Below are 144,179 nucleotides of genomic sequence, written 5' to 3'. Positions count from 1 at the left end.
TCCCATTAACAGCTATAACAGTCTCCTTCCTTCTGGCAAGGGTTTCCACAAGATTTTGGAGTGTTGTCTTCTCAGGCTACTTTCACACCTGCGTTAGGTACGGATCCGTCTGGTATCTGCACAGACGGATCCGCACCTATAATGCAAACAATTGTACGGATCCGTTTCCATTACCATGAACAAAAAAAAAATCCGCCTCCAGAGTGGAATGGAGGATGAACGGAGGCCAAATGATGCATTCTGAACGGACCCTTATCCATTCAGAATGCATTGGGGCTAAACTGATCTGTTTTGGGCCGCTTGTGATAGCCTTGAAATGGATCTCACAAGCGGACCCAGAAACGCCAGCGTGAAAGTAGCCTAAGTGAGTAATTGATGTGGCTGAAATACTTGGACTCAATCGTTAGGAGGGTGCTCGCATACTTCTGCCCATTTAGTATAACAGGAGAAATGGCAGTAAAAACACAAATGCAGTGAACTCATACTTTGCTGGCAAAGTGGAAAGATGGAGCAGTTCTGTGCATTTCTAAACCAGAAGGAAGTACAGCAGATAGTTTCTCTTGGCACTAGAGTGAATAGTCAGTCTGGAGCCTCTGCTAGCAACCCTGGAGCACTTCCCACAGTAGTGGGAACTTCGTATACACTAATATGCACGTCTCTACACAGTCATGGGCATTTCCCCTCAGTGACTTTTACTGCCAGGGTAGTACTTTTAGATATGATAGTCACCATGTATATATAGCATAGTCAGCTGAATCTATAAAGCATGCAATGTTAAATCATGTCTTTGTAAAAAAGAAGTGTAAAAAGTGGGAATTATTCATTTCTAATATGAAGACAACCTGAATATTTGCCAAATTTGTCACAGTGGCTGATGCTGGATGATAAATCTGGTGCATGGTGAGATATTTTTTTGGGGGGATTTATCATCTCCCTAGATCCAGAAAAGTGGCTTTAAAAAGTCACAGGCTTTTAAAAGCCACTAGGTCACACCCACTTAGGAAACTTTTTGTTGCATTTAAAGAGGACCTTTCACTACTCTACAAACTAAAAACTAACTATATCAGTGGGCAGAGCGGCGCCCAGGGGTCCCCCTGCACTTACTAGTATGTCTGGGCGCCGCTCTGTTCGCCCGGTATAGGCTCCGGTGTCTGCGCTCCCTCTGTTGTACTGGAGTGATTTCTTGTATGAGGCGTGTCCTTGCTGCAGCGCTGGCCAACAGAGGGAGCGCAGACACCGGAGCCTATACCGGGCGAACAGAGCGGCGCCCAGACATACTAGTAAGTGCAGGGGGACCCCTGGGCGCCGCTCTGCCCACTGATATAGTTAGTTTTTAGTTTGTAGAGTAGTGAAAGGTCCTCTTTAATTCATAAATAGGACTAAAACTAATGTAACTTTTGTCACATTTAAGACCAATTATAGACATAGTTACATAAGCAAATGTGACCCAATATTCGACTTCTGACTTTTTCTGGTTTAGTAAAGCTAGGGTATGTATCCTTTCTTAGATATATACTTTGTCTTACTGCAAAAAATAAGAAAAAAAGGAATGCAACTGATTATAACCTGTAACGTTTTGTGAGGGATTTGTATTAAAAAGGTATAAAATTGAATTGCCTTATTATGGACAACATGAAAATTGCTAGATAGCGTTAGGAAAAATTCTACCATACTGGAAAGATGTTTTAAAGGAGTGTTAGCCTTCATTGATCTCCCATTAAGTAGCACGAGGGAATCCTATATTTCAACTTGGGATTGATTAAAGGAATTTTGATGGTGAATTAAAAAAATGATAAATACTTTTATAATAAAACGCAAGATGGAGAATATTGGCTTTTATAAAGTCAGAACAAATGTATAGTTCCATAGTGAGCTATTTAAAGGGACATGAAATATCTCACTCTGTAGTATTATATTTAAGTTGGCTATTTGGGAAGGAGACTATTGTCCGTGTATATTCTGAACTTTATCATGCGAAAGAAGAAAATGGAAGCTATATTAAAGTGTATGCATGTGTAGATTATGTAGTTTAAAGCGAACCTGTCAGCTGATTTCTACTGCCCTAAAGCAGTATGTGATAGAGGGAGAGAAGTTGACCTTTGTGATATATAGGTTTGTATGATTTGTAGCAGTCAAAACATAAAAAGATGAGGAAAGCCCGAGAGAACTCATAGGATGACTAATTAGAGTCCTGATTCACCTGCCCATACACAAGATCACAATAGTGATACTGGAAAAGCTGTCAATCTCACTGTGTCAGTGGGGGAGTCATGATTCATAGTGTCTGCAAGGAGTCATGTCAGGATTTACTATGCTTTTCACTCAAAATACAAATCATATAAACCTAGATATCATGTTGCTCACCATCTATTACGATTAGAAGAGTAAGCCAGCACCTCCGCATATGGTGTCCCATGCAAGGACCCGGTCCAGTCCGTACAGGTCCAGAAAAGTAGTAAGAGATGTTCAGCACCGAAATAAATAAAAATCTTCATTCTTTATTTCATAAATTTAAAAGAATGCAGTTTCTTCACTTGGATGATGGTGACACTACCAACCACCATCTATCTTTTGTAACACGGTGGCTGATAAAGTACTGATGTGGGTGTACATCTCACCCAGAATGCTTAGATGGGTGAGATAAAAGGAATCTTGGAAAGATGGATTGTTTCAGCAAAGTATAGTTTGCTGAAGCACTTTTTCAAATAGTTTAAAGGGGTTTTCCAGGATTTTGATATTGATGACCTATCCTCAGGATAGGATAAGTAAAAGGCGACGGCAGCATCTCCGGTATCTTCATCTGTTGACTGCTGAGGATCTGCGGTTGTGGTGTGGCTGGTGCATTCTGGTGTGGTCGCTGAGACCTTTGTGTGCTGCTCTTACATACTTTTCTGACTATCCTCAGGATGGGTCATCAGTATCTGATCGATGGAGGTCCGACACCCGGGACGCCCACCGATCAGCTGTTTGTGAAGGCACCGGCGCTCTTGTGACTGCCGCAGCCTTCTCACAGCTTACCAAGCACAGCATCATACATTGTATAGCAGCTGAGCCTGGTATCAAGCTCAGCCCCATGCACTTCAATGGGGAGGAGCTCCAGTGCCTTCTCAATCATCTGATTTGTGGGGTCCCGGGTGTTGGACCACCGCCGATAAGATACTGATTACCTATCCTGAGGATAGCTCATCAGTACCAAAATCCCAGAAAAAAAACTGTTAATGGGCTGGCTTTTTAATAGAATGGGAGGTAGGTTTGGTATTAGGACTTGCCATTCCCTCCCACTCCAGTACACTACTTTCCCCTAGTCCAAGAGAATCCAGGTGTAGCAGCTGGCTTAATTACTGGTATGAATAAATACAGGGCTGAGAGGCTCATTCGGTTTCAGAACCTGGAAATGGCAAGTTGTTAGACTGGGCTGTGTAAGCCCAATCTACTATGTTACTGAGGACATAGGTGAGGAAACTGCTGTGTATTTTGCTTAAGTATTTCTTTTGTTTTCTGGGGAATTGATCAAAATGCTTATATTTTGACATGTTTTTGAAGAAAATAAATATAAGTTGAACATTTAACCTGTTGGAGGGTGTGAATCTGTCATTGCCAACCCGGCTCACACATACAGATCCCGACACCCTCTATCAGAGCCTGCACTCTGCCGCAATCTGTGCCTGAAATACGCCTAATATAGGCACATTTCAGCTTTATAAATGACCACCATAGTGCATAAAAGTCACCAATATTCGGCCGAGTTCCAAACCTCCTCTGGTAGTAACATCAGTACACAAACTGTGCTCCAGGAGCTTCATGGCATGGGATTTCATGGCTGAGCAGCTGCAAGCAAGCCTTACATCACCAAGCACAATGCTAAGTGTCAGATAGAGTGGTGTAAAGCACGTCACCACTGGAAGCAGTAGAAACATATTCTGTGGGGGTCACGAATAACACTTTTAAATCTGGTGAATGCCAATTGAATGTTACCTGCCTGACTGCATTGTGACAACTGTAAAGTTTGGTGGAGGAGGGATAATGCTTTGATGTTGTTTTTCGGGAGTTGACCTAGGCCACTTAGTTCCAGTAAAAGAAAATCTTAATCCTTAAGCATACCAAGACATTTTGGATAATTATATGCTTCCAAATTTCTGGAAACAGTTTGAGAAAGACCCTTTTCTGTTCCAGCATGTCTGTGCCCCAATGCCCAAAGCAAGGTCGAGTGAGTTTGGTGTGGAAGAGCTTGAGTGGTCCACACAGAGCCCTAAGCTGAACCTCGTCAAACATCTTTGGAATGAACTAGAACAGAGATTGCAAGGCAGGCCCTTACATAAAACATCAGTGTCTAACCTCACAAATGCTCTTCTGGATGAGTGGGCAAAAATTCTCACAGCCACACTCCAAAATCTTGCAGAAAACTTTCCCAAAAGAGTGGAAGCTGGTCTGGCTGCAAAGGAAGGACCAACTCCATATTAATGCCTATGTATTTAGAATGGGACGTCATAAAAGCTCCTGTAGCGTGTAGGTGTCCTGATATTTTTGTCTATACAGTGTAACCATACATTTTGGACATATATACACCTGGATAAGATGAGCATATAGAATGTCTGCTTTTTAATGTATCACCTTGTTTGAATGTACTATGCCAGGAACGACATGCCTATCTTTTTGCTTCAAGAGGAAGAATAAATAAGATGGTAAAGTGCTGGATAAGAATATAGCATTTTTTGTATCTGTCAGATCCAATCCAACAACCCTGACCCCGTCCCAAATTACAGTAAGTAGTGTATAGTGTAAAGGATGTCCAATTATGTAGTTTGCATCTTTATACTTATTCACATTCTGAATCTGTGCTCCGGCAAACTGGCAGTATAAGGAAGGCATTGAGAGAACTCCCGAGTGCATGCCCATAGTGGAGACGACTCTAGGGGAGTGTGCGCTCAATGCATTCTACTGCTGGTTTGCGGGAACTGGAATTACAGTAAGTATAAAAATACTAATTACATAATCTATCTCAGAGCACTTTACATTATACAATGTTACCGTAGTTTGGGGGTAATTCAGAGATGAACAGTGACATTTACTTGCTTTATTCTTCAGGTGGATGGAAATGTATGCGGACCTACTGTATCAGTGCAATGTATGCAATACAGGTAGACAGCAGCACAGTACATGCGGTATATATACAGAAAATAGAATATATAGTATAGTACAGGTAGAGAGAAGTGCAGGGTATGTAGTACAGGTAGACAGCAGCACGGTACATGTGGTACATGTAAAGAGAAGTAGAATATATAGTATAGTACAGGTAGAGAGCATTGCAGGGTATGTAGTACAGGTAGACAGCAGCACAGGACATGTGGTACATGTAAAGAGAAGTAGAATATATAGTATAGTACAGGTAGACAGCAGCACGGTACATGTGGTACATGTAAAGAGAAGTAGAATATATAGTATAGTACAGGTAGAGAGCATTGCAGGGTATGTAGTACAGGTAGACAGCAGCACAGGACATGTGGTACATGTAAAGAGAAGTAGAATATATAGTATAGTACAGGTAGAGAGCAGTGCAGGGTATGTAGTACAGGTAGACAGCAGCACAGGACATGTGGTACATGTAAAGAGAAGTAGAATATATAGTATAGTACAGGTAGAGAGCATTGCAGTGTATGTAGTACAGGTAGACAGCAGCACGGTACATGTGGTACATGTAAAGAGAAGTAGAATATATAGTATAGTACAGGTAGAGAGCAGTGCAGGGTATGTAGTACAGGTAGACAGCAGCACAGGACATGTGGTACATGTAAAGAGAAGTAGAATATATAGTATAGTACAGGTAGACAGCAGCACAGGACATGTGGTACATGTAAAGAGAAGTAGAATATATAGTATATAGTACAGGTAGAGAGCATTGCAGGGTATGTAGTACAGGTAGACAGCAGCACGGTACATGTGGTACATGTAAAGAGAAGTAGAATATATAGTATAGTACAGGTATAGAGAAGTGCAGGGTATGTAGTACAGGTAGACAGCAGCACAGGACATGTGGTACATGTAAAGAGAAGTAGAATATATAGTATAGTACAGGTATAGAGCAGTGCAGTGTATGTAGTACAGGTAGACAGCAGCACGGTACATGTGGTACATGTAAAGAGAAGTAGAATATATAGTATAGTACAGGTAGAGAGCAGTGCAGGGTATGTAGTACAGGTAGACAGCAGCACGGTACATGTGGTACATGTAAAGAGAAGTAGAATATATAGTATAGTACAGGTATAGAGAAGTGCAGGGTATGTAGTACAGGTAGACAGCAGCACAGGACATGTGGTACATGTAAAGAGAAGTAGAATATATAGTATAGTACAGGTAGAGAGCAGTGCAGGGTATGTAGTACAGGTAGACAGCAGCACAGGACATGTGGTACATGTAAAGAGAAGTAGAATATATAGTATAGTACAGGTATAGAGCAGTGCAGGGTATGTAGTACAGGTAGACAGCAGCACGGTACATGTGGTACATGTAAAGAGAAGTAGAATATATAGTATAGTACAGGTAGACAGCAGCACAGGACATGTGGTACATGTAAAGAGAAGTAGAATATATAGTATAGTACAGGTAGAGAGCAGTGCAGTGTATGTAGTACAGGTAGACAGCAGCACGGTACATGTGGTACATGTAAAGAGAAGTAGAATATATAGTATAGTACAGGTAGAGAGCAGTGCAGGGTATGTAGTACAGGTAGACAGCAGCACGGTACATGTGGTACATGTAAAGAGAAGTAGAATATATAGTATAGTACAGGTATAGAGAAGTGCAGTGTATGTAGTACAGGTAGACAGCAGCACAGGACATGTGGTACATGTAAAGAGAAGTAGAATATATAGTATAGTACAGGTAGAGAGCAGTGCAGGGTATGTAGTACAGGTAGACAGCAGCACAGTACATGTGGTACATGTAAAGAGAAGTAGAATATATAGTATAGTACAGGTATAGAGAAGTGCAGTGTATGTAGTACAGGTAGACAGCAGCACGGTACATGTGGTACATGTAAAGAGAAGTAGAATATATAGTATAGTACAGGTAGAGAGCAGTGCAGTGTATGTAGTACAGGTAGACAGCAGCACGGTACATGTGGTACATGTAAAGCGAAGTAGAATATATAGTATAGTACAGGTATAGAGCAGTGCAGTGTATGTAGTACAGGTAGACAGCAGCACGGTACATGTGGTACATGTAAAGAGAAGTAGAATATATAGTATAGTACAGGTATAGAGAAGTGCAGTGTATGTAGTACAGGTAGACAGCAGCACAGGACATGTGGTACATGTAAAGAGAAGTAGAATATATAGTATAGTACAGGTAGAGAGCAGTGCAGGGTATGTAGTACAGGTAGACAGCAGCACAGTACATGTGGTACATGTAAAGAGAAGTAGAATATATAGTATAGTACAGGTAGAGAGCAGTGCAGGGTATGTAGTACAGGTAGACAGCAGCACAGTACATGTGGTACATGTAAAGAGAAGTAGAATATATAGTATAGTACAGGTATAGAGCAGTGCAGTGTATGTAGTACAGGTAGACAGCAGCACAGGACATGTGGTACATGTAAAGAGAAGTAGAATATATAGTATAGTACAGGTAGAGAGCAGTGCAGGGTATGTAGTACAGGTAGACAGCAGCACAGTACATGTGGTACATGTAAAGAGAAGTAGAATATATAGTATAGTACAGGTATAGAGCAGTGCAGTGTATGTAGTACAGGTAGACAGCAGCACAGTACATGTGGTACATGTAAAGAGAAGTAGAATATATAGTATAGTACAGGTAGACAGCAGCACAGGACATGTGGTACATGTAAAGAGAAGTAGAATATATAGTATAGTACAGGTAGAGAGCAGTGCAGGGTATGTAGTACATCTGCAAAAAAAGAGGGTTAGTCAGCACCTCCCAGTGCGCAGGTGCACGCCGCCATGGCAAAGACCTAGAGCACTGCGGAGGTGCTGACTAACCCTCTTTTTTTGCAGATTTACAATGCTGGAGATGTGGCACTCCAGCGAGTCGTGCACTCCTGATTAGCCTGTCTGCCCCATAGGCTGATTTTAATTATTTTCAGTATAAAGCTGTGGCCTGCTCTCACTACATTCATTGGAAGCTGTTGAGCACCAGGAAGGGTATAGAGTGGGCTCAGCATGCATGTTGGTACCTGCATCCCTTGTAATGGAGGCCATTTTGGCACAAAAAACGGAAAAAGGCAGAGTGGATCCAACATGCATGTGGGTCCAACACTCCCTGAATTTTATGGCGGTCATTATGGCGCATAACACGTAGTATTTAGTGTTAGGACCCGTGTAACAGAGATCGCCTTGACGTTTGGCATACGGGCTTAGATGGTTTTGTACAAAATGCATTGACCAAGCATCTCGCTTTTATAAATAAGCGTAGTATTAGCACCATAATTTTTGTAAGCATTGTTGTACTTTGTCTGATTTGCAGAGTGCTGCCGCATTGTCTCCTTTTTTTCCTCTGGGTATGTAGTACAGGTAGACAGCAGCACGGTACATGTGGTACATGTAAAGAGAAGTAGAATATATAGTATAGTACAGGTAGAGAGCAGTGCAGTGTATGTAGTACAGGTAGACAGCAGCACGGTACATGTGGTACATGTAAAGAGAAGTAGAATATATAGTATAGTACAGGTAGAGAGCAGTGCAGTGTATGTAGTACAGGTAGACAGCAGCACAGGACATGTGGTACATGTAAAGAGAAGTAGAATATATAGTATAGTACAGGTAGAGAGCAGTGCAGTGTATGTAGTACAGGTAGACAGCAGCACGGTACATGTGGTACATGTAAAGAGAAGTAGAATATATAGTATAGTACAGGTAGAGAGCAGTGCAGTGTATGTAGTACAGGTAGACAGCAGCACGGTACATGTGGTACATGTAAAGCGAAGTAGAATATATAGTATAGTACAGGTATAGAGCAGTGCAGTGTATGTAGTATAGGTAGACAGCAGCACGGTACATGTGGTACATGTAAAGAGAAGTAGAATATATAGTATAGTACAGGTAGAGAGCAGTGCAGGGTATGTAGTACAGGTAGACAGCAGCACGGTACATGTGGTACATGTAAAGAGAAGTAGAATATATAGTATAGTACAGGTAGAGAGCAGTGCAGTGTATGTAGTACAGGTAGACAGCAGCACGGTACATGTGGTACATGTAAAGAGAAGTAGAATATATAGTATAGTACAGGTAGAGAGCAGTGCAGTGTATGTAGTACAGGTAGACAGCAGCACGGTACATGTGGTACATGTAAAGAGAAGTAGAATATATAGTATAGTACAGGTAGAGAGCAGTGCAGGGTATGTAGTACAGGTAGACAGCAGCACAGGACATGTGGTACATGTAAAGAGAAGTAGAATATATAGTATAGTACAGGTAGAGAGCAGTGCAGGCTATGTAGTACAGGTAGACAGCAGCACGGTACATGTGGTACATGTAAAGAGAAGTAGAATATATAGTATAGGTAGAGCACAGCAGTGCATGTAATACATGGGAAGAGAAGTGAAATACATACAGTATAGTACAGGTATAGAGCAGTGCAGTGCATATAGTACAGGTAGATAGCAGTACAGTACATGTAATATATGTAAAGTGAAGTAGAACACATACAGTACAGTAAAGGTATAAAGCAGTGCATATAGTACAAGTAGATAGCAGTACAGTACATGCAATACATTTAAAGAGACGTACAATATATATAGTATGGTACAGGTATAGAGCAGTGCAGTGCATGTAGTAGGGGTAGACAGCCGTACAGTACATGTTATACATGTAAAGAAGAGTAGCATAGATAAGGCATAATACAGGTAGAGAAAAGTGCAGTGCATATAAGAAAACTGAAGTTCGGTACATACCATACAATGCAGGTAGAAAGCAGCATAGTTACACATAGCACAAAGATCTGGGCAGTACCCATTGTATAGGTAGATGGCAGTATAGCACAAGCAGTACAGGAAAAGTGCAGCACAGTGCTACACTGCATAGAGGCACTACTATACAGTCAGAGCTGAGTAATACAGCATCTACTAATTGGATACAAGAAGTAGTGCTCCGTACAGTATTAGAATGTATTGGCTCCGATAAGCTGAAGTTACTACTTTGTGAAATCTCGCGAGACTTCAGGTCATAATTTCGTGAATTAATTTCTACTGTAACAAACCTTTGTACCGAACTCTGGTTCCGTTCCAGGTGGTACCTTGGAACCAAACCCGAATTCAGTACAAAGGTTTTTTACAGTAAAAATTAATTTACGAAGTTATTACCTGAAGTCTCACAAGACTTCGCAAAGTAATAACTAAGGCTCATCATAGCCAATACAATCTAATACTGTACGGAGCGCTCGTGCCATACTGTATTCTAACAACGTTTCATGCGAATCGACTTTGGACATTGTGACATTGTAAATTAAAATCATTGTATCATGTGATGTGAGGGATCGCTGTACAAGTGACGTAGCTCTTTGCTATAAGCATTGATAGAATAATACTTATGGTTAATTACCATAATGCACCAGTAGCTCCACAGGATGACCTGAACCTATATGAAAATACCAAATAAATATTAGTTTATTCTAATTTTCACGTATTATTTAAAAAATGTTGGTTAAAAAAGGTTGAAAGAAATATATAAAATATATGGTTGTTACTAAATAATACATATACACAAGCTTGAAATGTGTTTTGCCTTACTTTATATGGATTACATGTTTCTAATCCCATAATGTTATTCCTAGTGGTATTACAGTGAACATCCACTGTGAACTATGGGTGTTATCAGTGTGCTGGCTACATTTAATGCATTTTTTAAGTACAAAAGTATTCAGTATATGTCAAATGACATAGCTGTGTTACTAAGGATTTGAATTTCTTGTTGTTTAATGCATGTAAACCATCTGGTGACTTTAGCTTTGAGGTTAACAAACGTTAAGTTTATTCTGGACATATTCCAGGATAAGTTTTACAGACATATTTTCCAACATTTACCTCGAAGATTCACTACATGAAGTCTAAACCACACAGAAAAGATTATGAAGTCCCTGGCAATTTTATCTGATAATGCCCTAGGAAACCAGAAAATGTCCTCGATCACCCAGCAGGCAAACATCCTGGGTCAAGTACTTGCTAAGTATCCTATGCCTGTCCCAATACCAAATGTGGAATCCTCCCGGAGCATGTGTCCAGATGTGATTACATGAGTATGGATAGCATCTGATGACCTACTTCTTGCAAACTTGCTTCAGTTCCTGAAAAATTTCACCTGATCAGTCGGATAAATTAGTGGTGTAACGTGCTGTCTAATTAGCTTCATGATCACAACCCCCCCACCACTGTTGTGTGTGACAGCAGTATTAATCTCCTGATTGGATGCTCAGAGGGGAGGGGCTGTGAAGCAGCTTAAAGCTGAGAGCACTTCACAGTAAGGCTCCACCTACTGAGCACTTGCAAGAGCAGAATCTGGCAGAATAAATCTTCATATTCACACTACTCCAGGCAATAAAAGCTCCACAAAAGGTATTTTTTGTACTGCTCTTTCCAGACCTTACCTAGTGCTGACAGCAGTTTAGCATGGTCAAAACTGTTGACAGACTCAATTTAAATCATATATGAATGTAATTTACAAATTAGTGCTTATTATGGCACGCTGTTATATTTATATATACGGTGTAAATATTGTCCCCTAAAAGACTCTATTTTGTTCTAAAACATTTAGGCCTCTTTCACACGGGCGTTGCGGGAAAATGTGCGGGTGCGTTGCGGGAACACCCGCGATTTTTCCGCGCGAGTGCAAAACATTGTAATGCGTTTTGCACTCGCGTGAGAAAAATCACGCATGTTTGGTACCCAAACGCGAACTTCTTCACAGAAGTTCGGGCTTGGGTTAGGTGGTGTGTAGATGTTATTATTTTCCCTTATAACATGGTTATAAGGGAAAATAATAGCATTCTGAATACAGAATGCATAGTAGGTGATCAATTGAGGGTTAAAAAAAATAAAAAAATTAACTCACCTTCTCATTTTGTTCGCGTAGCTCCCGGTCTCTTCTTTACTTCTTTAATGATGGGCTAAAGGACCTTTGGTGACGTCAGATCACATGCTCCAATCACATAGTACATCACCGTGGTGATGGACCATGTGATTGGAGCATGTGATCTGACGTCACCACAGGTCCTAGCCGATAGTTCATCTTTTGAGAAGTAAAGAAGAGACCGGGAGCTACGCGAACAAGAGGAGAAGGTGAGTTAATTTTATTTATTTTTTTTAACCCTCAATTGATCACCTATTAAGCATTCTGTATTCAGAATGCTATTATTTTCCCTTATAACCATGTTATAAGGGAAAATAATACAGTGAATAAACTGTCATCTAGCAACCATGCTTGAAAATCGCACCGCATCCGCACTTGCTTGCGGATGCTTGCGATTTTCACGCAACGCATAAGTGATGCGTGAAAATCACCGCTCATGTGAACAGCCCCATAGAAATGAATGGGTCGGTATTCAGTGCGGGTCAATGCGTTCACCTCACGCATCGCATCCGCGCGGAATACTCGCCCATGTGAAAGGGGCCTTAGGATGATTTCCTTTTAGAAAGTAGATAAAGAGATATGTGGTCTATCACTCAGTTATGTACATGATCGATCACGGACAAGTGTCCTTGTCTTTTTAATTGGGATAGTTGGCAGCTATGATTAGAAGTCTCCTGCCAGCAGAATCTAAACTTTATGATAATCATGACTGAATGATACAATGGACTTTAATGTGGTCAACATAACATTGCTACTCAGTACCAGTTCATCATGAAAATAACGCTTATTATCTATCCACGGCTCTGTGGCTGGACAAAAAAATTGTCTCAGATTGCCATTTTTATGTGACAACCGGGACTGCTGCTGTGTCATGACCAAGTATATGCAGACTCAAAACTGCCCTGATGCAGTGTGCAACAAATAGTGCAGGAGCAATAGGTATGGCAAAGAAAAGTCAACTTTACTGGGTGGAACATCAGAATAACAAACCAAATCAGGAGTGGTGCAGTTCTTAAAGGGGTTATCCAATTTCAAGAAACCCCCCCACATGTGCTGGGCCCCTAACCTGTAATATACTTACCCCGCTCCCGGCGCCGCTCCTGGTCCCCGCACCGCTGTTGCTGCTTCTCGCTCTGCGGGGAGGGGGTGAGTATATTACAGGTGAGGGGCCCGGCACATGTGGGGGGGGGGGGGGGGTTTCTTGAAATTTGATAACCCCTTTAAATGTTACAAACAGTCCAACTCACAGTGTAGAGTGTAGCAATGGCAAGTAATAGTGGTGGTTCTCTTGTGGTGTAGACTGTCTGAGCCTCCTTTATACTTGGTCCGCAGCCTCCTCTACCGAGTTCAGTCATTGAATCAATAATGTTACCACTAGGACTGCCATGGAGTCAGGCTGTACAAGCTTAGCGCCCATTGCACCAGCTCGCATGGTCACCTTCTGGGTTGTGGCCTTTACCAGAACCTGGCTCGTCATACAGGGGTACGCCGCCCAACATGAGCACACACCCTGGAAGTACTTTTCTATGGATTATTAAAATAAGTTTTGAAGACAGATAGTGAGTGTTGGGATTTTTGATATACAGTCAGGTCCATAAATATTGGGACATCGACACAATTCTAACATTTTTGGCTCTATACATCATCACAATGGATTTGAAATGAAACGAACAAGATGTGCTTTAACTGCAGACTGACAGCTTTAATTTGAGGGTATTTACATCCAAATAAGGTGAACGGTGTAGGATATATAACAGTTTGCATATGTGCCTCCCACTTGTTAAGGGACCAAAAGTAATGGAACAATTGTCTTCTCAGCTGTTCCATGGCCAGGTGTGTGTTCTTCCCTCATTATCCCAATTACAATGAGCAGATAAAAGGTCCAGAGTTAAAGGGCTTCTGTCAGCCCACTAAAGTCTTTTTTTTTTTTTTTTGGGCTACTTATAATCCCTATACTGCGATATATCAATATATAATGCTATTACTCATTTTGGTTCAGTAGTTAATTTAAAAAACAGACTTTTATAATATGCAAATTACCTGTCTACCAGCAAGTAGGGCGGCTTCTTGCTGGTAGCAGCCGCATCCCCCTTTTATAATGACGCCCCCTCCTCTTGTTGATTGACAGGGCCAGCGAACTCGCTCGTCCTCTGGCTGGCCCTGTCTGCATTCAAAATCTGGCGCCTGCGCCGTACCTGTCTTCAGTCGGCGCAGGAGCACTGAGAGGAGGACGCTCACTCGGCCGCTCCTTCATCAGTGCGCCTGCGCCGGGTGTAGATGTGACGTCATTGGCGCAGGCGCATTGAGGATGGTGCGGCCGAGCGAGCGCCCTCCTCTCAGTGCGCCTGCGCTGATTAAAGACAGGTACGGCGCAGGCGCCAGATTTTGAATGCAGACAGGGCCAGCCAGAGGACGAGCGAGTTCGCTGGCCCTGTCAATCAACAAGAGGAGGGGGCGTCATTATGAAAGGAGGATGCGGCTGCTACCAGCAAGTAGCCGCCCTACTTGCTGGTAGACAGGTAATTTGCATATTATAAAAGTCAGTTTTTTGAATTAACTATTGAACCAAAATGAGTAATAGCATTATATATTGATATATCGCAGTATAGGGATTATAAGTAGCCCAAAAAAAATAAAAAAGGCTTTAGTGGGGTGACAGAAGCCCTTTAATTTCAAGTGTGCTATTTGCATTTGGAATCTGTTGCTGTCAACTCTCAAGATGAGATCCAAAGAGCTGTCACTATCAGTGAAGCAAGCCATCATTAGGCTGAAAAAACAAAATAAACCAATCAGAAACATAGCAAAAACATTAGGCGTGGCCAAAACAACTGTTTGGAACATTCTTAAAAAGAAGGAACGCACCGGTTTGCACCAAAAGACCCAGAAGACCACGGAAAACATCTGTGGTGGATGATCGAAGAATACAGAGGGTTCACCACAAGATGTAAACAATTGGTGAGCCTCAAAAACAGGAAGGCCAGATTAGAGTTTGCCAAACGACATCTAAAAAAGCCTTCACAGTTCTGGAACAACATCCTATGGACAGATGATGAAACCAAGATTAACTTATACCAGAGTGATGGGAAGAGAAGAGTATGGAGAAGGAAAGGAACTGCTCATGATCCTAAGCATACCACCTCATCAGTGAAGCATGGTGGTGGTAGTGTCATGGCGTGGGCATGTATGGCTGCCAATGGAACTGGTTCTCTTGTATTTATTGATGATGTGACTGCTGACAAAAGCAGCGGGATGAATTTTGAAGTGTTTCGGGCAATATTATCTGCTCATATTCAGCCAAATGCTTCCGAACTCATTGGACAGCGCTTCATAGTGCAGATGGACAATGACCCAAAGCATACTGCAAAAGCAAGCAAACAGTTTTTTAAGGGAAAGAAGTGGAATGTTATGCAATAGCCAAGTCAATCACCTGACCTGAATCCGATTGAACATGCATTTCACTTGCTGAAGACAAAACTGAAGGGAAAATGCCCCAAGAACAAGCAGGAACTGAAGACAGTTGCAGTAGAGGCCTGGCAGAGCATCGCTAGGGATGAAACCCAGCATCTGTTGATGTCTATGCGTTCCAGACTTCAGGCTGTAATTGACTGCAAAGGATTTGCAACCAAGTATTAAGAAGTGAAAGTTTGATTTATGATTATTATTCTGTCCCATTACTTTTGGTCCCTCAACAAGTGGGAGGCACATATGCAAACTGTTGTAATTCCTACACTGTTCACCTGATTTGGATGTAAATACCCTCAAATTAAAGATGACAGTCTGCAGTTAAAGCACATCTTGTTTGTTAAATTTTAAATCTATTGTGGTGGTGTATAGAGCCAAAAATGTTAGAATGGTGTCAAAGTCCCAATATTTATGGACCTGACGGTATACGCTTCACGGGACTTGCCTTTCCACATGCACCACATGGAGACAAAATGCCAATTATATACTTATCAGAACCTGCAACACATGTAGACTGGCATACAGCATAAGATACACTACTTAGCAACACACCAGTAAAAGTGAATGTGCCTCTATGTCTCATTCCAGACACAGCTTGTTTTTCAGGTATATATATACATTTTGGTTCATTACTATTTCTAGATCATAGTGTTTTCTTCAAGCTTACCTTTAAAATCAGAGTTTCCTGTCAAATTCTAAAGGTTAATAGCCAGTCTGACAAGGAGCTCAGACAGAAGACTTCTAAATTGTTTAACACTAAAGGTTCAGGTTTTGTGGGGGTTATTTTTGTTTTCAATTTACCTAAACATAAGCCGGTTTTTATTCAATTAAGATATACATCGCAATATTTTAGGCTTCTGAAGTTATTGTGCTCCTTGTACAGATCCTCAAATTGAATTTTTCTCTTAAAGGATAACTGTCATATTTTTTTTTATTTGCTAGTTTATTAGAGCTGGGCATGTATACCTGAGTTAGTCTGTCAATGATTGTCAAAAGATCTGTAATTACCTTATAATAACAGCTTTCATTAATGTCTCCTGTCCCTTTCCACTGCTCCCTTAAAAGACCATTGCTATGGCTCATCTGTCTCTGGCTAGGAAGACAGAGGGGTGGTCCTTCACACTGCATGCCTGCATTAGGTTTCATAGTGAGGAGGCGTGTCTCTCAGTAATCCAATCTGATTGGCTGGCAGGAAGCAGCTGGCTACAGCAAGTTTGTATGTGACCTGAGGGAATGCAGTTTTGGCCTCAGAGAACTGGTAGAGGAGCCATCTTGAGAAGATCCTCATAATGTAGGATTCAAAATAGCCGTAACTAAGGTGAAAACTCAAGGAAAACAGTGGTATGTGAAGAAACTAAAGATTGCTTTATGCATAATGCTGCTGCAGCAGTAACATGCAAAAAAAAATTTTTTTTTATGAAAGTATGACAGTTATCCTTTAAGGGATTTTTATGGGGGTCCTACTCCTGGCACACCTCTGATTGATTGATGGAACGAGTGTCGCATCCATGAGTGTTGCATCCCCTACATTGTTTACCATGCAGAGTGGTGTACATTTGTAATGGCTGTGCCTGGTACTGCAGTTCAGGTCCATTAACTTGAATGAGATGAAGCCGCAGTGAGCTGTAATACCAGGCACTACCTTTAAGCTGAGCCTGTTAAAGAATCAGCTGACTAGGGAAAGTCGGATGCCCATTGATCTAATATTGATGGCCTCTCCTGAGGAGGTCATAGAAAACCCCTAAATGTAGTGAGCATGGGGGAGGATGTCTGGAGGAATAGCTATTGGCCAAACAAGACTTTGGACAACAGCTATCTAAGGTATATGGCAATATTAACATCTTCCCTCCTTTCATTTTTATTGGTAACTAGCAGAAGCACCCGGCTTTGCACGGGTATATTTCATCTATTTCATTTAATGTTTGTGTGTATCGTTAAAAGATATTGACATCTACAGTACCCCACCCCCTTAACAGTGACCTCCCTAGCACCCCAACCCTTAACACTGACCCCCCAACAGTGCCCCGTCTCCTTAAAATGGGACCTCCACAGCACCCCACCCCTTAACTTTCACCTTCACAGAGGCCCGTCCCCTTAACAATGACCTCTACAGTACCCACCCCTTAACACTGACCATAGGTTACAGTCTCCTTAACTGACCTCCACCAAATTCCAGCACCCTTAACAGAGACCTCCACAGCGACTGCCCCTTTAACAGTGACTCCCACAGTACCCTGCTCCCTTAACAGTGACCTCCACTGTACCCTGCTCCCTTAACAGTGATCTCAAAGTACCCCGCTGCCTTAACAGTGACCTCACAGTACCACACTGTCCCTTTAATAGTGGCCTCCACAGTCCCCTCCTCCCTTAACACTGACCTCTACAGCGGCCTTCCCCTTTAACAGTGACCTCCACGGTGGCAACCCCTTTATTAGTGACCTCCATAGAAACCTGTCTCTTTAACAGTGATTTCCACAACACCCATAACAGTGACCTCTACAGCACCACACCCCTTAACACTGACCTCTATAGCAGACCATCCGCTTAAATAAGACCTCAACCGTTCCCTGTCCCCTTAACAGAGACCTTCACAGAGCCCGCCCCTTTAACAGTGACCTCCACAGCATACCGCCCCCTTAACACTGACCTCCACATACGGCGGACCCTTTATTAGTGACCTCCAAAGTACCCTATCTCCTTAACAGTGGCCTGTACAGCAATCTGCCCCTTAACACTGACCTCCATAGCTGACAGTCCCCTTAACTGTGACTTCTTTAGCAGCTTGTCCCTAGGCTGGGCAGAGGTCCTGTTTTAGGCCAGACAGTCCGGCTTTCAGACTCCCTGTCCTCCGTCCGGCGCAGAGCCTGGACGGACATAGGGATGTCCTTTTGAACAGCTCACTGTCAGACAGCAGCACTGTGCTGTCTGAGCGGGAGCTGCAGGGAGAAACTCACCCTCCCTCCCACCCCTGCAGCTGACAGAAGTTGATTTTACCTTCATTTTTTGAATCCCCGTCGGCTGCGGAGTGGGGGGGGGGGGGGGGGGGCCTAACCGGGTCAGTGCGTGGCTTAGCGGGTCCTGGGAGGGGTTTTTAAGTCTGTCTTTTGAGGCTGGCCACCCTAACTGCCCCCTAAACTGTGACCTCCACAGCACTCCGCTCCCTTAACAGTGTCATCCACAGTGACCTGCTCCTTTAAAGCTGACCTACAGCAGTGAAGAAAAATGACTAGGTTGTTATGGAAACCTGGTGTAAAACTGTGTGTATGTGGAGACTAAGGGCCTGTGAGCTTCTATTCGCTGATAAGGGTCATGTGACCGTGTGTATGGCAGTTGGGATATGAGTGAAAGACTTGCAGGCTTGTATTGGCTGATGCAGGTCATTTTTTGGGAATATCTCAGGAACGGTGCGTCCTAGAGAGCTGTGACCCCCACAAGATTTCTTTCCAGGTAGCGAGGGATGTGTATACCAAGTTTCGTTGGAATCGATGGTTGCGTTTTTGAGTGATCGCGGAACATACATACACACATATATACGTCCTTATATAGATATTACAGGTATAGAGCAGTGCAGTGTATGTAGTACAGGTAGACAGCAGCACAGGACATGTGGTACATGTAAAGAGAAGTAGAATATATAGTATAGTACAGGTATAGAGCAGTGCAGGGTATGTAGTACAGGTAGACAGCAGCACAGTACATGTGGTACATGTAAAGAGAAGTAGAATATATAGTATAGTACAGGTAGAGAGCAGTGCAGGGTATGTAGTACAGGTAGACAGCAGCACGGTACATGTGGTACATGTAAAGAGAAGTAGAATATATAGTATAGTACAGGTAGAGAGCAGTGCAGGGTATGTAGTACAGGTAGACAGCAGCACGGTACATGTGGTACATGTAAAGAGAAGTAGAATATATAGTATAGTACAGGTAGAGAGCATTGCAGGGTATGTAGTACAGGTAGACAGCAGCACGGTACATGTGGTACATGTAAAGAGAAGTAGAATATATAGTATAGTACAGGTAGAGAGCAGTGCAGGGTATGTAGTACAGGTAGACAGCAGCACAGTACATGTGGTACATGTAAAGAGAAGTAGAATATATAGTATATTACAGGTAGAGTGCAGTGCATATAGTACAGGTAGACAGCAGCACAGTACATGTGGTACATGTAAAGAGAAGTAGAATATATAGTATAGTACAGGTATAGAGCAGTGCAGGGTATGTAGTACAGGTAGACAGCAGCACAGGACATGTGGTACATGTAAAGAGAAGTAGAATATATAGTATAGTACAGGTAGAGAGCAGTGCAGGGTATGTAGTACAGGTAGACAGCAGCACGGTACATGTGGTACATGTAAAGAGAAGTAGAATATATAGTATATTACAGGTAGAGTGCAGTGTATGTAGTACAGGTAGACAGCAGCACAGTACATGTGGTACATGTAAAGAGAAGTAGAATATATAGTATAGTACAGATAGAGAGCAGTGCAGGGTATGTAGTACAGGTAGACAGCAGCACAGGACATGTGGTACATGTAAAGAGAAGTAGAATATATAGTATAGTACAGGTAGAGAGCAGTGCAGGGTATGTAGTACAGGTAGACAGCAGCACGGTACATGTGGTACATGTAAAGAGAAGTAGAATATATAGTATAGTACAGGTATAGAGCAGTGCAGGGTATGTAGTACAGGTAGACAGCAGCACAGGACATGTGGTACATGTAAAGAGAAGTAGAATATATAGTATAGTACAGGTAGAGAGCAGTGCAGGGTATGTAGTACAGGTAGACAGCAGCACAGTACATGTGGTACATGTAAAGAGAAGTAGAATATATAGTATAGTACAGGTAGAGAGCAGTGCAGGGTATGTAGTACAGGTAGACAGCAGCACAGTACATGTGGTACATGTAAAGAGAAGTAGAATATATAGTATAGTACAGGTAGAGAGCAGTGCAGGCTATGTAGTACAGGTAGACAGCAGCACAGGACATGTGGTACATGTAAAGAGAAGTAGAATATATAGTATAGTACAGGTAGAGAGCAGTGCAGTGTATGTAGTACAGGTAGACAGCAGCACGGTACATGTGGTACATGTAAAGAGAAGTAGAATATATAGTATAGTACAGGTAGAGAGCAGTGCAGGGTATGTAGTACAGGTAGACAGCAGCACAGGACATGTGGTACATGTAAAGAGAAGTAGAATATATAGTATAGTACAGGTAGAGAGCAGTGCAGGGTATGTAGTACAGGTAGACAGCAGCACGGTACATGTGGTACATGTAAAGAGAAGTAGAATATATAGTATAGTACAGGTAGAGAGCAGTGCAGGGTATGTAGTACAGGTAGACAGCAGCACAGTACATGTGGTACATGTAAAGAGAAGTAGAATATATAGTATAGTACAGGTAGAGAGCAGTGCAGGGTATGTAGTACAGGTAGACAGCAGCACAGTACATGTGGTACATGTAAAGAGAAGTAGAATATATAGTATAGGTAGAGAGCAGTGCAGGGTATGTAGTACAGGTAGACAGCAGCACGTTACATGTGGTACATGTAAAGAGAAGTAGAATATATAGTATAGGTAGAGAGCAGTGCAGGGTATGTAGTACAGGTAGACAGCAGCACAGTACATGTGGTACATGTAAAGAGAAGTAGAATATATAGTATAGTACAGGTATAGAGCAGTGCAGTGTATGTAGTACAGGTAGACAGCAGCACGGTACATGTGGTACATGTAAAGAGAAGTAGAATATATAGTATAGTACAGGTAGAGAGCAGTGCAGGGTATGTAGTACAGGTAGACAGCAGCACAGGACATGTGGTACATGTAAAGAGAAGTAGAATATATAGTATAGTACAGGTAGAGAGCAGTGCAGGGTATGTAGTACAGGTAGACAGCAGCACAGTACATGTGGTACATGTAAAGAGAAGTAGAATATATAGTATAGTACAGGTAGAGAGCAGTGCAGGGTATGTAGTACAGGTAGACAGCAGCACAGTACATGTGGTACATGTAAAGAGAAGTAGAATATATAGTATAGTACAGGTAGAGAGCAGTGCAGGGTATGTAGTACAGGTAGACAGCAGCACAGTACATGTGGTACATGTAAAGAGAAGTAGAATATATAGTATAGTACAGGTAGAGAGCAGTGCAGGGTATGTAGTACAGGTAGACAGCAGCACAGTACATGTGGTACATGTAAAGAGAAGTAGAATATATAGTATAGTACAGGTAGAGAGCAGTGCAGGGTATGTAGTACAGGTAGACAGCAGCACGGTACATGTGGTACATGTAAAGAGAAGTAGAATATATAGTATAGTACAGGTAGAGAGCAGTGCAGTGTATGTAGTACAGGTAGACAGCAGCACAGGACATGTGGTACATGTAAAGAGAAGTAGAATATATAGTATAGTACAGGTAGAGAGCAGTGCAGTGTATGTAGTACAGGTAGACAGCAGCACGGTACATGTGGTACATGTAAAGAGAAGTAGAATATATAGTATAGTACAGGTAGAGAGCAGTGCAGTGTATGTAGTACAGGTAGACAGCAGCACAGGACATGTGGTACATGTAAAGAGAAGTAGAATATATAGTATAGTACAGGTAGAGAGCAGTGCAGTGTATGTAGTACAGGTAGACAGCAGCACGGTACATGTGGTACATGTAAAGAGAAGTAGAATATATAGTATAGTACAGGTAGAGAGCAGTGCAGTGTATGTAGTACAGGTAGACAGCAGCACGGTACATGTGGTACATGTAAAGCGAAGTAGAATATATAGTATAGTACAGGTATAGAGCAGTGCAGTGTATGTAGTATAGGTAGACAGCAGCACGGTACATGTGGTACATGTAAAGAGAAGTAGAATATATAGTATAGTACAGGTAGAGAGCAGTGCAGTGTATGTAGTACAGGTAGACAGCAGCACAGTACATGTGGTACATGTAAAGAGAAGTAGAATATATAGTATAGTACAGGTAGAGAGCAGTGCAGGGTATGTAGTACAGGTAGACAGCAGCACGGTACATGTGGTACATGTAAAGAGAAGTAGAATATATAGTATAGTACAGGTAGAGAGCAGTGCAGGGTATGTAGTACAGGTAGACAGCAGCACGGTACATGTGGTACATGTAAAGAGAAGTAGAATATATAGTATAGTACAGGTAGAGAGCAGTGCAGGGTATGTAGTACAGGTAGACAGCAGCACGGTACATGTGGTACATGTAAAGAGAAGTAGAATATATAGTATAGTACAGGTAGAGAGCAGTGCAGGGTATGTAGTACAGGTAGACAGCAGCACGGTACATGTGGTACATGTAAAGAGAAGTAGAATATATAGTATAGTACAGGTAGAGAGCAGTGCAGGCTATGTAGTACAGGTAGACAGCAGCACGGTACATGTGGTACATGTAAAGAGAAGTAGAATATATAGTATAGGTAGAGCACAGCAGTGCATGTAATACATGGGAAGAGAAGTGAAATACATACAGTATAGTACAGGTATAGAGCAGTGCAGTGCATATAGTACAGGTAGATAGCAGTACAGTACATGTAATATATGTAAAGTGAAGTAGAACACATACAGTACAGTAAAGGTATAAAGCAGTGCATATAGTACAAGTAGATAGCAGTACAGTACATGCAATACATTTAAAGAGACGTACAATATATATAGTATGGTAGAGGTATAGAGCAGTGCAGTGCATGTAGTAGGGGTAGACAGCCGTACAGTACATGTTATACATGTAAAGAAGAGTAGCATAGATAAGGCATAATACAGGTAGAGAAAAGTGCAGTGCATATAAGAAAACTGAAGTTCGGTACATACCATACAATGCAGGTAGAAAGCAGCATAGTTACACATAGCACAAAGATCTGGGCAGTACCCATTGTATAGGTAGATGGCAGTATAGCACAAACAGTACAGGAAAAGTGCAGCACAGTGCTACACTGCATAGAGGCACTACTATACAGTCAGAGCTGAGTAATACAGCATCTACTAATTGGATACAAGAAGTAGTGCTCCGTACAGTATTAGAATGTATTGGCTCCGATGAGCCTCTTAGGGCCTAGGAGCTTCTATTGGCTCAGTTGGGATATCAGGAGAAAGATTTGCAGGCTTCTATTCGCTAATGTAGGTCGTGATGTGCTATATTTGCATTTTTGGGGAATATCTCAGCTACGGCACGTCCTAGAGAACTGAGACCCAATCTAAAACCTTCCCGGACACCTCATGCACCTGTGTGCCAAATTTCGTGATTGTAAATGTGACGGTGCGGATTCCTTTAGCAGACATACATACACACATACACTCAGCTTTATATATTGGATAGTTTATTTAAATGACATGGAAATCTACTTAATGATCGTTACTGTAAAAAACAGAGGTGAGAAAGAATACAGAGGTCACCCTCCCAGACCACCTCCAGAACATTCTTAATCTGTTACCTATCTTCCTTTACCACTCCGGTTAGTAGATCTAAGGCTACCTCTAGGATATGTGGTAGCTAGGAACCCAAGTTACATCTGCTGAATCAGACAACAGGTGTGAGCTCACAGGTAGCAGACCTATCAGATGCATAGGAGTAGCAGGAGTGAAGTACAAGCCAGAGTTTAAGCCAGGAAAGTCAGTGAGAGCCAGCTCAGTAGACAAAGGGTTAATTCAGAGTCAAGCCAAACTCGGTTCACCAGGAGTTTTAAACAGGAATTGAAAGTAGCACAATGTACAAATGAAGTAATAGGAGTCAGGACACATACGATTATTCACAGGCACTAAAGCACCAAATGCCAGTCTCAAAACCCCCGCCTATTTCTGGGATTAGATGCTGAACCAGGAAGCTGATTGACTTGGTGTCCAGGCTCGTTGATAGATCAACCACCCGTGGTTTGGCTGGTCAGCATGGCAACTCTCCTAGAACAGCCGCTGGATCATGGCTGGGTAAGTTCCTGACAATTAGGGTACATGGCCAGGTTTCCTAGGGCAGCTTTGGAAGCCAAAGTCAGGAGTGGATCATAAAAGGAGAGAAAGTATTAAGGATAGATATGACTTCTCTTTTTGAATTCACTTCTAGTTTTGGCTTCCAAAACTGCATGCAGAAACCTGACCGTGTGGTTATACCCAGTGGGGTGGTGAATTGGTGTTTTTTAAACCAATCTGCTTGTATGACCTTCTGTTCTTTGTATCATTTTGTTCAATCTTTGGTGCACAATGCTTTGTAACACTTGGGCACACAGTTTTGTAATACCTGAACAAGACAAAATGGCATTACCCTTCGGCAGTAACCAATGTCTAGATCAGGCATGCTCAACCTGCGGCCCTCCAGCTGTTGTAAAACTACAACTCCCACAATTCCCTGCTGTAGGCTGATAGCTGTAGGCTGTCCGGGCATGCTGGGAGTTGTAGTTTTGCAACAGCTGGAGGGCTGCAGGTTGAGCATGCCTGGTCTAGATCAATGTAAAAATGAAAAAGCTGCAGTGCTTGCTAGAGTACTGAAGCCCCCTCAAACAGTGGAGGAGCATGGGTGCCGAGAGTCTGGCCTCACCTGATCTAAAATTGAAACCAGTCCTAAGGTGGGACTGTCAATTTTTTTGAATATTTCTTTATAAAAGTAGGCAGTTATTACTTTTGGCAAAAAGTGTTTCCTGTGAATGAAAGTGAATTTCTAAATTTCAGTAAGTGTTTTTGTTGCATAACTTGCATAAATGCAGGAAGAAAAACTGTATGTAACACTAATATGTGGGCAGTTTTCTTTCTAATAGATAATTTTCTCACACACTTAATTTAACTTGTTAAGAAGTCTAGTTTGATACTTTAAAAGTTTTCCAGGAATAACTAGCTTTAGGCTGGGTTCACACGAGCGTGTCCGGATTAGTTCCGGATGCGTCCCGGTGTGTTGCGGCAAACCCGCGCGAGTAGGAATGCAATTGCAGTCAGTTTTGACTGCGATTGCGTTCCGATGTTCAGTTTTTATCGCGCAGGTGCAATGTGTTTTGCACGCGCGTGATAAAAAACCGACTGTGGTACCCAGACCCGAACTTCTTCACAGAAGTTCAGGTTTGGGATCGGGGCTGTGTAGATGTTATTATTTTCCTTTATAACATGGTTATAAGGGAAAATAATAGCATTCTGAAAACAGAATGCTTAGTACAAGGTCAATTGAGGGTTAAAAATAATAAAAAAAATTAACTCACCTTCTCCTCTTGTTCGCGTAGTTCTCCCGGTCTTTAGTTCTTTAAAAGATAAACTATGGGCTAAAGGACCTTTGGTGACGTCAGATCACATGCTCCAATCACATGGTCCATCACCGCGAACAAGAGGAGAAGGTGAGTTAATTATTTTTTTTTTTTTTAACCCTCAATTGACCTTGTACTAAGCATTCTGTTTTCAGAATGCTATTATTTTCCCTTATAACCATGTTATAAGGGAAAATAATATAGTGAATAGACTGTCACCTAGCAACCATGCGTGAAAATCGCACCGCATCCGCACTTGCTTGCGGATGCTTGCGATTTTCACGCAACCCCATTCACTTCTATGGGGCCTGCGTTGCGTGAAAAACGCAGAATATAGAGCATGCTGCGATTTTCACGCAACGCACAAGTGATGCGTGAAAATCACTGCTCATCTGAACAGCCCCATAGAAATGAATGGGTCAGGATTCAGTGCGGGTGCAATGCGTTCACCTCACGCATTGCACCCGCGCGGAATACTCGCCCGTGTGAACGCAGCCTTACAGTGATAGCTGCAGCCTGGTTCCGCTGTTGAAGGATCCATAGTTACCCACTTACTGCCACTTCGGGCCCATGTGTGGCAGGAAGTAAACAAACCATGGACTAGAAGAAGGACATGTCATTGCCATCACGCAGGACCAAAGCGGCAGGAAGCAGGGAGGTATGAATATTTCAATAGCAGGGACAGGCTGCGAGCATCACTAAAAAGTGAGTAATTCCCAGAAAAGCCCTTTAAGGACATGGCAATTTATTATTCTTTTTTTCGTTTTATCACCTGGGCATGACTGCATCTAACTTTTTTCCGTCATCGCATTCAACGCAGCCAATATGAGGGCTTGTTTTTTGGGAAATTAGTTGTATTTTTTCATGGAATCATTCTATGGTACATCTAATAAATAACTTCCTAAATATTTTTTGGGGTGATAGCATACTTCAGGAAGTAGGCACTGGAACTACACCACTCCGTCTACTGTGTAGTGCACTACAGCTCCCATTCACTTGAACTGGAGCAGCGCTGCAATAGCCAGCTCTGTCCAATACACATTGGAACTACTCTTGAACAGCTGATTAGCAGTGATGTGAGGTGTCAGTCCCCCGCCATTGAAATACTGGAAAGTCACTTTAATTCTATCATAGCAAGCCACCTATATAAAACCTCATGGTTTGGAAAAGGCAGACGGCAAAACTCCTGTACCCAACAGTAACAGGGACAGTTGGCTGTTAGGCCGGAGCCTGGAGCTAAAACGAAATAGTAGAGTTATAATCACTAAGTAATAATAATGGTACAAGGAAACACTGAAATCTGAGTATATACACTGTAATACGGAGTAGAACTGGACAATTAGCTAACACCGTTAGTCCACCAAGGCAACCAACCCAACACCACACATGTACTGTATTAATTTAACAGCTACCCAGAGCCAAGCTGATCTGCTAAGAAGGGTACTTCTGGATGGCATTGGTAGAAGGGACATGATAGAACATGACTGGTAAAAAGATTGGGATGATGGACCTATCTTTGCTGCCAGATGTTTTTATCTACAGCTCTACTGAATGTATATTATGTTACAATGTTTGCAAAGCAAAAAAATAAATAAAAAAAATCAGATGCTAAATCTTAAAAATCTAGAAGTAATGTGTAATTATTAAAATAAAAATAAAAAAAGAGTTCTGTCCAGAAGATTATAGGAAGACTACATGATATGTGCTAGTGTAAGTCTTACAGAACACTGTCCACGGGGATGAAGCAGAGGTTTTTTTCTCGAATAAATTGTCTTACTATCTAAGACAAGATACAAAGTACAATGTAAAAACGACTTGTCATTGTGAGGGCTTTCTGTAAATTTTCCAGTGACAAGTGAATTTTATTCTCCAGAGATTATCACTGCAGGTACAAGGTTTCTCCATTATTATCCTCTATCTACACTTTCCTCCTTAGGAAGTATTAAGGATTCTGCAAGCATAATGCTAACAATTGCAGGACGATTTCTCTCCTTTTGAATCAGCACTGGGGACTTATCCTCAGCACTTCAAGGCTTTCTGCCCCAGCACAGATTGACTTTGACTTGGTTACAGCTTAGATAAAACTTGCTTATTGTCCTTCTTGTGCTTAATTAACCTGAAGAACGAAAGTTTTCCGTAAGCAGTTTCGTCTCTGCACTGATGATACCTTGGAGGGGAAGAAGGGAACACTCAGGGAGCATCTGGGTGAATCACAAATGAGGAGGCACAAATCTCAGTGTTTTTTTTTATAGGATGAACAGCTTATCCTCTTGATCCTGCTAGAACGAGAATGGAGAATCAAAAGGAGGAACTAACCACAAATAAATAGAGCAGTAATCAGGGTAAGACACTGGTGGAAGCTGCATGAGCCAGGTACTAATGTATAGCTTTATGCTAGCTATTTACCTCCTAGCAAGAATCACACTGGCATTGATAAAGCGGGCCCTGACATGTTGGTTTTTGATTTATCAGAAGTTCTTTCATCCTGAGAGCAGCTTACATCTCAAAACACAAACATGAACTGGGATGACAGCCTTAGGGTCTCCGCACTAACAAATCTGTATGTGAATTAACAGGGGATAAAATAACACACTGATTACACTAGCTTCAAACAAAAAGCACAGGGAACACCAAAAACGAACAATATCAAAACCTATTCATTTTATGTATCATACCTATCTGGGATATCACCGTGTAATAGTGATAAAATATACATTTATATTAGATGCGGTAGACAGCAATTAATGACACGATGATGGATGGAATGGGAATCTATAATATCACACATCACAATATTCTACAAGAAAACAAATCTAGCCTTGCCACTCCATCATCCCAAGCCAACAGGCACTGCCCCAAGTGATTACTTTTCTCCTTAGATAGAGATATCAAACGGCACCGATGAAGTTTATCACAACACATTTAGCAAACGGCATGACTTGATTATTCACTGGCGGCTGGTTGCTCTCCAAGCATTATACCATGTCATTTCTTATATCCGCTCAAATAATCCAAACTGATATAGGAATTCTTGCCAGTCACAACATGAAACACAAGGTACGTTGGAGTACAATCTATATGAAACATAGAGGTGGATTGCTTTCCAATGTGTTCACATTGCCCGTGATCCTTTAATGTATTGCTGCCCAGTAAACTATGCATACAGGTATGGCATTCCCTAAAATAACCCAATGCTACATCTGTGTCTCTTGTACCTGGGTGTCTTAATATTTCATCATGGACATCGAATTTAATATCTAAAAGTACTTTCTTACAGGAGCTACAAATCAAGCTGGGTTTGTCACAAGTAGTCAGATTTATATTGTACCATTATAGACGCATGATGTACTCTGACACAGCAGGCTATAAACCACTGCTAACATAATGAGTAAAATCTACCCGATGTGATTCCACCGTTCTTTTTCCCTTTGGTTCAAGAGCATGTGGGATGTTTAATGTAACAGCTTCACAGGTTAACCACAAAGGTCGTCTATGCCCCTCATAAAGTGGGGAGGCAACGAAAGAGTCGCTGGGGCCCAATATTGGGCATAACTATCTTAGCAGCTCCTATGCGGCCCAACAAGTAAGGGGGCTTATTTTGACAAATATGAAGTATGTCTTCTGTGGTTGTGGTGCATGTCCTTGTTATCTCTCTGCCCAAGAATCTTGGATGACTTTCAATCTGTGACAAAAATCACTGGATTTTCTTTGGTTATACCGCCATGTAAATATTCAAGTAGATAATGATATGTAGTAAAAAGTGATTGTTCTAGCAACCAAAGCTGTAGGACTCTGTTAGTGCCTTTTCACAAAGACGTGAGGTGCAGGTCTACCACTGTGTGCCCCATCCCTGAGTTGTGACATCAAAGTGCATCTTGTTGCTGTTTTGGAGAAGATTTATTAATCCTTTCTAATAGTTAGACAGCGTCACCCTAGACCTGGCAGTCTAAAGATTTGGCAAATGTACCATAGTGTTTATGTTGTTTGATAAATCTGGTGCAGTGTTAGACATTTTTTGTCTAACTTTACAACATCTATTGGTTAGTGCTCGGTATAGGATCTCCAACCATGCCCCTTTGCCGCTAAGCCAAGCCTCCTTTCCACGCCACTAGTCATAAGCAAAAAATGTCTAAAACACAAAGAATGTGGCACATGGCATATGTACCAGAATTCTGGAGCATTTTATTTAGCAAATCTGTCCAGTTGTGTGAATTATCCCTGGACTGTCACATCACTAAGTAGATTATCTGTACACTACAAAATCATTGGGGGTATTAGTGATATACATTACTTTAAAAGGGTATGTGTCATCTAAACTTGACCTATTGTTTAAATCAAGATTAACATCCTGCACTGGCCACTAAGCCTAATAATAGGCACCCCTTCTTGGTCTGTACAGAACAATTTTCAACTCCTTATCATTACAGGCAGGATTAGAATGACAGAAATTACCTATAGATATTACAATATCCACCCTTCACAATAGATGATATTACAGCTTCTCTACTCCCTCCTGACCTTTGCACAGGTCACAGAGCATATCTAGAAAACTCTCCCATAGAAGTCAATAAGTCAGCTCCTGTCCATTGTGTCTATGGCTCAAGGTGGCTGCTGTAAAGCATATCTCTAAATGCGGTTATCAACAGCTCAGGCAAGATGGCTTCCCCCATAATCACGTTCAGGAAATAATCCTAAAATTAAATAAAATCTTAAAATCCTAGAATAAAAAAAATCTACAATAATAAAACAAATAATAGCAAAAAAAATGAAATAAAGGATACAAGTGACTACAGGGAGTGCAGAATTATTAGGCAAATGAGTATTTTGACCACATCATCCTCTTTATGCATGTTGATTAGGTGATGTGCATCTCTGTAATGAGAAGGGGTGTGGTCTAATGACATCAACACCCTATATCAGGTGTGCATAATTATTAGGCAACTTCCTTTCCTTTGGCAAAATGGGTCAAAAGAAGGACTTGACAGGCTCAGAAAAGTCAAAAATAGTGAGATATCTTGCAGAGGGATGCAGCACTCCTAAAATTGCAAAGCTTCTGAAGCGTGATCATCGAACAATCAAGCGTTTCATTCAAAATAGTCAACAGGGTCGCAAGAAGCGTGTGGAAAAACCAAGGAGCAAAATAACTACCCATGAACTGAGAAAAGTCAAGCGTGCAGCTGCCAAGATGCCACTTGCCACCAGTTTGGCCATATTTCAGAGCTGCAACATCACTGGAGTGCCCAAAAGCACAAGGTGTGCAATACTCAGAGACATGGCCAAGGTAAGAAAGGCTGAAAGACGACCACCACTGAACAAGACACACGAGCTGAAACGTCAAGACTGGGCCAAGAAATATCTCAAGACTGATTTTTCTAAGGTTTTATGGACTGATGAAATGAGAGTGAGTCTTGATGGGCCAGATGGATGGGCCCGTGGCTGGATTGGTAAAGGGCAGAGAGCTCCAGTCCGACTCAGACGCCAGCAAGGTGGAGGTGGAGTACTGGTTTGGGCTGGTATCATCAAAGATGAGCTTGTGGGGCCTTTTCGGGTTGAGGATGGAGTCAAGCTCAACTCCCAGTCCTACTGCCAGTTTCTGGAAGACACCTTCTTCAAGCAGTGGTACAGGAAGAAGTCTGCATCCTTCAAGAAAAACATGATTTTCATGCAGGACAATGCTCCATCACACGCGTCCAAGTACTCCACAGCGTGGCTGGCAAGAAAGGGTATAAAAGAAGAAAATATAATGACATGGCCTCCTTGTTCACCTGATCTGAACCCCATTGAGAACCTGTGGGCCATCATCAAATGTGAGATTTACAAGGAGGGAAAACAGTACACCTCTCTGAACAGTGTCTGGGAGGCTGTGGTTGCTGCTGCACGCAATGTTGATGGTGAACAGATCAAAACACTGACAGAATCCATGGATGGCAGGCTTTTGAGTGTCCTTGCAAAGAAAGGTGGCTATATTGGTCACTGATTTGTTTTTGTTTTGTTTTTGAATGTCAGAAATGTATATTTGTGAATGTTGAGATGTTATATTGGTTTCACTGGTAAAAATAAATAATTGAAATGGGTATATATTTGTTTTTTGTTAAGTTGCCTAATAATTATGCACAGTAATAGTCACCTGCACACACAGATATCCCCCTAAAATAGCTAAAACTAAAAACAAATCAAAAACTACTTCCAAAAATATCCAGCTTTGATATTAATGAGTTTTTTTGGGTTCATTGAGAACATGGTTGTTGTTCAATAATAAAATTAATCCTCAAAAATACAACTTGCCTAATAATTCTGCACTCCCTGTATATGGTTTTAACTAGCAAGAAAAATATACTGCAGGTGACACATTCCCTTTAAAACACTACCTCTATTATTCCTATTAGAAATGTATGACTAAACTGACAATTGGTTATTACCAATTGTTCCTACATAGTCACTGTCCAATAAGTGCCCACACTTCTTTGACAAGGTAAATGCTAACCCCTAGTTGCTAATTTTTACATACATTTCTAAGAGGAAAAATAGGGGAATGGCACAACATACAGTTATAAGAAACGCCAGAATTGTTATTTCATAGAGTATCCAAGCACTCTCTAAACCAGACAAGCCAGGAGAGGTGACAGATCGGTCCTCTTTGAAGCAGATCTACATTATGCCACTCACTGATGCTCATTTTCCTTAGGCTATGTGTATGGAAATTACCAGGTAATCTTTTTAAGCCCAAATACTGCACACTTTTAAATCCTGAATCTGAAATTTAGTCTTGAAAATAGTACACTTAAAAGGTGGAAACATTCTCTATTCCATACTGCTGAAATACAAAGTGAAAGCAGAAGAGGGGAACTAGTAATTCATTTCCATAAGTATAGAGAAAATTTGTACAAGCAGTCAAACATGACAATTGTGCATCTGCAGAAAGACGACTCCAGACAGAACTCCAACTGCAATTACCGTATTTTTTGCCCTATAAGACGCACTTCCCCCCAAAAAAAAGTGGGGGGGAAATGATAATGCGTCTTATAGGACGAATACAGGCAAAAAAAATGGCCGCCGCATTGCATGTGCCCGGTACATTGCAGGCTGTACTGCATAGGGACAGCAGCCTGCAATGTACCAGACATCGATCCCAACATGTAGGGTACCTGGAAGAAAGAGCCGGGCGCTTGTGTGTGCAGGGGAGAGCCCGGCACTTCTGTGTGCAGGGGAGAGCCGGGCGCTTGTGTGTGTAGGGGAGAGCCGGCACTTCTGTGTTCAGGGGAGAGCTGGGCGCTTCTGTGTGCAGGGGAGAGCACGGCCGGCAGAACTCCTGGGCAGTGCGCTGAAGCAGTTAAAGTAAACCCGCATAAGTGTGTCACTGAACACCCCCCAATAAGTGTCAGCCACCCCATAAGTGTGTCACAGCAGAACCCCCCTAACATTGTCAGCAGAAGATTCACTCATAATATTATGTCAGCAGCAGATCCCCCCCCCCATAACATTGTGTCAGCAGCAGATTCCCCCATAAATTTTAACACAACTTTAGTTCAAAATATATTTTTTCCTATTTCCTAGGTGCGTCTTATAGGCAGGTGTGTCTTATAGGGTGAAAATACGGTAATCATTTCTTTATTACTCCAGTCGAACATAGTGCATTACAGTAGCAATATTTTGGGCCATAACATAATCCAGCCCTCTGTCAAGCCAGTTTGTGTTTGCACTATGTTTAGAATCAGCTGCCACATGTTGTGTATCTGCAGTTGTGCACTTTAATGCTATACTAGGGTCTGAAGACAAAAAAAATTCAGTTGGGGGTGTCAGAAAGGTAAAACTAGAATAAGGGAGTGTAGATGTAGAGTGGGGGAGGTAGGAGACAGAGGAGAAAGGGGATCACCCTTGATGAGGGGCACTGCAATAGAACTAGAGAAAATTTGTCTTAGCTGTAATTTTGCTTTCCTCGAGTCCAAAGGCAGCACCGTGCTTTATGTAATGTACTGTCTGAGGACAAGGAGGAAAACAGGGTTTCCTACTACCGTTCAAACTATGGTGGACTTGAGGATGAAATTTTTTTAAATAAAATTGCTGTATATAAGTTTCGAAAAATTAAATCAGTAAACAGCCTATACTATATGTTTCCAGAAATATGCCTCCTACTTCAGAGGAAAATAAATGGGAGAGCATGGCATCTAAGAATAACATCTTCATGAGATTAATATCTTAAAGGGTTTCTATCACTTCGTTTCACCTATTTAGCTTTCAGACACTAGCGATCCGCTAGTGTCTGCTTTATCTAACCATCCTAATATAAGAGCTTATTGTCCTGCCGTTTAGCTAAAAAAATAACTTATATAGATATGCAAATGAGCCTCTAGGTGCTATGGGGGCGTGATTAGCACCTAGAGGCTCCGTCTACCTTAACAAACTGCCGCCGCCCAGCGCGTCCCTCCAGCCCGCCCATCTCCTCCGGAATGCGATGCTCCTCGTATTCGGCGCATGCGCAGTGAATGTCTGATCGCTTCCCTGCTCAGACATCTCCACTGCGCCTGCGCCGATGACGTCATAGTGCTCCGAGGAACAGGCGCAGTGGAGATGTCTGAGCAGGGAAGCATCAGACATTCACTGCGCATGCGCAAAACAGAGACGCGCACGGAGAGGATCGCTTCAGCTGGAGATGGGCGGGCTGGAGGGACGCGCTGGGCGGCGGCAGTTTGTTAAGGTAGACGGAGCCTCTAGGTGCTAATCACGCCCCCATAGCACCTAGAGGCTCATTTGCATATCTATATAAGTTATTTTTTTAGCTAAACGGCAGGACAATAAGCTCTTATATTAGGATGGTTAGATAAAGCAGACACTAGCGGATCGCTAGTGTCTGAAAGCTAAATAGGTGAAACGAAGTGATAGAAACCCTTTAATATGTTAATTTTACAGGCTCTTTAATGGTTGGTAATTGGCACAACACCTCCCTGTTAGACAGCTTTGTATGTTTTTCATGTTCCTATAATGTAGTGGCAATACTGAATAACACTGTATACCATATAGATCTTTGGCACAAAGGGAAATAATAAACTATATCAGTAGCAGCTCCACTAATTGTCTGATCTTTCCTATTCATAGCTAATTACCACAATTATTTTCTCATGGATGCAAAATCCTTTTAATACTGTCTCAAACGACTATGAAAAGCAATTAGCAGCTCTCCACGTATATCACCACCCCTGATTGTAATGAGAATTACATTTTACCAGATAATCCTTTTGTACAATGTATCAATATACATGTAAATATTGTGAATACAACCACACTGAGTCCATTCTGTATTTGTTAATCTGGGGCTATCACACCTTTTGTAGCATTATTAATTGATTTTAACTATTGAGCTACAACTGCAGTCCAAAGCAGTAAGGTTTTTAATGTAGCTTTTGAAGCCAAAACCAGGATGGATTAAAAAAAGGGAAGTAGTGTTTATTTTTTAAATACTTTCTCTCCTTTTATTATCCACATCTGATTTTGGTATCAAAATCTGCACTAAAAAACCTAAATGCGTGGCTGTCCCTTAATTAACTTATATGCAACTTATGTGCTGCAGCTGTCACTACATAAAATTAATCAAAAGGGCTACAAAAGGTGTAGGTGTAGGCCCACCCATAGGAATGCAAGTAATTCTGCCAATCACATACAGCAGGCAGTCCAGGGGTGTAGCTATAGGGAAAGCGGCTAATTTGGGGCCTCGAACTCAGAAGGGGTCCTCCCGGTAGGAGGACTAAAAGATGTTATTGTCAGGGCCCCCTCAACAGTATTATACAGTGACATTATATACAGTGACAGTATATACCAGTGATGGCGAACCTTTCACAGACCGAGTGCCCAAACTGCAATCTAAAACCCACTTATTTATCACAAAGTGCCAACACAGCAATTTAACCTGAATACAATAATCCAGTATAGTATATGCAGAGTATATGCAGAGCTTTTAGCTGTGCAGGCTTAGGCAGGAGTAGTGATGTGCTATGCAGAGCTTTTAGCTGAGCAGGCTTAGGCAGGAGTGGTGATGTGCTATGCAGAGCTTTTAGCTGAGCAGGCTTGGGCAGGAGTAGTGATGTGCTATGCAGAGCTTTTAGCTGAGCAGGTTTAGGCAGGAGTAGTGATGTGCTATGCAGAGCTTTTAAATGAACATAGTAGGCTTAGGAGTAGTGATTTGCTATGCAGAGCTTTTAGCTGAACAGGCTTAGGCAGGAGTAGTGATGTGCTATGCAGAGGTCCTACCTGTGTCCGGTCCATCCAGCTAAAAGTGCTGTATAGCATGTTGCTTTAGCTGGGGAAGGGGAACAAGCAGTACAGTGATCCTGCCAGTACAGAGCTTGCTATGGACCCTATTTCTGCAGAATTGTGAAATCTGTACACCCAAACATCACATGAATGTTAGTGAAATATGAATGTAGAGTTTCCAAAAGCACTACAGACACCCTGAACTTCAGGGACCTAATTTATCCATTATCCAGTAAATTTAATGCACAAATATATTACATAAAAGAGTCTTAGGGCATTTAAAATAAAGTTATATAAAGGTTAGTTACCCTTTAAAATCTGCAGTGAAGTCTTTAAAAACCACAAAGTATTTTGGCGTTTTTGTACTGTTTTGGGGGTGAGTGGCGTTTAATCAAAACACATCATTAAGCTAGGTATTATTGGGACCAATTATTAAGACGGGGGTTTTAGACGCTGGTCTTAATACCCCTTGCGTTGGAGCATGATGCACCTAAATTATATAGAGGCGCCGGTCTCTACAAATCGTAGGCGCATCCACCGCTGGCCTAAATCTAAGCCAGCTTGCTTGCTGGACAAAATTTAAATAATTTTCTACGCTTAAAACAGGTGTAGAAAATGAAAAATTAGATGGGCCCCCTTCCCCGTCTACACTATGCCCCCTTTTTTTTAGATCTGGTGTGAGCAGGGAAGAGTTGAAAATTCATCCGCAAATCCTCTTTGCAACCGAATCTGCAACAGATATACGCCAAAAAATGCATATATCTAATAATAAATGACCCCGTCTGTTTTTCTGGTGTTTTTACCTATAGGATTGCGTATAGGATATGAAAAAAGGCAGAAAGAAAAATTCAAAAGAAAATCATATTACAGCAGCACAGCAGTCCAGACTGTGTATTTCAATGCAGCTTTGAGAGCTGACAACGGGGTAACGGGCAGAAGAAAATTAAAAATGGCGATCTGGAGTCTGTATTTGCAGTACTACTCATGCTGTACTGCCGATAAGAGTCCAGAATCCCTTTGAGCCTTAATTGGAAAGTTTATGATCATTAAAAGGAGAAGTAAACCTTTGGATCACCAGTGAATAGTTTCAGCACAGAATATGTACCACTGGATAACCAACAGATGGAACTTTTTTGTACCACTGGACAATATGTGCTATGATTAACCTGTAGCCAGACTGGTCATTATGCAATTGTAGTAAACTAAAGGAACACTGACAAAACTCAGCATAATGGAACGTGTGAACTAGACCTCATCGGTGATTGTGAGCTCAAACAAGCTGCTTCTGAAAAACACAGAACAGGGGCGAATCTTTACATTATACCATATCTCTGTGTAGACTTCACTCTTGTATTTGGCTCAGAATGACTCAAGTCAATCACCATTTATCAAACTGGTGTAAAGTAGAACTGGCTTAGTTGCCCATAGCAACCATTCAGATTCCACCTTTCATTTTCCAAAGGTTCCCTCAAAAATGAAAGGTGGAATCTGACTGGTTGCCATGTGCAACTGTGCCAGTTCTACTTTACACCAGTTTGATAACTGACCCCAACTGACTTGTACACTAGGCCTTAAAGGGGTTGTGCACCTTCTGTTACTTTTTAAAGTTTCAAACCATGCCTGCTGTACCTGTGGAAAAAACATACTCACCCATCCTGTAAAATTCCTGACAGACAGGATCACTTGACGCACTGCAGCCAATGACTGGCCCCAATGGTGATGTGTCCCTAATCCTAACACTTGGTAACATGTCACCACTGAGGCCTGTCATTGGCTGTGGCAGCGCACACGAACCCGTCTGCCTGGAGGTTTACAGGATAGAGACCGGAAGACCATTGAAGGGAGCCAGAAGGGAGCAGTGGGGAGCAGGTGAATATAGCTTTTTCTACAGGTTCAGCAGGATGGGGTTAAACTTTTAAAACCCCTTTAACCATAAGGAAAAAAACAAACCACTTTTGCTGCGGCAAAGATCTTACAATATAACTTGTAACTTCAACTTTTCTCTCCAATGCTCTACTTAGAATACTGAATAATTATCAAAATGAGTGTAAATTAGGTGGAGTCTTATTGATTGCCATTGGCAAGTTCTTCTCTTTATGACTTTGCAATAGATTTGATAAATATCCTCTACTGCCTCGGAGGCAAAGATGGGTGGGGGTACCCTGACTAACCTTGACTAACAGCTAACACCTTGAAAGTTGCAGGATCAGAATTTGTCAGATTTGCAGTATGCCATTTAAAATTCTGTCAAGTGATTCTCCTGTCTCCATAGCAACTACAATCTGATATTTTTTAGGTAACAATGAATGCAAAAAGTGACAGTGTGTAGCCTGCTGCTAAGGAGAAAATGAGAAGCAACTAAGAATTAAAAAAAACGAATACGGAAAATCTCATGAAAATTAAACTTCCATTTTATGTGTGGTGGTCAGGCTGCACATCCCTAGCAACCATCCATTCTCAAATTAGTCAGAACTCCTCAATCAAATTCTGCTAAAAATCTATTTAGTTGTAGTGCCTCTTTACTTGCAGAATACAAAAACCTTATAAAAGAACCTGGTGCTATATTAGATAATATAAATTATCTAATAAATATGCTGCCCTGAACACTGAGATCATAAGACAAGCACTTCATCCAAAAATAGGTTCAAATGCACAGTCTTCTTCTATGCCTATGTTGTAAACCCTTACGCCCCTTTCACACGGGCGAGTTTTCCGCGCGGGTGCAATGCGTGAAGGTGAACTCATTAATTTCTATGGGGCTGTGCACATGAGCGGTGATTTTCACGCATCACTTGTGCGTTGTGTGAAAATCGCAGAAAGCTCTATTTTGTGCGTTTTTCACGCAACGCAGGCCCCATAGAAGTGAATGGGGCTGCGTGAAAATCACAAGCATCCGCAAGCAAGTGCGGATGCGGTGCGATTTTCACGCACGGTTGCTAGGAGACGATCGGGATGGGGACCCGATCATTATTATTTTCCCTTATAACATGGTTTTTGACTGCGATTGCGTTCCGTTGTTCAGTTTTTATCGCGCGGGTGCAATGCGTTTTGCACGTGCGTGATAAAAAACTGAATGTGGTACTCAGACCCGAACTTCTTCACAGAAGTTCAGGTTTGGGTTCAAGGTTGTGTAGATTGTATTATTTTCCCTTATAACATGGTTATAAGGGAAAATAATAGCATTCTGAATACAGAATGCTAAGTAAAATAGGGCTGGAGGGGTTAAAAAAAAAATAATAATAATTTAACTCGCCTTAATCCACTTGTTCGCGCAGCCGGCATCTCTTCTGTCTTCATCTGTGAGGAAAAGGACCTTTGATGACGTCACTACGCTCATCACATGGTCCATCACATGATCCATCACCATGGTAAAAAGATCATATGATGGACCATGTGATAAGCGCAGTGACGTCATCAAAGGTCCTTTTCCTCACAGATGAAGACTGAAGAGATGCCGGCTGCGCGAACAAGTAGATTAAGGTGAGTTAAATTATTAATATTATTTTTTTAACCGCTCCAGTCCTATTTTACTATGCATTCTGTATTCAGAATGCTATTATTTTCCCTTATAACCATGTTATAAGGGAAAATAATACAATCTACACAACCTTGAACCCAAACCTTAACTTCTGTGAAGAAGTTCGGGTCTGAGTACCACATTCAGTTTTTTATCACGCACGTGCAAAACGCATTGCACCCGCGCAATAAAAACTGAACAACGGAACGCAATCGCAGTCAAAACTGACTGCAATTGGGTACCTACTCGCGCGGGTTTGCTGCAACGCATCCGGACCTTATCTGGACACGCGCGTGTGAAAGAGGCCTTAGGGGAACATTTACTAAGACTGGCGATTTAGACGCCGGTCTTAGTCCATGTCTGCATCTGCTTGATGCGCCTAAGTTATGTAGAGGCGCTGGCAGTGGTGCGACTTGCTTAAATCTACGCTAGCTGTAGTTTAAAGTCATTTTCTATGCCAAAAACAGGATCAGACGAGCCTTCCCCCTTCCCACGCCATGCCCCTTTACTCAGAACCGGTGAAAAAAGGAGAAAGTGGTATACACGGGGAAAAAGGAGCAAGATTTTGTCGCAAAGGTGGCACATATTTTTTAATAAATGACCCCCTTTATGTAGAAACAAAAATATTCCTTGACTTTTACTACTGGCTGGGGTTAAAGCCAGGCCAAGCCAGTTTTTGCTTTCTTTCTCCCCACCTTACTTTTTTACTTTTCCGTTCACATAGCTGTGTGGAGGGCTTGTTTTTTGCTTTTGTAATGGCACCATTTAATTTACCATATCTTGCATTGAAAAACAAGAAGAAAATTCATTGTAGGGTGAAACTGGAAAAAAACTATTCCATCATTGGTTTTTGGGTTTTGTTTTTACACCATTCAGTGTTAAAGCGCTAAAATGAGATGACTTTATTCTGTAGGTTAGGATGATTACAGTAATAACAAATTCATATAAAAAAATATAACCTCAATTGCTATTTGAGATGGGTTTTTGGCTACCCATAGCTTTGCGCTGTCATATCGAGTCTATGTTTTAGGGAACTGTGTGTAGGCTCTTTTTTTGCCGGGTAAGGTGTAGTTTGCATTGGTACCATTTTGCAGTACAAGTGATTTTTTTTATTACTTTTGCACAATTTTTTGGGGTGGGCAAAGTGACCAAAAAGACAAATCGGCCTTTTTTTTTCCTTCTTGTTACATGATACATATTTTTAGCTTTTATCTTTTTTTGTTTTTATATTTTAGACATTTTTGGATGCAACAACACCAATTACAGTATGTTTATTTTTATTGTTTATGTAGTGAGCTCATAGTGATGCAGGTGAAGCAGCCCAGACATCTTTTATTCATTCATCCCTACTTCTAAATTCATAGAAATACAGAACTATATATCTCACTCAGTGAAGAAGGAGATTGTGAGAGCATTACATACTATATGTATCTATGAGGCTATACCGAGGGACCATTTTTTTATGCATGGGAGGAATGGGTTAACAAGGGCTAACAGCTGTGCGTCCTGGGGGGATGCATGTTCAGGATGAGTGTGCACACCCACCTAAAGGACAGAAAGTACTACAGATAAGTGGGCAAAAGAATTTAAAAAGAGTTTTACATTTGTGTGATAATCCATGTAAGCATTAGTGCAGGCAAGACTTAAAAGGCAGTTTCCTATGACAGGCCTGAAAGCCTTAGTAAGACAATATGCTGCTACAGTAACCAATCGGAGAACAGAGGGAACCCTTTTCCTCTGTCTAACCACTCCGATCTCCAATCCCGGTCACTGCGGATGGGGTTCAGCTGTTTTACACAGCCAGGATCTGCCGCGTATGGAGAATGATCAGCTCTTGAGCCCGCTCCTTACACCTCTCCTGCACCGTATGGAGGTTAAAGGTGTATTCCACTCTGAACAATATTATTTTTTTGTTTTTTTGTTTGAACAATCCCCCAAGAGCAGCTGATCAGAGTATTCCACTAGAAAAAACACAGATGGACAGCACTCTTTAGTAATAATGCTGCGGGTGCTCGTCTCCAAGGGAGGTGGTAAAAAGCCCCCCAATATTAACAACTTGTAGATGTCCAAAAAATAAAAAAAATGGAGACAGCACGTCCAAAAGGTGGATTTTTATTCCAGATGCAACGTTTCGGCTTAGTGATAGCCTTTGTCAAGAATGCTTGACAAAGGCTATCACTAAGCCGAAACTGTAATCTGTGAGGGAACCCAGCAGGAAATGTTCAATTCCCCTACAGTGTCCTCCAGAGTGAGAAACAACCATTGTAACCACTGCAGTTGAAATATGAAGAGGACTCCGACATATTAAGTCATAATTCCTTACTAAGGTATTTCTGTAACGGTCGCGTACACACACACACAGGGGGGAGGGAAGTGACCACTGCGCTCCACCCTTACCCCTGGCCCTGCCTACTTGCCTCGCGAGTCCTAATGACAGGGGACAACAATCCCTAACTTGGAGTAAGTGCAGGGATGACAGACAGACAAACAACAGGACGTGAACGGACCGAGTCAATACCAGGAAAGCTGCAAAGTACAAATGGAGCAAGCAGAGAATTGTCAGGAGAAGCCGGGGTCATAAATACCAGGAGAGCAGAGATGTACAAGAGGAGTCCTAAGAGAGTAGTCAGGTGGGAGCCGAGGTCACAATACCAGGACGGAAGCGCAGTACAAGAGGAGCAGGCAAGAGGAAGGTCAGGAACAGGATCAGGTAAGTATTCAGCAGTCCAACAAATAGCCAGGAACCTAGAAATTAACAGGCAACCTGTAGCCAGCAGGCTGCCTGTATTTATAGTGGGGAGTGAGGGTCATGTGACGTGGCCAGCGTCACATGACCGACAGACCAACCAGTCGAGCACCGAGTGATCAGCTCGGCGCTCAAGGCAGACTAGGAGCAGGGAGCCACCCAGCTAGTAAAGCCGCCCTGGGAATGAGGTCAAACACAGAACCTCATTCCAAAAGCTAAGCAACAGTTCTGCGGGCAATGGGGGACCGAGTGCACCTTCGGAACCCTGTGACAATTTCAGTAGGTTTTCTAAAGCAAGCAAACCCTTTAATTCAGGGATTAAATTGCGTGAGCAATTCATCACAAATAGTAATTTGCTAAACTGAAGCACATGCTACCATAGGACAATATAATAATAGCATAATGTAACTTACAACCCCTGAAAGTTGTTAATAAAATAAAATATACTCAGTCCACTTTATAACAGCGTTATCTAAACCTTTTATCGGTTCTAAGCACATGGAGTACAGACCCCATATACTTTCTATGTGTCTGTACTCCACAAGCCGAACAGAGCACTCTGTGCAGCCTTTCCGCACCTTCGTGTTTAGGATGCCTTTAAAATTGTTGGCTTGTTAAAATGATAAATATATTGCAAGTCTCTGTGTGTATATGCGTGTACCATATATGTTTGTGTGCTTTCATGTAAATTATGTTTGGACTACATAAATAGAGATAAAAATTAGGAAGCCAAAATACTTTCAAGTACCATATGGTCACAAAAAGTAGAACAGGCCTAGAGCAATTATTCAAAAAAAAATACTGCTAGTACTGCAATGAAGCAGGTATGAAATGGTTAAATTACAAAATAGTTGAATAGGTTTGGTGTGGTGACTGTTCATTTGTCTGAAGGGCAAATGCCACATTCCATTTCACAGGTTACTGCTGATTAACTGGCACAGATTCTCACAAGCCTTGGGCATCTTTACAAAATGAGCATCCAACAATTAACTCTTTCACCAAGCAGTGAGGTGTAAAATCTCCAAAATATAAAAAGGACGACACTGTTTGTAGATGACGAATTGTTGATTGAAGGCTCCAGATGCTGACATTTCCTCAAACTTATGAAATATATATATATATAAGCATGTGGCAGATGAAAGTAATATTATTATTTATATACATGAATGTGTTCAAAAGAACTTTTTACATGTACTGTAATCCAGTCCTATAAAATTATGTTCCTGATTTGGGCTTTGGGACCCTTGGTACCACTGGGAAGAGGTTGGTTGACTAAGTCAAGGTAGAGATGCTTAATTAATTTCAAGCATAGATGGTTGAACAGGGTAAAGATTTTTTGCACGTCCATTTAGTGAAAAAAAGCAAGTTTTACAACAACATTTTAAGGCCAGTAAATTATGTCAGCTAGTTTTTTGCCAGCACTGCAAGCTCTTAAGCTCCCTAGAGATTCCAGTTTCTGTAAACAACAAACATAACCATCATGCAATTAGATTTCATAAAGCCCAGTCCAGTGGTGTAGCTATCAGGGAAGCAGGGGAAGTGACTGCTTCGGGGCCCAAGCTCAGAAGGGGCTCCAGAGCAGTACTGAATGTTTTCATTAGCTCTAGGGCTGCCCCTACTCACAACCAGTGATGGCCAGTTCGCATTGTTCGCCCGCGAACATATGCGGGCTGACATATTTTTTCACAAGTCCAGCGAGGCACAGGTAAGCCCTTACCTGTGCCTGTGCCGCGAGCCGGTCTGAAAACAAATGCGGTCACCGGGAGCAGGCAGTTCCGAGAACAGCCCGATGAAGGCCCCCGGTGGCTGTTCTCGGAACTGCCTGCTCCCGCTGACCGCACTTGTTTTCAGACCGGCTCGTGCACATGCACAAAAAAGGACGTACCTGCGCCTTGCCGGACTTGTGAAAAAAGATGGCAGCCCGCATATGTTCGCGGGCGAACAATGTGAACTGGCTATCACTGCTCACAACTACTGCACTTTATAGAGGCAGATGCCACTCACAGCAGCAGTGCTGGAGCTCCTCCCACTGAAGGTCCTTTCTCCTCCTCCTATGGCCGTTCTCAGACTGTGATCCGCAGCACTGGCACACCACTTGGCAGTACTGCTTTCTGTTTTCTATTGGCTGGCAGCTTACTATCACATCTGCTGCCAGCCAATAGCAGAACTTTATGGGATCAAGCCCCACCCACCAGTGTGAAGTTACTGTAGAGCAGGCTGACTGCTCCAGCACAAAGAGCTCTACAATGCCTGCCCCCACCACCCATGTGTCCTGTTGTCTGAACCCCCATAGTAGGTTACTGATTAACCCCTCCACTGCTGTCAGAGGGGTGATGGCACCTACTTCTATAGGCTGCCTGTGAGGACCAGATGTCAGCTGTGTACAGGAAAGGTAAGTGTCTGTGTGTAGAAATAGGTGTATAACTACTTGTATGTTCATGTGTGTGTAATGTGTGTGTGTGTATATATATATGAGTGTATGAGTGCGTCCATGTATGTAATGAGTGCATCCATGTATGTGGTGAGTGCCTGTAGTATGTGGTAAGTGCCTGTATGAGTGCGTCCATTTATGTGGTGAGTGCATCCATGTATGTGGTGAGTGCCTGTATGAGTGCGTCCATGTATGTGGTGAGTGCCTGTATGAGTGCATCCATGTATGTGGTGAGTGCGTGTATGAGTGCATCCATGTATTTGATGAGTGCGTCCATGTATGTGATGAGTGCATCCATGTATGTGGTGAGTGCATCCATGTATGTGGTGAGTGCCTGTATAAGTGTGTCCATGTATGTGGTGAGTGCCTGTATGAGTGCGTCCATGTATGTGGTGAGTGCCTGTATGAGTGCGTCCATGTATGTGGTGAGTGCGTGTATGAGTGCGTTTATGTATGTGGTGAGTGCCTGTATGAGTTCGTCCATGTATGTGGTGAGTGCGTGTATAAGTGGGTCCATGTATGTGGTGAGTGCATGTATGAGTGCGTCCATGTATGTAATGAGTGCATCCATGTACAGTCAGGTCCATAAATATTGGGACATCGACACAATTCTAAAATTTTTGGCTCTATACACCACCACAATGGATTTGAAATGAAACGAACAAGATGTGCTTTAACTGCAGACTGTCAGCTTTAATTTGAGGGTATTTACATCCAAATCAGGTGAACGGTGTAGGAATTACAACAGTTTGCATATGTGCCTCCCACTTGTTAAGGGACCAAAAGTAATGGGACAGAATAATAATTATAAATCAAACTTTCACTTTTTAATACTTGGTTGCAAATCCTTTGCAGTCAATTACAGCCTGAAGTCTGGAACGCATAGACATCACCAGACGCTGGGTTTCATCCCTGGTGATGCTCTGCCAGGCCTCTACTGCAACTGTCTTCAGTTCCTGCTGGTTCTTGGGGCATTTTCCCTTCAGTCTTGTCTTCAGCAAGTCAAATGCATGCTCAATCGGATTCAGGTCAGGTGATTGACTTGGCCATTGCATAACATTCCACTTCTTTCCCTTAAAAAACTCTTTGGTTGCTTTTGCAATATGCTTTGGGTCATTGTTCATCTGCACTGTGAAGCGCCGTCCAATGAGTTCTGAAGCATTTGGCTGAATATGAGCAGATAATATTGCCCGAAACACTTCAGAATTCATCCTGCTGCTTTTGTCAGCAGTCACATCATCAATAAATACAAGAGAACCAGTTCCATTGGCAGCCATACATGCCCACGCCATGACACTACCAACACCATGCTTCACTGATGAGGTGGCATGCTTAGGATCATGAGCAGTTCCTTTCCTTCTCCATACTCTTCTCTTCCCATCACTCTGGTACAAGTTGATCTTGGTCTCATCTGTCCATAGGATGTTGTTCCAGAACTGCGAAGGCTTTCTTAGATGTCGTTTGGCAAACTCTAATCTGGCCTTCCTGTTTTTGAGGCTCACCAATGGTTTACATCTTGTGGTGAACCCTCTGTATTCACTCTGGTGAAGTCTTCTCTTGATTGTTGACTTTGACACACATACACCTACCTCCTGGAGAGTGTTCTTGATCTGGCCAACTGTTGTGAAGGGTGTTTTCTTCACCAGGGAAAGAATTCTTCGGTCATCCACCACAGTTGTTTTCCGTGGTCTTCAGGGTCTTTTGGTGTTGCTGAGCTCACCGGTGAGTTCATTCTTTTTAAGAATGTTCCAAACAGTTGTTTTGGCCACGCCTAATGTTTTTGCTATCTCTCTGATGGGTTTGTTTTGTTTTTTTCAGCCTATTGATGGCTTGCTTCACTGATGGTGACAGCTCTTTGGATCTCATCTTGAGAGTTGACAGCAACAGATTCCAAATGCAAATAGCACACTTGAAATGAACTCTGGACCTTTTATCTGCTCATTGTAATTGGGATAATGAGGGAATAACACATACCTGGCCATGGATCAGCTGAGAAGCCAATTGTCCCATTTCTTTTGGTTCCTTAACAAGTGGGAGGCACATATTCAATCTGTTGTAATTCCTACACCGTTCACCTAATTTGGATGTAAATACCCTCAAATTAAAGCTGACAGTCTGCAGTTAAAGCACATCTTGTTTGTTTCATTTCAAATCCATTGTGGTGGTGTATAGAGCCAAAAATGTTACAATTGCGTCAATGTCCCAATATTTATGGACCTGACTGTATGTAGTGATGGCCTGTATGAGTGCATCCATGTATATGGTAAGTGCCTGTATGAGTGTGTTCATATATGTGGTGAGTGCGTCCATGTATGTGGTGAGTGCCTGTATGAGTGCGTCCAGGTATGTGGTGAGTGCCTATATGAGTGCGTCCATGTATGTGGTGAGTGCCTGTATGAGTGCATCCATGTATGTGGTGAGTGCCTGTATGAGTGCGTCCATGTATGTAAGTGCCTGTATGAGTGCGTCCATGTATGTGGTGAGTGCGTGTATGAGTGCGTCCATGTATGTGATGAGTGCGTTCATGTATGTGGTGAGTGCCTGTATGAGTGCGTCCATGTATGTGGTGAGTGCCTGTATGAGTGCGTCCAGGTATGTGGTGAGTGCCTGTATGAGTGCGTCCAGGTATGTGGTGAGTGCCTATATGAGTGCGTCCATGCACAGTACAGACCAAAAGTTTGGACACACCTTCTCATTCAAAGTGTTTTCTTTATTTTCATGACTATGAAGGCATCAAAACTATGAATTAACACATGTAGAATTATATACATAACAAACAAGTGTGAAACAACTGAAAATATGTCATATTCTAGGTTCTTCAAAGTAGCCACCTTTTGCTTTGATTACTGCTTTGCACACTCTTGGTATTCTCTTGATGAGCTTCAAGAGGTAGTCCCCTGAAATGGTCTTCCAACAGTCTTGAAGGAGTTCCCAGAGATGCTTAGCACTTGTTGGCCCTTTTGCCTTCACTCTGCGGTCCATCTCACCCCAAACCATCTCGATTGGGTTCAGGTCCGGTGACTGTGGAGGCCAGGTCATCTGGCGCAGCACCCCATCACTCTCCTTCATGGTCAAATAGCCCTTACTTTCAAAGTTTTCCAATTTTTTCGGCTGACTGACTGACCTTCATTTCTTAAAGTAATGATGGCCACTCGTTTTTCTTTACTTAGCTGCTTTTTTCTTGCCATAATACAAATTCTAACAGTCTATTCAGTAGGACTATCAGCTGTGTATCCACCTGACTTCTCCTCAACGCAACTGATGGTCCCAACCCCATTTATAAGCAAGAAATCCCACTTATTAAACCTGACAGGGCACACCTGTGAAGTGAAAACCATTTCAGGGGACTACCTCTTGAAGCTCATCAAGAGAATGCCAAGAGTGTGCAAAGCAGTAATCAAAGCAAAAGGTGGCTACTTTGAAGAACCTAGAATATGACATATTTTCAGTTGTTTCACACTTGTTTGTTATGTATATAATTCCACATGTGTTAATTCATAGTTTTGATGCCTTTAGTGTGAATCTACAATTTTCATAGTCATGAAAATAAAGAAAACTCTTTGAATGAGAAGGTGTGTCCAAACTTTTGGTCTGTACTGTATGTGGTGAGTGCCTGTATGAGTGCGTCCATGTATGTAAGTGCCTGTATGAGTGCGTCCATGTATGTGTTGTGATGCGTGTATGAGTGCGTCCATGTATGTGATGAGTGCGTCCATGTATGTGGTGAGTGCCTGTATGAGTGCGTCCATGTATGTGGTGAGTGCGTGTATGAGTGCGTCCATGTATGTGGTGAGTGCCTGTATGAGTGCGTCCAGGTATGTGGTGAGTGCCTATATGAGTGCGTCCATGTATGTGGTGAGTGCCTGTATGAGTGCGTCCATGTATGTGGTGGGTGCCTGTATGAGTGCGTCCATGTATGTAAGTGCCTGTATGAGTGCGTCCATGTATGTAAGTGCCTGTATGAGTGCGTCCATGTATGTGGTGAGTGCGTGTATGAGTGCGTCTAAGTATGTGGTGAGTGCCTGTATGAGTGTGTCTATGTATGTGGTGAGTGCCTATATGAGTGCGTCCCTGTGTGTGGTGAGTGCCTGTATGAGTGCGTCCATGTATGTGGTGAGTCCCTGTATGAGTGCGTCCATGAATGTGGTGAGTGCCTGTATGAGTGCGTCCATGTATGTGATGAGTGCCTGTATGAGTGCGTCCATGTATGTGGTGAGTGCCTGTATGAGTGCATCCATGTATGTGGTGAGTGCGTGCATGAGTGTGTCCATGTATGTGATGAGTGCGTGCATGAGTGCGTCCAAGTATGTGGTGAGTGCGTGTATGAGTGCGTCCATGTATGTGGTGAGTGCCTGTATGAGTGCATCCATTACGTTTGGGAGGGGCCCTGTACAAAAATTTGCTTTGGGGCCCAGTCAGTTCTAGCTACGCCCCTGGCCCAGTCTCTTGGTCCAATGACGCATTGCTCAATGCTTTAACCTCTAATTAGTTCTCAAAGAATCATATACACAAATAAAGACATTACAGATATTGTTCACTCTTTTTAAGTGTACACAAATATAGATACATGAAATCGGAGTAATTGTCTGTAGTGGAGATTCTTTCTCAGCATAATACCATGGAGTCCGAAAAAGAGAATGTAGTGGGGAACTGTTCATTCACACACAGTATCACATAGTTTCCCATACACGTCCTGTCCTGGAATGCTTGTATAGTAGTGCTAATCCCACCGAAAATGTTGCAAATCTAGCAGGCGGGTACACGGATGTATCTCTACCAGACAAGAGTCCCACTGAGAGAGCATAGTTTTGGCATAAATATTAATGCTGCATGCTGTCAGGGCCGTCTTTACCAAGGGGCAAAAGGGGCAGCTGCCCCGGGCCCAGTTGCTCCTGGGGGGCCCAAGGCAGCTGCCTCTTGAGCCCTGCTAGCCACTGCCCCGGGTGTCAGGCTGTCAGCTCTACCATGATTCCAGGCATCATGATCGTACTGTGTTAAAGTTGTGATTTAGGACCTTAATGACATCATCACCATGTGACCAGTAACCTAGCAATTACTGGTCACATGGCTATGAGGTCATCACAGGTCCTGTGGAGTGTTGCAGAAGTTAACTGTGGAGCTTTTTTGTGTGAAGATTACATCAGAAAAAGGTGACAGGGGCTGTTATGTTAATATACTGTAAACTACTGTATAGTGGGGTGCTGTATACTGTGTGGGGGCCTGTATACTGTGGGGGGCTGTATACTGTGTGGGACTGTATACTGTGTGGAACTGTATACTGTGTGGGGGCCTGTATACTGTGTGGTGGGCTGTATACTGTGTGGTGGGCTGTATACTGTGTGGTGGGCTGTATACTGTGGGGGGCTGTATATTGTGTGGGACTGTATACTGTGTGGGACTGTATACTGTGTGGGGGCCTGTATACTGTGTGGTGGGCTGTATACTGTGTGGTGGGCTGTATACTGTGTGGTGGGCTGTATACTGTGGGGGGCTGTATATTGTGTGGTGGGCTGTATACTGTGGGGGGCTGTATACTGTGTGGGACTGTATACTGTGTGGTGGACTGTATACTGTGGGGGGCTGTATACTGTGTGGGACTGTATACTGTGTGGTGGGCTGTATACTGTGTGGGACTGTATACTGTGTGGGACTGTATACTGTGTGGTGGGCTGTATACTGTGTGGGACTGTATACTGTGTGGTGGGCTGTATACTGTGTGGGACTGTATACTGTGTGGTGGGCTGTATACTGTGTGGTGGGCTGTATACTGTGTGGGACTGTATACTGTGGTGGGCTGTATACTGTGTGGGACTGTATACTGTGTGGTGGGCTGTATACTGTGGGGGGCTGTATATTGTGTGGTGGGCTGTATACTGTGGGGGGCTGTATACTGTGGGGGACTGTATACTGTGTGGTGGGCTGTATACTGTGGGGGGCTGTATACTGTGTGGGACTGTATACTGTGTGGGACTGTATACTGTGTGGGACTGTATACTGTGTTGTGGGCTGTATACTGTGGGGGGCTGTATACTGTGGGGGGCTGTATACTGTGTGGGACTGTATACTGTGTGGGACTGTATACTGTGTGGTGGGCTGTATACTGTGTGGGACTGTATACTGTGTGGGACTGTATACTGTGTGGTGGGCTGTATACTGTGTGGGGGCCTGTATACTATGGGGGGGCTGTATACTGTGGGGGGGGGCTGTATACTGTTGGGGCCTGTATACTGTGTGGGGGCCTGTATACTATGGGGGGGCTGTATACTGTGGGGGCCTGTATACTGTGGGGGGCTGTATACTGTGGGGGGGCCTGTATAGTGTGGGGGGGCTATACTGCTGTACTGTATACTGTGGGGGTCTGTATAATGTATACTGAGGGTGCGGTATAGTGTGGAGTGCTATACTGCTGTACTGTATAGTGTGGGGGGCTGTATCGTGTATTGTTTGGGGTGCTGTATACTGTGAGGTGTTGTATACTGTGGGGTGCTGTATACTGTGGGCTGCTATACTGCTCTACTATATACTGTGGGGTACTGTATAGTGTGGGGTGCTAAACTGCATACTGTGTGGTGCTGTATACTATAGGGTGCTATACTGCATACTGTGGGTTGCTGTATACTATAGGGTGCTATACTGCATACTGTGGGGTGCTGGGGTGCACTGGAACACTAGGGTGAGCCGAGCCCTGGTCTCCTTCCTGCAGAGCGGTGCCCACTTCCAGCCTGAGCCCAGCTGCCCAGAGCACTGATCCTGAGCCGCTGGAGTCTTCAGAACTGGAAGTATTTACAGTAATTCACTGTACTCTACCAGATGTGTGGATTTTTTGTGTGTGTGTTGTGGTGGAGGGCGTGATTGCCTGCTAAGGTGTGGGAAAGCGGGATCCAGGGGGCCCAAGTAAATTTTTGCCCAGGGTCCAATCAATATTAAAGACAGCCCTGCATGCTGTACTATTCTGGTTGTCAAATGTGACAGAACTGCTGCAAAAGGAGCCTCTGATGGCAGTGTGAAAACAGCCTGGAGGTGGTTCTTTTACATTGATGGTCTATATTTGGTATAGGTCATCAATATTAGATTGGTGGGAGTCCGACTCCTGACATCTATGCTGATCTGCTGTTCTGCATTAGCTCCAAAGCCAGAAATAGGTGCTGGAACTACATACCTCTGTCCACTGTGTAGTGGATGGAGCTGGTTACTGCAGCATCCTAGAGATGGGCCATCAATATAAAAATCCTGGAGAACCCGAAGCGGAGCTTGGCCACTGAGGAAGATGGCTGCCTGATTCCAAGCTCTCTCGAACACAGATGCTCCACTGCGGCTCACAGCGTTCTAAGCCTGCTCATATTACTACAAAAGGCGACAACACACACCCTTATACAGACTGCTAGCAACTAGACCGGTAACTAACAACTTCTACAGCGCCATCGGCGCCTACAAACCGTCGTCCGCCTCCAGCTGCCACACCGAGCCGCGGGATCCATGGGCTGCAAGAGCGGAGGTGAAGTAACTGCAGCGTGTGCTCTGAGCCAATCTTCTTCACACAGCCTCCGACTTCCAGCTCTGGGGACCGCACTGTCAGCAAGACTCCCGCATATTATGGAGGTGAACCCGAAGTACTTCTCCCGGGTATTGGCCACATGCACTTTACTGGTGCCACTCCGGGCTTCACATAAGGGGAGCCCTCTCCAACCTTTTTCTGTCCCACTGCACAGAATACCTCTGCCAGGATGGAAATTATATGTCATCGCTGGCTCATTATGACCAAACGCAGGGTGAAGCCCTCCGCTCCTAAGAAATTAACTGACTTTTTTGGGACGCAGATACTGCCATGCCTGCCCAGAATGACTCGGCTCCATCCTCACCTCACCCGTTGAGTCCAGCATCTTAATCTGCGGAAGTCCAGGAGGCAAGGGACCCAACCCTCTACGACCCTGATGCAGCTTCACCGCTGCTAGAGGACATTGAAGAACCAGGGAAAAGGAGGTCAGCCTTCAGCTTCCCCTAATAGCAAAGGCCCAGCCCAGAAAGAAGTGTAACACCCAAGATGGCGATGAGATAGCCACTTCAGTTTTGCCACAGTGTGATATCACTCAATTCCCAGCCTCCTCTGCTCCAGTAACAGTGGACACTTTAAAAGATATGCTTATCGTCCTATAAAATGGGATTAACAAATCTGTATCCTCCCTCATCCGCGAATTTCAACCTAATGTCTCCGCCATAGAAGAGCGTACAGACCACTTGGAACGGCTGAGTTCTCTAGCGCACATAACGAATTAGTGAATTCACATAATGCACTGGAAGAAGATGTCAAATGGCTCAAAACTAAAGCCACAGACGCCAAAGACAGATCCCGGCGAAATAATATCAAAACCAGAAGAAGTCTCCACACCTGAACTCATGGACTATCTTAAACGCCTTTTTCAAACCCTAGTCCCTACTCTAACACCTATGGACCTTACCCTGAATAGGGATCACAGAATTCCTAAGTCCAAAGATGCACCGGATAAAGCTCCAAGAGACACTTTGGTGAGAATTTACTTTTATCACATAAAAGAACTTATAATGTTTGAGGCACGTAAATATGGCTCATTCCCTCCACCATACACTGCACTTTCTCTATACCCAGACCTCTCGGCGGCTACACTGTAAGCCCGCAGGGACTTTACTCCAATTACTAAAGTATTGAGGGAGAATGACATCAAATACAGATGGGGCTTTCCAATTAAGCTTCTAATTTCGCGGAATGGAGTCTCCACAGTTATCTCTTCCGTGGCAGAAGGTATGAAGATTCTGGAGAAGTGGAATCTCCATGACGGTAGATAGTCACCCCAGCGATCCCAAAATCGGTCACTTCAGTTACCGCCGCCCATTCGAAGGGATAAGATCTGCCACCAGAGGAGATCACTTTTCTTATTGTAGATGGTAGCAGCAGGTTTATTTTCAGATTTACAGTTCACTATGCAATGAGCATCAATGTGTATTTGTTATATCTTCCCCCTGTATGTTGCGGTATGTTCACGGGTTGAACCTGAGAATGACCCACCATACACGTCGGTTTTGACATGCGGTTTCTACTCCTTGTTTATTTTTTTCATGTTATGGATCCTTTTCATCTCCTGGCATCTTTCACTATGCACCTTACAGTCTATTGCGCAAATGGCAGGCACGGCTGCTCTTTTACAGAGTGAATAAACCAGGCAAAGATCCGACAACCCCTGCGAACTTCCGCCCTATTTCTCTTTTGAACTCAGATGTGAAACTTAATGCGAAGATATTAGCAACACGATTGCTGAATTATATCCCACTATTGGTTCACCCAGACCAAGTTGGATTTGTGGCAGGGAGACAGGCACCAGATGGAACCAGGAGATTCATTAATTTGGTTCAATTGGCTGAGAGCACCCGAACACCTTTTCTGTTTCTAGCTTTGGAGCGTTTGATCGTGTGTATTGGGGCTATCGGCCAGTTTGGACAAGTTTGGATTCCAGGGCATCCACTATATTAGCTTTATACTCCTCCCCATCAGCTCAAGTGTACTCTTCTGGTTTTTTATCGAAACATTTCACTATAACCAATGGAACCAGACAGGGGTGTCCGCTATTCCCTATTGTATTTGCCTTAGGTATGGAACCTTCTGCAGAAACAGTCAGAAAACCCTCCAGCATTTCAGGTATTTTGGTCAAAGGTGGATCTCATACACTGGGCCTTTATGCTGATGACATCATACTGTCACTAACACGCCCAGAGATATCTCTCCCAGGGGTACAAGATGTCATAAATATGTTCCAAAAAGTATCCTACTATAAAATTAACTTATCGAAAACCCAAGCATTCACTGTAGGGGTAGATCTCATCTTGAGAGCGAAATTGGTCTCCCAATATCCCTTAAGTTGGCAGGAGAAGGGTTTCACTTACCTGGGAATCACTCTTACCAAATCTGGCCCTTACTATCAAAAACATCTGATATGATTCGGAAATTTTCCCAACCATTATTGTCCTGGGCATGCAAAATGGCTGTTATTAAAATGATGATGCTCCCAGTTATACTATATACCTTCTGCCCTGTGGTGATCCCGATAACCGCAGCCTTTTTTCAATCTTTGCAAAAATTGCTCACCGACTTTGTCTGGGCCGGCAGAGAGACCAGAATCCGGTTCTCTACGATGAATAGACCATCGGCCAAATGGGGTATGAGTATACCAGATGTAAGGAAGTACTACTGGGCTTGTGTCCTCACGCAAATGAAGGACTGGTGGACACATGACAACGACATGAGGTGGGTGACCTTGGAAAAGGCTACCTCCCCCACTCCTCTTATCGCGCAGTTTAATTTGCAACACCAAAATATTCAGAGGAATCATACTTCACTCTCTAGTGTAGAGGCCTCAACTACAGCATGGAAAAACCTCCTCCCATATTTATCTACTTTGCCTAAAATTACTATTAAGAATCTCCCTTTGCTATACCTAAATGTATGGATCCCAGACCTCCATTTAGAGAATTGGCTGGCAGCAGGTATATCCAAAATTGCCCAACTATTCGAAGGCACATCCCTGTATCTCCTAACACAACTGTGAAAACCTCCCTTTGTCCTTAAATGGGAAGAGGAATTGGGGGTGGTACATTCGATGGAGGACTGGTATTTAGCCTTCCCTATCGTAAAAAAGATATTTAAAGGTGCTACGCACTGGGAGACGACAATAAAATACTTATCCGCTGGTACCTTACATCAACACACATTTTCACAAGCTTAATCACTCATACTCACCTTACTGCTGGAGAAATTGTGGACTCTTGGGTACATACAAACATGTCTGGTGGGACTTCCCCTTAGTGTCAACATTCTGGGACGCCGTGTTCCTTCTCCTACAGAAGGTGGTGAGACAGCATATCTTCAAGTCCACATCTCTAGCCCTTTGCTTTGTGGGTCTCATAGATCTTCCTCCACAGATTAGGACAGTTTGTGGTCATATCATTCTGGCCCCCCGATGATTATCTGTTTGAAGAGACCACGTCAGGAGCGCCACAAGTGCTGCAGCCTCTTCATTTCATACAAAGCCATACATTGTATAGTAGCTGTGCTTAGTATTGCAGCTCATTCTTATTCACTTGAGGGCCTTGCTCAGCTGACAAACCGTTGATTGACGAGCATGCCAGGATATGGCCCTCCAATCAGATATTGATTACCTATTCTGAGAACAGGATATCAATAGTCCAGGATATCCTGGAAAACTCTTTTGATAGTAGGAATCTTGGATCAGGAGAACCTTAATTTCTAAGAGGTTGCTCAAGAGTAACGGAGACAGTATCACAGAGTGTTACAAATTTTCATTTAGTCATCTATTAGCCAAAACTAAGATCTCTCATGTGCTGTTCTTGTACCACCTGCACAAATATAATTTCATTAACTTTAAGATATTTTAATCATGCAGCGTTCCTCTGCATCATGGTTGAGCAGTGATTGGCCACAGAGGCACATGTGACCTGTCTGAAAGTTTACAGGCCAGGGATCGGCCACAATATTATTGGCCTTATTGACTGGAAGTTAAGCAAACGAGCCTGACCTACAGCGGTATGTTTGTTCAGTGCAGCACAAACTATATTATTGTTTGACTTTTTTCTTTTGGCACATGAATTGTCAGTTTCTTGACGATATACACATATTCTTGACTGTAACCCTTAGCTATAAGACACTTTGTTGAAAAAGAGAACGATCACAAACATGTAGAGAAGAAAACACATACATCAGTCCACGCTGACAACTCCAGGATCAAGCAATATTTCTTTTCCAAATGTCACATGTAAAACTGCCATTCTTAAATGCCACCAGTCGTTAGAAAATGACACAAGACAAGCACAAGATGTTGGCAAATGAATCCCAGTAGGACCCGGGTCAAGTCTGCAGGTATGGAGATTCCACAGGAGGCATCGTGTCCTAATCATTTTTAATGACAGCAAGCTCGAAAGCTTAGAAAGGGAAAGAAAAATATCAAGTTGTTGTCCAACTGAAGCAGGGTCACCGAAGAGATGATTGATAGTTCTCATTTTTCTTAACATGACAACTCAACACAGAGCATATTAAAAATGTATTCCCAGCATCTGGGCGCTTGTCACAATGGGTGGGTACATACAGCTTTATGCAGTTTTTTCTGATTCATGTGAACTAAAACACAACATAATGATTTCAGTCAGTAATACTCTACATGGTACAATGCATGCTACCACACTGTTACCAGCAAGGGGAGGTAGTGGACCATCTCACCATTCTGCAGCATTGCATTGATTTCTATGGACAGCAAGGTCCTTTCTGCTCTGATAAATCATAAGCAATGGGATCTGAGAATCTGAAAATATTCCATTATATTGTTTTCTTAGGCCTCTTTCACATCAGCGTTTGTTATTTCCGTTCTTCTGCTTCGCTAACAACTGAAATAACGAAACTACCGGATTCAGCACATTACTCAGGCAAACGGTGCCAAACAGACCCTATTGACTATATTGGGATCCCCGTTCGGTTTCTATTTGGGAAAATGCTTCTTTAGCCTAGAAAAAAGAACCACCCGCCCATTTTTTAAACTAATTTTGTGACAGAGGCCTCAAAAGGATCCTCCAACACATGAACATAACCTTAGTAATATCTAATTCTGGGGAAAAGATGGGTGACAACCACTGCTCCCTCCTAGCTGTGTTCTCTTGAATTGAAAGAGTTAAATATTCCAAACTCTGCAGCAGTAAAAGCCGTTATTGGGCGCTCATTAATTCTCGTTAGTAAGTTGTTTTAACCCTCTCCATTCCGGAGTGCACAGCTTAGAGGGAACACTGGTGACAACAATTATGGCCACCATTGGAGCTCCCAGTATCAGCCAGTTTTGTGTTCTCCCTGTGTTTGCATGGGTTTCCTCCAGGGACTTTCATCCTACACTCTTAAGAAGTACTGATAGGGAGCTTACTGTAAGTTGTGAGCTCCACTGGGGAGAGCGAGTGATGATTAAGTCTGTAAAGCAGACATTATACAGCAGGAGTTATATAAGTTATCTGTCTAGACATCTTCAGGGGTGAAGACTTTATCACTTTATAACTAAGCAGATCCACTTTCCAATCAGAACTCAGTGGGGGTTTTCCAGGACTTTACTATTGATGACCTATCCTAAAGGTCCTTTTACATGGACTGATGACCTGAGAGATTATTGGGGATAAGGGTTTATATAAAACGCTCATTCCCAATAATTGGCTCATGTAAAAAGTGCCGTCGATCACCCAATGAATCAGCAAATGTTTGTTCATCGGGTAATTGTGTCCGTCTGCCAGTACCAAAAATCATTGTTCCTGTGCAGCAAAATGTACAAAACAACGATCTACTGCCCAGGGACAATTGTCCCCTTACAGTGGAGATGATTGCTGAATATAAATGCAGCTCTCATCTCTGCTGACGATTAGGCAATTATCGGGAACATCTGCTTTGTTTCTTTGGAATCAGACACCAAAACTACATAGAACATACATGAACACAGTGTACGAAGATGTGTAGTTCCGCTGCTTCATTTCAAAGCCGCAGCTTCTGAAAATAGGTGATTGGCAGGGGTGCCAGAAGACTCCCACTAATCTGATATCAATGACCTGTCCTAAGGATAGATCATTAATAGTAAAGTCCCGGAAAACCCCTTAAACTGTACTTTATGATTCTTTTTGCTACTTAATGGGTTAATAGGATGTCATAAACTAAAAATTGCTTATTTATTATGTACAGATGTAGCAGGGTTAACTCTTAACTCAAATTTCTTAACTCATTGTGTTATCTTGAAACAAAAGCCATTGAAATGTAATTGAAGGTGTTTGCTTAACGCAGGCATCCTCAAACTGCGGCCCTCCAGCTGTTGTAAAACTACAACTCCCACAATGCCCCGCTGTAGGCTGATACCTGTAGGCTGTTCGAGCATGCTGGGAGTTGTAGTTTTGTAACAGCTGGGGGGCCGCAGTTTGAGGATGCCTGGCTTAGCGCATTTAGTTTAGATAACACGTCTCATAAAGCATGCGTGTTAACTCTACTACATCTGTATTTGCACAAGCTGCTATCATAAAATATGTAAATGCAAACCTATAAGGCTACCTGCACATGTTGTAGATTAATTGCGGTTCTTCCGTTCTTTCATTCAGTACCAGCAAAGTGAATGAGATTTGACAAATCTCATGTACACTTTGCTTTTTTTTTTTTTTTTTTACATGTAGAATCATCCTATAACAGATTTTGAAATCTGCAGCATGTCAATTGTTTGTACGGATTTTTTGTGCGGATAGCAATGCAAAGGGTGATATCAAGGCAAAACTGTATCAAAATCGGCAAAAAAATCCACAAGTAACATATGAAAATTTTGTTGCAGATTTGGTGCAGAAACGTGCAGAAATCCGCTCAAACATCAGCCTGGAAATTCTGTGCAGCTAAGGCTACTTTCACACTGGCGTTTTGGCTGTCCGTTTGTGAGATCCGTTCAGGGCTCTCACAAGCGGTCCAAAACGGATCAGTTTTGCCCTAATGCATTCTGAATGGAAAAGGATCCGCTCAGAATGCATCAGTTTGCAACCGATTAGTCTCCATTCCGCTCTGGAGGCGGACACCAAAACGCGGCCTGCTGCGTTTTTCTGTCCGCCTGACGAAACTGAGCCAAATGCATCCGTCCTGACACACAATGTAAGTCAATGTTGACGGATCCGTTTTCTCTGACACAATAGAAAACGGATCCGGCCCCCATTGACTTTCAATGGTGTTCAAGAGGGATCCGTTATGGCTATAGAAGACATAATACAACTGGATCCATTCATGACGGATGCGTGCGGTTGTATTATTGCATTGTTCATGACGGATCCGCAAAAAACGCTAATGTGAAAGTACGCTAACCTAAAGGTGCAGTGAGTACACAACTACAGTGGCTTCCGTTTAGTTTATTTCTGCGTATAGCTAGATACCACAAGGGGGAATTTTGAAACTGTCTATCGGAAAAACTGTCTGACCAAAGCGACCAATCACAGATCAGCTTTAATTATTTCTCAAGCAGATATGAAATGAAACATGAGATGTGACTGCTTGCTTTGAGCCACAAAGACAGTTTTCTTATAGGCAGTTTCATAAATCTCCCCCTTTACTGTATATGACAAATGTGTAAATAAAAAAAGACACAACATACATTTTGGAACAAGATCTACAGTCTGCTGCTCTCAGTTTAACACATTTACACATTTTGATAAAATATATTTGCTGAAATGTACAACAAGATTGTGCTGTTTTCTGCTATTCTTAGATCGATACAAGGTCGGAAATAACAGTCTGTTTTCCAGAAATGAAATCCATGCAGCGGCTGGCATGGTGTATGCTTCATATACCAGGGCTATGGCACATCAAAGATTTATCTCCCCAACAGCAAAATAATTTTATAGTGGGAACCTATTGTGGAAGATAAATCAATTGTCAGTTTTACCTGCATGCCGTTAAAATCACCTTCCAACCTCGTAAAACACATACAAATCACCACTCTCCAGCATCGACCTGATGATACAGGCTGTTTCCCGCCCCGAGTACCATGCCCGGGGTATATAAAAAGTAAAGAGTAATAATTATTGCTTTATAACAGCGGCCCTGTAGAAATAGTCATGCTTAGAGAAGAGATGGAGTGTTACAGAGTGATGGTATAAGGTGAAGGTGCCTGCTTGTAAATATGAGATAAAGCAGACAACCGCAAGGCCGGCCAAGAAGAGTCTTTCAGATCATGTAGACACATCAGACAGCAGAACAGCATCGATGTGAGTCGCTACATATTTGCTGTCTCTGTAGTGACGTGATATACAACTGCTAATGGGGTGCAGCCTGTCATTTCTAAATAAAAACAAGAAAAAAAACTGCATTTTTAGCTTAATATACTTATTCGCTTTGTTCATAGCTTGTCATCTGCAATCTAGCCTACAAAATGTGAATAGGAAGAAGATACACAGAATTCGGGATCTGTCATAGCCTTAGGGCTCATGCACATGAATGTTGTTTGGGTCTGCATCCGAGCTGAATTTTTGCGGGGGCCACAAAAGATGCAGACAGTACTCGATGTGCTGTCCGCACTCGTTGCTCCGTGGCCCCGCAAAAATTTTTTTTAGAGCATGTCCTATTCTTGTCTGTTTTGCAGACAAGAATAGGAATTTCTATCAAGGGCTGCCCGTTCCGTTACGCACAGTTGGCATCCGTGTTTTGCAGATGCGCAATCTGCAGACCGCAAAACACGGTGCAGTCACACTTTAGTAATTTGGTCAGTTATTTCCAAAGGGTATTGTGAGCCAAAGCCAGGTGTGGGTCAAAAACACAGAACAGGAGCAGATCTTTCCATTATACCTGATCGCTGAGTCGTCTTCACTACTGGTTTTGGTTCACAATAACTGATGGAAATAACTGACCAAATAACTGAAGTGTGAACTCAGCCTTAAAAATGTTTACAAACACAGAAAATATTAACACGTTAACCCCTTAGTGCTATTTGACATGTATACTCCGATACTCGTCATGGAGCACTGCTACTTGGCGCTCCATGACGAGTATACACGTCATGGCATTAAACTGTCATCATGTCTGCAGACATAGTGACAGCGCTGAGACCCTGGCCGTTACACACAGCCAGGGATCTCAGCTAACCGGCCCGGGACCACCCTCATTGGCAGACTAGCCAATCAGAGGATTTGAATGCTGGCTGAAAGGTTCTAAACCCCACAGTCCTTCTAAAATGTATATATGTATATAATAACCCCTCCCCGTAGGCTCCAGCTCATGTGGCCCCCTAATTTCAGGATGGCCGAGCGGGTGGGCAGGCGCGCGATCCCCCCATTTTAAGGATGGCCGAGCAGTTTGCAGAGTGTCAGCATACAGCTCTCTTGTCAGCATGACACTCTGCTTGAAACGGGCGACATTGGTACTGGCACCGATGTCAGTCGTTTAACTCCTTCCATGCTGCGGTCCATAGGGACAGCTGTAAGGAAAGGGTTAACAGGGAGGGAGCTCCCTCCATCTCCCATCGGGCCACTGCTGTGCCGTTGCAGCGACTCGATGCTTGACAGGTTCACAGAGGGAGGGGGCTCTCTCCCTCCCCCATCGGGCCGCTGCTCTGTTCACAGGCTTCCGGCTTGCCATGGTATAGCTAAGGCTACTTTCACACTAGCGTTCGGAGCGGATCCGTCTGATGTTTCATCAGACGGATCCGCTCCTATAATGCAGACGTTCGCATCCGTTCAGAACGGATGCGTCTGCATTAAAACTTAGAAAATTTTCTAAGTGTGAAAGTTGTCTGAGCGGATCCGTTCAGACTTTACATTGAAAGTCAATGGGGAACGGATCCGCTTGAAGATTGAGCCATATTGTGTCATCTTCAAGCGGATCCGTCCCCATTGACTTACATTGTAAGTCTGGACGGATCCGCTCGCCTCCGCACGGCCAGGCGGACACCCGAACGCTGCAAGCAGCGTTCAGGTGTCCGCTCACTGAGCGGAGCGGAGGCTGAACGCTGGCAGGCGGATGCATTCTCAGTGGATCCGCCTCCACTGAGAATGCATTGGGGCCAGACGGATGCGTTCGGGGCCGCTCGTGAGCCCCTTCAAACGGAGCGCACGAGCGGACACCCGAACGCTAGTGTGAAAGTAGCCTAAGCCTGATCAAGCTCCTGATCATTATAAAACGACTTGTATGTCTGGTTTCACACATAGGTTTATTGGTGTCATTTTTGGCAGCGTTTATAGCTGCGTTTTTCAGCAGTTTTCTTTCATATGGGCCAGATATTACTTTAAAGTCTATAGTGAAATATAAAAATAGTATACGGTTAAAATATTAACTAAAAACACCACAGAAAAGGTTAGGCAAAAAACACTAACAAAAAAAGATTTTTAGGCAGCCAATGTACCGTATATTGTACATAGAGGGTCATGTTTTAGGAATGTATTTTATAAAATTCTGTCATGTTGGATGGCTCTCTTACTGTCTATAACTGGGATAACGTAAGTAGAAATAATTGCAAGCTGTCTGGCATTATAAAAACCCTTTGCTGTTTATTTGATGACAACTTGGATTGACTAGTGTTTTGGACAGAGTATTTCAAATTTAAGAGCAATTTTACACTTCAGTGCATGTCAACCTCTAATGGCATGTGCTATAAGAGAATCTAGACAAGACTGTCTATGAAGAAGCGTCATAGCTCATCTTTAGACAATCAGACAAGTAGATATCTGGCTGTAAGATGCCAGATATGTCATTATGACCTTTGAGAGCAAAAAATATATAAACCAACTTTTTCATCCTGTATTTGGAGGCAAATTTTGATCAAAGAATAAAAACATACCTTATAGTCAGTGGGCGATATGTGGCCAATATTTACATTATAGTCAGTGGGCGATATGTGGCCAATATTTACATTATAGTCAGTGGGCAATATGTGGCCAATATTTACATTATAGTCATGGGCATTATGTGGCCAATATTTACACTATAGTCAGTGGTCAATATGTGGCCAATATTTACATTATAGTCAGTGGGCAATATGTGGCCAATATTTACACTATAGTCAGTGGTCAATATGTGGCCAATATTTACATTATAGTAATTAGAAGAAACAGCCGGCACTCACTCAATGCACGCCGCACGGGATAGGAAACAATATCCACTTGAAATCCAAAAGAAATCCCAGCAGTCGTGTCTTGTATAATAGTGATGTTTTATTCCATCAAATCAAAATTGTCCTACAGCCTGGCTGTAGGACAATTTTGATTTGATGGAATAAAACATCACGATTATACAAGACACGACTGCTGGGATTTCTTTTGAATATTTACATTATAGTCAGTGGTCAATATGTGGCCAATATTTACATTATAGTCAGTGGTCATTATGCGGCCAATATTTACACTATTGTCAGTGTTCGATATAGAGGACAATATTTACACTATGGTCCCTGGAATGGTTGCCATGCCGACCAGACAAGTCATGGCTGCTGGACCTGTCAGGGCTCTTTCACACGAACGGATCCAGTGCATGGAATCCGCTGCGTGAAAGAATGCCAAGCCCCGTTCCGGACAGCAGAGACATGGAGCATTAACATGATTAATAATGCCTCTCTGTGACCTTTTTACTACAAAATCAATCATGTTAATGCTCTGTGTCTCTGCTGTCCGTAACGGAGCTTGGCATTCTTTCACGCAGCGGATTCCACGCACGGAATCTGCTTGTGTGAAAGAGCCCTCAGTGTGACTGGATACCAAGCCAATCGGATTTCTGTCTATGTGTCCAATCCCAGAGCTAAGCAGGGGATTTAAGCTGTTTTCTATCGTTATTGCCTGTGATTGTCTTCTCTAGGCTCTGTACTGTGCAACTTACTACAGACTTCTCTGTTTTTTTTACTTCTGGCTTATTATTTGGATTATCCTTGTGGCTGCTGATTCTGCTTACATCTACTCTCCTGATATTGACTCTGGCTAGTATCTGGATTTACCTCTCATGTACTGCATTCATCGTGCTGACTCCTCTTTATGTCCCTGGTCATTCTGAAACGTCTGCTTGTGTGCCTGCACCAGTATTCTCTTATCAAACATCTGAAGACATCCTGGGTCGCTAGCAGGCAGGTCCATTCTGCTTTGCAGCAGGCTCTGGTGAATACCTAGGGGTAGCCTTAGTTTTATACTACGCAGAGTGGTTTCAGAAGGCTGGTAGCAGTGGCTGTGGTCTGAACACTAACTGCCTACTCCCTAACAGAAAGGGCTTTCATCTGTAGTTAGCCACCCGCATATGGTGCCACCAGTAGGTCATTTTGAAAGCTCACTTCTATTCTTCATTTACAGACTTCTGAGACATGAGCAACTGTTTAGTGGTCGATATGAGGCCAATATTTACACAACAGACTTCTGAGACATGAGCAACTGCTTAGCCCCTACTATCATATTATATGAATATTGTGGGTGGAATCCCTGTCCAAATCTGTGTAAATATGAAAAAGATCACTAAACTGAACTGGTCTGAAGGAATTACAAAGAAAACTTAGGGATGGTAATCAGAAAGATTGTTATATAATCTCAATATGTGTTGCTGGGATGGTAGCTCAATGGTTATGCTTACAGTAGAGAAATACAAACCAGGGCAATATATATGAGGTATCTGTGTACCATGTACTAGAAATAAAAATCCACGCCAGCAAGGAATAAAGCATAGATTTATTGCGCCAATATTCTGGAGCACATGAGTCGGACCATGGGGATCCTGCCTGTGACCTGCCGCATCCTGCCTGTGCCCAACCCTTTTTTTAAAAAAACTGGGCAGGGTGGTGAAAAAGTAGATAGTCAGGGCGTAGATACCATGGAAGCAGGTAAAGCAGCAGCTACAGAGCTTGATCTTCGGAAGGGGACCATGAGGAAGACAAATGGATTTTTTTTTCAGTGCCCAAGGAGCGGTGAGTATGGGGCTCCTAGTCCTAGTATTACTCACCACTCCCTGGTCTTCTTCTCCTAACAGCACACAGCTTCAGGATGGGAAGTAATGTGCGTAGGAACGCACTATGACCTTACGCTGTGCAATGTCAGGTCACAGTATAGTGCAAGCCTAGGTACAGTCCTGCACGAAGAGCAGAGGCCACGATAGCAAGAAAAGAGAGGTGAATGTTTTTTTGTCTGCATTAAGGGGATTCAGGGGCTCCCGTTCAAATATTAGCTGTTGGGCCCAGTCAATACTAGTTACGCCACTGTATTCGGTCAGTACAAGGATAAACAAATTCTTTAAATCCTAGTGCCACCCTTGAAGATTAGTAATTTATTGAATCAGTAACATCTAGATCTTAATACTATAAGTGTTTTGCTTCAGAAATATATGCGCAAAATATAAACTGTAATTAAAATATTACACGCTGTCAGTTTCATGCAAATTGCAATGAAGTAATTTCCTTGAGACATTTGCTAATATTGAATTTTCTGTAATGAGACTGATGAATTGCTTTATCCTCTGGTCTGTCTCCCTCCTTTCCTCATAGATCTGCTCTTCTATTAATCAGACATACAGTACACTCAGAAAGAAGCTGTCATATGTAACTAATATACAACTACATAAAGAGTCCCATCCAACTAATGCAAATTTAGGCAAAAACAAGTAGCAGCACTTATGAGCTTCCAATGTCCCATTTGCATGCTTGGAAAACTTGGCATTTATCTGTCACATTTGAGCAAGGCATGCATACATTTCCCATGGGGGAATGAATTGTTTATTGACGATGCAATGCATTAGATGCATATACAGAAATTCAGAGCAATGTACTCATAAGCAATGGAGGTCAGAATTGCCTGCGTGACTAAATATTATTACAGCCCAAAGAAGGCACAATCAATAAGCAATATAATGAAGTAGAAACTCCTACTGGTAGTCCTCAATTAACACTAGAGGTGCCCATACACAGTAGTCTAAAGTTGACCAAAACAGACACTTTCAAACAAAACCATTACTTGTCTGGTGAAATCTAATAATTAAAAAATTGTTTTAGCCGACCAATTACCAAAAGACAGACCATTACCGCCTGGAAAGAAGTTGGCCATCTTTGAAATTTTTGTCCGATATTTGGACGAAACATCTTTTACTCAAACAATGATCAATTTGTGAAAGAGCTTTTTCTGAAAAAATGTTTTTCCAGAAAGATCTTTCATCTGTTGTGTTGGTGGCCTATCATCACCCAACAGTCTGGCCCATACATTCCATGATTCACCCTTCTGGCCTTACTGCACTTCTGTGGTTGCTGGTGTCCCACATGCTCCTCATGTTGCAGGGTGAAGCCTGCTTGTCTGTTAGACAGCACTGTTAGCATCTATAGGGAGCGTTCCCTCCCCCCTCTTCGGCTCTTAAAGAGCCAGCAAGCACTCATTCCTATCTTTATCTGCCAATGGCTGACAACTTGAGGGTATTTCTGGTGCCTTCCAAAGAGAAGAGTGTCTGAGCCTTAGTTTTTTTAATTTTAGTGACCAGTTTAGGTGTCCTTTCTATTTGTCTACCTGTGTACCAATCTCTGCCTGTTTTATGACTCTGACACTCCACTGCCTGTCCTTACCATAGCCTGTTTATCATATATCTCGTTCATTGCCTGCCATGACATTGGACTAGTTTTAGAGATTTGCATGTACTCTGCCTGCCTTGACCTCTGCCTGTTTTCTGATTATAGGTACTGTCTGATCTTTTGGTGCTCCGCACCAGTGTTTCTGGCCCCACTGGTTCAGCTGCCAACCACATGGAGTCTATTCAAAGAGGTAGCAGTCTGGTGACTCCCCTGCAGTGAAGTCCAGAACCCTGTATAGGGGTTAAAGGGTGAATACCAGGGGTCTGCCAGGATAACGCTCTTAAGTCTAGCCCAGTTGTCTGGCACAGAGGTTCCACACCCACTGCACGTAACACTATCCAATGACCAGTTTCATTGAGCATTTATGGAAAGTATGAACATTAGAACAGCCAATATGGACTAAAATGTGTTTAGTCGCATCTGTGAAATGATCATTTGCCAGATGATTGTTTGTTCAATTGCTGTCCAGCCATTAACCTACAGTGTTTCTATCCAATGTGCATAGCCAACGTAAAGGGAATGTGACATCAGAAAATGACCTATTGTTTAAATCACATTTTTCTGTTAAACATATTTTTTACAATTTTCAAGTTTTTTTTCCCATGTCACTATATATATATATATATATATATATATATATATATATATTTTATTTTTTAATTCTTTAATCCTGTAATTTTCACACTAGGCCTAATAAATGGTCGTGATTTCCTCTTCTGTACAGGTAACTTTTAAGTAGCTTTTCATTATCACCACAGGAATAATTACAATTACAAGTAACACCTCTGTATAGATAACAGGATCCACCATTTATAATAGGTGATATCACAGCTTATCTACTCCCTCCTGACCTCTGCACAGAGCATGCCTAGAAAACACTCCCATATACTGTAAGTGAAAGGGGTCATCTGTCTATTGTGTCTATGGTCTGTGGAGCTGCTCTCAAAAGACAGGAAATCCCAGAGGGCAGTGTGACACATTACCTTTAACAATCACTAATGAAGTTTAAAATGTCAATTGGTGAGCACTCCTCCTGTGAACACATAATGCTGTCTATGGTAACTGCTTATCTGTATAAAATATGGTATTAGCACATGTACATGGCCTATAGAGATTTTGGGTAGTCAGTGCACAATAATTTAATTCATTTGGTGCAAATACATAGACATAGAAAACATGCACCATACATACGCCATTCATGACTGAGTCTGGAATTCGCATCAGATGCGGTGGCTGGGGCTACAGAAACTCGCTGTACTGCAAAGTTTCAGTAGTCTCCATATACTTCTAGTGAAGGTATGGGAAACCGAGTACTATGGCCTGTTTCCGTAACCTGGACCACCTCTGGCCACTGCATAAAACAGGTATTCCAATCTCAGTCAAGAATGGCTGAAATGGGAATAACCCTTCAGATACAATACAAGGCTATGTTCACATCTCTGCTTATCATTTCCATTGTTCTGTTCTGTTCATTACAGGAGCAGAACAACGAAAAGGAATGGCGCTCAATGGGCCTCATTGACTATAATAGGATCCGTTGGGTGCCAAAAAACCTTTCTGAGGTTAGTGCTCTGAAATGTCATGAAGCTCCTTATTAACCTCTTGGCTTATATGGAGCCTTTTGTTTTTCAGTCCTTGGTGTCTAACTTGCTGCAGATGCCGGATGATGTGAAGTTACATTGTGAATTTTAATTTCACTATATTTCATAGTCTGTTTTCAAACAAATTGTGAATATCATACACGTGCATAGGTGTGCATGTTTTTTATGTTTGTACGGTAGCACTAGATTAGTGAAACAATTGTACTTTTAGCCATTTCTTGTGGTCAGCAAGGCTTCTATGTCACTTATTAGCCACAGTAGTGAGCACATATTTCTGTATAGTGCGGAATTATGCTTTCATCTACATTCAAAGTGTGGTCATATGGGGAAATTATAACAGTGATCTTGTATCCAAGACCAAATACTTATAGGTCCTTCAGAATCCCTAATGCATTTAGTTTACCTACTTGCGGGAAATTAGCCCTAATGTTATTGCTACAGACACCACGGCAGGCGAGACTATGCAAAAAACACAGTAATTGCCAATAATGCACCCCCTTCCACACAAAGAACTGATACTCTGTGCATTTGCCCCCGTGTATTTGCATGTGGCAAATCTACAGCATTTGAAAATAATGTCAGGAAGAGAGGCAGCACTCCAGATTTGGTGAAAAAATGCAGACCACTTTATTCAGCCATAGGGATGTTTTAGCCCAAAACCTTGAAGCTTGAAAAAGGCCTCAATGAATCTGGGCTGAAACATTGCTATGGGTGAATAAAGTGTTTTCTTCACTTAGGGTCCATTCACACGTCCGCACTGTTTTGCGGATCCGCAAAACACCGGACTGACCCCCAAATAGAAAAGCATTCCTTCCCGACAGTCGGCTGCTTGTTCAGTGGAGGAGACTGCTGCTTTCACGTGCAGCAGTCACCTCCACAGTATGAGGATGAGGGATAGCTATTGCAATTACCCACAGTATGTAAAGCGTTAAAGAGCCCGGATCGGCACTCCTGCCAGTCCAGTCTGTTAGATCAGGAGCGCGGGCCCCTGCTCCTCGATGCATGTAAAAAAGGCCCCTTAGTGACCGTCATAAAAACGCATATGGGTGGTCACTAAGGAGTTAATAAAGCCCTAAGCTGGCAGTGGATCTGCTGAAGTTATGAAACAGGCGTAGAAACTGGTAAATAAGAGGGACCTGCTGGCCCTTTCCCCACCCACATCACACCCACAATTTTAGACCTGGCGTGAGTGGGGCGAAGTCGCAGATAGCAGCGCAACTAACCATTGTGCAGCTATCTATGCCTGAAATATGCCTAATATAGGCATATTTCAGCATGATAAATGACTATAAATATATCCAGTGACTAGATTAAGACCTGTTTCACACTACCGACGTAGTTCTGGCAGGCTGTTTTGGCAGAGAGCAGCTTGCTGGAGTTTTCTGGATCCAGCATTACTGATGTTACCAGAATGCCGGCTGGCCAGATTGACCATAATGGGGGTCCATTATGCCGGGATTTCGCCGGACAAATACTACTGCATGTATATAGTCAATGTAGGGCCAGTGGGCATTCCGGTAACACCTGGCAATGCCGGACCCAGATAGCCTGTTGGAGCTATCTGTTCTCTGCTGGTAACCCACATCATACTACATTCACTCTTCAACAATTGCACTGTGCATGAAAACCCTGAGTCAATCCTAATTAAAGGGGTTATCTGACCCCTGAAATGCCCCCCTCACACACAATTCACTTACCTTGCTCCCCGGCACCTGCGTTCCATCTGGAGACCGCACGGCTGCCACTGCATCTCCCCATCGCACAAATGAAAACATCTGGCGTCAAAGGGGGGCAGCCAATAGCTGGTGGTGACGGGGACGTGCTTTGCGGGTGACACTCGGGAGGCTTGTCCCTGTCAATGCCTGCTATTGACTGCCCTCCCATGCCAGATGTTTTCATCCGCGCTACGAGAAGAAGCAGCAGCAGCCATGTGGGCTTCAGAAGCGATGTGGCTGCCGGGGAGTGAGGTAAGTACATTGTGTGTGAGTGGCATTTCAGGAGTTGGATAATCACTTTAAAGGGGTTGTCCGGGATACAATTATTATTTTTTTTTTAGTGTACTCCCTATTAACAGCTGAATCAAGGTCCCCCCATATGTTTTTAAGTATTTTCACCATTTCTACATGGCTCAGACGGGCCCCCACGCTTTGTTTACACCTATGTTTATTTTTTCCTACCTTCCTGCCGCACTGCACTGTAGTTCCCAGCGCAGCACGGCATCACGTGGTTTCAAATGAATATCATCTCCGCCGTGACTCCGCCCCCTAATTAATATTCAGTGCTCTGCCTCTTTCATTCATAATAAAGCGCCCTGCCTGGTGATGTCACCGGACTAGATGGGCGTGGCTTAGCGCGGTTGGTTGCCGCCTTGTTACCGCCCATCCAGGCACTTTGAAAAATTCATGTGGCTGAGGGTGACGTCACCGGGCTCCCTGCGAAGCGGAAGAAGAGGCTTCACTCGGCAGAAAGGGACCCGGTAAGTCACCGAGTCTTGGAAACACAGCGCTGCCGGCTGAGAGTTGGAGATTTGAAAACTGGGCATTAGAAATGTTGGGTAAAGGTAGGACAGGCACGATTGTAACATTTAGGGCATTGTTGTACACATACTCCAATCTTCCCAATCCCGGACAACCCCTTTAAGTTGAACTCTATTACTGCACACTTAGAGAAAGTCAGAAAGCAGAGAAGACGTCCGTGGCACAGACCACTATAAATTTTTAATGAAACAGTCCTTTACACTGACAGAACTTTTCTACAAAAGAAATCAAGGACAGAATTAAAGGTTTATGTAGAAAGTAACAAGTAATACAAAAAGTATTGATCTGAGTATTATAAAGAGCAATACCAAAGATAAAAATTCATCTCCCTGTTCATATCCACCCTCCTGTCTTTAAGTTGCTTTATTACACAAGCGGCTGATGCAGCATTAAATGGGTTATCTCAGGAAAAGCATTACTGTGCAGGGGATATGGTAGTTCAAGTGAAGTATGACTGCAATATACATACAATAAAATATTGTTAGGTTTTTCAAGTACACTGGTGAGGACTGGGAACTTAAAGTGGCGCTGGAAAAAATCAAGAAGTGGCTCCATGTTGTAGGAGGGTCCAAACTGACCAAAGGCAGACCAACACAAGTAGGCAGGAACAACACAAGTAGGCGAGGCCAGCAATACTGTAGTACTGCACAAAATACCGCCTCAGCAAAATCAAAATACCACTGTGCGGCAGACAATAACACTCCAGCAAAACCAAATACCACAGTGCAGCAAAAAATACTGCCAACCCCGCTGCAGTATTCAACTGTATTACCGTCCTAGGGATCGTGATACAGTTGAATTCAGGAGAGCATAAGTACAGAATTCTCCTAGCATTAATTTATGCTTAATCAGATAGTTATGTACTCGGATGGCAGCCATGAGGAGGGTTCAGGTGGCACCTTGTGCATTGGCCCACCAGGAAATATCCCTGTAGGGTCTATGACCAGTCCGTCCCTGCATGTACATTACATTTTCTCTCTGGAAACCCTACCTGCTGTTTCTCCTGTGGCTAAAATTCTGGTCCACCTTCTCCTGCATTCAGACATGCTTACTGGCTTCCCTGCACTCTCCTTGCTCTCAGTGCTGGTGTAGTGATCACATAGTGAGCTGTTCAGTCACTTTTCATTGATTCATCCCTATTTCTAAATTCATAAAAAATATTAGGGCTGCAGCTAACGATTATTTGAATAATCGATTAGTTGTCGATAATTTCATCGATTAATCGGGAAAAAACACCAAAATGACAAAAAAAGGGGTTTATATTATTTTACTTGAAAAATTATGTTCAAAGGCCATATTAAAACAAAGTGTGAATGGCACTGTTATAGAGAATCTGTGGATGCACTGTTATGGGGGTGGATCTGTGGATTACACTGTTATGGGGGATCTGTGGATAACACTGTCATGGGTGATCTGTGGATGGCACTGTTATGGGGGATCTGTGGATGAGATTGTTATGGGGGATCTGTGGATGGCACTGTTATGGGGGATCTGTGGATGGCACTGTTATGGAGGGGATCTGTGGATGGCACTGTTATGGGGGATCTGTGGATAGCACTGTTATGGGGGATCTGTGGATAGCACTGTTATGGGGAGGGGGATCTGTGCACTGTTATCGGGAGGGGGATCTGTGGATGGCACTGTTATGGGGAGGGGGATCTGTGGATGGCACTGTTATGGGTAAGGGGATCTTTGGATGACACTGTTATGGGGAGGGGGACCTGTGGATGACCATGCTATGGGGGGATCTATGGATGACACTATATAGGATCTTATGCTTTATGTGTCATCCACAGATCTCCCACATAGCAGTGTCATCCACAGATCCCCCTCCCCATAACAGTGTCATCCACAGATCTCCCCCATAGCAGTGTCATCCACAGATCCCCCTCCCCATAACAGTGTCATCCACAGATCTCACCCATAGCAGTGTCATCCACAGATCCCCCTCACCATAAGGCCTCTATCACACAAGTGTTTTTTTTTTTCCCGTTTACGGGCCGTTTTTTTACGTTTCGTATAAGCTCCGTATACGGAACCATTCATTTCAATGGTTCCGCTAAAAAAATGGAATGTACTCCGTATGCATTCCGTTTCCATATTTCCATTTTTCCGTTCAGTTGAAAGATAGAGCATGTCCTATTATTGCCCGCAAATCACGTTCTGTGGCTCCATTCAAGTCAATGGGTCCACAAAAAAAAGGAACACATACGGAAATGCATCAGTATGTCTTCCGTATCCATTCCGTTTTTGCGGAACCATCTATTGAAAATTTTATGCCCAGCCCAATTTTTTCTATGCAATTACTGTATACTGTATATGCCATACGGAAAAACGGAAAGGAAAAACGGAACAGAAACGGAAACACAACGGAAACAAAAAACGGAACTACGGATCCATGAAAAACGGAATGCAAAACACTGAAAAAGCCATACGGTCGTGTGAAAGAGGCCTAACAGTGCCATCCACAGATCCCCTCCATAAGAGTGCTATCCACAGATCCCCCTCCCATAACTGTGCCATCCACAGATCCCCCTCCCCATAACAGTGCCATCCACAGATCCCCCTCCCCATAACAGCCCCATCCACAGATCCCCCTCCCCATAACAGCCCTGGCGCCGCCGCTCACAGCAGTATTCCTTAACCAGCAGTAATTTTTACTTTAACTTTAAATCAGCGCATCTTTATTAACTTACAATGAAGCTCCAGTAACAGGCAGAGCGGACAGCGGCGCTACGTCACTCACTCACGTGACGCGCCTGCTCTGCCCACTTTATGAATGAAGCAGGCGCGTCACGTGAGTAAGTGACGTTACACCGCCGCCTGCTCTGCCTGTTACTGGAGCTTCATTTTATGGTAATAAAGATGCAGTGATTTAAAGTTAAAGTTACTGCTGGGTAATGACCCGCAGGCATAGCACCTGACCGCCCGCATAGCAAGAAATCAGACAATTATTCGATAACGGGATTCGTCGACAACGAATACCGTTATCGAATATTATCGATAACTTCAATAATCGTTGCAGCCCTAAAAAATATGGCATGCACAATGGAGAAGAAAATTTTAGGAGGGCATTACTATAATGTTATTTATGAGTGGACACTGGGGCTGTGTGTGAGGGACTATTTTCTATGCAGCGGAGGAAGACAGAAAAAGGGATTAACAAGAGCTGACTGCAATGCACTTTTGGTAGATGCAGGTGCTTGACTGTTTTATGTGACGAGCTTCTGTCCACCCATATAAAATGAACAGCCTATCTCCACAAATTCGTAAGTAAAAAAAAGCCTAAAAGGGTGAAAATTATACTGGAGAGCTGCATTTTTTTGCATTGATATAGTTAAAATAATGATGTGCATTACTCCAGATATTTCAATGTATTTTTTAATCTGTTTGATACCCCCTTCAAGAGTCATACAAAGTGCATTCCTATGCTGGAAGAAACAAAGAAAGTAGAAAGAATTCCCCCAGTTAAAAGGAATTAAAGATACAATTCAACCTAAGGCAGAAATAAGCAAATGCCAGTTTTTCCCAGTTAGCAAATTCTAGGCAACTGTTTGCTGTGAGCAGGTGGAACACAGACTACCCATTGCAATATCGAATATTGTAACTGCGGGGCATTTGATAAGATACCCTACTGGTGTAGTCAGCAAGCACAGTCAAAAAAACAGGAGAGACAAACATGATGTTAATTCCAAAGACTAGCCAAAGTCGTTTACCAGGAGAGTAGATGTAGGCAGCAACAAAGATAATCCAAAAAACAAGCCAGAAGTTAAAAAAAACTGAGAAGTCTTTAGTATGTTGCACAGTGCAGAGCCTAGAGAAGACAAATGCAATCACAGGCAATAACTAGATTACATCATAGAACGTATGCCATATGAACTCCTAAAGAGGCAATTCACCTTTTTATAAGACAGCAATTACAAATTTGTCAATGTTCCTAAACACATACTGTCAATGTATTTGTTCCAATATCTGTCTTTTCATAAAAAAAATAACAAATCATCTGAAAAGCAAACAAGTAATGTGTCATTAGCACATCGGCACAAAGCAATGCACCACTGCCAAGGAAATAATGCAGCTTGTGGTGAGGCCAAGAAATCCAGTGTAATACACTGTGCACTCAGCCATCACAATTAGAGGACAACACGTTGAAACATCATCTAGAGTGTTTGCATAGACAGAAAGAAGAAAGGGGCAGAGTGGGACTTTATTTCTGGATTCCTGAATATTTTGCTCCAATGAATACCAAAAATTGAGGAAACAGAAGCAAAATGTACACAGATTGCTTATACGAGCTTCCTTATCATTGCCAGCACAGTATCATTTCGTATAATGCATAAAAATGAAGCTTTTCCCATTCTCAGCTTTAAACATTTAACTAGGCACAGCTGCTGGTAATGTTTCATTCTTTGTGAAAATGTGCCCTTTTTGTGTACCATTCTTCCAGAGATTTCATATTTTATGTATCTCTATCTTCATCAGCTCCAGATTGTGTTTCAGATACACTGAACAGGGCCTTGCAAGTTGCTGAGTTGCAATCAGGAAGAGTTACTATCTCCAATTCAAAAGGTATTGAAAGACATATGGACATCTTAAGGAGAACAGCTTTAATTATGTAAAGTCATTTGTTTAATTCTGTGTCCTACTTACAAGCACTGAAAGCATTTAGGAATGGTAATCTTGAGGGGAAAGCAGGACTTTCTAAGGACATCTTATCAAACGATTACAGACTGCCTGCTTCTTCCAAACATCCAACCTCAAATTTAATAAGATGTTCAGTTTTGATGTCTGGTTTGTTTTGGATGTAGGTACATTTTGGAAATGACTTGGAAATGTCTAACCTCAAAAATGCTATAGTGTGTGTGTGTATATATATATATATATATATATATATATATACTAGCTGAAGGACCCGGCTTCGCTCGGATATATTTAATCTATTTCATATAATGTTTGTGTGTGTCGTTAAAAGATATCAACACTATCCACTATAACATTGACATCTACAGCTCCCCACCCCTTAACACTGACCCCCCCACAGTGCTCCATCTCTTAAAATTGGATCTCCACAGCAGCCCACCCCCTTAACTTTGACCTTTACAGCAGCCTTCCCCTTTAACAGTGACTTTCACAGCATACCACCCCCTTGACAGTGACCTCCACAGGGGCCCGCCCCCTTAACAGTGGCCTTTACTGGATCGAGGGCGTGTCCTTTTGAACAGCTCACTCTAAGACAGCAGCACTGTACTGTCTGAGTGTGAGCTGCAGGGAGAAAGTTACCCTCCCTCCCACCCCTGCAGCTGACAGAACTTGATTTTTACCTTCATTTTTTCAATCCCTGGTCGGCTCAGGAGTAGGTGTGGCCTAACCAGATCAGGGTCGTGGATTTGCAGGACCTGGGGGCGGGGTTTTAAGTCTTTTGAGGGTGGACACATTGTGGCAGGGGGCGTGTCTGGGCTCCTTCCTGCAAGAGTGACGCCTCTCTGGGCACCTTACTGGCTCATTTGCATACCAAATAAACTGGATTTTCAGAGGATAAAAACATCTATTGCTAGAACAAAGGCGCATCTTGAAAAAAAGGTACTAAGTGCTATTAGGCCATGGCTCCTAGAGAGCTGAGACCTGGTCTAAAACCTTCCCGAACACCTAATGTACCTGTGTACCAAATTTCTTGATTGTAAATGTGACGGTACGGATTCCTTTAGCGGACAAACATACATACACACATACACTCAGCTTTATATAATATATATATATATATATATATATACACACACACCATAGCATTTGTGAGGTCAGACACTGATGTTGGACAAGGGACCTGGCTTGCAATCTTGATTCTAGTTCATCCTAAGGCCCCTTTCACACGGGCGAGTATTCCGCGCGGATGCGATGCGTGAGTTGAACACATTGCACCGCACTGAATCCCGACCCATTCATTTCTATGGGGCTGTTCACATGAGCGGTGATTTTCACGCATCACTTGTGCGTTGCGTGAAAATCGCAGCATGCTCTATATTCTGAGTTTTTCACGCAACGCAGGCCCCATAGAAGTGAATGGGGTTGCGTGAAAATCGCAAGCATCCGCAAGCAAGTGCGGATGCGGTGCGATTTTCACGCACAGGTGCTAGGAGACCATCGGGATGGAGACCCGATCCTTATTATTTCCCCTTATAACATGGTTATAAGGGAAAATAATAGCATTCTGAATACAGAATGCATAGTAAAATAGCGCTGGAGGGGTTAAAAAAAAATAAAAAAATTTTTAACTCGCCTTAATCCACTTGATCGTGCAGCTCGGCATCTCCTTCTATCTTCATCTTAGCTGTGTGCAGGAACAGGACCTGTGGTGACGTCACTCCGGTCATCACATGATCCATCACATGATCTTTTACCATGGTGATGGATCATGTGATGGACCATGTGATGACCGGAGTGACGTCACCACAGGTCCTGTTTCTACAATCAGCAAAGAAGGAGACAGAAGGAGATGCCGGGCTGCGCAATCAAGTGGACTAAGGTGAGTTAAATTATTATTATTATTTTTTAACCCCTCCAGCGCTATTTTACTATGCATTCTGTATTCAGAATGCAATTTATTTTCCCTTATAACATGGTTATAAGGGAAAATATACAATGTACAGAACACCGATCAAAAGCCCGAACTTCTGTGAAGGAACAGGACCTGTGGTACCAAACATGCACGATTTTTCTCACGTGAGTGCAAAACGCATTACAATGTTTTGCACTTGCGCGGAAAAATCGCGCGTGTTCCCGCAACGCACCTGCACATTTTCCCGCAATGCCCGTGTGAAAGAGGCCTAAAGGTGTTCAATTGGGTGGAGCTCAGGATTCTGTGTTGACCTGTTCTTCCACACCAAACTCTCAAAACAATGCTTTATGGATCTGGCTTTGTGCACTGGGCCACAACAATGCTGGAACAGAAAAGGCCCTTTCCCAAACTGTTCCCACAAAGTTGGAAACATACGATTGTCAAAAATGTCTTGGTATGCTGAAAGATTAAGATTTCCCTTCACTGAAACTGAGGAGCCTAAGAGTCAATTCACACATCCGCAACGTGTTTTGCGGACCCACGGATCCGCAAAACACAGACAGCGGCAATGTGCGTTCCGCATTTTGCGGATCGCACATTGTCGGTACTAATAGAATATGCCTATTCTTGTCCGCAATTGCGGACAAGAATACGACATGTTCTATTTTTTTCAGGAACGGAATTGTGGACCCGGAAGTGCGGGTCCGCAATTCCGTGTCCGGGTAGCACATCGTGCTGCCCCATAGAAATGATTGGGTCTGCAATTCCGTTCCGCAAAATGCGGAACGAAATTGCGGACGTGGGAATGGACCCTAAGCCAACTCCTGAAAAACAACCCTATAGCATTATCCCTTCTTCATCAAACTACAGTTGGAATAATGCAGTCAGGCAGTTAACATTCACTTAACATTTGCTGAACCCAGACTCATCCATCAGACTGCCAGATAGAGAAGCATGATTCGTCACTTCACTGAACATGCTTCCTCTGCTTCAGAGTCCAGTGGTGACGTACTTTACACCAATCCATCTGACGCATGTCATTGTCTTGATTATGTAAGGCTTGCATGCACTTCCAGTTTACTATAATACCACTCAGGCTACTTTCACACTGGCGTTTTGGTTTCCGTTTGTGAGATCCGTTCAGGGCTATCACAAGCGGTCCAAAACAGATCAGTTTTGCCCTAATGCATTCTGAATGGATAAGGATCAGTTCAAAATGCATCAGTTTGCCTCCGTTCCGCCTCCATTCCGCTCTGGATGCGGACACCAAAACGCTGCTTGCAGCATTTTGGTGTCCGCCTGATGATGCGGAGGCAAACGAATCCGTCCTGACACACAATGTAAGTCAATGGGGACGATCCGTTTTCAATGACACAATATGGCACAATAGAAAACGGATCCGCCCCCCATTGACTTTCAAGGTTTTCAAGACGGATCCGTTTTGGCAATGTTAAAGATAATACAAACTGATCCATTCTGAACTGATGCATGCGGTTGTATTATCGATGCGGATCCGTCTGTGCAGATCCATGACGGATCTGCACCAAACGCAAGTGTGAAAGTAGCCTCACAGTTGATCATGGAATATCTAGGTGGGAAGAAATTTAACAAACTGACTTGTTACAACATCCTATTACAGGACAACGCTGGAATTCAGTGAGCTTTTTAGAATGAACCATTCTCTCACACATGTTTGTAAAGGTAGACTGCATGACTAGGGTCTGGATTTTATATAACTGTGGCAATGGGATTTAATTATTATGATGTATGTCCCAATACTTTGGGCACAAAGTGTATATATATATACTCAACTTTTAAATATACACTACTAAAATGCACATGTCCAACTGTTCAATGTTCAGTACTTTTTGCACAACTTGCTGTTCTCTAACAAGGAGCTTAACGGCAAAATTCACAACAGGTGTTTGATCAGTGAATCGCCCAATAAATTTCCTGGTTCAAATAGAATTGGTATTTAAACAGTCCTCCTCATCATGCTGTTCACATTTTGACATAATGAGACCAAGACGACACCTAACAATTGATCAACAGTACCTCACCATGGCGAGGCTACAAGCAGGATTTTCTGAGACGGAAATGGCCACTGATCTTAGAGTGTCACAGAGTGTCATCAGTAGGTTGCAACAGAGATACAGAGAGACTGGAAGAGTCACAGAAAGGCATAAAAGTGGAGGTCCTTTGGCCACATCCCACACTGATGACCGTTTAATTGTGAACAATGCCGTGCGGAACCAGATGATGAATGCCACACAACTCCAGACACATTTAAGGAAGGTGAAAGGCACCCAAGTGTCATGTCAGAGCATTCAAAACTGTTTACATCGGTGTGGTCTGCGTGCTAGATCACCTGCAAGGGTACCTGACCACACCACCAGGCACATGTGTCATTGTCTTGCATGGGCCAGGGAGCATCTACGATGGACGAGGGACCAGTGGGCCTCACTGCTGTTCACGGATGAAAGTCAATTCACGCTGAGCAGAAATGATGGCCGCCAGTGATGTTGAAGACGTCAAGGAGAGTGCTTTGCATCAGCCAATGTTGTCACCAGACGAGCCTTTTGTGGTAGTGGTGTTATACTGTGGGCAGGTGTGTCTAGTCAATACAGAACTGCCCTAAATTTTGTGAATGGTACAGTGACAAGCCCATACTACTTGAATAACATCATTAACCCAGTCATTGTGCGTCTGCATTAACAACACAGGCCTAATTTCATCTTTAAGGACAACAATGCGCCATCTCATCGAAGTCGCATCATTAGGAAATTGCTGCTGGAAACTGGGGTACCTTAAATGGAGAGGCCTGCACTTTCTCCAGACCTGAATCCCATTGAACACCTATGGGATCAGCTGAGTCGCTGTGTAGAGGCTGATAACTCTGTACCTCACAACCTCAATGACCTGAGGGCCGCCCTTCAAGAAGAGTGGGATGCCATGCCTCAGCAGACAATAAGTCGACTTTTTAACAGCATGATACATCGTTGTCAAGCTGTAATGCTAAAGGCTGTCACGATCAGTGTGGGGGAAAACTCCACACTGAACACAGGAGAGAAGGGGAACAATAACTGGGCCTGGAAACTAGGGAAGGAACAGGTCACCTCCTAAACAACCCTAATCCGGGCCCTAACTACCTATCAATATGAATAGACCTTGAAGGTAGGAATATTCATATGCAGGATACCTAGCACCTTATTTCCCTATAAGGCCCTGTAATAGGGTTAGGACCAGAGACGACCCATTCCTCCCCAGATGGACAAATGGAAGTCTTTGTCTCAGGCCCAGATACATTGCGGCTATTTATAGGGAAGGTAAATTACCAACAAGCAACACCTGAAGCAAGGGGTGCGGCATTCACCAAAACACAGACACAATAAGATCCAAGGAACTTGTCAATTTAACCCACGTGTTGCCAGTCTCTCTGATCTCCTGGTACCTGCCACGGGAACGTCCGTGACAAAGGCCACATGATAAGTTATTGAGACATTGACATTTTTGTGGGGGTATACCCACCTATGTTGTTGGCTTTTGTTTCAATAAATTGTTTGAAATGAGGAAATCACCATTGCATGCTTCTACTTAAATGCCCTACTTTCATGATATAATATCACTGTAGCGTGAACTTTTTTACGTTTTCCATCAATTTCACCCGAAACCAAAGTAGTATATACATCAGGGGAGCTTAAGATATATATTATGATCGCTAGCTAATATCCAGACTAACCACCATGTGCAGCCCAGACAGAAACTAGATGGGCTGGGAGTGACTCAGTAAGGTCCTGGCAGGTTGTCACAGGTATCTGAAGCAATTTTGGCTGCAATGCATACCACAGCTGTTGGAGGGTGTGTGGGGAAGGATCCATAGAGCAAACATAACGATCAAACGGTCACACACATGCTCCACTGGCAAATTAAGGGGCCACAGGGAAGACAATCAATATGTATAGGTGTACATGATATGCACTGAAGAATTCATACCTATCGTATTTTCCGCTTTATAAAAAAAAAACTGTTGATAAGACACAACACAGGTTTTAGAGGAGGAAAAAAAATAAAAAAATTTTTTTCATCAGACCCCATATCAGATTCTCAGATGAGACCCCCAAAGCAAATACTCAGATGAGACCCCCAGGACATTACATCAGATCCCCATATCAGGAAATCCTATAAAACCTTCATCAGACCCACATCAAACCTCCATCAGACCTCCTATCAGCCCTTCATGTCAGATCCCCATACTAGACCCCCATCAGACCTCAGATCAGACCTTAAAAAAAAAAAAAAACCGTATTTTACCTCTCCTGCGCGGCGGCTCCTCTCAGGGTCCAGTGGTCTCTGCAGAACTCACACTCCCCTGTCTTCTCCGGCCCGCACTGCACAGTCACCTGACTGCATGCAGCATCGAGTCATAGTGCGCACACTCCATTCTGATGCTGTACTTGGTCAGGACAGTGCAGCGTGGCCCCAGGAAGGAAGACCAGGGAGGGTGAGTACAGAAAGCACTAGTAGCGCTTCACTCTCCTCTCTTGACACCTAATGCATACTAGTGAGTACTTCCGTAATGGAAGCGCTGACTAGTATTCGCTTTATAAGATGCATGGCCAATGAAGCAAAAAACGCAACTCATCGGGGAAGGCAACTCTTTGCCAATTAGGGGGAGTCCAATTCCTATACTACAGCAAAAATGGAAGCCATTTATGCTGATGCAACTTCGTTAGCAGGGGTGCAATGAGCATACATCAGCTTCGAAACCGGATACGCAGCAGGGTTTGCTGAACTGTTGTTTTAGACAAACATTTAGTAGCCCCTTGGTTGATTTTGGAGGTGAGCTGCTTCACTGTAGCATGTCAGTCCGCACTCGTGCACCTTCATAGCTGGCGTTCATCTCTCTAATCAATGGTACGTGGTACTCTACCGTTTCCATGTCGCTTATTCGCAATGGTGCCATTTCTCCACTCGCAATACACTTTAACTATAGCAACACACGAGCAGTTCACAAACTGCACAGTTTCAGAAATACTGTTACCCTTGTCCCGAATGCCAATAATTATCCCTTTTTACAACTCTAATAAATCCCCCTTTTACCCATGACCACAATGAGGGACATGTGTGCAGACAGCCTGTCGCACACCTTACATACCCAATAAGCCAGCTTACAACACGTGACTTCCTTCATGAGTGACGCGCTGCTGACATAAAAAATAGGAAGTGGTCATGATAATGTGACTGTGTATAGGTTGCTGGAGGCCTCTGGGCCTGCCTTTCTCAGCAACCTGACTGTCCAGCATGCAATTGCATCTCTCACATCCTACATTTAACCCCTTAGTGACCACCAATACGTATTTTTACGGCGGTCACTAAGGGGCCTTAGGCTGGGCCGCCGCATGTACAGTTGTGGCCAAAAGTTTTGAGAATGACAAAAATATTAGTTTTCACAAAGTTTGCTGCTAAACTGCTTTTAGATCTTTGTTTCAGTTGTTTCTGTGATGTAGTGAAATATAATTTCACGCACTTCATACGTTTCAAAGGCTTTTATCGACAATTACATGACATTTATGCAAAGAGTCAGTATTTGCAGTGTTGGCCCTTCTTTTTCAGGACCTCTGCAATTCGACTGGGCATGCTCTCAATCAACTTCTGGGCCAATTCCTGACTGATAGCAACCCATTCTTTCATAATCACTTCTTGGAGTTTGCCAGAATTAGTGGGTTTTTGTTTGTCCACCCGCCTCTTGAGGATTGACCACAAGTTCTCAATGGGATTAAGATCTGGGGAGTTTCCAGGCCATGGACCCAAAATGTCAACGTTTTGGTCCCCGAGCCACTGAGTTATCACTTTTGCCTTATGGCACGGTGCTCCATCGTGCTGGAAAATGCATTGTTCTTCACCAAACTGTTGTTGGATTGTTGGAAGAAGTTGCTGTTGAAGGGTGTTTTGGTACCATTCTTTATTCATGGCTGTGTTTTTGGGCAAAATTGTGAGTGAGCCCACTCCCTTGGATGAGAATCAACCCCACACATGAATGGTCTCAGGATGCTTTACTGTTGGCATGACACAGGACTGATGGTAGCGCTCACCTTTTCTTCTCCGGACAAGCCTTTTTCCAGATGCCCCAAACAATCGGAAAGAGGCTTCATCGGAGAATATGACTTTGCCCTAATCCTGAGCAGTCCATTCACCAAACTTTCTGCAGAAGATCAATCTGTCCCTGATGTTTTTTTTGGAGAGAAGTGGCTTCTTTGCTGCCCTTCTTGACACCAGGCCATCTTCCAAAAGTCTTCGCATCACTGTGCGTGCAGATGTGCTCACACCTGCCTGCTGCCATTCCTGAGCAAGCTCTGCACTGGTGGCACTCCGATCCCGCAGCTGAATCCTCTTTAGGAGACGATCCTGGCGCTTGCTGGACTTTCTTGGACGCCCTGAAGCCTTCTTAACAAGAATTGAACCTCTTTCCTTGAAGTTGTTGATGATCCTATGAATTGTTGATTGAGCTGCAATCTTAGTAGCCACAATATCTTTGCCTGTGAAGCCATTTTTATGCATCGCAATGATGGCTGCACGCGTTTCTTTGCAGGTCACCATGGTTAACAATGGAAGAACAATGATTTCAAGCATCAGCCTCCTTTTAACATGTCAAGTCTGCCATTTTAACCCAATCAGCTTGACATAATGATCTCCAGCCTTGTGCTCGTCAACATTCTCACCTGAGTTAACGAGACGATTACTGAAATGATCTAAGCAGGTCCTTTAATGACAGCAATGAAATGCAGTGGAAAGGTTTTTTTGGGATTAAGTTAATTTTCATGGCAAAGAAGGACTATGCAATTCATCTGATCAGTCTTCATAACATTCTGGAGTATATGCAAATTGCTATTATAAAAACTTAAGCAGCAACTTTTCCAATTTACAATATTTATATAATTCTCAAAACTTTTGGCCACGACTGTACTATAAAGTGCTGACAAAGAGAGCGGACTCCCTCTGTCTCCCATCGGCACCCTGCAAATGCGATCGCGGGGTGCCGATGTGTGTGAAGGCTGCCTGGGGTCTGATGTAGGCCCCAGACCAGCCTTTAGTAATTTCCAGCAGGCTGCACCTCTCTGGCACAGCCTGCTGGTCAATGTTAGAAAAGAATTGGCAATAAAATGTAATGCACTATAGTGATAGTGCATTGCATTTTAAAAGCAATCAAAAAACTATCTGTCATAGTCCCCTTGTGGGACTTTTCAGTGGTAAAAAAAAGTTTAAAAAAAACCTCATTTATTCAATAAAAAAATCTCATTAGAAAAGTACGCTTTTTTTCCATTGAAAATACGCTTTTCAATAAAAATAAATTGCTAAAAAAATCTTCCCCATATGTTTGGTATTGCTGCGTCCATAACGACCCGGACTACATAAATATCACATAAATTATCCCCCACGGCGAACGACGTAAAAAATAAATAAATAAATAAAATAGAATTGTTAATTTATTCTTAGTTGCCACCGAAAAAACGTAATAACAAGCGATTAAAAAGCGCCATTTACTCCACAATGATACTAATGAAAAATACAAGTCCTCCCACAAAAATCAAGCCCTCACACAACTCCTTGTACAACAGGGAGTTAAGTGGAGCCAGAGGTGTCTGCCAGCTGCTTATAGCCCTTTGCCTATGGCAATAAATATTCACACTCCTATTTATATCACTGCTGGCAGATGGGAAATCAGAGCTCCAAGCAAGGAAAGTGAACCTCAATGTAAAATGTAACTGTCGTTTCAGTTTATTCTTAATATACAGGGATGTTAAAGATTTTCGCAATATACTTTATTAGGCAAAGATGTTTCTTTGTACTAGAAAACAGAGTGTTGCTAAGGAGAGTCTGTTTTCAGTCGTCAGTCACTATCTATCACCCTGCCTATCTGAATTATTACACACAGACTCTCCTTAGCAACACTTTTTATTAAAGGCTACGTACACCAATTTTTTTTAAGGCTACGTACACCAATTTTTTTTTTAATATTACATTACTCATTTTAAGCTAAAAAACATTTTTGGCAATTGGCCTTTGTTGAGCCCTTTTTCCTGTACTGCCTTGAGATTCTTTAGTAGCAGGATCTGTATTTTTACTTTGTTCTGTCAGGTAGCTTAGCTGACGGCTCCTTATCTCTGATCTCTGACCTTATAAAAACTCATTACAGCTCAATACTTATCTTACTGATAAGAATGTGGCTTAAATAAGTGTTTATAACCTTTAGTAATTTAGAGATAGGAGCAGGGGTGGATTGGCCATAGACCTTACAGGGAAATTTCCTGGTGGGCCGATGCTCAGGGGGCCGCCTGAGCCCTCCTCATTGCCGGCCAGTGGAAGTTTTTGGGGATGTATTTTGTATTGCTGGCAGTATTTTGTGATGGACTGTGGTATTTGGCTCTGTTGGGGTGGTATAATGTGCCACAATATGGTATTGCTGGCCCTGCCTTCCATCAGTTTGCACACGCTCTCCCCCGGCCTTTTAAAGGGCCAGTGTGCGCACGCTCCAAGGGAGCATCAGGCAGGAACATAGAGGCAGCAACATAGAGAAGACGCCAGAGAGCAGGATACTGGATGACATGGTGAGAGGCGTGGTGTCCATGCCTGCAGTGGACATCAGGAGGGAAGTGGGCAAAGACCACAGACCTAACAACCCTCATACACATTATACTACAGTTGGTCAAACCTGACATTTTTGATGCGGTTAAGCTGACAATCTAAGCTACTTTCACACTAGCGTTTTGGCTTTCCGTTTCTGAGATCAGTTCAGGGCTCTCACTAGCGGTCCAAAACGGATCAGTTTTGCCCTAATGCATTCTGAATGGAAAAGGATCCGCTCAGAATGCATCAGTTTTGCCTCTGTTCAGTCACCATTCCGCTCTAAAGGCGGATATCAAAACACTGCCTGCAGCGTTTTTCTGTCCACCATGTGGTGCGGAGCAAGACAATGTAAGTCAATGGGGATGGATCAGTTTTCTCTGACACAATAGAAAACGGATCCGTCCCCCATTGACTTTCAATAGTTCATAACAGATCCGTCATGGCTATACAAGACATATTACAACCGGATCCGTTCAGGACAAATGCATGCAATTGTATTATTGTAAGATCCATGACGGATCCGCAAAAAACGCTAATGTGAAAGTAGCCTTATGTGTGTGGGGAGCTTCTGACTTTCCCCCAACAGATAGTGTCTGGCAGTAGCTTTCTCTACTCTCCCCTTAGAAAACACACAAGCTCAGCCAAACCAAGTGAGTATGTGTATGAGAGGTTTGGGAAAGATAGTGGTAATACATCAGAAACAGCTGCAAAGTTACCTATTAAAACTATTTTATTCTTGGATACTGAAATGTTTTCAAACTTCAAGAAGCAATACAAAAACTTTAGGGCAAAGTCCCTTGCCTTTCCTACAACTCAGCCCTGTGTATGCAGGTATTGTTAGCATCAGCATTGGTATGTATCTCCTGAGTATGTGTTAAATGGGAAAACTGAAATTCTTCCAAACTATTTCAGATAGGTTTGAGTGTTTTTTTTTTTTTATAAGTCAAGGTTATAAAATAAAACTATTCTCTTTTTTTTTTACCTTAGGATGGGCAAAAAAAGACTAAAGGGAAAATACATCTTAAACTGCAATTTCCAATTGTAAATACTCATTAGAGAGCCCACTGCTTAACAAATAATGCATCGTGTCTGTATCTGCTATGCAGCGGCCTGAATATGTTCAAATTCTGCAACTGCAGTGCTAGTGGTGCCTGCCAACCACATAGACAGCAAGTGAAGGTGAAGCCAGAAGACTGGGAAGATGGTCACTGCTGCCGAGGCGAGTGGGGAAAAATATTTGTTTATTCATGTCCCTTAAATGTTTAAAATGTATAAAAAATATTTTATCAAACATATTATGCAGCATTGTATAGAGATTGAATAATTACATCATTCTTTGGCCCCATTGGGACACACAATCTATATTATAAAATAACCCCTTTAGGACCTATTTCACCATAAGAACCAGGCCATTTTTTGCAAATCTGACCAGTGTCACTTTAAGTGGCGATAACTTTAAAACGATTTGACTTATCCAGGCCATTCTGAGATAGTTTTTTCGTCACATATTGTACTTCATGACACTGGTAAAATGAAGTTAAAAAAATTCATTTTGATTTATTAAAAAATACCAAATTTACCCAAAAATTTTAAAAAATTGCAAATTTCCAAGTTTCAATTTCTCTACTTCTATAATACATAGTAATACCTCAAAAAATAGTTATTACTTTACATTCCCCATATGTCTACTTCATGTTTGGATCATTTTGGGAATGATATTTAATTTTTTGGGGATGTTACAAGGCTTAGAAGTTTAAAAGCAAATCTTGAAATTTTTCAGAAATTTTCAAAAACCCAATTTGTAGGGACCAGTTCAGGTCACTTTGCGAGGCTTACATAATAGAAACCACCCAAAAATGACCCCATTCTAGAAACTACACCCCTCAAGGTATTCAAAACAGATTTTACAAACGTCGTTAACCCTTTAGGTGTTTTACAGAAACACCCCATATGTGGTCGTTAACTGCTGTATGGGCACACGGCAGGGCGCAGAAGGAAAGGAATGCCATACGGTTTTTGGAAGGCAGATTTTGCTGGACTGTTTTTTTTTACACCATGTCCCATTTGAAGCCCCCCTGATGCACCCCTAGAGTAGAAACTCCATAAAAGTGGCCTCATTTTAGAAACTACGGGATAGGGTGACAGTATTGTTGGTACTAGTTTAGGGTACATATGATTTTTGGTTGCTCTATATTACACTTTTTGTGAGGCAAGATAACAAGACATAGCTGTTTTGGCACCGTTTTTATTAACTACACCCCTTAAGGTATTCAAAACTGATTTTACAAACTTTGTTAACCCTTTAGGTGTTGCACAAGAGTTATTGGCAAATGGGGATGAAATTTGAGAATTTCATTTTTTTTGCCAAATTTTCAATTTTAACCCATTTTTTCCACCAACAAAGCAAGAGTTAATAGCCAAACAAGATTGTATCTTTATTGCCCTGACTCTGCCGTTTACAGAAACACCCAATATGTGGTCGTACACTACTGTACGGCCACACAGTAGGGCGTAGAGGGAAAGGTGCGCCATATGGTTTTTGGAAGGCAGATTTTGCTGGACTGGATTATTTACACCATGTCCCATTTGAAGCCCCCCTGATGCACCCCTAGAGTAGAAACTCCCTAAAAGTGACCCCATCTAAGATACTACACCCCTCAAGGTATTCAAAACGGATTTTACAAACGTCGTTAACCCTTTAGGTGTTGCACAAGAGTTATTGGCAAATGGGGATGAATTTTGAGAATTTCATTTTTTTGCCAAATTTTCCATTTTAACCCATTTTTTCCACTAACAAAGCAAGGGTTAACAGCCAAACAATAACTGGCCATAACTGTATCCCCTTCCCTGCCCACGCCACTTTTTTTTAGACCTAGCATGGGCGGGGAAAGATACAGATTGCGGTGCTAAGGACCTTTGCGCCACATCTGTGTCAGAAATACGCCTAACATAGACATATTTCTATATAATAAATAATCACCTAATTGTATTATTACTCGGGGGTAGGGATAATATCTTTATATTATATAGATTCTAGTGTATTATACTGTGCCCTGTATTTCCCAATAGATAAATATTCCTTGGGAGACACAGTCCTCATCCCTGACCACTAGGACCAGGTAGCACTCTGTCAGTACATGGCGGCCTCCCCTCTCCGCCACGCTGCTCCGATGTGTATTGGTGCTTATTCTGACACTAAGGCTGGGTTCACATCCCATCTGTGCCATCCATTTAATGTATACCAAAAATGTATACGTTAACAGATGCCTCAGACTGATGCCATACAGTGGCGTCCGTTCACAGTTCCATTGTAAAAAAACATATACGTTAACGTATGCATTTTTTTACTGGACTCTGCAGGATACAAAAACATGGAGTGCTGCACATTTGTATACATCAAACCGATAGGTAAAACGTGATGTGAACCCACTGAGGGGGGTACTAAAATTTGCTGTGGGGCCCAGTCAGTTCTAGCTACATCACTGCACATCTCCTTCTCTCCTCCAGGCCCAGCCCAGGGGTGACGTCATGACATGTATCTCACTGCTGCAGCGGGCCTGAGGAGAGAAGGAGCGCAGGGAGCTGCGGTTAGTGAATGACAGGACCGCCGGCTCCGCTGTTCTCTAGCAATGATAGGTATGTGAGGGGGCCACTGGGGGGGGGGGGGTTATCACACTGTGAGGGCCCCTTACACAGTATAATGACCCCCAGTGCCCCCCATTTAGTATAATGATCCCTATTGACCCTCCATTTAGTATAATGATCACCAGAGCCCCCATTCAATATAATGTCCCCCAGTGCCCCCTCCATACAGTATAACCTCCAGTGTGGGGGCGACTGGGGGTCATTATTCTGAATGGAGGGCCACTGTGGGGTCATTATACTGTGAGGGCGCTTTACATAGTATAATGACCCCCAGTGTCCCCCATTTAGTATAATGATCCCCAATGACCCTCCATTCAGTATAATGACCCCAGAGCCCCCATTCAATATAATGACCCCCAGTGACCACCATACAGTATAATGACCCCCAGTGCCCCCTCCATACAGTATTCCCCCAGTGTGGGGGCTACTGGGGGTCATTATTCTGAATGGGGGGGTGACTGGGGGTTATTATTCTGAAGAGAGGGCCGCTGTGGGGTCATTATACTGTGTGTGGGGCCACTGGGGGTCATTATACAGTCTGGGGCGGGGCATTGGGGGGTCATTATACTGTGTGAAGGGCCACTAGTGGTCATTATACTGTTAAGGGGCCACTGGGGGTCATTATACCGTGTGGGAGCCACAGGGGGACATGTAAATGTGAAAAAAAATGCCTCGAGGGGGCCCACTGGGATTTATTGCCCAAGGGCCCACATGAACCTGGAGCCCACCCTGACAGTACCCCATGTGTAAGTCAAAGTCTACAAGTTAAAGTGTAGCAAGTGTAAAATTCCTTGAAGTCCTGAAAGTAATTTTACAAATGCTCTTTCGGCTAAAGTGGGGATTATGAACAATAAAATCACAAGCTGGGAACAGCTGGTTGGTCGAGGAGCTTCACTATTTAGATATTAGTGTCCTGTTCTGAGGATAGTTCATCAGTATGAGGAGCCTGCAAACCCCCTTTAACAGTAACAGTGTAGGAAACTGGATAAAAGAGGTTAAAAAGCCTGCAGTAAATGATAGCATGACTGAATTAATAATTGTATACTCAGACTTGTTATACTCCCTAGGACATTATAACTGCATGCTGCAGATTATGTCTCTTTTACTCCTCTAAATTAATCTACTCACTGCTGACCAGATGGCACTGTGATTATAGCTCTTTGTGTCCAGGTGGCACACCCGGCGTCTCTAAATTCTTTTTTTTTCTATTATTTCCCAAAACAGCTAGATTCTGGAAACATTCAATAACAGGTCAGCCAAAAGCTGCAGGAAAGGGCAAAGCTACAGCCCAAATGCATGTCTCCAATGGAACAACTCAATCGTACATTAGTCTTCCATTCTTACCTTCACCAAGAGGAATGTCCCATTTGTCAGGTTTGCAATGTGTTTCTCCTTAGTCATCTACATTCAGGAAGCAGGTAAAGTAAATGTACTAAAACTCTACTTACAAAGAAGCAAGGCAACCGTAAGAGTAAATGACTTCAGGGCCATGGTGGCGATTTTGAAACTGACTTTCTTGGATCAGTGACCTTCACACCAAGACTTTGGTGCAAGGATCTCACAAATCAGACCCTGAAGACCACTGACACGCAGACCGATTCACAACTAAACATTTTGCTAAGGGATATTGAGAATACTTCTAACAGGATAATTAATTGTTAATTAGAAGCATTTCAGAATGCAGACGTGGGAATGTCTCTCTAGGATTGAGCCATACTATACTGGCCAAGAAGAAGCATATTCTATTTATCAAGATCTTTTTTTTTTGTGTGTGTGGAAGATAATAAAAAAAAATATTTATGAAAAAAAAAAAGATCTCCCACTCAGATGGACCCAGCACATCCATTTATTGTATGGTCAGATATTACTTTGAATAGCAGGCCTGTAATCCAAAATTTCCACTGCAGCAGAAATCTTCCCAGTGGTACCAACTGATTGCCAGGGGGTCCGGAAGCCATGTCCATTGCAATCAGCTGATCGACAGAGTGTCAGCTGACCCCGGAGTCAGATAAACTGCAACTCAGGATCAGAACAAGATAAGCAACACAATGCGGAAATGAATTATTACCATCTTAATTTTACATAGCTTCAGACTAGCCCAAGCAGGAGGTACGCCAACATTTATCACTGCGGTTGTGATAGATTTGGGGCATCTTGCTAGACATGGTATACAATTTTATCTTCTTTATGCCACCTTTTCGTTGACATATTTTAAGGCAACATTTTGTGCTAACATTTTGGCACAAATTAGCATATTTTAAGCCACTTTCCTAAGCCTCAGCCTTTTTCTGTTAAGCCGCACCCCTATCTATACACTTTTCAGAGCAGTCTACTGAGGAGCAAAAAGTGTCTAAAACATACAATAAATCTGGCACATACACCATTTTTTACACAATTGGAGAAAACTTTTGGCAGATTTAGCTTAGTAAATATGCCCAATGTGTTTAAAGTTTTACAACTTTTAATGAAGATAACACACTATATAAAATAAACTATGGCACACAGGTGAACAGGTACTTTAAAAACCTTTCTTCTTTAAAAGGGTTTTATGTGGACTTTAATATTGATGATCTGTCCTTAGTGTAGATCATCAATTTCAGATCTGTAAGGCCCCTTGCAGACGAGCGAGTATTCCGCGCGGGTGCAATGCGTGATGCGAACGCATTGCGCCCGCACTGAATCTGGACCCATTCATTTCAATGGGGCTGTGTACATAAGCGTTGGTTTTCACGCATCACTTGTGCGTTGCATGAAAATCGCAGCATCTTTTATATTCTGCGTTTTTCACGCAACGCTGGCCCCATAGAAGTGAATGGGGCTGCGTGAAAATCGCATCCGCAAGCAAGTGCGGATGTGATGCGTATTTCACGGATGGTTGCTAAAAGATGTTGTTTGTATACCTTTTTTATCCCACGCGTGCAAAATCGAGCATTTTTCACTGAACGCATCCGCAAGTCTGCCAGGGGCCTAAGGGTCCAACTCCCGGCACATCCACAGATCAACTGACTGAATAGGCTGAGGTGTGCTGGGACCAGAAACTACAGCTCTATGCATTCTGCAGTGGCAGTCTTTCACTTGAATGGGACTGAGCTGCAGTAACCAGGCATAGCTCCCACGCAATTTCCCTTTAGATGTGAGCACAGGTACACGATGGCTTAAACAAAAAAAATTGACTACAGACATAAAAACACAAGTCCACAAATGCTAAAGATCAAATAAACAGGTCACTACCACAATTTCATTATTTACCAACTCTCAGGCTGAAGGCATCTAGACACCATTTTCTTTCCATGTAAATGTTATCTTTTTTTTTTTTTTAGTTTCTTCTTGGCAAACAGGTCCCTACAGAAGACAGCATTCAGATTTGTCTGTCAATCACCAGGGATCCAATTTCCTACTAAATGAAACTCATCTTTACTGCCATGGAAATAAAAATTCATTCAAAATAGCCAAGTCTGAAGGAAGCAATTTATTGGAAGTGTCAGGTTTGCATAAATTAGGCTGAAGAGGATAGTGGTAATGGCCCCAGCCTCTGGAAGGAATACTCAGAGCAGATCTCTCATGAACAATTAAGAGATAAATTTTTCTTGAGGAGATGAACATGCGGTAATGCTGATTAAACAGGTGGGCATCAGGGATGAGTTGTCATGTCAATTTATCACACCTTCAAACTTTACAAGTGCAAACTTTGCAGCCAAGACCTCAACAAAATTATGCTGCACATATTTGGGAAGTGGGTGCGTATTGTGAAAAAAACCTACATAGAGCTGTAAATATGCAGGTAATAAAAACCCTATCACTCAGAAACACTCTCTGAAAAGCAATATATTTACATGGGGGAGGGTAATTCTGTACCTTGTAAAAGAAAAATAATAATAATCAAAAATTAAAAAAACAACAACCCGGCAGCATGGTTTAGGAGTAGTGCATATAAATTTGAATGCAATGAGTTCACTGTAAAAATCTATTAATTTCTTTTGTTACTGTAGAATTATTATACATCTTCTGATTATATACAAATCAATTGGTATTTTGACATAAACAATTCCTTCACAGACCATCAGTCCATGCCTAGTAGATTGCAGCATTTATTTATCTTTGTCTGTTTTTCCTGAAAGACGCAATCGATCAAATAAATAGGACTGTGGGAAAAAGGGACCACACCGACTCCATCCATGTGTGGTCCCATTAAACTAATGGACGTGAACATGGATGAGTTTCCCATCATCCCTTTGAAAAAGAGCTAAGGCCTACTTTATATATAAACCTGAACATCCTCACTTGCCTAGTAAAGACAAAAAGTATGTTACAGTGCGTCTGCCTACCCAGATATTCATATTGCTTAGTAATAAAAAGTGGAAGTCTGACTAATGCTGTATATACAAGAAGGAAGCCATTATCTGCCATCAGGCGTTGCTAAATCTGGCCGTGGTTATTATGAATTTTGCTGATGAAGCAGAACTGGAATAAGTAGATGTGGTAGTTAATCTGCTGAACATTTATTATCCACATAGGGCTTGAGGAAATTAACTCATACAACATATTGCACATCACAACTACTTTACACGTATAACTGGGATCATAAGTTCATAATGTAAGACAACGTGTGCCTACATTCAAAGCTGCTAACTAAATCAGCCGGTTATGTGAAAATCAGCTTCCCTTTTCTAATAAAAAAACAGGGAAGTTAATAAGGATGATGTCCTTATAATATCACCATGTTAGTTCCATCTCTGGGTACACTGAAGATGAATTTTCTAAGCTTTCAAAAATAAATGTGAAAATTAAAAAAATTAAAAAAATATATATATACATACATACAAATAAGCATTTTTTTAAATGTATAACGTCCTAATTAAGGGGAACAGATATAAGGAGTCCTCACGATAGCCCTTTAATTTTAGGACTGCAGTGGTCCAACATACCACATCTCTGCGGATCTGCTGAGTAGAAGTGAATAGGAGCAATGCTGCAGTTACCAACTCTGTCCACTACATTACGGCTGGAACAGTGTACTTTCGGAGCAGACTTCTGGCGAGGGGCTAATGGCATAATATTTTTACTTTTAGATTTAATCTTATTAGGACAAAACATATGTGCCATAAAGAGTTATAAATTAAACCTTAAATACAAAGATGATGATGCAAATTAAAGTCAATATGACACAAACATAACATAGGTTAATTGCTCATGACATGTTAGGTCAGGTTCACATAGGGCAGTTCTGGTCTAGTTCTTTTTTAAGCCAAAGCCAGAAATGAATCTTCAAGATAGAAAAATAATAAAAAAGACAACCTAGGTTTTGTCTACAGGAAAAAGGTAATTTTTAGAGTGGATTTGTCAGACTCAATATGTAGCCCTATCTGTGGAGATCATGTTGTGGAACAGGAAGAATTTGAGGTATTTTTAGGTTTATGGGAAAAGATTCAGAAAATCTACTTACTTTGGGTTTATGGGTCTAATGTGAGGATAAATTAACATTTATTTTCCCAGAAAATGCATGGCCATGATGGGAGTTATAGGGTATGAGTGGTGGAAAAAGGGCAAGACTTTTCCTAAAACAGATGAAACCCCCAAATTAATTCAGATCTCAGAGCAGACCCCTGTATTAATTAAGATTCCTAAATCAGATGAAACAAAATAGACCTCAATTTTAGACACCAAAATAAATTTGATCCCACACCACTCCCCTAAATTAAAATAAAACCCCAGACAAGACACCCTAATTATATTTAGACTGCATATATTTAGACTGCAAATACTACAGCCCTCACCTGTGATTGACAACCAGACCAAACCGCTGACAACCGCATGCGACCACAAGAGTCACGATCATAAGCATGGTCGTGACACTCCCACCCCTCAAAGCCCCCCCACGAAAAAAAAAAAGGGGAAAACTAGTGAGGGACCCAACAAGGGGATAGGAGAAGGGGAAAAGTAATAGAATCAGTGTCAGCGCAAAGCAAGTCTCCCTGGACTGTTGCCAGCCCCTGGAACAACACACAGGAACCCGGGCGCCAGCCAACAAACAGCCAGGAGAGACGGCACTGACACTGCGTCCACACTCAGGACACGGTTCCCACCAGGTCGTTGCTAGCCTGCATCCTTTACTAGCATACACCAAAGCCAGTCTCACAAGGACTGCAGCCAGCCACACCGACACAAGTCAGAGAACCACTGAGACGTGGACGAGGGGAGACCCAACCACAAGTGCAAGTTCATACACACTGCAGCCACTGCTACAGAGAACTGCACTGTACAAGGGTTCCCCTTACACCCTCCCTCCGGAGGATAAGCATGCGTGCCAGAAAACGAGAGGCGCCACATGCTGCGCCCTCTTCCGAAGGCCCACACACCAAAAAACACAACGGTGAGGGAATAAAAATAAGGGGACGCCAAAACAGAACACGGTGAAGGGATGGCGGGAAAAAGCCACCCACCACGCCGTCAGCATCGAAACCCCCACAACGCTCTCCCTCCGGAGGGAATAAACCACGTGAGGAGCCATTGTGGTCATACTGTCACGGCTGAGGATGGGGAAGACCCTCAGCCGTGCGGTATCAGCAGATGGAGTCGCTGCAAGGCCAGGACAGAGAATTAGGGAGCTGGTCACCTCCTACACATCCCTAACTCTGACCCTGTCTCCTATCCGTATGAGCCAACCCTGAAGGTAGGAAGGCTCATACTCCGGAAACTGATATTCCTGCTCGCCCTCAGGGTAGCCCTGGACTAGGAGCAGGGTAAGACGACCCGTTCCTCCTAGACACGGAGGAACAGGAGTCTCACTGGCCAAGCTACATAGAAAGGGGGAACATAAACAGACATATGGCAATGACAGGTAAGTGAGACTAGTTCCACACTTACCTGCCACATACACACAACCTGGAACCCACGTGCAAGTGCTGCTATCCACAACCAACATAAAGGACACAGCACACAACAGACATCACACGGGAACCCAGTAAACCATATGCTGCAATAACAGATAAACCATAAACTAACACCAGACATAACGTTTATGACAACCATGGCTCCTCACATGGCGGTTCCTAGAAAGAGGGTGAAGCATGCATCGCCATATGCTGATGGGGTGCATGCGCGTTCTCTGGAGGGAGAGCGTTGTGGGGGTATCGCCGCTGACGGCGCGGTGTGTGGCTTTTTCCTGCCATCCCTTCACCGTGTTCTGTTTTGGCGTCCCCTTATGTTTGTTTGTTTGGTGTGCGGTTGCACGCCTTCGAAAGAGGGTGCAGCATGTATTGCCAGTCGTTTTCGGCATACATGCGCGTTCTCCGGAGGGAGAGCGTTATGGGGTTCACCGTTAATGGCGCGGTTGGTGGCTTATTCCCCGCCACCTTTGCTAACCGTGTCCGTGTTGGTGACCCCTCGTCCTTCTCAGGGTTCCTTGCTCTGGTCACCTGCTGGCAGTATTCCATGGTATACCTGCTCGGTGCTGGTCTGGGAATGTCTGCTGGCAGCGACCTGGAGTAGGAACGTTTTTCTGAGTTGGACGCGGTGTCCAGTGTCCCTCCTCCAGACTGCTTTGGTGGCTGGCTGCCTGGGACCTAGGTGTCGGTCCAGGTATGTTGGCGGCAGTGCTGGAGGAGGATACGGGTACCCGTCTGGCAGTGCCTCCAGTTTGCTTTGGTGGCTGATGACCTGGGACTGTTGTGTCGGTCCAGGCTTGTTGGCGGCAGTTCTGGAGGGAGACACTGGTGGTTATCAGACATTGCCCCTCCCCCCCCTCCCTGTTGTTTGGCCCCACCAGCTTCCCTTGGGGGGGGGCTTTGAGGGGTGGGAGTGTCACGACCCTTGGTCATGGTCGTGACTCCTGTAACCGCATGCAGTTGCCTGCGGTCTTGGTGTTGTTGTCAATCACAGGTGAGGGCTATAGTATGTTGCCTCACCTGTGGTTGCCGCTGGCAACATTGTGTATGTGGCAGCAGAGCAGCCTGGGCGGTGCTAGGCAGCTTGCTGCAGTAGGCATGCGGTTGCACCTGGCAACCTCTCTTTATAGGTGTGCCTTTTATCGGTGTGCACGGGGTGTTATATGTGTTGTGTGCACTTCCCCTTTAAGTTGTTGTTTTTCCTTCCCTGGTGTTGGAAGGGTTAACTTCCTTTCTAGTATGTGTGTACACTGGGTGTGTCTGACTGTGGGTGTGGCTACTTGGCCCTATAAAGCCTCAGTGGAAGGCAGTAGTCAGAGAGGGTGCTTCAGCCATGCTTGCTAGAGACATCCTCCTGCTTATTTACCATCTGCCAGTGAGGGCCACCCTGGTTGTCATAAACGTTATGTCTGGTGTTAGTTTATGGTTTCTCTGTTATTGCAGCATATGGTTTACTGGGTTCCCGTGTGATGTCTGTTGTGTGCTGTGTCCTTTATGTTGGTTGTGGATAGCAGCACTTGCACGTGGGTTCCAGGTTGTGTGTCTGTGGCAGGTAAGTGTGGAACTAGTCTCACTTACCTGTCATTGCCATATGTCTGTTTATGTTCCCCCTTTCTATGTAGCTTGGCCAGTGAGACTCCTGTTCCTCCGTGTCTAGGAGGAACGGGTCGTCTTACCCTGCTCCTAGTCCAGGGCCACCCTGAGGGCGAGCAGGAATATCAGGTTCCGGAGTATGAGCCCTCCTACCTTCAGGGTTGGCTCATACGGATAGGAGACAGGGTCAGAGTTAGGGATGTGTAGGAGGTGACCAGCTCCCTAATTCTCTGTCCTGGCCTTGCAGCGACTCCATCTGCTGATACCGCACTGCTGAGGGTTTTCCCCATCCTCAGCCGTGACAGGTGGAGCGCAGTGGTCACTTATATCCCCCCTGTGTGTGTGTGTGTGTGTGTGTGTGTGTACATGACTGTTACACTATCAGTGCCATTTTAGTTTTCTGGTACACTGTGTGCTATATAGGACCTTGAAGAAGCTCCTGTATTCATCATAGAAAGTGATTTACAGCTCCCAGCAGTTTTTATATGGGCATACTTTATAAGTCTTAGTTATCTGCTTATTTTTGTTAAATCTTTATTTTTTCTTAACACGGGTTTCACATTTTGGGGCTTTGGAAGCAATTACTAGTTTTCCATAGAGTTATGGACTCAAGTTACAGTGGTTTCAAATTACAGTGGTCGTCCTGGAACCAATTAATATTGTAACATGACGGACCACTGTATACTCAAAAACCTATATTAATATCAGATCCCACAAAACCACCTAAATATATTCAGATACTCAATATATAAAATGCCACACCAGTCCTTTATAAATATCAGACCAGACACAACAGCCCTATATTAATATCAGAACACAGATGAGATTCCCAATATAAATTTCAGGTCCAGCATATTAATTTCAGACCCCAAAACGTCTATATTATTTCAGACCCTGGATTAGACATAAAAATATTCAGACCCCAGACCAGACTATATACTAGCCTTTTTCTCTCCATTCACTGGTTCAGCTTAGTTCCTGAAAACATGTCAAGATCATGTGCAGTGGAGCTCTGCATTGAACAAGAGTCCATGCTGCAACCCCTCCACGTGGCATGTCCCCTGGACCCTAGTAGGCCACTCAGCTACGCCCCTGATATTGAATCTGATCATCAACAAACACATCCCAGAAAGATGCTACTTGACAGGCGCAACTAAAATCCTATCATGGAAAGAAAGTTTATAAGCATTCTTAATAAATTCTCTACTCAATAATAGCGATAAAGCAAATTTGACTGTTTCTCTTGGCGTTCAGGTGAATTTCATAGTCTAAGATGGCATGCTGATCAATCTCAGGACTGCATGCAGGACATCCAGGCTTTGCTGATGTTATCTCACACTCCAGCAATCCATGCAAAGAGCAATTAGGAACCAGGGTATTTGTGAAGTTGCATACCTACAACAGCAAGTCAAGCAAACAGGAGCTGAGACATCAAACTATTAATAATAAATTAGGGAACGTTCAAACCAATTCATTTTATGTGCAGGCTCTTAAATGTTCATACTCCATCAATTCTATAGTAGCAACTTTGTACCGTGACTGAGTCTAACAAAAAAAAAATGATCCAGTTATGCCTCCTCACTGGTACATGACTTGCAGTACTGTTCCTGGTCAACAAGTGGCAATATAACAAGAAACCATTTTAGCCTTATTAGAGCCATGAAGAAATCTGTAGCAAGTGAATTATCTAGAACATGAACATATTCAGGTGAGGTAATGAACTAATGTAACCCATTCAAGTGCTATAAAGGTATGGCATCAGCAGTGTCTTGCCACTTGCTGTATAACAAGTTTACACACTTTGGGTAATGTATTTTCACACAAATTTAGTCCACTCAAAACTTGGTAGGAACCTGTTGATGGAAGACTCTTTAGATGTTCCTATGCTTGCAACTCTACCATCCAGAGGCATTGTACTTACCTTACTAAAAATAACTGCAGCGTTTACAATGCAAGGTCATTACATTGCTAGTCACTGAAATAAAGCAGTACAGTTTACAGCTTATGGGATCCCAAGATAATAAAAATTGTGCTTAATCAGGTTTAACCAGGAGTTTAATATTGATGGCCTAGCCTCAGAATAGATCATCAATATCATTATTGATGGGGTTCTGACTCATGAAACCCCTGTCAATCATCTGTTTGAAGAGGTAACAGTGCTCTAGCGAGTGCTGCGGCCTTCTTGCAGCTTACCCAGTATAGCGCTGTACATTGTAAAGCTTCTGTGCTTGCTATTGTACCTCAGGCCTATTCACTTGAATAGGACTTAGCTGCCTCTTGGCCAGGTGACACCACTGGCCTAGGAAGAGTCTGCAGGAAGAGTCTGCAATGCTCACCAGAGTGCCTCTACCTATTCAAACAACTAATCGGAGGATAGGCCATCAGTATCAAAATCTTGGAAAACCCCTTTAACTGCGCTGAAATGTGTATTTCAAGGGTTTGAGTGAAACTAAGCCTCAAAGTATAAATTTGGTTTGTACACACATTTCAAACTACCGTACATAAGACAATTGTTAATTTAGAGATTCCTCAATACGTCATCCATGTCAATTCTTTTAGCTGCAGAAGGACTTAAAGGGTGTTTAGATTCTCTGCAACCACAGCAGGATGCAGACTGGACTGTATCTGAAAACTCTATAGTTAAAGGGAACCTGTCACTGGGATTTTGTGTATAGAGCTGAGGACATGGGTTGCTAGATGGCCGCTAGCACATCCGCAATACCCAGTCCCGATAGCTCTATGTGCTTTTATTGTGTAAAAAAAAACGATTTGATACATATGCAAATTGACCTGAGATGAGTCCTGTACGTGAGATGAGTCAGGGATAGGACTCATCTCAGGTTAATTTGCATATGTATCAAATAGTTTTTTTTACACAATAAAAGCACACAGAGCTATGGGGACTGGGTATTGCGGATGTGCTAGCGGCCATCTAGGAACCCATATCCTCAACTCTATACACAAAATCCTGGTGACAGGTTCCCTTTAACTAATATATTTGAAGCTGAGTCAAATGAAAGAGGAGAAATTCAGATTCAGCCAAGATAGCAGCATTCATTGGGGCTAAAAAGTGTCCATGAGGCTCCATGGAAGTATGAGTTCAGAAAAGGGGCACTTTAAGACTATTATGTCCCTAAACAGTTTTGACACCAGCTACCTTGGTAACTTTATGAACTTCTTTGATCTCAAGAGGTTGTATTGACTAAACTGGCACAATATCTAGGAAAATATATTTTATTCAAATTTCAAATAACCCCTTTAAAGAAAGTCTATTCTCAGAATACGTCCATTTTTCTAGTAAACACATTTTTCACACAGATCACTGAACATCACAATAGACCGGCACTATGTTTTGTAGAGATCAGTACTTAACATCAAATCATTATCATCACAGGAAGGATTACAATGACAGGTAACACCTCTCTTATAAAGCTGGAGGAAAACACAGGATTCACCTCTGACAACAGGTGATAAGGACAGCTTGTCTCCTCCTCCTCCCTGCACAGTGACTCTACACATGTCACAGAGCATGCCTACAACATTCTCTAATCGAAGTCAACACATCACATTTTCTTATGTTCAGGTGTGTGCTGTAATTCAAATCTCTGGAACGGTTGTTGCAGCACCACAGGCTAGATAGGAAAAATATCAAAATATGAATAAATTCAAAAAAGTGTTTAGGTTGAAGTAAATATTTTTAACTAGTAAAACAGTTGTGAGCGCTTCAGCGTGTGACCATCTGATCATAAAAATATTGAAGTTGAGGCCTAATATCGTAATTGCCATCTATGGTCCATGAAATCAAAGGCCTCCATACATATATGTTGCTGTCAGTAGTGTGAATGTAATGTGAGATTTGTAAAAGCTAGCCATGTGCTAGTGATCCCTCACAATTAACACATTCAATAAAAACATACATGTTGGAAAATCTAATGATACAAGACTTTTGCAGAAGACAGCAGTAAGTCAGCAACTTAGCTCCTTACTGCATTGGCAGAATTCAGTGAGCACAAAACAATGTTAATTACAAAGTATTGATCCGGTCTTCCCTCACTTCTACAGGATCAATGGCAAGCTTTACAGACAAGCATATCTCCAAACCAAAGAAAAGACACTCTTGGGAAACCTAGCTCTACTTACTACAGGCTTGCTTTAACTTTACAGGTACCCAGTAATCAAACTCCAATCTCTATTGCGCGAATCAAATTCAGTTACAGTAGGGACGCTTATGTAGTTTAAGGCACTGCTTAAAAAATTGCACCTTTCTATGTGATGACAAAACACTCTTAGGGCACGTTCACACTGTGGAATTTACCAGCTTAATTTTGGTCCCAAAATCCTGGCAGTGGCCCCGAGGTGTCTGTCTCCTAGTGGAGTTCACAGGATGGCAGTTTAAGGTTGCAACTGTGTTAAAAAGGAAAATATGGCGCAGTGTGCAGACAGGTGCCGCTTGCAGATTAACTCCATTTAATGGAGCTATGCTGCGAGCAGGTCCGCGGCATTCAAAATTAACAACAATGGCAGAAACCATAGCGGTTACTGCTGTGGAGTAGGTAGCAGATTTTGACAGCATCAAAATCCACCATGTGAATGTACCCTTAGGGGAGTCTACCCACAGCAGTAGTTGTATCAATTTTTTTAAAAAAAGCTACAAGAAAACTGTGGTGTGTGTCCTCACCCTTCTAGTACAAAAGTATGACTTTTCAAGACTTATGATACCATTCTGAAGCATAATATAAGCTTAGGGCTCTTTCACACTTGCGTTGTCCGGGTCCGTCGTGCACTCCATTTGCCGGAGGTGCCCGCCGGATCCGTAACACCGCAAGTGAACTGAAAGTATTTGAAGACGGATCCGTCTTCAAAATGCTTTCAGTGTTACTATGGCAGCCAGGACGCTATTAAAGTCCTGGCTGCCATAGTAGTAGCGGGGAGCGGGGGAGCAGTATACTTACAGTCCGTGCGGCTCCCGGGGCGCTCCAGAATGACGTCAGGGCGCCCCATGCGCATGGATGACGTGATCCATGCAACATGTCATCCATGAGCGTGGGGCGCCCTGACGTCACTCTGAAGCGCCCCGGGAGCCGCACGGACAGTAAGTATACTGCTCCCCCGCTCCCCACTACACTTTACCATGGCAAACAGGACTGTAGCATCCTGGCAGCCATGGTAACCATTCAGAAAAAGCTAAACGTCGGATCCGGTAATGCGCCGAAACGACGTTTAGCTTAAGGCCGGATCCGGATTAATGCCTTTCAATGGGCATTAATTCCGGATCCGGCCTTGCGGCAAGTGTTCAGGATTTTTGACCGGAGCAAAAAGCGCAGCATGCTGCGGTATTTTCTCCAGCCAAAAAACGTTCCGGTCCTGAACTGAAGGCATCCTGATGCATCCTGAACGTATTTCTCTCCATTCAGAATGCATGGGGATAATCCTGATCAGGATTCTTCCGGCATAGAGCCCCGACGACGGAACTCTATGCCGGAACACAACAACGCAAGTGTGAAAGAGCCCTTAAAATCAGTATATGATAAAGGAATGTATAATGGAATGTACATATGTATACAAACTGTAAAGTGGCGCTTAGTTATTTTCTCATGAACAACATGTCCGCTATCCAGAGGATAGGAAAAAGGGTCTGATCTGTGGTGGTCCAATTGCTGGGATCCCCACTGACCTTGAGAACAGAGGTCTCATGTTCACCAGTTTAAGTGGAGCAGTCTTCATGCATGCCTTCTGCCATTCCATTCAATAAGTACAGACTTTGCTTCCTCCTATCTGGAATAAAATGCGGGATTCTCTTGGGAGTTTCAAAATTCTCAGGAATATAGACTATTGCTGTCCACATATTTTTATTTTTTTTCCTCCTCCTCCCTTCTACTTCCCTTATCTCTTCCCTTCCTTTTCATCATACACTTGTCTTAAGACTAGTCTTTGTAATTTCACCAGTAGATACTTCTGCTGTCTATCTCAGAGTTTTACTAAGATTGCACCCTTCATAGGGGTTTAGATATTTTGTCAAACATGTTGACCTTTTTCAAAAGGACTGTGGCCCATTCAAAATGTCATTGCCTTTTATATGGTATTATTGAAAAATTAAATAAAGAATTTACAAAAAAAAAAAGAAAACAATCTGATCAAAGCATAGTAAATCTAACCCAGCATGTAAGATCAAATCGCAGGTTGTGAGCTCTGTTAGCAAAAATGCATGCTTCCTCCCAATACTGATGGTTTATTAGCCATTAGCTGCTTTATATACTTAAAAATGTGTGCACTTTTTAACCACCTCATGAACTGATGTACTAAATGGTCCCCAGAGTCATCTATATACCTAGTAGTCCAGCAGTGAATATAACACAAATTGGTGTCATTATTTTATTTTAATTGACTTGCCAAAAAGGACTTTGTTGCAGGATATTACCCAAGCACAATATTTTATTTCGTTTGTGTCGCTAGGGATCATTTTTACATAACGCATCAAACTGTATGCCAAGTTTAATGCATTCAGTTTCTGACACATTTAATGGCTTCTGTATTCAGAATGTGAGCCAAAACAGCATGGGATTCAGAGGCTCACAGCAGCATCCAGGCTCAAGAACACTTGCACTGAGGATACAAGCACTACTCTAGGAAGACGCGAATATCCGTGAATAGACCCCTGCCCACTGTTACACCAGATTCTTCACATACCATATGCATGAGTTATAGGTTTTGTGGGCTGCAACAAGGGATGTAATCAGTAACAAAATACAAAATCTAAAAGTATAAGATCCATCCCGTAGTCATCCTATTCCTCTGACTATCACGTGTGTTATTGATCTGTCTACATAAAGCAATACTGCCCATAATCACTGTTTACTTTCAATATATTTATAGCAAAAGGAATACACTGTTCAGAGAAGAAACTCTAATAAAAGGAAAATTATGAGATAATACTCATGTCTATGCAAAACGGGTAATGTTCCTACAATATCCCTGAAAGGCCTATTCTTTGATAATGGTCTACCAATACAAATTGCACATGGGATATTCACACATGGCAGATTTTGTTACAGAAATATTTGTGCATAAAAATCTGTTCAAATTAAGAAAGGTTGTTTTGGTGGCAAACACCTGGATTTCTGATGAAAGGGATAGTCACCACAAGGGTGTGGCCATATGGGGCTGAATTTCCGTGGCACTGCAAAGGGTGAAATCCTTGGTGGAAATCTGCAGGTCAATTTACGGTGCAAATTTTTTCTATTTTTGCAGCATGTGTATGATTTCTTAAAATCCCATCCACTTTGCCGCTACCGTAAAAGGCAGTGGCTTTGTGGCCCAAAAAAATTCAGCGGGTATATTTGCACATAATACGTAATGTATGCAGGCAGTCTTACACTACCTGTACATGTTGCGGATTAGGTGTTTTTTTTCCTTGTGGATTCTTGTGTGGGAAAAACGCAACGTAATACAGTACCAGTAGATGAGGTTAGACAAATCTAAAACGTACAGTGGGGGAAATAATTATTTGACCCCTCACTGATTTTGTAAGTTTGTCCAATGACAAAGAAATGAAAAGTCTCAGAACAGTATCATTTCAATGGTAGGTTTATTGTAACAGTGGCAGATAGCACATCAAAAGGAAAATCGAAAAAATAACTTTAAATAAAAGATAGCAACTGATTTGCATTTCATTGAGTGAAATAAGTATTTGAACCCCTACCAACCATTAAGAGTTCTGGCTCCCACAGAGTGGTTAGACACTTCTACTCAATTAGTCACCCTCATTAAGGACACCTGTCTTAACTAGTCACCTGTATAAAAGACACCTGTCCACAGAATCAATCAATCAATCAAGCAGACTCCAAACTCTCCAACATGGGAAAGACCAAAGAGCTGTCCAAGGATGTCAGAGACAAAATTGTAGACCTGCACAAGGCTGGAATGGGCTACAAAACCATTAGCAAGAAGCTGGGAGAGAAGGTGACAACTGTTGGTGCGATTGTTCGAAAATGGAAGGAGCACAAAATGACTATCAATCGACCTCGCTCTGGGGCTCCACGCAAGATCTCACCTCGTGGGGTGTCAATGGTTCTGAGAAAGGTGAAAAAGCATCCTAGAACTACACGGGAGGAGTTAGTTAATGACCTCAAATTAGCAGGGACCACAGTCACCAAGAAAACCATTGGAAACACATTACACCGCAATGGATTAAAATCCTGCAGGGCTCGCAAGGTCCCCCTGCTCAGGAAGGCACATGTGCAGGCCCGTCTGAAGTTTGCCAATGAACACCTGAATGATTCAGAGAGTGACTGGGAGAAGGTGCTGTGGTCTGATGAGACCAAAATAGAGCTCTTTGGCATTAACTCAACTCGCTGTGTTTGGAGGAAGAAAAATGCTGCCTATGACCCCCAAAACACCGTCCCCACCATCAAGCATGGGGGTGGAAACATTTTGCTTTGGGGGTGTTTTTCTGCTAAGGGCACAGGACAACTTATTCGCATAAACGGGAAAATGGACGGAGCCATGTATCGTGAAATCCTGAGCGACAACCTCCTTCCCTCTGCCAGGAAACTGAAAATGGGTCGTGGATGGGTGTTCCAGCACGACAATGACCCAAAACATACAGCAAAGGCAACAAAGGAGTGGCTCAAGAAGAAGCACATTAAGGTCATGGAGTGGCCTAGTCAGTCTCCGGAACCTTAATCCAATCGAAAACCTATGGAGGGAGCTCAAGCTCAGAGTTGCACAGAGACAGCCTCGAAACCTTAGGGATTTAGAGATGATCTGCAAAGAGGAGTGGACCAACATTCCTCCTAAAATGTGCGCAAACTTGGTCATCAATTACAAGAAACGTTTGACCTCTGTGCTTGCAAACAAGGGTTTTTCCACCAAGTATTAAGTCTTTTTTTGTTAGAGGGTTCAAATACTTATTTCACTCAATGAAATGCAAATCAGTTGCTATCTTTTATTTAAAGTTATTTTTTCGATTTTCCTTTTGATGTGCTATCTGCCACTGTTACAATAAACCTACCATTGAAATGATACTGTTCTGAGACTTTTCATTTCTTTGTCATTGGACAAACTTACAAAATCAGTGAGGGGTCAAATAATTATTTCCCCCACTGTACACTTTACTTCTGTGCCTGACCTGCTGTGCGGATGTAGAAATCTACAATATGTCAACTGTTTGTGAGATTTTTTTGTGTTGTCACCCTTTGCAATGCAAGAGTGGGATCTGTGACAAAAGCACATCAAATTATCTGGAACGAAGGAGACGTTCCCGATGACAGCCGATCTGCAGCAATTCACAGGGCATTAAATGTAAAAATTGCAAGTTTTACTGAATCTTTTCCAACAAAACTATAAATCAATCTGCTCAGCTTTTCCTGCTCTACAACATGCTGTCTTCAGATTGTACTGCATTTTGGGGACAGGTCCTCTTTAACATGCAGAAATCACCTCCGCTGTATAGGGATTAGCGATTGCTTGTCCACGTAGAAATTCTTTTTTCCTGCGCAGTAGATCATCGTAGTTCACAATGATTTTTGGTTCTGGCAGAACAACACGGTTAACTGATGAACAAGCGTTTGCTTGTTCATCGGGTGATTGTTGGCATTTTTACACAGGCCAATTATCCGGAATCTGCCAGGTCATTGGTCTATGTAAAAGAACTTTTAGTGTAGTATGATCCTACACACATGTGTTGGCTGGGGCTACACAGTGTCATGTGTCACGCGACATTGGATCTAATTATTGTCAATGGTATCACAGTGCGACAAGAGATGCTGTAAATGCAAGGCGAAAGTTGCTAAAACTCCAGACCTGATGAATTTTGTGCTGCAGGATGCAAGTCGAAGGCAACTTTGACTCCATTGATTTCAAAGTTAGTCATGTGCGACTTGCCTGCAACTTTTCTGCTACAGGTACTCGCCCTCATGTGTCACCCCAGCCTTACTCCTCCCATCTGATCACTGCTTTCTCCTAATCTACAGACTGTATAACAGGAGCAAGTGGAAGAGAGTAATTAATGGCTGTAGGATCTGACTACACAGAAGGATTAGCTGCAAAGCCTTTCTATTTTCAGCTTCTTGCTGTTTGATCATAGTGTACCGCACCTAAATGGAGTAATATTTCAAACAAATCCACTATAAGTAATGCTAGCTGAATGCCCACTCTGCATTATGGAAACTTTTATTCTCATTAGGGACACAGAACAAATACTTAATATGTAAGTACTCAATATAATCAATTTTAAGATGCATTAGCAAGGATGGGTAACACAAAAGGATTTATCATCCTCTAATACATAATCAAATAAATAATTTTCGTCTTGAAAAACAACAATTATTGTTCTCTAGCATGTTTGGAATGTCTTCCTTTGAAGAAAAGCATCAAACAAGTGGACACTTAAAATTCTGCACGCTTTATAAAGATTATAAAGAGTCATTGTAGGTTTCAAAATATTACCCATTGAAATGGTCTAAATCCTTGGTAGTCAACCAGTGGACTTAGATCTAATAGTAGATATCTGACAGGTCCACAGTAGATCACTAATGCCTTATAAAGAAGCTTCAGTCTTAGAGTCTTGAGCTCAGATTAGAAAAGCTTGAAAAGTTGGAATACAGTGTAATGGTAATGTGGTGAATTAGCTGTTTAGCAACTGGGCTTCCTCATGCATTCTTTGCACAGACCAGTCTGGTCAGCAGAATTTTTAGATCTCTGAGGTCTTCACTCTTTTATAAGAATCTGATCTCTACTGTTGAGAGTTCCCTGGTTGCATCTGCAGAGTAGTCGCTGACTGGTGTATGAGGAAACTAACAAGCCAGGGGTAGATGCCGGAGGATCAACAGAGCCAGAGGGAATTCAAAGATAGGGTCAGAGCTGGGTCTAGTAACAAGCTAGTTCTACAGGTGTCAGAATGGTAGGCAAAGCAGAAGTCTAACAGTCCAGGGTTAAAGCTAAGCAAACAAGTGAGTTCAACTGGGTCATAAAATCAGAAGTCAAATCAATAATCAAATCAATATAAGTAAGGTCTCTAGATATATACTGGGACAATTGATTTAATACAGAAAAAGAAAGTAAGTTAGATCAATAAAATACAATACAATAATTTCCACATAAAATCTGTAGTGTCCTATACTGAAGTATGAGGATCCACAAGATAATCCAATCCAGGGGTGTAATAGTCCACTGCGGGCCCTGCTGCTGTAAAATATTTCACTGCATAAATGAGCCAACAGAAATGAAACTTTTAGCAATACCACTTAAGTACACTTTAATAGTCTATAATATTCTAAAGTGGTAGTGGTTGAGAAAACAGATGGGAATAAGTTTAAACGTGGCATACAATCACCATTCAGCGTCTCCCACCGGTGTCCCGGGGAAAATCAGGCTGTATAAGAAAGTCCACGCTTTCATAGTGAAGATGACTACGCTCTTGTCATACCCCGCCCTGACTATGTGCGGAGGTCGGCCAGAATAGCAGCACGAGTTTAGTATTTTGTTTTGGAGCCGTGCTGGATCCGCCTCCCATCAGGTGCACTGGGTGGGGTCATTAGTTTAAATAGCACTCCAGCCCAGTGCTCTGAGCGGATTATAGGAATCACTTTGGTCTTGGAAGCTAGGAAGGAAGGTTGGCTGTTTCAGCTCAGAAAGATAAGTGTGGTTTCTAGTTTGATTGCTTTGTGTCATCTCTCCCATCCAGGTTCTGTGCGAGCAGGCTGCTCCTATTTCCCCTCTTCACCATCTCAGGGAATTTAGGGTGTTTCAGCCCAGGCACGGGGACACATCATACCTACCACCAAGGTCTGCATGTGGGCTGAGCAGTGCAGGGAGAGAGGTCAGGGATTAGCTAGGAGGTGACCCTTCCCCTGCCTCTTGCCTAGAGCCTGGTTGGTGGTTTATTTGTTAGTCTGAGTGATCGTCCACCGTGACAGCTCTTTAGTTCTGCGAGCACCCAATATATGCCTGTGAATAAAAATTTGCACTTGCATAGCAAGAAAGTAAAACGCTGAATGCAGGAAAATACCCAGATCTTGAGTATCTCCGTTGATCCATAGATCTTTATACAATGTTGATTAACAATGGTGCAGTGGCATAGAAAGTTGAGGGTATAATTAGCAGTCCATGGTCATGGTGGCTTTGCAGTGAAATCACTAACTTGGTAAAACAGCCATGCCCTTCCTCAGTAGCCAGTGCCATATTCAAAAGTAACCACCCATACACTTCGTATTAATATAAAAGCTGGATTTTCTACAAACTCTGAACTGGAATCCTACTTCTATAAAGGTTATCATACAATTTTAGTGTATGGTCGGCGGTCCATTCCCACCGCCATAGTCAAAATGCTCCCAACTCCCTGGGTATTTAAGGCACCCTCCCCAGTCAGAAGGTGACTGAGATTTAGGTTCCCTGGTGACCAGAAAGGTAACAGAAAAAGGAAATAATGTTAAGAGACTGTGGACATACAATCACTGATATCTTGTAATAATGCAGGGCTGATTTCATGGGATGAGGTACCTGGTTGAATGTCATCAGCACAGAGATAGTACCGAAAACCAAATCTACTGATGGTTTGATAGAGGCTCTGACGAGAGAATAGAGGAGGGGACCTAGGAATGATCCCCGAGGAACCCCAACAGCAAATAGAAGAGGAACACAAGGAGAGACAGCAAATAAAACACAGTGGCCAGAGACATAGGGAAAAAAACAAGAGAGAGCAGTGTCCTTAAAGGGGTTGTCCGGGTTCAGAGCTGAACCCGGACATACCTCCATTTTCACCCCATCAGCCCCCCTGACAGGAGCATCAGAGCAATTCATGCTCCAATGCTCTCCTTTGCCCTGCGCTAAATCGTGCAGGGCAAAGGCATTTTTTTTAGATTCTGTGACGTACCCGGGCTCTCCATGGGGCTGCCAGGAAGCCAGGTGACGTCACCGGCACTGATGGGCGGGATTTAGCGCTGTCCTAGCCAGTAAAACGGCTAGGGCAGCGCTAAAGCCTGCCCATCAGAGCCGGTGATGTCCCCGAACACACTGCTGGGCAGAAGTTTCTGCCCGGCAGTGTGTTATTGGAAATAAAAGATCACTTGCCCTGCACGATTTAGCGCAGGGCAAGGGAGCGCATCGGAGCATGAGATGCTCCGATGCTAGCTTCAGGGGGGCTGCCTGGGTGAAAATAAGGGTATGTCCGGGTTCAGCTCTGAACCCGGACAACCGCTTTAAGGACAATAGAGTGAAGAATGCCTAAAGAGGTTCTGCAGAATGAATGTTATTTAAAGAGCTGTACATAAATTTTAGATTGATGGCCTATCCTCAAGATAGGTCATCATCTGATCAACAGGGGTTTGACATCCCCACATCTCTACCAATTAGCTGCTCTAGAGTAGTTCTGGTGCTGAAACTACCTACACATCCCCGTGAATTGTGTTTGTGAAAGACTCTTCCCAATGAAGTGTATGGGAGCTGCACTGCAATAACAAGCTCAGTCCACTACACAATGGACATAGCTTTGTAGTTCCTGCCTAAGTTAGCACTGAACAGCTGACAGGGGAGATGCAGTGTGTTGGACGCCACCAACATGATATTGATGGCCTGTCCTGGGGACAGTCAAATATAAAAATCCTGGAAAACCCCTTTAGATCCAATATGTTACTCTCACAACCTGCTAAGGCCTCCTGCACACGACCGTATGGCTTTTTCAGTATTTTGCAGTCTGTTTTTAAAGGATCCGTTGTTCAGTTTTTTGTTTCAGTAGTAGTTCCGCTTCCGTTTTTCTGTTTGGTTTACGTTTGTGATCCGTTTTTTTGTGGATCGGAAACGGAAGCATACAATAATGTTTAAACAGTAAGTACATAAAAAAATTGGGCTGGGCATACAATTTTCAATAGATGGTTCCGTAAAAGAACCATTGACTTGAATGGAGCCAAGGAACGTGATTTGCGGGCAATAATAGGACATGTTCTATCTTTGAACGGAACGGAAATACGGAAACGGAATGCATACGGAGTACCTTCCATTGTTTTTGCGGAAACATTGAAATAAATGGCTCCGCAGATGGACCGCAAACTGAATCCGCAAAAACGGAACGAAAACCGAAAAAAAAAGTTTGTGTGCAAGAGGCCTAACTGAAATAGTTCTATGTATGTATCAAAATACAATAAAGCTTAAACGATTTCTTTGCAAATGAGGTTAATAGCATGGTGAGCAGTGTATATTTATTATTTCCTCTGTGCTTCCTACCAAGATCACAAAATTGCTAGCAACCAGAGCATCAAAAAAGTATATTTAATCATCAATGTAAGAAAAGTGACTGTAAAAATCTTTGATGTTCTAAAAGAAATTGTAAAGTGGAGCTGCAAAAAACAGGTACAAGATTGAAATTAGGAAACCTAAAGTGCCTACAGTAGTTAATGTATCCTGCAGGGATGAATCATACATTCTGTCAATGTGCTCAAGTGTAATAAATCAGTGATGATTTAGGCCCCTTTCACACAGGGGCGAGAATTCCATGCAGGTGCAATGCGTGAGGTGAACGAATTGCACCGGCACTGAATCCGGACCCATTCACTTCAATGGGGCTGTGCAGATGATCGGTGATTTTCACACATCACTTGTGCGTTGCGTGAAAATCGCAGCATGTTCTATATCCTGTGGTTTTCATGCAACGCAGTCCCCATAGAAATGAATGGGGAAGCGTGAAAATCGCAAGCATCCGCAAGCAAGTGCGGATGCGGTGCGATTTTTACACATGGTTGCTAGGAGATGATAGGGATGAGCAACCCCGGACCCCATTAAACTCTATTCACTGTATTTTCCCTTATAACATGGTTATAAAGGGAAAATAATAGCATTCTTAATACAAAATGCTTACTAAAATGTGTCTTGAGGGGTTAAAAAATAAAAAAAAGATTAACTCACCTTATCCACTTGATCGCGCAGCCGGCATCGTCTTCTTTCTTCTTCTTTCAGGACCTGCAAAAGGACCTTTGATGACGTAAAGGACCTTTGATGACGTCAGCGCAGGTCCTGCTGAATGAAGATAGAAGATCCTTCTATCTTCATTCAGCAGGACCTGCGCTGACGTCACTGCGCTCACCACGTGATGAGCGCGATTACATAATCAAAGGTCCTTTTACAGGTCCTGAAAGAAGAAGAAAGAAGACAATGCCGGCTGCGCGACCAGGTGGATGAGGTTGAGTTAATTTATTTTATTTTTTTAACCCCTCAAGACACATTTAGTAAGAATTCTGTATTAAGCATGCTATTATTTTCCCTTATAACCATGTTATAAGTGAAGAAGTCCGGGTTCGGGTCTGGGTATCGCATTCAGTTTTTTATCACGCGCGTGCAAAACGCATTGCACCCGCACGATAAAAACTGAACAACGGAACGCAATCGCAGTCAAAACTGACAGAAATTGCGTGCCTACTCGCGCGGGTTTGACGCAATGCATACGGAGCAAATCCGGGACGCCTATGTGAAAGAGGCCTTACTGTATTTTTTGAGAGTCTAGTGATGAAGATCTTTTACACTCAAGTTCTTCTGGAAATATATTTTTCATAGTAAGCAGAGTTTTGACAAACATTTATAGCTTCAAATAATTAACATGACATTTATTAAAGTTGGAACAGAATGAACATATAAAAATGCAGAAAAGCATCACAGCAATAATTTTCACTCTGTCACTTAGATATGACCTATAACGTTGATATTAAAGGTCTTTTCCCGCACTAAAAATTTACTACTTGCCTATAGGATAGTAGATAAATGTTTGATCAGTGGATGCCTATTGCTGGGACCCTCAACTGTACTTGGCTGTTTCCATAGCTCCCATTAAGTTTGAATGGATTGGCAATGGACAAATTTGACCTCATCAAATAGCAATCACATATCTATGGATGTTTCTAGAGGATAAACCCCTTAACCATTACAGGATTGGGCCATTGTCTGTTTTTTCATTTTAATTTTTTACCCCCAGTCATTCCAGAGCCATAACTTTTTTTTATTTTTCCATTCACATAGCCATATAAGGCCTTTTCTTTTTTTGGGAGGGGGGGGGGGGGATTGTTCCCTTTTCACTTAAAATTTTTTGGGGAGGTGAAGTAACAAAAAATTGTGAAAAAGTGATTTTGATTTTATTAGTACAACTGTTTTCACAGGTGGTAATACCTATGATGTTTATTTTTTAATCATTTATTTTAATTTTGGGGAAAAAGGAGTGATTTGAATTTTTATATATTTCTTTATTTCTTAAAACTTTTTTTTTTTACGTTTTATAAAAGTTCCCACTAGGGAACTTGAACATGCAATCATCAGATTGCTTCTCTCATAGACTCCAATGCATTAGACACATAGCTGTGGCAGCCTCAGATCCTTTAGGGGGACCAAGGCTGCCTCAGGGAATGAAAATTTCCCTCGATTGCCACTAGGGGAGCAATTCCAGCCCCAGAAGCACTGCGCTTCCAGGTTATCAGCTCTCAGATGCCGTTGTCACATTTACCCACGGCATATGAAGGGTTTTAAGGTCTGCGATCAGCATCATCGATGGTCACTGACATTAGACATTAACCCCGGATGTCTGCTGTTTAAAACATTGGACACCCAGCAGCTATGGCACCCATTGTGCTTGCAAGTAGGCGCCATATTTAAGTACTTGAGTTCTGACAAAGATTTACGGTGGGCGGTCAGGAAGGGGTTAAATTGGTAACCAATAATCATTATACATATAGCAAACACCAGGTCTTTCTTTCCAGAAAACAATGTATCAATAATTCAGGTGCAGAGATTTTTTATGGCCATGATAGGAATTACATTTGATGCGTTTTGGCTCAGTATGAGCCTTCCTTAAACTTGTGTGTAGAAGAATCATACTGACCTGAAACACATCTCATGTACATTATAATGTACAATGAACAAGAATATACTGCAAATCTATTAGTGAGTGCTGGTCTTTACTTCACTGTGATATGGGACGACTTTCCTAGACACAAGCTCCATGCTACTACTACCGGAGTGGCGACTAAATTGTACACAAGGAATTAAAAGCTTTTTGCATTGCATTAAGACAGGTCAGAACCATGGCATTGAAACGGAACTTCTACATAATGTATTCCAGCAGTCTGCCGGAGAAAATACTGCTGCATATTTAGTTTTTTGCCTCAATGTGCAACTGAGGTTTCTGCTTGAACATCCGTGGAACACGAGAACCAAGATATTTCAATATATTCTTAAACCCTTTTAAAGAGCATCTGCTAGCATTATCAAATGTATTAAACCAGGTATATAGTCTGGTAGGGTTGATCATGCTGACAAAAATAGTACCCTGGCAGTATAGCTATTCAGTGGCTCACCAATTAGGTAGTATGGACAGAGGTGCTCTATCACGGGTACACCCAGAGAACCGCGTAGTAAAAAAATTCAATGTATGAAGGTGTGATGGCACACTCACATTTGGTATAAACTTGAGATGGTAAATATCTTTGGTTATAATACAAACCGGATTCCAAAAAAGTTGGGACACTATACAAATCGTGAATAAAAACTGAATGCAATGATGTGGAGGTGCCAACTTCTAATATTTTATTCAGAAAAGAACATAAATCACGGAACAAAAGTTTAAACTGAGAAAAATATGTTGAATCAGAATTTCATGGTGTCAACAAATCCCCAAAAAGTTGGGACAAGGCCATTTTCACCACTGTGTGGCATCTCTCCTTCTTCTTACAACACTCAACAGACGTCTGGGAACCGAGGAGACCAGTTTCTCAAGTTTAGAAATAGGAATGCTCTCCCATTCTTGTCTAATACAGGCCTCTAACTGTTCAATCGTCTTGGGCCTTCTTTGTTGCACCTTCCTCTTTATGATGCACCAAATGTTCTCTATAGGTGAAAGATCTGGACTGCAGACTGGCCATTTCAGTACCCGGATCCTTCTCCTATGCAGCCATGATGTTGTGATTGATGCAGAATGTGGTCTGGCATTATCTTGCTGAAAAATGCAGGGTCTTCCCTGAAAGAGATGACGTCTGGATGGGAGCATATGTTGCTCTAGAACCTGAATATATTTTTCTGCATTGATGGTGCCTTTCCAGACATGCAAGCTGCCCATGCCACACACACTTATGCAACACCATACCATCAGAGATGCAGGCTTGTGAACTGAGCGTTGATAACAACTTGGGTTGTCCTTGTCCTCTTTGGTCCGGATGACATGGCGTCCCAGATTTCCAAAAAGAACTTCGAATCGTGACTCGTCTGACCACAGAACAGTCTTCCATTTTGCCACACTCCATTTTAAATGATCCCTGGCCCAGTGAAAACGCCTGAGCTTGTGGATCTTGCTTAGAAATGGCTTCTTCTTTGCACTGTAGAGTTTCAGCTGGCAACGGCGGATGGCACGGTGGATTGTGTTCACTGACAATGGTTTCTGGAAGTATCCCTGAACCCATTCTGTGATTTCCTTTACAGTAGCATTCCTGTTTGTGGTGCAGTGTCGTTTAAGGGCCCGGAGATCACAGGCATCCAGTATGGTTTTACGGCCTTGACCCTTACGCACAGAGATTGTTCCAGATTCTCTGAATCTTCGGATGTTATGCACAGTTGATGATGATAGATGCAAAGTCTTTGCAATTTTTCGCTGGGTAACACCTTTCTGATATTGCTCCACTATCTTTCTGCGCAACATTGTGGGAATTGGTGATCCTCTACCCATCTTAGCTTCTGAGAGACACTGCCACTCTGAGAAGCTCTTTTTATACCCAATCATGTTGCCAATTGACCTAATGAGTGTTAATTGGTCTTCCAGCTCTTCGTTATGCTCAAATTAACTTTTTCCAGCCTCTTATTGCTACTTGTCCCAACTTTTTGGGGATTTGTTGACACCGTGAAAATTGGAATCAACGTATTTTTCCTTTAAAATGATACATTTACTCAGATTAAACGTTTGATCTGTCATCTACGTTCTATTACAAATAAAATATTGACATTTGCCATCTCCACATCATTGCATTCAGTTTTTATTCACAATTTGTTTACTGTCCCAACTTTTTTGGAATCCGGTTTGTAAAATAATATTTATTGATAGTAAAAGAAGGTGTGCACTAAGCAACGATTATATAGAATCTGTTGTATAGCCACAAGTAGATAGTATATATGGACGTCAATTCAAACTGGATATACAAGGTGTTGTATATAAGTGTCAATTGGACACGCTGAGTTCATACAAATAGGCTAAATACATATACAGTTGCAAGAAAAAGTATGTGAACCTTTTGGAATGATATGGATTTCTGCACAAATTGGTCATAAAATGTGATCTGATCTTCATCTAAGTCCCAACAATTGACAATCACAGTCTGCTTAAACTAATAACACACAAAGAATTAAATGTTACCATGTTTTTATTGAACACACCATGTAAATATTTACAGTGCAGGTGGAAAAAGTATGTGAACCCTTGGATTTAATAACTGGTTGAACCTCCTTTAGCAGCAATAACTTCAACCAAACGTTTCCTGCAGTTGCAGATCAGACGTGCACAACGGTCAGGAGTAATTCTTGACCATTCCTCTTTACAGAACTGTTTCAGTTCAGCAATATTCTTGGGATGTCTGGTGTGAATCGCTTTCTTGAGGCTATGCCACAGCATCTCAATCGGCTTGAGTTCAGGACTCTGACTGGACCACTCCAGAAGGTGTATTTTCTTCTGTTTAAGCCATTCTGTTGTTGATTTATTTCTATGCTTTGGGTCGTTGTCCTGTTGCAACACCCATCTTCTGTTGAGCTATAGCTGGTGGACAGATGGCCTTAGGTTCTCCTGCAAAATGTCTTGATAAACTTGGGAATTCATTTTTCCTTTGATGATAGCAATCCGTCCAGGCCCTGATGCAGCAAAGCAGCCCCAAACCATGATGCTCCCACCACCATACTTCACAGTTAGGAAGAGGTTTTGATGTTGGTGTGCTGTGCCTCTTTTTCTCCACATATAGTGTTGTGTGTTTCTTCCAAACAACTCAACTTTGGTTTTATCTGTCCACAGAATATTTTGCCAGTACTGCTGTGGAACATCCAGGTGCTCTTGTGCAAACTGTAAACGTGCAGCAATGTTTTTTTTGGACAGCAGTGGCTTCCTCTGTGTTATCCTCCCATGAAATCCATTCTTGTTTAGTGTTTTACGTATTGTAGATTCGCTAACAGGGATGTTAGCATATGCCAGAGACTTTTGTAAGTCTTTAGGATTCTTCTTCACCTCATTGAGCAGTCTGCGCTGTGCTCTTGCAGTCATCTTTGCAGGACGGCCACTCCTAGGGAGAGTAGCAGAAGTGCTGAACTTTCTCCATTTAGAGACAATTTGTCTTACCGTGGACTGATGAGCAGCAAGGCTTTTGGAGATACTTTTATAACCCTTTCCAGCTTTATGCAAGTCAACAATTCCTAATCGTAGGTCTTCTGAGAGCTCTTTTGTGTGAGGCATCATTCACATCAGGCAATGCTTCTTCTGAAAAGCAAACCCAGAACTGGTGTGTGTTTTTTATAGGGCAGGGAGCTGTAACCAACACCTCCAATCTCATCTCATTGATTGGACTCCAGTCGGCTGACACCTCACTCCAATTAGCTCTTGGAGATGTCATTAGTCTAGGGGTTCACATACTTTTTCCACCTGCACTGTAAATGTTTACATGGTGTGTTCAATAAAAACATGGTAACATTTAATTCTTTGTGTGTTATTAGTTTAAGCAGACTGTGATTGTCTATTGTTGTGACTTAGATAAAGATCAGATCACATTTTATGACCAATTTGTGCAGAAATCCATATCATTGCAAAGGGTTCACATACTTTTTCTTGCAACTGTAGTTATGCTGGGTACATATAGATAGGCTGGGTATATATAAAAGATAAAGCTGGATGTAGCTGAATACATAGGATTTTGAATGTAAACAAATATCAGTTGGATACGCGGTGTTCATATAAATAGGCTGAGTACATATACAGTGGGGGAAATAATTATTTGACCCCTCACTGATTTTGTAAGTTTGTCCAATGACAAAGAAATGAAAAGTCTCAGAACAGTATCATTTCAATGGTAGGTTTATTGTAACAGTGGCAGATAGCACATCAAAAGGAAAATCGAAAAAATAACTTTAAATAAAAGATAGCAACTGATTGAGTGAAATAAGTATTTGAACCCCTACCAACCATTAAGAGTTCTGGCTCCCACAGAGTGGTTAGACACTTCTACTCAATTAGTCACCCTCATTAAGGACACCTGTCTTAACTAGTCACCTGTATAAAAGACACCTGTCCACAGAATCAATCAATCAAGCAGACTCCAAACTCTCCAACATGGGAAAGACCAAAGAGCTGTCCAAGGATGTCAGAGACAAAATTGTAGACCTGCACAAGGCTGGAATGGGCTACAAAACCATTAGCAAGAAGCTGGGAGAGAAGGTGACAACTGTTGGTGCGATTGTTCGAAAATGGAAGGAGCACAAAATGACCATCAATCGACCTCGCTCTGGGGCTCCACGCAAGATCTCACCTCGTGGGGTGTCAATGGTTCTGAGAAAGGTGAAAAAGCATCCTAGAACTACACGTGAGGAGTTAGTTAATGACCTCAAATTAGCAGGGACCACAGTCACCAAGAAAACCATTGGAAACACATTACACCCCCTGCTCAGGAAGGCACATGTGCAGGCCCGTCTGAAGTTTGCCAATGAACACCTGAATGATTCAGAGAGTGACTGGGAGAAGGTGCTGTGGTCTGATGAGACCAAAATAGAGCTCTTTGGCATTAACTCAACTCGCTGTGTTTGGAGGAAGAAAAATGCTGCCTATGACCCCCAAAACACCGTCCCCACCGTCAAGCATGGGGGTGGAAACATTTTGCTTTGGGGGTGTTTTTCTGCTAAGGGCACAGGACAACTTATTCGCATAAACGGGAAAATGGACGGAGCCATGTATCGTGAAATCCTGAGCGACAACCTCCTTCCCTCTGCCAGGAAACTGAAAATGGGTCGTGGATGGGTGTTCCAGCACGACAATGACCCAAAACATACAGCAAAGGCAACAAAGGAGTGGCTCAAGAAGAAGCACATTAAGGTCATGGAGTGGCCTAGTCAGTCTCCGGACCTTAATCCAATCGAAAACCTATGGAGGGAGCTCAAGCTCAGAGTTGCACAGAGACAGCCTCGAAACCTTAGGGATTTAGAGATGATCTGCAAAGAGGAGTGGACCAACATTCCTCCTAAAATGTGCGCAAACTTGGTCATCAATTACAAGAAACGTTTGACCTCTGTGCTTGCAAACAAGGGTTTTTCCACCAAGTATTAAGTCTTTTTTTGTTAGAGGGTTCAAATACTTATTTCACTCAATGAAATGCAAATCAGTTGCTATCTTTTATTTAAAGTTATTTTTTCGATTTTCCTTTTGATGTGCTATCTGCCACTGTTACAATAAACCTACCATTGAAATGATACTGTTCTGAGACTTTTCATTTCTTTGTCATTGGACAAACTTACAAAATCAGTGAGGGGTCAAATAATTATTTCCCCCACTGTATAAGGCCAAAAAAAGACATTTGTCCATCCAGTTCGGCCTGTTATCCTGCAAGTTGATCCAGAAGAAGGCAAAAAAAAAAACTGTGAGGTAGAAGCCAATTTTCTCCACTTAAAGAGGGGGAAAAATTCCTTCCCGACTCCAATCAGGCAATCAGAATAACTCCCTGGATCAACGACCCCTCTCTAGTAGCTATAGTCTGTAATATTATTACACTCCAGAAATACATCCAGGCCCCTCTTGAATTCCTTTATTGTACTCCCCATCACCACCTCCTCAGGCAGAGAGTTCCATAGTCTCACTGCTCTTACCGTAAAGAATCCTTTTCTATGTTTGGGTACAAACCTTCTTTCCTCCAGACGCAGAGGATGTCCCCTCGTCACAGTCACAGTCCTGGGGATAAATAGATGATGGGATAGATCTCTGTACTGACCCCTGATATATTTATACATAGTAATTAGATCTCCCCTCAGTCGTCTTTTTTCTAAAGTGAATAACCCTAATGTTGATAATCTTTCAGGGTACTGTGACAAATAAAAAGATCTGATTTTAAAAATGCTTGTAATAATTAGAACTATGTAAGTGGACATTTTAATGTGTTATTACCAGCTGCTCTCACACCATCTACAACCTCTCTGTGATTCCATTTGCTGTTTTACTATTCCATTTCTAGATATTGCAGCAATGAGGATCCCTGGTTCAAATATGCCTACGGACAATATCTGCATGGTGCTTGTTTGTTTGTTTTTGTCACTTTCCTATTACACTCCAAACACATACCCCGTGGCTTCCCATGAAAATTGCTTGTATCTCCTAATATCGGGAAATCAGATTGTGAGCCCCCACTGGGGACATGCACTAATGTGAAGGGGGATGATCCTTGCATAGCGCTGCAAAATATAGAATTAACTACCGTAACTCTATTTTCTTCAGTCTCATCCCATAACAATTACAGTGAGATTTTGATAGCCAACCCCTAGTCCTCTGCTTATGACACCCTAATCGACATTGTCTGTAATATTGCATGTAGCTTCATACTTAAAATTCCTGACTTTCAAACACAGTTAGCTGTACCGTGGGATCAAAAGTACTGGATGGGTTAAATCAAGAGAAGTCATTTTATTTTTCCTGAGGCAGCTTTTTGCAGAGAAGGAATAGATACTACCTGTACCAGACTCCCTGCTGTCTTCCAATATCTCTTTTTAGTAGGAGAAGGGCATTAGTTTTCCGAACGCTGCCATTTCCCATTTCAAAATTTTTCCTGTCAGATAGTGGAATTGGGCTGCTTTCCAGAAGAAGAAGAATGTTCCTCTCAGTCTTGTGATTATGTTTAACAGCCTCTCCACGTGAAACAACGGTGACAGCTATTCGTAGCAGACAGGAATTCTAATGACACTTCCTCTGTCGATTGCAGAGCTCGACCCTTTCTGAATCTAGCTCATACTTCTCATCAGATGGACAGCGTCTCTCACTTTAAAAGTCGACACAAATCCCTTCATCTTTATTAAAATGGTTACTTCTGCTCTGATGTACAGAGAGAACAAACAAAGACCTTCCAATTATTTGACTGTACCAGAGCTTCTTCTATTTGAAATGTACCGAGAAGTAACCAGAGAATTGTGGTCCAGGTGAAATAAGGCATAATAAAGGCATGTACTCACTGGAGGTCACATTACCAGATGGAGTCCGCTGACCTCAGAGCAGCTTTTCTCTTTTGTGATGTGACATGACCGAGAGTGCTCTTGTTACGTTAGATTAAATACCAGTCTATGGATTACCACAGCGAGAGGTTATTTCAGGTAAATTTGCCTGAAAATGTAGTAAAAAAAAGCTGAGCGCCAGTAAGAAGGGTGCATTCACACGACCGTATTTTCGGTCCACATCCAATGCAATTTTTTGCGGATTGCACACAGACCAATTCATTGTTATGGGGCTGCAAAAAATGTGGATGACATCCATGTGCCGTCCACATCAATGCGGCCGTGCTGCAAATGATAAAACATGTCCTATTCTTGTCTGTTTTGTGGACAAGAATAGGCATTTTTTTCAATGGGCTCTTTCAAAAGTGCATGGACCACATCCGTATTTTGCGGATCCATGATTTGCGGACCACAAAACAGATACAGTCGTGTGCATGCACCCGAACTCTTGATTTGTTTTAATGTTGAAAAACCTTTGCTTATAAAGAACTGAATTAACAGCAGATCTCTACTTCTAAGCTTCTATTATCTGAATCACTTCCATTAGGAGCAGAAACAATTCTGGAAATAGGGGAGAGCAGGGAATTCACATTCCCCATGGCACTGTTGGAAGTCAGACTAGTGTAGAAAAGATGTAGGAGGACCTAAAGGAATGCTTAATGATGTAAAGGGAACCTGTCACCAGTTTTATGGTGTCCTAAGGGCAACATAAATAAGTGACTGATTCTCTTAGCAAAATGCTGGGTCACTTTCTTTAATTGTATCGATTGTATTGAAAAGCTCCAGCTCATAATGATGAGTCCTGAATATTCATGAGCTCCTGACTCTCCCCGCCCACCTGCTGCTGATTGACAGTTTTTTTTCCATAGGAATCAGCAGCAGGTGGGCAGGGGAGTGGCTATAGCTCTGATTTAAAAAAACGCTGGACGCACTGACATCACGCTGGACTCAAATCAGCTCATTAGCATGCAGCATCTTTGTGTGTATATTATGAGGTAACCATCTGTCACACCAGTAAGTGAATACATCTAAGGTACTTTTTAGTTGTTAATAATTGTATATAATTAGTTAGATTATAATCAAATATCCACATGACAGGTTCCCTTTGAAGTAAACAATGGCAAGAAAAGTCAATTGCCGTCTTTAACAGCTTTTGTCACGAAATATCACTGTGACGTGTTATCACAGTTTGCTTTTAATTCTGCTACATCCTATGCAATTACTGGACTGCGACTGGACCTTACCAATACCACCCTGCAAGGTGTATCATTAAAGCAAGAAAAATGAAAATGTATCATACAATTTTTCTGCAGATCTATCTATTGATACCAAACCAAGCACTTTGTATCAAACTTGAAGTAATGGATCTGATTCCGCAGTCTCCTATCTCAGATTACAAACCTTCAGGATTACATCAGCGTATTCTTTAAAAAAAAAATTTTCACGCATGTCTCTATCAGTCATTGTCGGTACCATCTCCCTTTCAGTCATTCAGAGTACCCTCTCATTGTTGCTTCCTATTGAGCAGGGTAAAATATGCATCTTGTATATATACAGAAAAACAATCAGACCATACTGAGTAAGTACGGCCACTGTGATCATAAGGAAGGTCCTGGCAGGACAGTACCTACATTATCAATACTACAATGTCTGCAAAGATCAGTAAAGTTAACAGCCTGCTACAAATGCACATAGACAGTAAAGCACAACTCTTTTATTATATACCATGTGAAAAACATCATGTATCTTTTATTTATTTTTATAATCATTGGAAAACTGCTTGAACTCCATAACCAGATTAATGCATTTATGTTTAATCTTACTCATTTGAATCATGGCCATTTTTAATTAATGAGAAGTCACTGAATATTGCCAGATTGTGTAATAGGAGCACAACCTTTCATTGACTTTGGATGCACAACCTCTGCAGGACCAGAAATACAAATTGAGCATAATGATGTACAGTGAGGGAATAAGGGAAAGCATAAAGACGCACGTTTTCAAACCTGCCTATACAGTATCATCTAGCACAAATAGCACAGAGTTTGATTAAATCCTTCAAAGGCAAGAACATGCAGATGTAAAATATTATTATTGGAGGTAAACAAAATGCTAAATTATCTGTGGAAACAAGTGCAAATAAAAACAGCTGTGTCTACCAGGAAAAAAAAATAAATAAGAAGGAGGAAAGTCCGAAATTCACAGTATATAATTTACCCTTTGCACTAGTCAGCATAAAAATAATGATGGAAAAAATTCAAAACCTAAAATACTGAACAGGGCCCCTGAAGTGAAGGACAGCATCCACTCACTGCTATGGGAGTACAAAAAATAGCCGAGCAAGTGTCCCCCAAGAGCATTCAGATGTAAAATATTATTATTGGAGGTAAACAAAATGCTAATCAGTTTAAAACAATAAAAAGAAGGAGGAGGAATGTCTGATTGGCTGAAATTCACTGTATCAGTTTACCATTTGCACTAGTCAGCATAAAAATAATGATGAAAAAAATTAAAAACCTAAAATACTGAACAGGGCCTCTGAAGTGAAGAGAGCATCCACTCACTGCTATGGGAGTACAAAAAATAGCCGAGCAAGCGTCCCCCAGCAATGAATGGAGAGCGCACTGCAGATGCACGGCCACCTCTTCATTCACCGCTATAGGACTGCTGGTAATAGCCAATCTAGTTTCAGAACTCCCATAGTGGTGAATGGAGAATAGCTGAGATTGTGCGGTGCGCTCTCTTTCACTTTGGGGGGGGGGGGGGGGGGGGGGGCGTTCTGGAGATAGGAGTGGGTCTAAGAGGTAGGAACTGTACCTAAATAAGTGATGGCGTATCTTAGTGATACGTAATCCATGTCTGAGATGAGAATACCCTTTTAAAGAGTTCTGTTAAGAATTTATTCCACAAGCTTTGTTAGCCTAATAATACTGTACAAATACAAATAAAAAATAACCGCTATATCAAAACTGTTCCGACTCCTACACATTCACAAGGCAAGCATTTATGGAGGAAATGAAAGGTAGAAATGACTGAATTAAACCAGAAAAGCCTACGTCCACAGAACAACGTCTGGTGGGAGTGATTGCTCTATTAATCTGTAGCTCTTGGAGTCACACACATTAAATAGGGAGCTGCAGTTAAAATGTTCTGGATGTACTACTTTCAGTTTATCCATCATTGTGCTGCACCTGGGGTGGGTTACCACGATGCTGAGCCTGATAAAGGGTTGTTGGTTGGACGTGTCTGGAAGTTGTAACAAACCCCTGTCTGTGCATAGTATGGCTAATTATGGTGTTTAACAATTCTGCAGGTCACCATTACCTTTTGATATTCTAACAGGATCACATTATGCATGGTTGGGTGTTATTAATACCATACACAGAACCTCAACATAGTTATTAGTGCTCAGTTCATGCTGGTCTCTATATCATTATTAGATGTAATATAATGCTTTATATTTTCACAGTAACAGATTTGTCATTATCCAGGGCACTCGCTTTATTCATAGATGAGACAAACGTATGTAATTACTTTAATTTTAGACATACTACAAACACATCATATTCATGAAAGACAACTGAAAATACACAAATATACCGTAATGTCACTATTCATTCTCCAAAGCATCTTCCATATACTAATATGGAAATTAAAGAGGACCTGTGACGTTCCTTTTTTAATAGCTACATGCATTTCCAGTGTAATAACAGTTCTGGAGCATCTTTTCTTATGGCTCTATGTTGTCCTGTTCCTTTATTATTTCTGCTAGATGTTATGAATGAATTGTTAGCAGTCTGCAGTAAGGGTACAGAAGGGTGGTAACCAGTTGGGGGGGGGGGGGGGGGGTGTACCTGCACAGACTAACTATATCCAGTCAGTGCTGCCATTGTCAGACTGTGCAGGTACACCCCCCCTCCAACTGATTAACACCCCTTTGTACCCTTACTGCAGACTGCTAGAAATCAATTTATAACTTCTAGCAGAAATTATAAAGGAACACATAAGATTAGATGGAGACAAGTCCTCTTTAATCTTCGACCATATATTCTTAGCAGCCTGTCAGCATGTTTTGTTTTTTTTTGGATTTCAGGATTTATGAATTAGAGGGCTCTTTTTCTTAAAGAGATTACATTACCAAATGTTCCTAGATCTATCTCTAAATAATCCAAATGTGAAAGATCAGAAAAATAGTGGTACCCCTGAATAAGATGCATTATTTCTGATGTCTGACTGTTCTATTGGGGGGCCACTTTAAATGTAAAAATCTGCACCTGTGTATGTTGCATCCCAAAAAAATAGCATACACAAATACCACAAAGTGATCACATTGAAAACACATCATATTTCATAAATCCTCATTCACTAAAATTCTTCAGCAATGATTTTATGTTAATTATAATGTAAGTATACAGAACAAATATAACAAATTTTCAGACCATAAGATGCACCTGACCATAAGACAAACCAAGGTTTTAGAGGATGAAAATAAGAAACAAAATATTATGTTGTAGAGGATCTGTGGATGACGCATTGTTATGATGATCTGTGGAGGATACAGTTATGGAGGATGTGTAAATGACACACTGTTATGAGGATCTGTGGATGATGCACTGTTATGAGGATCTGTAGATGATGCACTGTTATGAGGATCTGTGGATGGTACAGTTATGGAGGATCAGTGGATGACTCATTATTATGAGGATCTGTGGATGATGCACTGTTATGAGGATCTGTGGAGGATACAGTTATGGAGGATCTGTGAATAACACACTGTTATAAGGATCTGTGGATGACGCACTGTTATGAGGATCTGTAGATGGTACAGTTATGAGGATCTGTGGATGACTCATTGTTATGAGGATCTGTGGATGACGCACTGTTATGAGGATCTGTTGATGACACCCTGTTATGGGTCATCTGTGGATGACACACTGTTATGAGGATCTGAGGATGACGCACTGTTATGGGGATCTGAAGATGATGCATTGTTATGGGACATCTGTGGATGGTGCACTGTAATGAGGATCTGTGGATGACACAGTTATGAAGGATCTGTGGATGACGCATTGTTATGGGGCATTTGTGGGTGATGCACTGTTATGAGGATCTGTGGAGGATACAGTGATCGAGCATCTGTGGATGACACACTGTTATGAGGATCTGTGGATGACACACTGTTATGAGGATCTGTGGATGACGCACTGTTATGAGGATCTGAGGATGACCCTCTCTTATGGGGCATCTGTGGATGACGCACTGTTATGGGTCATCTGTGAATGACACACAGTTATGAGGATCTGAGGATGACGCACTGTTATGTGGATCTGAGGATGACGCACTGTTATGGGGCATATGTGGATGGTGCATTGTTATGAAGATCTGTGGATGACACACTGTTATGGGGCATTTGTGGATGATGCACTGTTATGAGGATCTGTGGATGATGCTCTGTTATAGGACATTTGTGGATAATGCATTGTTATGAAGATCTGTGGATGATACAGCCATGGAGGATCTGTGGATGACACACTGTTATGAAGCATCTGTGGATGATGAGTAAAGGTCATGTACGACTTACGACCTGTGACCCAATATCCATCGTCTAATGATTTTTTGTGAATATCGTGCTGCAGTCACAGCATGCCTTGTGTTGCACTGTGAAACCATTGACAATTATTATGTGCAATGTTGTGTGACTTACTTGGGCATTTTCCAGTTTGCATCAACATCTTTTAAAATAATCATTTATGAAGGAAGCTGACATTTTGTAATGTATTTCTTTTACCTTTACTGTTCTTATTCTCCACTCTGGGCTGTGGTCTCATGACCATGTCCATGCAGCTCTCTTATATCCTGTGATGTCATGTCCATGAGCGTGTCAAAGCAGCAACAGGGGCAGTGATAGGGGAGGGTGTATGTAACTAGCTGGGTGGCAGGAACTATGAACTAGCTGGGCGTCGTTAGGGGAGCTGTGGCAGAGAAAGGAGAAGTGCATCATGGGATTGGCTGGATACAACAACAGAAAGTGCTACATACAGGATGGAAACAACCCAAAGGGATTTGTTTACATGGTGAAAAGGGGTCAGGAGAGACCTAATTGAAAAAAAGAACAGTATAAGGTCCCATTCAGACAAAAAAAGGGCTCCCTGCCTGTATTGCGGACAGCAAACAGCAGGTCCGCAATATACGAGCACTGGCCGTGTGCGCTCTGTGCTGTAGATTGACCTGAATAGGTCCACGATCTGCGAGATACGGCGAACGATACGACATGTCCTATATTTTATGGAGCAGAGGCACAGATTGGAAACTCACGGAAACACTACGAAGCGTTTCCGGGTTCGTGCTTCCGCACCGCAAAATATAGGACATGTCCTATCTTTTGCCGTATTTTGCGGACCCATTCTAGTCAATAGGTCTGCCCCGCAATATAGGATTCACATGACCGGTGCGCACGCAACGCGGACCGCTATTTGCAGTCCGCAATGCACAGGCACGGAGCCCTTACATTCGTCTGAATGAGCCCTAAGGAAAATGTACATGGGGTAAACTACATGAGCATATCTGTTAAAAACCATAGTAATCCTAGAAAACCCCTTTAGCCGGAACAGAGCTCGGGCAAAACTGTAGGTAGTTAAACTATAAAATTTATGTTTTTAAAATTTCCCAGAAACATATGTGTGAACAAAAATCATTAAAATATATAGTATGAAATAATTTGCACATATTCCACACAGCATCCAGGACACTAAAATCATTCTTCAACTCAAAGTCAGCAGGTCTGTTCCCTGCACAGATGGGATTAAAGCACAAACCATGCCTACGGCTCAGGATGCCTTTTTTGTTACCAGCTTTCTGGATCCCTTTCCACTCTTCCTTAGAACTGTAATGGAACCTGACGTTAAATATGTTTACAGACCTTTTCACTAATGAAAACCTGCTTTGATAATGTCACTGGTTTAGAATTAGAGATAGCAACTTGAGCAATTACAAACGCAGAGTAAATATTAACTCAGGTAATCCAAGACAGAGCAGACAGAGGAGAAGTCATAAAGACAAACCAATAATTGTTACTGTACAAAATGTCTAATATCAATTCATAAAATGAAGCACTGTGTGGAATAAATCAATATTAACCGGCCATGGAGGTGGAAAGTAAGAATCTCTAGAATAATGACCCATCTCAGGAGACAGGTTTTTTGTATTAAACAAAAATGATAGTACAATATGTTCAGTTTATAACAACAGGGCATAGGGAAAAAGATATTATAGTATTATATGACACATTTACAATATCAAGGGCTGCATAAGAGACAGATGACAAGGCCCACACATGGACTTCAGTGTATTTTTACTAGTAATGCTGCTCATTCAAGTTTTATGACTTAGGCTAAGTTCACATCAACACTAATGGTCTCTGTTGTTCTATTCTCTTTAAGGATAACTGTCATATTTTTTTTATTTGCTAGTTTATTAGAGATGGGCATGTATACCTAAGTTAGTCTGTCAAAGATTGTCAAAAGATCTGTAATTACCTTATAATAACAGCTTTCATTAATGTCCTCTATCCCTTTCCAATGCTCCCATTACTATGGCTTGTCTGTCTCCCAACTTAATGTAAACAGAAGACAGAGGGGCGGTCCTTCACACTACATGCCTGCATTAGGCTTTAGAGTGAGGAGGCATGTCTCTCAGTAATCCAATCTGATTGGCTGGCAGGGAGCTGCTGGATACAGCAAGTGTGTATGGGAAGTGAGGGAAAGCAGTTTTGGCCTCAGAGAACTGGCAGAGGAGCCATCTTGAGAAGGTCCTCTTATTGTAAATGTTTAAACAGCCGTAATTAAGGGGAAAACTCAAGGAAAACAGTGTAACTAAAGATTGCTTTATGCATAATGCTGCAGCAGCAGTAACAGATGCTAAAATTGAATTTTTTATGAAAACATGACAGTTCACCTTTAAAGAACAAAAAAAATGCGAAAACCTTTATCCACTATTATTACCATTAATTTCAGTGGGCAATATTACCATCTGTTATGCTCAGTTTTATTCTGTTCCATCATGTTTCCACTATTTTTGAAGTGTGAAGAAGTGCTGTCTGCAGGATAACCGAAATGTGGCGGAAAGGAGCTGTTTTATTTTAACGTTAAAGAAAATGAATGACAGATAGAAATGGAAGGTGTTCTGTTTGTATGCTATTTATGTATTATATTTTATTTATTTATTTATTTATTTGAATCTGTTTAATAGGTCCATTTTCTTCTGTTTTTCTGTTCCTCTGACAGACAGGAAACAGAAAAGTCAACACAGATGTGAACTCAATCTTATACTGAATAATAGATGCTCAGAAGCGGTACTAACCTTTGGGTGTTACCAGTGGTGCACATAGCCTTTCTGTGGCATGTAGCAAATATTGAACTATGTCCCACTCTTTGCAAGCCACAGGCCTCTTCCGACCTGCGGCCTGAGTTTCCACATCCCAACGCAGGTGGTCACAATGACATTACTGAGAACATCATCGTGCCACATGACACCTGGCGCAGGAGGTCACAATGATATCATCACAACCTTCTGTGCTGTTCTACGCCTCATAGGTTTCAGGCCTAGTGGGCAAATGCATTCTATGTAATCAAATTTCTTCAGAATCAACTTTCTGGAGCACCAAGGTGATGGCCCCTCTCCTGAAGAGGCTTCCCCTTCCTTCTTGATTGACAAGGACAGACATCTTGCTTGGCGCTGTCAATCTCGTGCCAGTATCGTTGCTTCAAGTACAAGTGCAGAGGATCTGCTGCCGCTACCCAAGCAGGGCAGAAACTGACTGCACATGCACCACAGAAGTCTAGGTACATCCAGAAGAGGAGGCGGTGAATTAGGACAGAAGAGTACTGTCTCAACTTTTGGGTGTACTCAGACGTCAGTGGCGAATGCGCATTCGCGTTTCTGCTCTGGCAAGAGTTTGACAGGGTCAGGCGAGATGTCTAGCCCTGTCAATCGAGGGGGGGCGATCTGTTAAGCAGAGTGGCCAGCCCCTCGCTGCTCAGGGAGGCTGATTTTGAACGAATTTGCTATGTTAGAATCCATTTGCTCATCTTTACTGCGCACTTCACTCTACTGACTAGTAGATCACCTGTGCATTTTGAAGACCAGAATAGGACATGTTCTATCATTTGTGGAACGAAAATACGGATGCATGTGCAGCATGGGATGTGGATGTTACCAGTGTACTGTCCGCCGTCTTATGTCCGTTGCATAAATTATAGAACGTGTCCTATTCTGGTCCACAAAATGCATTCCACTGACCCACTGAAGTCAATGGGTCTGCTAAATATGTAGATAGCACATGGACTGTATCTGTATTTTTTGGATCCATGGTTTGTAGACCTCCAAATCGATACAGTCATGTGCATTAGGCCTAACCTGTATTGGGGAGTTGGAAGACATAGCTGTCGGCTGACAGCTATTCAGAGTGTATGGCCACATTAAAAGGGGCTTTTCACCTTACATACTGATGACCTATCGTCCACATAAGTCATCAATATAAGATCAGTGGGGGTCTGACACCTGGTACCCCCACCAATTAGCCTTTGGCGGCAGTCACCGGAAAAGCAGATGGAGCTGGAAGCAGTAGGCTCTGTCCACTGTGCAGTGGCTATGCCAGCATACTATAGCTCAATTTCCATTGACTTGAATGGGAGCTGAGCTGCAGTAGGACAACACAGCGACTACACAGTAGACAGAGTCTTCCATTACTGTAAGGGGCACTAAGAGGGCAACATTATTGTAAGGCCTAGTTCACACTTTAGTGATTTGATCAGTGATTTCCATCAGTGACTGTGAGCCAAAACCAAGTGCAACACAACGCTGAACAGGTAGAAATCTTTCCATTATACCTTATCTCTCTGTAGGTTCCAATCCTGATTTTTGGCTCACAATCACTGATGGAAATCACTGACCAATCACTGACGTGTGAACTAGGCCTAAGGGAGACAGTAAGGGGTCAGTACTACTGTAAGGGGGCATAACCACTGTGTGGGGCACTATGGGGGCATTAAGAGGACATTACTACTGTGTGGTGCCACCAAAGGGTCAATCTACTGTATACAGTGCTAAAGGGACATAACTAATGTGTGGGAGCTCTAAGGGGGTAAAACTACTGTGTGGAGGCACTGAGGGGCATACCTGTGGGGCACTAACAGGGCCTTCTTACTGTAAAGGGGCACTAAGGGGACATTCTTGTTGTGAGGGGGGTACTAAGGGAGTGTAACTACTGTCTTGGGCACTAAGGGGGCATAACTACTGTGTGAGGGCAATAAGGGGAATAACTATTGTGTGGGGGCACTAAGGTGACTGGGTGAGATTGGACATGTTTATATAGGCATTGGGCAGAATAAGAGAAATGGCTTATTGTAAAAAAAAAAAATTTGATGCAGCATGTTTATCTCTTGTTCCTCCTTGGGCTTTTCAAAAGTTGTGAGGTATGGGTAACCCTTAGACAGACCTCTGGTGAACAATGTGTAATGTTTCCAAAGTATGCCATTTAAATATATTACCAACTATACACAGGGCTGCACCTAACCATATTGCCGCCTGAGGTGAAAACTGAAATGACGCCCACCCCCCCTCCCATCCTAAGGATAAGCCAACAGCCGACACCCCCGCTGATCAGCTACTCCATGTGGGCGCTGCTTTCTCTTCAATACACTAGGCGTTGTCTCAGAGGTTCACTTGAATGGAGTAAGTGCTTGTAAATTACACTAAGGAGCTGACAGGCAGTGTAATGAAAACGAAACAGTGCATGCATGGAGCAGCTGATCAGCAGGGCTGTGCCAGTTGTTGGACCCCCGCCAATCAGATATTGAATTGATGACTTATCCTGAGGATAGGTCATCAAGACATATTGCCTGCACAAGACTGCCAGAGGATGCAACAAATTCATGAGAGGTCGGCGCCTCAACATCAATTTGTTGCATCTTCCGGCAGCACAGAGGAAATCAAGACTGGCGCTTAAAATGTTGGTCTTGATAAATGTCTCCCATTTTCTTTATAAATATACATATATATATAAAATAACAGCTGTACTACTGATACCCAGATATTTAGGACACTAATACTGAGTCTCTCTCTCTCTCTCTCTCTCTCTATATATTATATACAGTATATATATATATATATATCTTTTGGAGGCTAAAAGACCTGTGAACATGTGACATGATGGCAACTTCAAAGGTCCTTTAATAATAATAATAATAATAATAATAATAATCTTTATTTATATAGCTCCAACATATTCCGCAGCGCTTTACAATTCAGGGATTCATGTACATAGATAGCATAGCAACAGATTAAAGGGCTTCTGTCACCCCACTAAACTCATTTTTTTTTTGGGGTTACTTATAGTCCCTATACTGCGATATATCTATACATTATGTTATTAATAATTTTCGTTCAGTAGATAATGCAAAAAACGTGCTTTTATAATATGAAAATTACCTGTCTACCAGCAAGTAGGGCGGCTACTTGCTGGTAGCAGCCACAAAAAACCGCCCCCTCGTCCTGTTGATTGACAGGGCCAGCAGCGATCTCCTCCTCCGGCTGGCTATGTCTGCATTTCAAAAATCGCGCGCCTGTCTTGATTCAGTGCAGGCGCTCTGAGAGAAGGAGGCTCGCCTCCTCAGCACTCCCTCAGTGCGCCTGCGCCGATGACGTCTTCTCTTTCGGTGACGTCATCGGCGCAGGCGCACTGAGGGAGTGCTGAGGAGGCGAGCCTCCTTCTCTCAGAGCGCCAAATCAAGACAGGCGTGCGATTTTTGAAATGCAGACATAGCCAGCCGGAGGAGGAGATCACTGCTGGCCCTGTCAATCAACAGGAGGAGGGGGAGGTTTTTTGCGGCTGCTACCAGCAAGTAGACGCCCTACTTGCTGGTAGACAGGTAATTTGCATATTATAAAAGTACGTTTTTTGCATTATCTACTGAACGAAAATTATTAATAACTTAATGTATAGATTTATCGCAGTATAGGGATTATAAGTACCAAAAAAAAAAATATGAGTTTAGTGGGGTGACAGAAGCCCTTTAAAGTCAATAATTAGAACAAGAGAAATGAGGGCCCTGCTCGCAAGAGCTTACAATCTATGAGAAGATAGGGGTGACACAAAAGGTAAAAGTGCTTGTTTTATATGATGGTCCTGCCATCTTGGGAAAATTGGAGAGCTGCATGAGCCAGTCACCAGCCGATATCTGTAGTGCTTCTGGGTGCATGGGTGGAGAGATTGGTGGAGGATCAGGTTCAGGAAATGATAATAAATGGGCTAGATATGGAGAAGAGTTAGATCAGAGGATGTGATAGGTCACCCTAAAAAGGTGTGTTTTAAGGGAACAAAAAAAACTGTGTATATTGTGATTTAACCTAAATTGTGATTTAACCTAAATTCTTGGTGTAGGGCATTCCAGAGAACTGGTGCAGCTCTGGAGAAGTCTTGAAGCCAAGAGTGAGAGGTTCAGATTATGGTGGATGTCAGTCGCAAATGGTTTGCAGAGTGTAGAGCACAGGTAGGGTGGTAGACAGAGATGAGGGAAGAGATGTAGGGTGGTGCAGCACTGTGGAGAGCTTTGTGGGTGAGAACGAGCAGTTTAAATTGGATTCTATATTGTATGGGCATTACCAATACCTTCCATTACTTTATTCCAAAGGCCCTTTATACTCTGGTATGTAAACATACTTCTAGGGGTCAATGCACATCGCGGTTTTGTTGCAGTTTTTGCCATGAAATGCACCAATCCCCAATGACACAAATGTCTGCAGGGCTGTCCAGGAATGCAGTGCTGGGGGCTAAATTGCTGCCCCCTTGCTGTCCTAGCACAGCTCCGTCTGAGGCCACTGCCTCACATTGCCTAATTAGAGATGCGCCCCTGACTATACAATGTTTTTCATGACGATAGTTCTTTAAGAAATGTATGATGAAGAAAATACCCTCTAACAATGCCCAGGAGACTGGCCATAAGCCTATTGGATATGTCTTCTTAGGCTAGGTTCACACCTGAGCGTTTTACAGCACGTTCCTACGCGCTGTAAAACGCTCAACAGGCAAAAACCAATGTTTCCCTATGGGCATGGTTCTCACCTGAGCGTTTTACAGTGCAGAAGTACAGGAGCTTCTTTGGGGCGTATTGTCGCGCGTAACACCTCTGTTTTTCATTGTACGCCTCCGTGGTCAATAGCAAGAACGCACGTACGACACGCGTTTCCAAAATACAAAAACGCCCCAAAATACGCCTAAAAAACGCACGATAAAAACACCTGTAAACAGCGCTTATCGAACACGCTCAGGTGTGAACCCAGCCTTAGTGTCAGCCAGGCCAAAGCTAGGCAAGTAAAAGAAAATGCACTGATGCAACTCTAATCATTGTATATTTGTCAAAAGCATGACACTACCTTTGTACAGATGTCGCAGAGGTAACACACACATTCTTAACTCAAATTTCTTAACTCCTCGCATTATCTTGAAACAAAAGCCATTGAAAAGCCATTGCTTAATGCATTTAGTTGCATTTAGTTTAGATAACATGTCTCATAAAGCATGTGTGTTAACCCTGCTACAAAACGTAGGTATTTTATATGTGAAAAAGTTATCTGGCATTGAATATAAACCAATTTTCAAGTTATCTACCAGATTAGTCATAAATAGGCTTAACAAAACTGCCACTGCATAGTGTATAAAAAGGGCATCCTAGTAATCTTCACATCAAGAGCATACGTATCATAGATGCAGCTGCTGTCATTAGACTATGACTGGGTGCTTTGTCAGACTAGTCCTATCTCTTAGGGTGGGGTCCCAAATACTGTACCAAGATGTGGCCGTGGTGCAGCCAAAAACCACCAAGTCAGCATGGTGTGCAAATGATTAATCTGGTAGATAACTTAAAATATGAGCACCAGAAAGTTGTCACAAGGGATGTCAAAGGAAATATGTCCTCAATTTTTTTTTCTGCCAGTTAAAACCAGGCAGTAACACATATTCTTTTTTTTATCTCTTTTTATTTTCTGAATGCAGATTTTAAAATTCTATTTTCTGAACAACCTTCATTTAGAAAGCATTAAAGGGGTTGTCCGAGTTATGAAGAAAAAAAAATAACACTGTAAATCTGATGGTCAGCAATATATAACTGAGCTAAGCAAGTTTTAGGTAAAAAAATAAATATTTCCTCATTTCCCTGGTTCTCTTCTGGCCCTTTGTTTACCTGCAATAACAACAATCTCTGAGGTTTTCCTAATGAATATTTGTGCCCCCCCTCTGCAAAGGGAGTGAATATAAGTGCTGCCCTGAGTGACATGTCTGCCTGCTGGGAGACTCTGCAGTATGTTGTATGTGTAGAACTACAAGTCCCAGCTGTACAATGACACTGCTAATACACACAGGATCTCCACCCTACCTGTTCTTGTACAATGCTCTGCAGAACTCCTCTGTCAGCTCCTGTGCCCAGCATTTGTCTCCTCTCTGCCTGCAGCTACTCAGTAAAGCCTTCAGCCCGGAGTCTGTGCAGCTGAAGGGGTTTACCCTAACACTGGGTTCAGACCTGAGCGTATTTGATATGCGTGTTTAACGCGCGTTTTTGTCCATAGTCAACGCGCGAAAATGTGAACCAGTCCCATAGGGAAGCATTGGTTTGCATCGGTTATGCGTTTTACAGCGCGTTCGAACGCAATGTAAAACGCGCAAGTGTGAACTTACCCTAACCTTAAGTTCACACTTGCGCGTTTTACAGCGCGTTCGAACGCGCTGTAAAACGCATAACCGATGCAAACCAATGCTTCCCTATGGGGCTGGTTCACATTTTCGCGTTTTACAGCGCGTTCGAACGCGCTGAAAAACGCCCGACGCATAAACAAGTTCTTGAGCTTCTTTGGGGCGTTTTGTCGCGCGTTTGCGGCCATAGGACACTGCTGTCAATCACACAAATGCGCGTAATACGCGCGTTGACTATAGACAAAAACGCGCGACAAAAACGCGCGTTAAACGCGCATATCAAATACGCTCAGGTCTGAACCCAGTGTCAGAATCCAGGGAGAGAGCAGAAAGCAGCAGATGGCAATGAAGGGGGGCGTGTCCAGCACAGTGACGTCTGGTGTACAGACACATATCTGCTGCATGGCAAGGCTGTTACATTTGATTAGCTAGAAACATACAAAGAACAAAAAAAATAACTTGGACAACCCCTTTAAGAAAGTTGATGTACTGCAGGAGTGGACAGGAGTGGACCTCTTTGACTTCTATGGGAGAGTTTTCTAGACATGTTCTGTGACCTGTGCAGTAAGGAATAGATAACTCTGACAATAACCTATTGTGAATGGTGGATCCTGTCTTATATGTCATTATAATCCTTCCTGTAATGATATCACCTATGTGTATAGATAAGGGTACTTTCAAACTAGCGTTAGAGGAATCCGGCAGGCAGTTCCATTGCCGGAACTGCCTGCCGGATCCAGAAATCTGTGTACAAATGGATACCAATTGTTTCCGGATCCGGATGCGGATCAGTTTGACAAATGCATTGAAATACCGGATCTGTCTCTCCGGTGTCATCCGGAAAAACGGATCTGGAAAAACGGATCCGTCTTTCCAGAACACTTGGTACCGGATCCGGCATTAATACATTTCAATGGAAAATAATGCCAGATCCGGCACTCCGTCAAGTGTTTCGTAATTTTGCATGCTGCGGTATTTTCTCCAGCCGAATACCGTAAAAGTGACTGAACTGAAGACATCCTGGTGCATACTGAACGGATTGCTTTCCTTTCAGAATGCATTAGGACAAAACTGAAGAGTTTTTTTCCGGTATTGAGCCCCTAGGACGGAACTCAATACCGGAAAACTTTAACGCTAGTGTGAAAGTACCCTAAGCAGGTAACTGCAGTAAAGTGATCTGTACAGACCAAAAGCTGGCGCCTATTATTATTCTTAGTGGCCAGTGGGAAAACTGCTGGATTTTTTTATTTTGGCCCCCAGTAGGAATAATGACCCCCTTTGTGCCCCTCCAGTAGAAATGATGGCCCGCTTTGATCCACCCAGTAGAATAGCCCCCCCTTAGTGCCCACTATTCTGTTGTGTCAAAATAAATTCACCTACGTCTCCAAGATCCTGAGACATTCTCATGGCTTTTCACGCAGTATAGGTATTCAGGAGAGTTTCTATAAATTGATTATGAAATGGTACCGGACCCCAGATATACTCCATAAAATGGATCCCTCCCTTCTCACAGAATGTAGGAGGTGCCATAAAGCACAAGGTTCCGCATTTCAAATTTGGTGGACATCCCCCAAGATATCCCCCTATTGGGACGCCATGTCAACTGCCATCAATGAGATCTGCCCCCTATTCGCCCTCATTAGCACTCCTTAATATACTAAACCGCCATTGCCCCCTTAGTAGATTTTCATTACCTGCCCATCTAATCGCGGCAGCTAAACTGCTTATTCCTTTATATTGGCTATCAGAGCAGGTACCTTATTTAAAATGGATCCATAAGGTACATGAAATATGCAGACTAGAAGAATTGTCCAGCTGGGAAACTCTTTCCCACGACAAATATCTCAAATTAAGGTCACCATGGATTCAGTGGAGTAAGAAGTCTACCTCAACTCCAATGCATCAACATTTATCACTTCCCCCATACCGTATATTATTCTGCTTCGTGTCCATGCTTGTTTTGAGTTCCTTTATTGTAGGCATTTACAATACTGGGTTTCCTGCCCTTGCCATCTGTTGCAACATGGAAACTATTATTTAAAATGTCTATAATGCTCACATGACCATTTGGCATTGTTGCCACCCTTTTGTAAATGTTATGTTGCATTTTCTTGACTGCTGTATGATTGCCAATAATGAATAAAGATTTGTTAAAAAGAAAACAAAAAAAAAACTCAGTCTTGCACACACTCGTTGTTCCTTACTGCAGGAAGCAGGACCTGACGTTCCCAGAGTGATCATGTGCCATCATCACGCAGAAAACATCAGGTCCTGCTGCCTCCAGTGAGAAGTTAATGTAAATGGTGAGTTCAGTTTAAAAAAAAAATTATTTGATCTCCTGAAAGGTGTTTTTTTTTTACATAGTGTGTGGCGGTTGCATGGGTGCACTTCTGTCTAAAAGGCCATTAAAAACGGGCCCATTAATTTCAATGAGGTATGTCCTGCATATAATGGCAAAAATAGAACATATACTATTTATTTGACAGCTGCTATTCGCTGTCCATTAAAAAAAGGCCACGTGAATAGCCACATAGACGTTAACTGGTTCTAAAAACGGCTGTGTGACAGCTGTTAGAAAAACGGCTGTCAAATAACCGTTTACCACTGTTGTGTGAATGAGCCCTTTGAGCTACATTTTAGCTACTTCCTCCTTCATTTGTCTGCACCTCATGCATTACGAATATTAGGGCATAAGGGAAAATATTTAGAGTTTCCTAAATTTCTGCTTCTAATTGGAAGTAGAAAAATTTAATGTTCTTAAAAAAAATAATCAAGCACCACACACCAGCTTAAAAATGGCCGAGGGCACATCAAATGGAAGATTCTACAGCTAGGAGCTAAGGGAATATAATCTATCTGCTTTTCCTCAGAATTATCCCTGGGAAGGAAGATTAATAAAGCAAAAGTTTACCTGCCATAAAAGAACAACCTGTTATAAAGGAGCAGTGGGAAATCAGTGTTTGAGGCTTCTTTTAAACATTTTTTCTTTCTCTTATTTCTTATTCACTTTTATTGTGAGGTGAAGTAAGGAAGCACAGTATGTTGTCCTTTCCACCTGTTCTATGGTTGAGTTATTCTATATAATGTGTCGCTGAACCTTTTCTTTCAGCTATTCTCTTTACTATTCTTTGCTGTATGACATCTGTATGGCTCTGCAACAACTGAATCATCTTACTTTTTTTTTAAACAAGTTTTTTTTACACAAAGTAATAGAAAGGAACACATATTACTTAGGGTGCGTTCACATCGCCATTTTGAGATCCGTTCTTCTCATCTGTCAAAAGAACAGAAAAATGAATAGATTCTTTATTTTGAGCATACCTTGCGCTTATTTTGCATCCGTTTAAGGGCTCATGCACACGACCGTATGTCATAATATGGATGACGTCCGTGTGCATTCCGTATTTTGCGGAATGGAACAGCTGGCCCCTAATAGAACAGTACTATCCTTGTCCGTAATGCGGACAATAATAGTCCACACAGGACTTTTTCACCCCTATCAAAAATAACGGATCTCAGCCGTAACTGACAAAAGCAAATGCGATATAAGCACAGTGGATGCTCAAAATAAAAGATTTTCTATTTTCTTTTCTGTTTCCCCCCATCAAAAATAATGGATCTCAGCTGGAACTAACAAACAACAAATGCGAAAAAAGCACAATGGATGCTCAAAAAAAGGTTTATTTTTTTCCTGTTCTGCTGACGGATTAGAAGAAAGGAAAAGAAAACATTAATGTGAATGCACCTTTAAAGGGGTTGTGCAACACTTGGGGTGGGAGTTTGCCAAAAACACTTTCCTGGGCAGACTTGCAAAGTGAATAATACTTACCTCCCTCCTGGCTGGATGGGTTACTTCAAAGTAGTGAGCTAAAGAGCTGCCTCCACTCTCCTCACTGCTCTGGCTGTCATAAATTATGATCCTACGAACAGTTGATAAAATCTTCAGCTCTGTGTGTAGGAATGAGTGAAATGAGAGTGCAGAGAGGACGGACAAAACTGTTGTGGGGCGGTGGTAATGTAGCAGAGTGAATACACTCCCCAGCCGTCCGCCCTCTCTAGACATTCATTTTGCACATTCCCACACACACAGAGCTGAAGATGTTATCAGCTGTATGTCGGATCATAATTTATGACAGCCAGAGCCATGAGGAGTGTGGAGGTAGCTCTTTAGCTCGCTGCTTTGAAGTAACTCATCCAGCTGTGTGATTAGGACGGGTTCTGTGTGTGCTAATAGTACAGCGGCCATTTTATTCCCCTGATGATTGCTCTTTAGAGAAAACGGGCCATCATAAATAATCAAAGCTATTTAGGAACTTTATAATACAGTAATATTTAGGTATTTTCTGTAAATTTATTTTAGTAATTCCAGCAGAACCCAGTTAATGACATTTTCTTACACAGTAAGGCGCCACCTGGTGTTCAAAGTCTATGTGCATGTCTATTTACTATGGTGAGTGTTGGTCACCCATTCTCAGCCACTTTCTTCACAACCAGGTGTCTACATGCAGAGCATGCAAAGGAGTTAATGATAATGGCTCTCTTCCTCGCAGAAAGCTTGTACCTTATGTACCTCATAAAAGGTTAGTATATAAAATGAGAATGCTCGGACTCGGAGAAAACGTCTGTAAGTGGGTAAGTAACTGGCTCAATGATAGAAAACAGAGGGTGGTTATTAACGGTACATACTCAGATTGGGTCACTGTCACTAGTGGAGTACCTCAGGGGTCAGTATTGGGCCCTATTCTCTTCAATATATTTATTAATGATCTTGTAGAAGGCTTGCATAGTAAAATATCAATTTTCGCAGATGACACTAAACTGTGTAAAGTAATTAACACTGAAGAGGACAGTATACTACTACAGAGGGATCTGGATAGATTGGAGGCTTGGGCAGATAAGTGGCAGATGAGGTTTAACACTGAGAAATGTAAAGTTATGCACATGGGAAGGAATAATGCAAGTCACCCGTACATACTAAATGGTAAAACACTCGGTAACACTGACATGGAAAAGGATCTAGGAATTTTAATAAACAGCAAACTAAGCTGCAAAAAACAGTGTCAGGCAGCGGCTGCCAAGGCCAATAAGATAATGGGTTGCATCAAAAGGGGCATAGATGCCCGTGATGAGAACATATTCCTACTACTTTACAAATCACTGGTCAGACCACACATGGAGTCCTGTAAACAAGGCAGACATAGCAGAGCTGGAGAGGGTCCAGAGGAGGGCAACTAAAGTAATAACTGGAATGGGGCAACTACAGTACCCTGAAAGATTATCAAAATTAGGGTTATTCACGTTAGAAAAAAGACGACTGAGGGGAGATCTAATTACTATGTATAAATATATCAGGGGGCAGTACAGAGATCTATCCCATCATCTATTTATCCCCAGGACTGTGACTGTGACGAGGGGACATCCTCTGCGTTTGGAGGAAAGAAGGTTTGTACACAAACATAGAAAAGGGTTCTTTACGGTAAGAGCAGTGAGACTATGGAACTCTCTGCCTGAGGAGGTGGTGATGGTGAGTACAATAAAGGAATTCAAGAGGGGCCTGGATGTATTTCTGGAGTGTAATAATATTACAGGCTATAGCTACTAGAGAGGGGTCGTTGATCCAGGGAGTTATTCTGATTGCCTGATTGGAGTCGGGAAGGAATTTTTTATTCCCCTAAAGTGAGGAAAATTGGCTTCTACCTCACAGGTTTTTTTTGCCTTCCTCTGGATCAACTTGTAGGATGACAGGCCGAACTGGATGGACAAATGTCTTTTTTCGGCCTTATGTACTATGTTACTATGTTACTATTACCTGCTGCATAATGAACAGGGGATCACTATGCAGAGACCAGGCTGTAGGGAGAGTGCAGAGCATGGATCTGCACATTGCTATACACTGCTGAACACAAGGTGGTGCCATACTATGTAAGTAAATGTCATAACTCTTCCCTGGATTGTAAAGGGAAAATATTGTTCATTTTTTATGATCTATGAATTTAATATAACAGAATATGACAGCGCAGCAAAATGTGAACTACCGTAATTATACAGTCCTGATCAAAAGTTTAAGACCACTTGAAAAATGGCAAAAAATCATATTTTACATTGTTGGATCTTAACAAGGTTCCAAGTAGAGCTTCAACATGCAACAAGAAGAAATGAGAGTGAGACAAAACATTTTTTGAGCATTCAATTAATTGAAAATAACAATTAAACTGAAACAGGCTGTTTTTCAGCTGATCCAAATTTTAGGACCACATGCCTTTAAAAAGCCAAATCTGTGCAAAGATGTGGATTCATTGTCATTTTCTGTCAGGTAGTCACACGTTGTGATGGCAAAGGCAAAAAAACTCTCCCTTTTTGAACGTGGTCAGGTTGTTGAACTGCATAAGCAGGGTCTCTCACAGAGCGCCATTGCTGCTGAGGTGGGACGCAGTAAGACGCAGTTGGAATTTCTTAAATGATCCTGAGGGTTATGGAACAAAAAAGTCAAGTGGAAGACCCAAAAAAAATGTCATCATCACTTAGCCGGAGGATCCAATTGGCTGTCCGTCAAGACACTGGACGATCCTCGACCCAAATTAAGGCCCTTACTGGTGCTGACTGCAGCCCCATAACCATCAGACGGTATCTGAGACTGAAGGGCTTCAAAAACAAAAAACGTCTTCAAAGACCTCGTCTCCTTGAACGCCACAGAACTGCTCGTTTGGACTTTGCAAGAGAGCACCAGACATGGGACATTCAAAAGGTGGAAGAAAGTTTTATTCTCTGATGAGAAAAAATGTAACCTTGATGGTCCTGATGGTTTCCAACGTTACTGGCATGACAAGCAGATCCCACCTGAGATGTTTTCTACGCGTCACAGTGGAGGGGGCGCCATAATGGTCTGGGGTGCTTTTTCCTTCAGTGGAACAATGGAGCTTCAGGAAGTGCAGGGGCGTCAAACGGCCGCTGGCTATGTCCAGATGTTGC

The 144,179-nt window shown here is 42.5% G+C and overlaps 1 long non-coding RNA gene across 1 annotated transcript; it reads left to right on the top strand.

Moving 5' to 3' along the window:
- The first annotated feature begins 28,034 nt into the window (after window positions 1–28,034).
- LOC120991418 lies at window positions 28,035–91,480 on the top strand. The gene is made up of 3 exons (XR_005776666.1): window positions 28,035–28,141; window positions 75,419–75,505; window positions 90,984–91,480. It is a non-coding gene; the product is annotated as an uncharacterized LOC120991418 (long non-coding RNA).
- The last annotated feature ends 52,699 nt before the right edge of the window (window positions 91,481–144,179 follow it).

The sequence above is a fragment of the Bufo bufo genome, chromosome 2 (assembly GCF_905171765.1).
Source record: "Bufo bufo chromosome 2, aBufBuf1.1, whole genome shotgun sequence".
Lineage (NCBI taxonomy): Eukaryota > Metazoa > Chordata > Amphibia > Anura > Bufonidae > Bufo > Bufo bufo.
This window is presented reverse-complemented; position numbering and strand designations above follow the sequence as displayed.